General features: G+C 35.5%; 12 protein-coding genes and 2 pseudogenes across 18 annotated transcripts; 10 read left to right on the forward strand and 4 right to left on the reverse strand.

Moving 5' to 3' along the window:
- The first annotated feature begins 2,874 nt into the window (after nt 1-2,874).
- LOC116126727 (uncharacterized protein YNL011C-like) lies at nt 2,875-6,651 on the forward strand. The gene is made up of 9 exons (XM_031412390.1): nt 2,875-3,196; nt 3,275-3,407; nt 3,573-3,669; nt 3,942-3,985; nt 4,430-4,586; nt 4,792-4,863; nt 5,267-5,350; nt 5,673-5,774; nt 6,532-6,651. The coding sequence occupies exons 1-9, from the start codon at nt 2,875-2,877 to the stop codon at nt 6,547-6,549; spliced, it is 1,029 nt and encodes a 342-aa protein (XP_031268250.1). The 3' UTR covers nt 6,550-6,651.
- A 160-nt stretch (nt 6,652-6,811) lies between these two features.
- On the forward strand, nt 6,812-13,050 carry LOC116126733 (uncharacterized protein YNL011C-like). 3 transcript variants are annotated; one of them, XM_031412395.1, is made up of 13 exons: nt 6,812-7,203; nt 7,282-7,414; nt 7,580-7,676; nt 7,949-7,992; nt 8,437-8,593; nt 8,799-8,870; nt 9,274-9,357; nt 9,680-9,781; nt 10,999-11,046; nt 11,313-11,438; nt 12,184-12,597; nt 12,721-12,749; nt 12,820-13,050. In XM_031412395.1, exons 1-11 carry the CDS (start codon nt 6,876-6,878, stop codon nt 12,343-12,345), a joined length of 1,353 nt encoding a protein of 450 aa, XP_031268255.1. In that variant the 5' UTR covers nt 6,812-6,875; the 3' UTR covers nt 12,346-12,597; nt 12,721-12,749; nt 12,820-13,050. The 3 variants fall into 3 exon arrangements, with proteins under 3 accessions (XP_031268255.1, XP_031268256.1, XP_031268258.1); XM_031412396.1 differs by lacking the exon at nt 9,680-9,781; XM_031412398.1 differs by lacking the exons at nt 12,184-12,597; nt 12,721-12,749; nt 12,820-13,050 and having other exon boundaries at nt 10,539-11,046; nt 11,313-11,412.
- Nucleotides 13,051-14,800: 1,750 nt separating this feature from the next.
- On the forward strand, nt 14,801-16,303 carry LOC116126737 (senescence-specific cysteine protease SAG39-like). Its single transcript, XM_031412401.1, has 2 exons — nt 14,801-15,307; nt 15,473-16,303. The coding sequence occupies exons 1-2, from the start codon at nt 14,878-14,880 to the stop codon at nt 16,063-16,065; spliced, it is 1,023 nt and encodes a 340-aa protein (XP_031268261.1). The 5' UTR covers nt 14,801-14,877; the 3' UTR covers nt 16,066-16,303.
- A 10,619-nt stretch (nt 16,304-26,922) lies between these two features.
- LOC116126728 lies at nt 26,923-27,907 on the forward strand (annotated as a pseudogene).
- A 12,974-nt stretch (nt 27,908-40,881) lies between these two features.
- LOC116126752 (senescence-specific cysteine protease SAG39-like) lies at nt 40,882-45,567 on the forward strand. Of its 3 annotated transcripts, none has more exons than XM_031412418.1 (3): nt 40,882-41,216; nt 44,516-44,686; nt 44,769-45,567. In XM_031412418.1, exons 1-3 carry the CDS (start codon nt 40,952-40,954, stop codon nt 45,353-45,355), a joined length of 1,023 nt encoding a protein of 340 aa, XP_031268278.1. In that variant the 5' UTR covers nt 40,882-40,951; the 3' UTR covers nt 45,356-45,567. The 3 variants fall into 3 exon arrangements, with proteins under 3 accessions (XP_031268278.1, XP_031268279.1, XP_031268277.1); XM_031412419.1 differs by having other exon boundaries at nt 40,882-41,187; nt 44,487-44,686; XM_031412417.1 differs by lacking the exon at nt 40,882-41,216 and having other exon boundaries at nt 44,207-44,686.
- Nucleotides 45,568-50,645: 5,078 nt separating this feature from the next.
- Nucleotides 50,646-67,854, forward strand: LOC116126729 (annotated as a pseudogene).
- Nucleotides 67,855-68,893: 1,039 nt separating this feature from the next.
- Nucleotides 68,894-70,525, reverse strand: LOC116126745 (50S ribosomal protein L34, chloroplastic). The gene is made up of 2 exons (XM_031412411.1): nt 70,207-70,525; nt 68,894-69,290 (listed from the first exon to the last, which is right to left on the reverse strand). Exons 1-2 carry the CDS (start codon nt 70,412-70,414, stop codon nt 69,034-69,036), a joined length of 465 nt encoding a protein of 154 aa, XP_031268271.1. The 5' UTR covers nt 70,415-70,525; the 3' UTR covers nt 68,894-69,033.
- A 5,477-nt stretch (nt 70,526-76,002) lies between these two features.
- LOC116126739 (protein trichome birefringence-like 38) lies at nt 76,003-79,045 on the forward strand. Of its 2 annotated transcripts, none has more exons than XM_031412403.1 (5): nt 76,003-76,463; nt 76,582-76,753; nt 77,995-78,170; nt 78,250-78,408; nt 78,507-79,045. In XM_031412403.1, the coding sequence occupies exons 1-5, from the start codon at nt 76,159-76,161 to the stop codon at nt 78,796-78,798; spliced, it is 1,104 nt and encodes a 367-aa protein (XP_031268263.1). In that variant the 5' UTR covers nt 76,003-76,158; the 3' UTR covers nt 78,799-79,045. The 2 variants fall into 2 exon arrangements, with proteins under 2 accessions (XP_031268263.1, XP_031268264.1); XM_031412404.1 differs by having other exon boundaries at nt 76,007-76,463; nt 76,606-76,753.
- Nucleotides 79,046-79,677: 632 nt separating this feature from the next.
- LOC116126743 lies at nt 79,678-82,538 on the reverse strand. 2 transcript variants are annotated; one of them, XM_031412409.1, is made up of 5 exons: nt 82,166-82,538; nt 81,988-82,064; nt 81,070-81,181; nt 80,908-80,958; nt 79,809-79,931 (listed from the first exon to the last, which is right to left on the reverse strand). In XM_031412409.1, the coding sequence occupies exons 1-4, from the start codon at nt 82,441-82,443 to the stop codon at nt 80,952-80,954; spliced, it is 474 nt and encodes a 157-aa protein (XP_031268269.1). In that variant the 5' UTR covers nt 82,444-82,538; the 3' UTR covers nt 79,809-79,931; nt 80,908-80,951. The 2 variants fall into 2 exon arrangements, with proteins under 2 accessions (XP_031268268.1, XP_031268269.1); XM_031412408.1 differs by lacking the exon at nt 80,908-80,958 and having other exon boundaries at nt 79,678-79,931; nt 82,166-82,536.
- A 3,072-nt stretch (nt 82,539-85,610) lies between these two features.
- On the reverse strand, nt 85,611-89,279 carry LOC116126747 (protein CHUP1, chloroplastic-like). The gene is made up of 6 exons (XM_031412413.1): nt 87,947-89,279; nt 87,557-87,688; nt 87,283-87,464; nt 87,083-87,194; nt 85,980-86,114; nt 85,611-85,903 (listed from the first exon to the last, which is right to left on the reverse strand). Exons 1-6 carry the CDS (start codon nt 89,087-89,089, stop codon nt 85,775-85,777), a joined length of 1,833 nt encoding a protein of 610 aa, XP_031268273.1. The 5' UTR covers nt 89,090-89,279; the 3' UTR covers nt 85,611-85,774.
- A 2,498-nt stretch (nt 89,280-91,777) lies between these two features.
- LOC116126730 (protein CHUP1, chloroplastic-like) lies at nt 91,778-96,310 on the reverse strand. Its single transcript, XM_031412393.1, is given in 11 exon segments — nt 91,778-91,852; nt 92,374-92,462; nt 92,852-92,929; nt 92,932-92,962; nt 93,037-93,079; nt 93,081-93,153; nt 93,156-93,168; nt 94,114-94,225; nt 94,314-94,495; nt 94,588-94,719; nt 94,978-96,310. Coding segments are annotated over 11 exon segments (1,971 nt in total). The 5' UTR covers nt 96,121-96,310.
- Nucleotides 96,311-103,747: 7,437 nt separating this feature from the next.
- Nucleotides 103,748-105,677, forward strand: LOC116126757 (phospholipase A1-IIgamma). Its single transcript, XM_031412423.1, has 2 exons — nt 103,748-104,386; nt 104,909-105,677. Exons 1-2 carry the CDS (start codon nt 103,748-103,750, stop codon nt 105,512-105,514), a joined length of 1,245 nt encoding a protein of 414 aa, XP_031268283.1. The 3' UTR covers nt 105,515-105,677.
- Nucleotides 105,678-108,978: 3,301 nt separating this feature from the next.
- Nucleotides 108,979-110,296, forward strand: LOC116126753 (phospholipase A1-II 1-like). The gene is made up of 2 exons (XM_031412420.1): nt 108,979-109,533; nt 109,615-110,296. The coding sequence occupies exons 1-2, from the start codon at nt 108,979-108,981 to the stop codon at nt 110,257-110,259; spliced, it is 1,200 nt and encodes a 399-aa protein (XP_031268280.1). The 3' UTR covers nt 110,260-110,296.
- Nucleotides 110,297-112,129: 1,833 nt separating this feature from the next.
- Nucleotides 112,130-113,872, forward strand: LOC116126746 (phospholipase A1-II 1-like). Its single transcript, XM_031412412.1, has 2 exons — nt 112,130-112,876; nt 112,958-113,872. The coding sequence occupies exons 1-2, from the start codon at nt 112,322-112,324 to the stop codon at nt 113,600-113,602; spliced, it is 1,200 nt and encodes a 399-aa protein (XP_031268272.1). The 5' UTR covers nt 112,130-112,321; the 3' UTR covers nt 113,603-113,872.
- Nucleotides 113,873-135,861: the final 21,989 nt, after the last annotated feature.

Consider the following 135,861-nt stretch of genomic DNA (forward strand, 5'->3'; position numbering starts at 1 on the left):
TAAACAGACCATGCCATTGAAAGCTTATAAACGTACGCATATCTTATAAAACAAAGATGAAGAGAAAGAGGGATGGGGATGAAGACAAGAAAAGAGAGGAGAGGGGGAATGACGAGAAGAAGAAGAGTAAAGGAAGACTATTTCTGTTTAGAATTTTTTTTTTTTTAAAGTATGGACGGTGTCTATTAGAATGGACGCCCATCTAAACGTAATGGATGGCCGTCCATTCTTAATGGCGCCCGTCAAACGTAGGGACGACCACCCAAAATTTATGGACGGCCGTCCCCAAAGAATTTTTTTTTTTCCATATTTGGGTGAAGGACGGGCGTCCGTTTATTTGTGGACGCCCGTCCAAAATTAATGGACGGTCATCCTAATGGATGGACGGCCGCCCTAAGGTTTTACAAATTTTTAATTGTATTTTAATCAGGGACGGCGTCCTTTAAATGGGGACGCCCGTCCCTTTTACATGGACGCCTGTCCATATAATATGGACGGGCGTCCATGTGAGTGAACAATCGTCCAATGGACGGCCGTTACTATAAACAAATTACAAAAAATTGAGACGCTGTTATACGTAGGCCGGTACAAAAATTCAGTGTAACTTTTTTGGTGTCTGTGGTATTGTTATCAAAGTTTTTTACTCGATCATTTTTAGTTTAAGTATAATATTTTTTTTTTTTTGTTTATTTATTAATTAGAATATTGATTTTCTATTTAATTAGTAAAATAAAAAATTTATAATTTAATAGATTAATGATAATAGTGATGGATTGATAATTATAAATAATAAATACAAGGTATTTAATTTTAAATAATTCCATAACATACTCCTAACTTTTTAGGTGGGATAACTATTTTTTTTTTCTTTTTAATATTTAATTTTGGTTAATTAAAAAATAATAAAAAATTTAAAGTTAAATATTTAAGGGTATTTTTCGTTTTTTAGTAAATATTGACAAAAAAACGTATTAATCTAACAAATGTGAGAAAGTGTGGCTTTGTTTGGTTGGATTTTGGGAATACTACTTTTATTATTCCCAAAAAGTTAACAGTAAAACCAAAAAACTCACAATATATTCAACTTTATTCAACATTTTTTAAACCCCCTAAATTTGTTAATTCAATTAAATACCCCTAAATATTTTAATGTTTTTGTTACGGCGACTCCGGCCACCCTCCGGCGGTGTTGGCCGTGTCCTATTTGAGGTAATTGGGGTGTTTTTGTTAACTTTTAATTTTTATTATCAGGGGTGTTTTGTAAAAAATACAAACATAGGGGTATTTTATATTTGTAAATCCTACATCGTAATACCCGCCCAATTCAACTTTTTTTTAACTTTTTTCAAACTTTTCTAAAACACAAAATTGTGAACCAAACGGAGCCTGTTTTTTGAAACTTGAACAGTGGGAAAGTGTCATTTCGCCAAACCTTGGTGGGACAATCCTGTTTCGGCGAACCTTGGGTGGGAAGATGTTGATCCGTCTTATATATATGCCACCACCTTGTGACATGTGTCATAATATATTATCGCTAAATCCTAAAGGCGGGTGGGCCTTTATATATTAACCTCCCTAATTCATAATATTGGGAAATGATTTGAGAGATAATTGAATGCGAAGAAAAATCATCTAGCCCCTTTGTTCTTGCTCGAGTCTCTTTCAATCCATTTTCTTTATATTGTTTACACTTATAGTACAGACATTATTAACAGTGAGAATTCTGTAAGTACTCTAACTCAATCTTTTATTATAAATTATTTTATATAATTACCCTTATAAGTATGCTCTGTTCATCAATAAAATTGATTCTTTTACATAAAAAAATAAGGTTAACAATATTATTATGTATTGTTGTATAAAAATATTATCTAAAAGACTGAAGATGTCTAACATTATAAGTGGATGTGAAAAAGCATGTGAAAATCATGTATGAAGTGGTTACATTTCAAGCGAATAGATGATAAAACTAAGGGTGCTCAAAAGCGTTTAAACAAACCGATTAATCTCTTTCTTGAACCCAATTGGTTTTTTGGTTCAGGAAAATTCTTGAATTGAAACCGAATCGAGTTAGGAGAAAACCAGTTTTTCGATTAACCGAAAAACCAGTTAACCGCTTTGAAAAAACCGGTTAACAGGTTTTGAACCGGTTTTCCCCTTAAATTGGATTAATTTTTTTTTTAATTTTTCCCGAATTAAATTATAAACATCAACAATACATATCCAAATAAAAATTAAACATTCATATATATCCATTAACTACAACAAACAATACATTAAAAATTGATACAAATAAATTTAATTTTTATTTTATTTTAATATATAATATCCATTAAGATTATTTTTTTATTTTAATTTAATTTAATATATATATATTTTAGTAATTTGGTTAGTAAAACCGGTTTCGGTTAATCGGTTTGCATTTTTACCTCAACCAAAAAACGAACCTAAAATCTGGTTTTTTGAATTTTTTGAACCGTAATCGAACCAGTTTTTTGGTTAATTAGTTTTTCAATTCAGTTTTTTTTTTTTTTTGAACACCCCGGATAAAAACTCTCATCAAAACTGGAATACACGTAATGACAATAATAAAGAAAATGACATTCTAACCCTTTTGTTTTTGCTGTATTCTTTAGTCCATTTATTTTATAGTTGTTAACATTTGTGTTGTACAAATATTAGAATTTAAAACAAAACAAGTGGGCTACAATTGAAACAAAAATAAATAAAAACTCTCTAGAATGATTGCCACGAGTGTATAAAAAGGGCCCAAGCTGAGGTGGACACTCCAACCAATAGCCGGAGATTTAAGTTTCAGTAAGTGAAAGCCGAACTAAGAGAAGAAAATAAAGAGCGAGCATCGGATACGCTGTAATGGCGGACAGTTCATTGGGTCCCTCAATTTGTTGCAATACTAGTATAATTACTCCACCACCTCTTCTTCTTCTTCAAAATTTTCAGTTTCATTCTAGAAAATCTCTCTCAATGTCTGCTTTTCATCGCCTTTGCCTCTCGAATTCTAATTCTATTTCTAATTCAAATCCAAACCCTGTCCAACCTTCTCTTCTGGTCTTCTCTGGCGGTACCGCCTTTAACGGCGTCGTAGAAGAGCTTAAGAAGTTTACCACACGTGTTGCTCACGTTCTTCCTGTTTCTGATGACGGTGGAAGCACTGCTGAAATTGTTCGCGTTCTCGGTAAATTAAATATATAAAAGTTAATAAAATTAAAAAAAGTTATTGAATTTAATTATTTCAATGCTGGTCTATTTATAGGTGGTCCGGCTGTCGGAGATATACGGTCGAGGTGTTTGAGGTTGTCGGACGAGAGTAGTTCAGAGGCACTTGCAGTTCGTAGGTTGCTTGGTCATCGTTTGCCACTTGATTCGCAACAAGCCAAATCAGAATGGTAAGCTATTAAACCTTTTTTTATATTTGAGTTATCATATGCTAAAACTATTATAGTTATCTTAGAATGGTGTATTTTTTGCGATATTAATTGCGTAATTCACTTGGTAGGTGGTACTATGAATCATGGGCGTGTTGAGTTTACAATGAATTAAGAATTTGGCAGGTATGATATTGTGGAAGGAGAACATTCCCTATGGAATGGAGTGTCAAGACCTTATAGGGAAACCATTCGAGCTTTTCTTGCTTATTTTCAGAATGAGGTATGTAGGTTTGTAGCTTGATCAGATAGTATAGTAATAGTTATTAGCAAAAAGGCAATCAATTGTGGTAATAATGAAGTGTTACCTTTGTCAATTGTGGCATACGCATGATACTTACACTTTGTAGGGAAGCACATTTTGTTTTTCTTTGAGGAAATTGTTTCTGGAAGTTATTTCGTTTTCTCCTTCATCTCTACACTCATGAATTATTAAATGCTTTATGGAATTTTTGGAGTGCTCAGTTTGATGGTCAATTTATTTTTTTGATACAGATCCTCCGGCGGCCTAGTGAATCATTTTGTTTCAGCAATGGCAGGTAGTTTGTTCTACTGTCTGTCATATCATGGTATTGTTTATGTTTTGTGGTTGTATGGGAGCATGCTTTACTTTTGGAATTCTTGTTGCTCTGTTCTTAAATTTAATGGCGGCTTCCTATCACTCATTCATCGTGGTCACATTAGTATACACATTTTGGGGCATCAAAATTCTTGCCCATAGTGGGTTAGTTGAGGAACGCTAGGGGAATTAGTTATGTGTCAAGAGAAATTGGTAATGGAAGCCATGGATACACTTCTAGATAATGGATCTGGGGACAACTAATGATGTAGATCTAGCATGTCATGTGGGGAGACTCAACAGGGCAAATGTCACTAAAGGATTATACTGATATAAAGTTATCATCACCATTGTTCATTTTACAAAATGATCAGTATATTTTCTGAAATTATCCCGACTTGTCTGACACCTGTCATTTTTGCAGCATTGGAAATTTTTTCTTTGCAGGAGCACGCATATTCTTTCAGTCTTTAGATGCTGCAATATTTTTGTTTTCACGTGTTTCAGATATTCCCTCAGAAAGTCAGGTCCTCCCAGTCATCTCCACCAATGACAGACTCACATTAGGGTGTGAACTCTGGGTATGATTATCAGTTAATGTTTTGACATTTATATTTTGTCTCATGGCTCATACTTACCATCACGTACAGTTCACAAGCATTTTTGATGGTAAATCTACATTTGCAGTTTCTATAGTAAAGATAATTTTAAATGTTAGAATGGGAATTTTTTTATTGTTTTGTTTACTTTTTCTTTTCTAATTTTGTTTGTTCAATTCCCTTTTAGGATGGGACTGTAATAAGGGGCCAGAATGAAATTTCTCACCCAACCAATGGATCCATGGGGCCTGTAAAAAAGGTCTGCGATCATATCATATTGGAAGCTAGATTGCTCATTATTTTTTGCCAAAATTCTTATCCTTGTATTAGTAATAAAGTAAGAACATTTACATATAAAGATAAAGTATAATTTATCCCTGTGATGGTGTTGCGACATTAATGTTGGCTTTCATTATGTTGCATTATATTGGTGGTAATTATGAAGGGAAGAAGAATTCTTGTCAATTTTTGATTTCAGAAACTAGGAATAAAATTAATAAAACCTTCTATTTGGTCTTTTAACTCAATTACAATGAATTGTACTTTAATTTATTTAAAAAATGAGATTTTGGTGTTTTTCTCTTTTCACTGATATCTTTTCCTGGCACAGTGATTGTAAGAGATATTTTTTATTCATTTGGATGCTGATTTCTGATGATTAGGAAAGGTCTGCAGTTCCTGAACTTCCTTCAAGAATAAAGCGGGTGTTCTACATGTCTAGTGAGGGCAGAAATCTGTTACATGAGGTGATTTTTCTTTTGTTTTTCTTGGTTCTCAGATGTAGCACAAGAGACAATAATGTAGTGGCAATTTTTTGTTTTATATTTCTTTGTTATACATTTTTATAATGTTGAATGTACTTGTGGCCTTATTCTCTGTCACTGCTCTGTATATAATGTGAAAACTTTTATTGCGAAAGGAAGGTGAGAAAATGAAAGTTGTTTTGGGCAATGGTTTTGCATTAAGCTCTATATGGTCAATAATTGCTCAAGGATATATATGTTATCCCTCACTTGCATTATCGTGATAGCTGGAACTTATGATAAGTTTAGGGTTCTGACTGATCAGGTCTTCCCTACAGCCAACCCGATTGTCCTGGATCAGTTGAATAGTGTGGACTGTATTGTTTATGCTATGGGATCTCTCTTTACTTCCTTATGCCCATCGTTGGTAAGTTTTCAGCAGTTCATGAATGTTTGCAATTAGGTTTTTGTGATATGGTAACACAATATCTAGTTTTCTTGAGATATTGATGATTCTGTTGACATTTGGTTAATTATTTTATTGTTTCATGCTGTAGTAATGTGTATTGTTGCACGTGGACCTTTGTGCAACTTTGCTTTTGTAGTTAGCTTGAACATAACATTTAAATTGGTGTTTGCCAATCCAATTAATTAGTAATCTTGTTATATTAATTAGTACCTTGTCTCTCTCTTTTTCTTTTTTTGGTCTTGGTAGCAGTAGCCTATCTTAATGGTTTTTCATGTCATTTGGCATCACTTTATTATACATATAATGAGTCCCATGCTTGGCTGAAATCACCACGTGTATTCTTTCTAGGATGTGTATGTATTTACGTTTGTTTGGAAGAATAATTTATCCTGGTGAATATGACTTAAGAGAAATCTGAAATGTTCACGGTACACATCTTTGCAAGGATGTTAATGAATATAATTTTCGTGAGTTTAACTGATAACATGCTGAACCAATCAACTTTGAGAAGTTATGGTTTCCTTGATTTAGAAAGACGAAAGTTAAATCAAACCACATTAGTTTTTGGCAAGCACACATCCAAATATGCAATTGGAATAAGACTTTTGGGGTGATTGCTTTGGATTTCTAATAATTAAAAAAATATAATATGATTTCAATGCACCCTCTCCGCTGGATCACAGTTTTTATTTCTAATGAGAGTTATGATCTTTAGCATGTAGGTGCACGATAAAGTTTGGCTGGACAGCAGAAGGGAGCTATTCTTTAATATCTACATTATAATAGGAACGTAGTGGGCCAGTTTACTGTGCTCTTTACGCCAAGCACTAAAGAGTGGTATTACATTTGTGTTGTACAAATATTAGAATTTAAAACAAAACAAGTGGGCTACAATTAAAACAAAAATAAGTAAAAACTCTCTAGAATGATAGCCACGAGCGTATAAAAAAGGGCCCAAGCTGAGGTGGATACTCCAACCAATAGCCGGAGATTTCGGTTTCAGTAAGTGAAAGCCAAACTAAGAGTAGAAAAGAAAGAGCGAGCATCGGATACGCTGTAATGGCGGACAGTTCATTGGGTCCCTCATTTTGTTGCAATACTAGTATCATTACTCCACCACCTCTTCTTCTTCTTCAAAATTTTCATTTCCATTTTCCTTCTAGAAAATCTCTCTCAATGTCTGCTTTTCATCGCCTTTGCCTCTCTAATTCTATTTCTATTTCTAATTCAAATCCAAACCCTGTCCAACCTTCTCTCCTCGTCTTCTCCGGCGGTACCGCCTTTAACGGCGTCGTAGAAGAGCTTAAGAAGTTTACCACACGTGTTGCTCACGTTCTTCCCGTTTCTGACGACGGTGGAAGCACTGCCGAAATTGTTCGCGTTCTCGGTAAATTAAATATATAAAAGTTAATAAAATTAAAAAAAGTTATTGAATTTAATTATTTCAATGCTGGTCTATTTATAGGTGGTCCGGCTGTCGGAGATATACGGTCGAGGTGTTTGAGGTTGTCGGACGAGAGTAGTTCAGAGGCACTTGCAGTTCGTAGGTTGCTTGGTCATCGTTTGCCACTTGATTCGCAACAAGCCAAATCAGAATGGTAAGCTATTAAACCTTTTTTTATATTTGAGTTATCATATGCTAAAACTATTATAGTTATCTTAGAATGGTGTATTTTTTGCGATATTAATTGCGTAATTCACTTGGTAGGTGGTACTATGAATCATGGGCGTGTTGAGTTTACAATGAATTAAGAATTTGGCAGGTATGATATTGTGGAAGGAGAACATTCCCTATGGAATGGAGTGTCAAGACCTTATAGGGAAACCATTCGAGCTTTTCTTGCTTATTTTCAGAATGAGGTATGTAGGTTTGTAGCTTGATCAGATAGTATAGTAATAGTTATTAGCAAAAAGGCAATCAATTGTGGTAATAATGAAGTGTTATCTTTGTCAATTGTGGCATACGCATGATACTTACACTTTGTAGGGAAGCACATTTTGTTTTTCTTTGAGGAAATTGTTTCTGGAAGTTATTTCGTTTTCTCCTTCATCTCTACACTCATGAATTATTAAATGCTTTATGGAATTTTTGGAGTGCTCAGTTTGATGGTCAACGTATTTTTTTGATACAGATCCTCCGGCGGCCTAGTGAATCATTTTGTTTCAGCAATGGCAGGTAGTTTGTTCTACTGTCTGTCATATCATGGTATTGTTTATGTTTTGTGGTTGTATGGGAGCATGCTTTACTTTTGGAATTCTTGTTGCTCTGTTCTTAAATTTAATGGCGGCTTCCTATCACTCATTCATTGTGGTCACATTAGTATACACATTTTGGGGCATCAAAATTCTTGCCCATAGTGGGTTAGTTGAGGAACGGTGGGGGAATTAGTTATGTGTCAAGAGAAATTGGTAATGGAAGCCATGGATACACTTCTAGATAATGGATCTGGGGACAACTAATGATGTAGATCTAGCATGTCATGTGGGGAGACTCAACAGGGCAAATGTCACTAAAGGATTATACTGATATAAAGTTATCATCACCATTGTTCATTTTACAAAATGATCAGTATATTTTCTGAAATTATCCTGACTTGTCTGACACCTGTCATTTTTGCAGCATTGGAAATTTTTTCTTTGCAGGAGCACGCATATTCTTTCAGTCTTTAGATGCTGCAATATTTTTGTTTTCACGAGTTTCAGATATTCCCTCAGAAAGTCAGGTCCTCCCAGTCATCTCCACCAATGACAGACTCACATTAGGGTGTGAACTCTGGGTATGATTATCAGTTAATATTTTGACATTTATATTTTGTCTCATGGCTCATACTTACCATCACGTACAGTTCACAAGCATTTTTGATGGTAAATCTACATTTGCAGTTTCTATAGTAAAGATAATTTTAAATGTTAGAATGGGAATTTTTTTATTGTTTTGTTTACTTTTTCTTTTCTAATTTTGTTTGTTCAATTCCCTTTTAGGATGGGACTGTAATAAGGGGCCAGAATGAAATTTCTCACCCAACCAATGGATCCATGGGGCCTGTAAAAAAGGTCTGCGATCATATCATATTGGAAGCTAGATTGCTCATTATTTTTTGCCAAAATTCTTATCCTTGTATTAGTAATAAAGTAAGAACATTTACATATAAAGATAAAGTATAATTTATCCCTGTGATGGTGTTGCGACATTAATGTTGGCTTTCATTATGTTGCATTATATTGGTGGTAATTATGAAGGGAAGAAGAATTCTTGTCAATTTTTGATTTCAGAAACTAGGAATAAAATTAATAAAACCTTCTATTTGGTCTTTTAACTCAATTACAATGAATTGTACTTTAATTTATTTAAAAAATGAGATTTTGGTGTTTTTCTCTTTTCACTGATATCTTTTCCTGGCACAGTGATTGTAAGAGATATTTTTTATTCATTTGGATGCTGATTTCTGATGATTAGGAAAGGTCTGCAGTTCCTGAACTTCCTTCAAGAATAAAGCGGGTGTTCTACATGTCTAGTGAGGGCAGAAATCTGTTACATGAGGTGATTTTTCTTTTGTTTTTCTTGGTTCTCAGATGTAGCACAAGAGACAATAATGTAGTGGCAATTTTTTGTTTTATATTTCTTTGTTATACATTTTTATAATGTTGAATGTACTTGTGGCCTTATTCTCTGTCACTGCTCTGTATATAATGTGAAAACTTTTATTGCGAAAGGAAGGTGAGAAAATGAAAGTTGTTTTGGGCAATGGTTTTGCATTAAGCTCTATATGGTCAATAATTGCTCAAGGATATATATGTTATCCCTCACTTGCATTATCGTGATAGCTGGAACTTATGATAAGTTTAGGGTTCTGACTGATCAGGTCTTCCCTACAGCCAACCCGATTGTCCTGGATCAGTTGAATAGTGTGGACTGTATTGTTTATGCTATGGGATCTCTCTTTACTTCCTTATGCCCATCGTTGGTAAGTTTTCAGCAGTTCATGAATGTTTGCAATTAGGTTTTTGTGATATGGTAACACAATATCTAGTTTTCTTGAGATATTGATGATTCTGTTGACATTTGGTTAATTATTTTATTGTTTCATGCTGTAGTAATGTGTATTGTTGCACGTGGACCTTTGTGCAACTTTGCTTTTGTAGTTAGCTTGAACATAACATTTAAATTGGTGTTTGCCAATCCAATTAATTAGTAATCTTGTTATATTAATTAGTACCTTGTCTCTCTCTTTTTCTTTTTTTGGTCTTGGTAGCAGTAGCCTATCTTAATGGTTTTTCATGTCATTTGGCATCACTTTATTATACATATAATGAGTCCCATGCTTGGCTGAAATCACCACGTGTATTCTTTCTAGGATGTGTATGTATTTATGTTTGTTTGGAAGAATAATTTATCCTGGTGAATATGACTTAAGAGAAATCTGAAATGTGCACGGTAAACATCTTTGCAAGGATGTTAATGAATATAATTTTCGTGAGTTTAACTGATAACATGCTGAACCAATCAACTTTGAGAAGTTATGGTTTCCTTGATTTAGAAAGACGAAAGTTAAATCAAACCACATTAGTTTTTGGCAAGCACACATCCCAATATGCAATTGGAATAAGACTTTTGGGGTGATTGCTTTGGATTTCTAATAATTAAAAAAATATAATATGATTTCAATGCACCCTCTCCGCTGGATCACAGTTTTTATTTCTAATGAGAGTTATGATCTTTAGCATGTAGGTGCACGATAAAGTTTGGCTGGACAGCAGAAGGGAGCTATTCTTTAATATCTACATTATAATAGGAACGTAGTGGGCCAGTTTACTGTGCTCTTTACGCCAAGCACTAAAGAGTGCTCTACCTCCATGTTCTCTCCTCTTTCGGTTCTCTTTATTTTCTTTCAATTGCATCTTCTTTCCATCTTATTGCATGAAATTCTGTTTTGCAATTTAGGTGCTCTTGTTCGTCCTATATATTAACTTGACAGACTTTATGGATCTAGGATCTAATAGGATAGTACCTTAAAACCTATAAAATTTCATGACTGGGATTTCATTTGATTCTTTGATCTTTCTTTAGTGCAATTAACTAGATTTTATTTGTTAACAGCATTCAGTTAAAAAATATTATTTTTATTTTTTTCAATTAAAACACGACATGCCTAATTATTTTGCTGTAACACTTCGTTACCAGGTATTACTAGGCATCGGGGAGATAATTTCTTCCAGGTCCTGTCCTAAGGTACTCTTTTATACCCCTGGATATGTTACACCTATGATGCAGTATAAGAAAATATATAGTGTTAAAGAAGTATATAGTTGCTTGCATGCTTCTGACTGAAATCTATTAATTTCTTCCAGACCATGTTAGATATTGGATTTAGGATCTTTTGGTTAGGCTTTCATTTTTGGATACTCCTATTAAAAATCTAGACACTAAACACCTATGTTATGAGTTGTATGCTTTAACATCGCAGTGTTTTGTTGATTGAACCCTTTCTTTATCAGGTACTTCTGTTGAATGGTTCACAAGATCGAGAAACAAGTGGCTTCTCTGCTTCTTGCTTTGTAACTGCCATTACAGATGCTCTAAATCGAACATATGGAGATCCTCATAATTCTCTTAAAAACTCTGTAAGTATAGAGATGCAGCTGCTGTTATAGACAATAATTTGGTTCGTGAATTGGTTTTGATGATACAGGGATTTGGTTGAATCCAAAGATTAGAGGTGAATTTCATGAATTTGGGATTTTAAAACCAAACCTATCTCAGAATTAATACATTTCACATAATTTATCAAAATAGTATATAAAGGTTAATACATGATTATCAATGGGAAAATGCTGGATTTAGGTGTTTAAACAAGATTGTTGGTAGGTAATGAAATGCATAAATATTGATATATAATCCATGTAACCTTATGGTGGTTGAAATGTTGCATTGATTTTTAAGGTTAAAAAACATTCACTGGAGTTGTATTATAGTCATTGTGACTGATTTACATTTGCGCTTCTTGTTACTCCTCTTAAGGCAGTACGGAGTGATCTTTCAACTTTTGGGAACTTAATCGTGTAGGATTTGTAATCTTTATTTCTTTTAAAGATAAACTGAAGACAGCATACTTGTTAGGTGGTTCCTGAGACTCTTCATAAATTAAAAAATTATGATGTTTTCATGAAGGATGCACAGTACAATTTCTGGAAGAAAACGTGAAGTATCATGTGAAAATCAAGGACAAAGTCCCATAGTAAAGTGTTGAGTTATTTGTATGTATTTTATCTTTAGGAATTCATCTTTGAGCCGATTTATCACCTGAATAGAAAGTAAATTATCCTAAACAGAGAACTATGCCTCTTATTGTGTTAGTATTCTGTGCAGCCAAGTCAGTATATCAACACCCTTTTGGTGCCTAAAGATGGCGAGATTCCCTTGGACATTCAAAATTTGGCTTCCCAAGGAATCTTTGATGTGGTATTTATTCTTATTGTAATCATTCTGATTGGCATCCAACACTTAGAATACATTGTTCACTTTGCTTGATTACAACAGTTTTACTTGGATATTAACATGCTTTTGCAGATCGTTGTTGATTCCGTACGCGATCCAAAAGTTGGTGTAATATTTGACCCTAAGTCATTAATACAAGCTATTGCTGACTTGGTAAATAAGTGCATGAATACAAACGCAAGAAGGGCTCAATCAAACTGATGGTGCACTGAAATTCTGGAGGAACCATTATTAATTTTCACATGACCATCAGATTCATCAGTCTGTTGGCTCCATTCCTCCGAGGTACAAATTGTAGCAAATTAATCCTCAGGGGTAATCTTTATCTGTTGTGCTAGTTTATATTATTTGAATGTCTGAAATTTCTTTTCCTAGTGATTAAAATTCAACATTATTCTGTTATCACAGGTGACTTTTCCCACTTTTTCTGTTGTCTGGTAAGTACCTTTAATTTAAGGAGATGTGGAATATTCTTTGCTGAGCACAACTAACATTACAAAAACTCAGATTACTCATCAAAATGCTGGATGTACTGGAGATCTGCAGTGGCTCTCATTTGCTGTGTTAAAACCGTAAGGTATTTTTCGATCACATAGAAAAGATAGCTTTGCTAAATTTGGCATAGATGTCTGAAATTTGGAGACTAAGCCTTTATTGTAATTGTACTTGTGTTTAAAACAGAAAGATAATATGCCAAATGTGGCATGGTTAACTGTATGTATGAGCCTGATTTTTTTTGTAGAAATTTTTCTTTGTTCATTACTTGGAATGTAGATATTGGCGTGTTAGACCAATCCTGGTCGTTCCAATGTTTCCAGAGATAAATGGCCATTCAATTCAAGCTCTTCGGCCATATAACAAGGTGTTTGCTAGTGTATTCTTTAGATATAGAACTGCCTGAAATGAAGCACCGGTGATTTCGAGTTTGGTGATAATGGTCAATGTTATATCAGCTTCACACGTATCTCTGAGGTTGAAGATTAATGAGTTTTCATTTTATTTTTGGTTATTATCCCTTACCTCCTCCGAGGTTTGCGTTTTTCATAGCGACATCCCAGGTTTGCTCTCAACTCCAAAACTAATTAAATAATTTATTTACCCTTAATTCCACTAACATTAAAAAAAAAAAATAAATACAAATTCTTTTTAATTTTTATACAAAAAATACACTGACCCTATATATTTGAGCGGGGTTTTTAAGATATGTATATACTTAGGGAGGTTCAAAGTACTTTTTACTTAAGGAAAATATAGTAAGCTACCTAACCGATTATATTAACAAAAATGGTGAAAAGGGGAGGTTTTGAGAGAAATTTTGAAATCTAAGGGGAGTTAACTATTTTAAAATTGTGAGGTGACACTAGGAAAAACGCAAACCTTAAGAAATGTAAAAGATAATAAGCCTTTTATTCTTCATTTGAAAATATAGGATTCATTTATAAGGACCTATCTAGGTCCTCGACAATAGGGGTTAGCATGGGTAAAGGGTAGGAACCGACCCCATTAGGGTCTGATTTCGGTTTTGAAAAATTGGAACCAGGAATTCCAAAGTCTGGTTTTGGTTCTTGTAGTGTTGGAACTAAGAACCAAAATTGGAACCAAGGTTTGGGTAGGAATCGAGACTGAATTATAATTTTTGTAAACTATTGAGAGTGAGTGTATCTGTAATTTTTTAGGGGTGTATTTTTCAATTTTAAAAAAGTTGGGGTAATTGAAGTCAACCTAGGTACTTGGAACTGGAATCAGAGCCTATGCTTTAGGTTTCGGTTTTGATTCCAAATCTTAGGAACTGACTGATTTCGATTCCTTAAAAAAAATGCAAAGTAACTAGAATCAATCACACCCCTGCTTGACAATATAGCACATATAATTTCAAGTTATTGTTCCAGGTTCCAACTGGTTAAAGTTAAAGATGATAATAAAATCAAACAAAAGACATGCACTAGTTTCGTAAAATCTAGAAATTTGAAGTGGAGTGCAGAGATACTGTTTAAGATAATTTAAGTAAATGCAAAAGAAAAATCATGTCATATGTGACTTCTGATATAATATGATTGAGTTTCAAATCACATCTGCAATTTTGCACCTATCATTGCCTCTAGCTTAACAATAACTCAAGGTAGCAGGGGAATGGCACTTAAAGACAAAAATTAAATCCAAGGCACCAAATAGCCTTCTTAGTTTATGCCTTAATCTTATACGCCCAAATTAGCATTATAACAATTGGTTAAATTAATAGATTCCAAGATTATAGTAAACATTCTTACAAGATTGCAAATGCAAGATACCAATAAGTACCATGACTTCTTTCTCAAATGAAGCAGCGTCCACGGAACTAAACTTTTGTTGTCTTTATCATACATAACTTGCCGGATTCACCAGGCAATCTGGTTCATCACCATGAATTTTACATGTTGATTTGTGGAATCCAATTTCGGAGACATTCTTCAGGAACCCAATTTCATTTATCTATAAATACCTATAATCATCTGAGGACTGAAGTGTGCCTAATCTTACACATTTACAATAATAATCTTGCATATAAAATTTTAGCTAGTAGCTAGAATGGTTTCGGTACTTACTGAGAAGAAACTACTCCTTGCTGTTGTGTTAGTTTTGGGGGTATGGGTCTCCCAATCTTGGTCACGCTCACTACATGAAGCCACCTTGAATGAAAGACATGAAATTTGGATGGCTCAGTATGGGCGTGTATACAAAGACAATGCAGAGAAGGAAATGCGTTTTAAGATATTCCTGGATAATCTGGAATATGTTGAATCTGTAAACAGGGAAGGGCGACCTTACAAGTTAGGCCTCAATGAATTTGCAGACCTTACCAATGAGGAATTTCGGGCCTCTCGCAATGGATACAAAAGAGGCTCTATCTCTTCTGGGACAATTTCATTTAGTTATGAAAATGTGATTGCTGTCCCACCCACCATGGATTGGAGAAAGAAAGGAGCTGTTACACCAGTCAAGGACCAAGGCCAATGTGGTAAAGATTAAAACATAGTTTGATTCCTCGATTCTACTAACTTAATCAGTTTTTTAATTTATATTGTCACATCATTCAGATTTATATTACTACCTCATTATTGACTAATAAACTTGTGGCTACCAATCTCTGACTTAATATTGTGTTATTACATTAAAAACACAGGATGCTGCTGGGCGTTTTCCGCAGTGGCAGCTATGGAAGGAATTAACCAGCTCACAACAGGAAAGTTGATCTCTCTATCAGAGCAAGAATTGGTTGACTGTGACGTAAAAGGTGAGGATGCAGGATGTGAGGGTGGTCTCATGGATGATGCCTTCGAATTCATCATGAAAAACAAAGGTCTCACAACTGAAACTAAGTACCCCTACCAGGGAGTTGATGGAACTTGCAGCAAAAGCAAAGCAGGTTCTCCTGCAGCAAAGATCACTGGTTATGAAGACGTACCTGCCAACAGTGAGGCATCTCTCCTGAAGGCGGTGGCGAAGCAGCCAGTATCTGTTGCGATTGATGCAGGTGGATCAGACTTCCAACTCTACTCAAGTGGGGTCTTCACAGGACAGTGCGGAACTGAACTTGACCATGGTGTTACCGCAGTTGGGTACGGAACAGCTGATGACGGTACCAAATATTGGCTTGTGAAGAATTCATGGGGCACCAGCTGGGGAGAGAATGGATATATAAGGATGAAAAGAGATGTGGATGCTGAGGAAGGTCTATGCGGCATTGCCATGGAAGCATCTTACCCAACTGCTTAGTTGAATAAAAGCATTTGGAGAAATATATATCATCCTTATCCTGGTGTAATCCTTCACCATTATCCATCCTAATTAAATTATGTGTCGTTTGTACTATGTAACGTGTGCTTTCTGTGTTCTTGATTGTGTAAATGCTTGTAATGCAGTCTGTATTGTACATTAAACCCTGAAATCAGTAATTAAACTGCATTGTATTCTCTATATATCTTTCTATTATAAGTCCTTTTTTTCATTGCAAGTATTGTTTTAATTTGAAGTTCAGAATTGCATTCAATAATTAAAATGAGTTTAAAATAAAAAATGGTAATGTCGTTAATAACTTAAAATAAGAGATTACCACATTTTATAGAAAATCTATTAGGACATCACCATTCCAGACTGCCGGCCGCAGTCATATATAATATAATAGATTAGGAATATCTGAAAATTATTAATCCTCCGTTGACTTAGCTCATTTCCACTTTAACTGAAACAAGTTGGAGTTCTTCCAATATCGAAGAAGAACTTCAACTAAAAGTCATCTCCTACGATCACGGTAATGGTTGCAGAAGATAAATCCTTGAAGATTCTGTAAAGAATTATCTGCTCCCTCTTCACTGCAAATTAAATTATACGTCACCATAAGGACGATGGTTGATAGAACAAATATATATATATATATATCCATGTTGTGTGCTTCATTTCTTCATATTTTATCAGTTACCAACAATCATCTTCAACTCGTAAACAATGGTTTTATCATTTCAGAAAACTTTTGTCATTTTCATGCTGAGTACTTTCCTGACTTGGAGTACACGTCAAGTCACATTGCGCTGAAGATTCCATTGCTACGTTACATCAGAAATGGATGGCTGTTGTTTTTTTTTTGGTAATCAGGATGTCCTGACAACTTACAATTTGTGTATTTATGAGGTTAATTTTAGAACATAGTTCCATTGGAATTGGAAAATCAGAAAAATAGTTGAATATTAAGTTATAACAGAAAGAAATTAAGAATGATGTTAAACAGAAAAATTTTGTATAAAACTTTTATATATTAAATAATTTGATACAAAATGAATAAATAATTTAAAATAATGAAAAAAAATCAACTCAATAAATGATGATAAAATATAAATAATTGGATATCTAAGATGATCTTTATTGATTTTTATTTTTATTTTATTTTATTTTATTTTTGCTTTTGAAGTGACAACTCATTGGGTGATTAATTGTGAAGAACATTCAAGCAGAAAGTGTGAGATAATGCAAGAAAATAAAAATGTAAAACGATACATCAATTTGAAACTATAATTATTCTGATGCGTAATACTACTCAGAGAAAAAAAAAAACAATAAACAGGGGCGAAGGGTTGAGAGGGCCTGCCGGGCTGCAGCGTCCAGCCTAGGTAGCCCTCTTGGAAAAAAGAAAAAAAAAAAAAATTTGATTTTTAGATTTAATTTTTTTTAATTATATATATAATTAAATATTAGTTAGTAACTTTTTCATTAATTTCTCTATATTTTAGGGAAAAAAATATGATAATTCGTTCATAATTCATTAATCATGCACAATACAATGTTAATTTTTTTTATTTATATAATTTTTATTCCAACTCTTATACATTTGATTTCTATTCATGTATTTGAATTAGTTTTGAATATATATATCATTTATGGCTAAGTATATAATTCTAATTGTTTTTGTTATGGGCAAAATTACACTGACATCATCACCACTAATCATAATAAACTGTCAGTCCCATCAATCAAAGTTTAGGAAGTGCTAAAAAAAAAATAATCTTAGCTGTCAAAGACCAGATCAACTTAAGAACATTTATATCAATCCTATCGCATTTTAAGATAAGGATTAAAGAGTGGTCTCTATATGTCAAGACAACTTGCAAAAACACTCATTACATTGACCTCAAAATTATAAATGGGCACCTCTCTTCATGAAAAAGGGAGGTTGGATACATGTGAGTTGGGCATACATTTGAGCTTCAACCATTATTTTTTTTCTCTGTAAACAAAGTGTTACTCCATCTTTGTACGCCTTACAGGCTGAAATAAAATGAAGAACAGAGGATTCTTGGAATGTATTCTGCCTTTTTCATTACTGAATATTTCGCGCTATTACAACCCATATAACAAGATGTTAATCAATCTTCTACTAATCACAATTACCAACTAACCTAACCATAGTTATACAGCTGGCATCAACTAATACAAACAATGTAACTAATACAAGACTTAACTGACAATACTACAACCAATACCCCCCCTCAAGTTGGAGGGTGAAAGATGTCTAACACCCCCAACTTGTGAAGAAGATAAGAATGAACTCAACTACTGAGCGCTTTAGTAAAAAATGTCAACAGGCTGTTCTTGAGTAGAAACATGACCTGTAGTGATTAGTCCACTCTTAACACTGTTGTGAACAATATGGTAATCAATATCAATTTTTTTCCTCTCATGGAACATGGGGTTAGAAGCAATATGAAGAGCTGATTTATTGTCACAAAATAAAGTGACTGGAGCCAAATTACAAAAATCAAGTTCAAAGAGAAGTTGCACTATCCAAGTTACTTCACAAACAGTGGATGCCATTGAGTATACTCAGAAGAAGATTTAAACAATGTTGCTTGCCTTTTAGATTTCCAGGATAATAAAGAATTACCAAGCATAACACAATACCCAATGATGGACTTCCTGGTCATAAGACAGGAAACCCAATCAGAATCACTATAGGCCACCAAATTCAAAGAATTCTGAGATGGAAAGTACAAACCAAGACCAGGAGCTTGTTTAAGAATCTTTAGGGGAGTGCATGAATTGGCTAAGCAAATTAACTGAATAGCTAATATCTGGCCTGGTTTGACATAAATATAGAAGCTGGCCCACCAATCTTTGATAAGGATGAGGATCAGGCAATAGAGAATCATTAGTGATGTTAAAGAGCTTGTCATATTGCATGGAAGTGAACTTCACATTCTGATCTAAAGGTACAATAGCAGGCATGGATCTAGACAATCCTAAAGAAGCAATCAACTCAAATGCATACTTCCGTTGATAGAAAGTGATACCTTTGTTTGACTTGGCCACTTCAAGACCTAAGAAGTACCTTAAAGTCTTTAGATCTCTGATCTTAAAATGAGTATGCAGAAGGGATTTTGTAGCAGCAATGAGGGAATGATCATTGCATGTTATGACAATATCATCCACATACACAAGCAAAATAACAATCTTGCATTTGTCCTTCTTAATGAATAAAGAATGACCAGATTGGGATTGAATAAACCCACCAGTAACTAAGGCAGATGTAAGCTTATGATTCCAAGCCCTAGAGGCTTGCTTTAAACCATAAAGTGACTTGTGAAGCCTACAAACCAAATTGTGCTTACGTGGTTGGGTAAAACCTTGTGGCACTATCATATAAATCTCCTCCTGTAAGTTTCCTTGTAAGAAAGCATTATCCACTTCCATTTGAAACAAAGGCCAATTATACATGGGTGCTAAAGCTAGTATTAACCGAACAGTAACCATCTTAACTACTGGAGAAAAAGTCTCATCATAATTTACCCTTGCTTGTTGAGTATATTCCTTAGCCATGAACCTAGCCTTATACCTCTCCAATGTACCATCAGATTATTTCAACTTATACACCCATTTGCATCCTATGGAAGTTTTACTTGGGGGCAAAGGAACTAATGACCAACTGACATTATGCTCTAAAGCTTGAATCTCCTTTTGCATAGCAGCTATCCAATTGGGGTCTTTGGAGGCTTGGGCAAAAGTAGAAGGTTCAGTGAGATTGGAAAATTCTGATAAGTATGCTTGATAATTGGATGGTAAGTGTAAATAAGATAAAGAGGAATGTATAGGATATTGGGTAGTAGCTACTGTGTCAAGTTTAGATAGTATTGGACAAACAAAATCAGTTGTCCAAAGAGGAGGTTTAGACACCCTAGTGAACTTTCTAATTGTAGAGGCTAGATGTGTTTGATTTGTGACAGGAATACCTTGTGTAAAGGTAGGTGGATTTGAATGTGATGAAGTTGGTAAAGAAGCATGACGATAGGTTCAATAACTAGTTCTTGTATCTGAATGGAAGAGACATCTCTAGATAATACAATATGATCTTGAATAGGTAAAGTAGAAGAAGTAGTATCTAAATCTATGAATGAATCTGTTAAAAACAGAGGCTTTGTTGATTTGGACCAAGCAAAGGGAAATTTTTTTCATAAAAAATCAGATCTCGACTAACTTGAATATAATGTGTTTGTAAGTCATACAAGAAATAGCCTTTTTGTGTAAGCCAGTAACCTAGAAAAACACACAGTGTAGACCTTGGAGAAAACTTGTCTTTAGGAGATAAGGTTGTTACAAAAGCCAAGAACCAAACACTTTCAAATTTCCAAGATTAGGTTTCTTATTATAGAACTTTTCATATGGGGATTGTCCATGAAGAACCCTAGGAGGTAATCTATTAATGATATAAATTGCTGTTATAATGCAATATCCCCAAAAATCATGTGGCACATGTGATTGAAATTTCAATGCCCTAGCTACTTCTAAAATATGCTTGTGCTTTCTCTCTACAATACCATTTTGTTGTGGAGAATATGCACAAGTAATTTGATGTTCTATGCCTTTGGCCTGTAGTAGTTCAAAAACAATTTTTATTAAAAAATTCTAACCTATTATCAGTCTTGATGCATTTTGGAGTTTTGGTGAATTGATTTTGGACCATTGATAAAAATTGTTTGAAAATTTGAAAGACATCAGACTTAAATTGCATGAGGAAAACCCAAGTAATCCTAGAGTGATCATCTACTATAGTTAAGAAGTACCTAGCATTCCCATGGGTAGGGATCTTGTATGGACCCCATACATTCATGTGCAACAAGTCAAAAATATTAGTTGTGGTTGATTGGCTTAATGAGAAGGAATTCGGGTCTGCTTTGCAAGTGGACATATAGTGCAATGCGATGTATGTGAAGAAAGTAAATCAAGATGCACTGACTTTAAAACATGATATGGAGTATGCCCTAATCTATGATGCCAAGTTTTTGAATCAACATTCAAAGAAGATAGAGAGGAAGATAAAGAAACACAATCTTTATTATTTTACAAACTAGAAGGGGCATTAGGGATACAACATGATGTTTTAGAAACAATATCATGCGATGACTGTAAATTGATTACATTGTCTTTTATTTTTGAAATTGGTGTAAAATAGTATAACCCTTGCTTATTTTTACCAATCCCCTTCAACTTGCCACTCCAAAGTCCTGAATCAAACAAAAATCAGGATAGAATGCAACTAAACAATTATTTGAAGTGGTTAATTTTGATACTGAAAGCAAACTGTATTTGAAATCTAGTAAATGAAACACATTATCTAAAGAAATCTCTTCATTCAAATTTACATAACTAGTATGATGTATATGGAGTCTAGTACCATTTGGAAGTCCTACTAAAGAATTTTGTGATGTTCCTATGCTAATAGGAGATTCTAAACTTAGATAGTCATAAGTCATATGGTTCGTAGCTCCTGAATCTATGATCCAATCACTTGCAGTGTGACATGAATACAAAGAAACCAAGTTACTTGCAAGGTTAGCCACTGGTGCTGAGACATTTTCCTTTCCAAGTAATTGAAGAATTTGATTATACTGTTCTAGTGTGAGTGCTAGTCCAAGATTAGTTCTAGCTCTTGCACTTGATTAGCCTTAGCTTTAGATCCATTCTTGCCTTTTGTGAATTGAAAATCAGCAAGATAGCCATGAATCTTATAGCAAGTATCCTTCTTGTGACCAGGAAGATGCAATGCTTTTATTCTATATATGGCTTCTTGCCTTTATATTTTGGATTATGATTCCACGATTTTTGATTATTCTGTGAGTAAAGTGCAGTCGATACCTCTGAATTGATATTGATTCCAACAAGCATTTTTTTACTTATATCCTGATGTACAATTGAATAAACCTGTTTTATCGATGGCAGATGTGACATCAATAATATTTGACTACGCACCATCGAGTAAGATTCATTAAGTCCCATTAGAAACTAAAGTAATTTTTGTTGATTCAAATGCTCAAGATAAACCTTTGCTGAAGCATTGTCAGGTGGAGGTAAGCTTACCAAAGCATTTAGCTCATCCTATAATGCCTTTAATTTGTTAAAATAAATGGCCACAGAATTTGTTCCTTTTACCAGATTAACGATTTCTCTATGGATTCCAAAAACCCTTGTACCACTCACCTTATGATACTGCTCTTGAAGGTCTTGCCAGACTTGAGATGCACTCGTAGAATAAACAATTCCATTGAAATTTTCTTTGGATACTGTATTGAGGATCCAAGCCAACACCAGAGAATTACACCTTTCCCATTGTGCATGTAAAGAAGTAGCAAACTCTGATTTTTTACAAGTTCCATCCACAAACCCTAGCTTATTCTTGGCGTGCAAAGACACTATCATAGCTTTGCTCCAAATTCCATAATTTTCAGTCCTAAGAAGTTGTTCTGAGACTAATTGTTAGAGTAGATGCCCTAGAGCCAATCAATTATTGTAGAATTGACTCTACCGTGTCGTGACCCACCAAGGCAAGGCCATGGCCTTCAAACTTGTCAGCTAATCTCAATTTCTTCAAGCTTTGAGTTTCCAATTTCATTCCAATGCTCCAATCTACTCAATTAATGCCTAAAAATTACAAAAATTCTTCAAATCAATAGCTGACCTTCATTTATTTCAACTTAACAAACTACCATCAAACACAAAAACATGAGAAATTAACTAGAAAGCTATAAAAACAAACCTAAAAACCTAAATTTATGCAACTTATCAATGCAACTGAACAATTATTGAAGTGTTAATTTTGATACTAAAGCAAACTGTATTTGAAATCTGGTAAATGAAACACATTATCTAAAGAAATCTCTTCATCAAATTGTACATAACCAGTATGATGTATGATGTGCTAGTACCATTTTGAAGTCCTACTAAGAATTTGTGATGTCCTATGCTATAGGAGATTCTAAACTTAGATAGTCATAATCATATGGTTCGTAGCTCTTGAATCTATGATCCCACTTGCAGTATGACATGAATACAAAGAAACCAAGTTACTTGCAAGGTTAGCCACTGGTGTTGAGACATTTTCCTTTCCAAGTAATTGAAGAGTTTGATTATACGTTCTGTGGTGATATAGTCCAGATTAGTTCCAGCTCTTGCACTTGATTAGCCTTAGCTTTAGATCCATTCTTGCCTTTTGTGAATTGAAAATCAGCAAGATAGCCATGAATCTTATAGCAAGTATCCTCTTGTGACCAGGAAGATGCCAATGCTTTTAAAATGGCTTCTTGCCTTTATATTTTGGATTATGATTCAACGATTTTTGATTATTCTGTGAGTAAAGTGCAGTTGATACCTCTGAATTGATATTGATTCCAACAAGCTTTTTTGACTTTCATCCTGATGTACAATTGAATAACCTGTTTTATCGATGGCAGAGGTGACATCAATAATATTTGACTACGCACCATCGAGTAAGTTCATTAAGCCCCTTAGAAACTAAAGGAATTTTTGTGATTCAAATGCTCAAGTAAACCTTTGCTGAAGCATTGTCGTGGAGGTAAGCTTACCAAAGCCTTTACTCATCCTATAATGCCTTTAATTTGTTAAATAAACCCACAAATTTGTTCCTTTACCAGATTAACGATTTCTCTATGGATTCCAAAAACCTTGTACCATTCACCTTATGATACTGCTCCTGAAGGTCTTGCCAGAGTTGAGATGCATTCGAGATAAAAAATTCCATTGAAATTTCTTTGGATATTGTACTGAAGATCCAAGCCACACCAGAGAATTACACCTTTCCCCTGTTGCATGTAAAGAAGCACCAACTCTGATTTTTTACAAGTTCCATCCACAAACCCTAGCTTTTTTTGTGTGAAAAGACACATCATAGCTCTGCCTCCAAATTCCATAATTTTTAGTCCCAAGAAGTTGTTCTGAGACTAACATCGAACCTGGATATCGATGGATGTAATAAAGTTGTGATTTGAATCTATCGTAGCTACATTCGATTCTCCATTAACACTTGCCATTACTCATTCTGAACTTCAATAAATCTTTATTTCAACGATGGTGTTTCAAGAAACAAATGATTGATTGAATTACTAAATTGAATAAAATTTCAGAAATCTGATTGGGGTAAAATTGGGATCCAAGAATCACTCGGTTCTAGTTTATTAAGGAAACCAGTAATTTCTCCATTAAGGAAGAACTTGGCTAGAAATTCAGAAGACATGAAGTCAGTAAGGAGAAAAGTGAAGACGAGAAAGAGTGGGTTGATTGGGAGGCCAAGAGTTGGCTTCATCATTTTGCTCTGATACCATAAATAAAATGAAGAACAGAGGATTCTTGGAATGTATTCTACTTTTTCATTACTGAATATTCCGCACATTCCAACCCATATAACAAGATGTTAATCGATCTTCTACTAATCACAGTTACCAACTAACCAAACCATAGTTAACAGCGGGCATCACTAATACAAAACTGTAACTAATACAAGACTTAACCAACAATAATATAACCAATACAGACAAATTAGAAAAATAGTCAAGAATAATAAAATAACAGTGATGTAGGATTCGTTTTAAGCATCGAACCACTTTGTCAATCTATATATATGTTTTCTCAAACATATATCACTATGCACCATACTCAACTCTCACAATCTATAATGTGTATTTTTAAGATTCTCTTAGTACTTTGCATGTGCGAGATCGTTGTGTCAAAATCACGTTAATAACTTTCTTATTTCTTGAGGTTTATCTGAAAAACATTTTCTTCTTGATATTTTAATATTTTTTTACCAAAATTTACCAAAGACTAAGAATTTTTTTGGCTACACCCCTGCCAATACACTTTCCAATTTAGTATAAATTATGAAGCATCACGTTGAAGGTAATTTTTGTTACTTACGTGGTCAATCAACTATAAAGCGAAATATTAATTTCTGCATGGCAATTATTTTCTATTATTTCTTGCATTTGTTAATGTTAGCTTCTGAAACTTTTTTTTTATGACCGGGGTGTTTAGACTAGCGTATATGTATCTCAACTAATTTTGAAATTTATAGCTACCAATCGAGTAAGAGCTCTAGTAGCTATTTTTATTACCAATCGAGGAGAGACTTGAACTGAACCTCTTGAGTAATACACCCAATAGTCTTTATCGACACTCGCCATATCCAACATTTAATTATATAATTTAATTTCGTTCGTTTTGAATTTTAAGCTCATCCTAATTTTGGAGGAAAATACATATTTAATGGTCTAATTAAAATTTCTCTATTAAACATGGTATATCCATATAACCTTATACATTCACAATATCTAGAACAAATTGTGTATTTGATGTGCTAAGATTTATAAATTAGTTGTGCATATAGCTAAGGCATTATATCGGAAGCACAAAACAAAAGCCCGTTCGGTTTTGCATAACACATGACATTCACTAGAGTTTGCAATACATATTGTGGGCGTTGATTCACAACTCAAACTACCAACCACACTTTGACAATGTTGCTCCTTTACTGGCATAAATTGAATCCCTTTCCAGGATTTTTTTTTTTTTTTTTTTGACTTATTTTTATGTTTCATGCTTCAGGTCTAGCTGTAGGGACAAATTTTGTATCCCCAATTAATGCATCTCTGGATTTGGCAAATTAATACAAACTAATTGGTCAAGATCTGGTTGTAAGATTTAGTCAAAAATGACCTGATTGTCGCATGATCGGAGATATAGGTGTTATGACTGTTCCAACCATGTTATTTGGTGGTATGGTCGGTGACAATGGTGATGGTTGCTCACAGACAGTGGTGGTTTTGAGTGGATTTTTTTTCAATTGGAGGAGAAAAATAAGAAAGAAAGAAATTGATTTCAATCTAGATACGTGAAAACAAGTCCTACATCTTTCTATTTTTTAAAGAAAAATCTTATTTGAGTTGTATTATTTTTCATATTGGATTAGCCCATTAAGTAACAACGTGTATCTTTTTTTTTTTTTAATCCAATTAAGATAAAGATAGGGATCGGAATAGTATAATAAAAAGTCACTATAGAGCACATGAAAACAGAAGAAAACAACCATCACCAAGTTGACTCCGAGAACAACCATAAGATCTCATGTTGATGACGCATTATACGCGTAAATTCTTCAAAGGGGCGTCGTGTTAATGACAAACTTAGTGTTTTTTGGCAACAACTTGCGGAGACAAAAAGGTACTTGATAATGAAAATATAGAGCCGTTGATGAAATTTTTTGCATTTTCCCTTTTGAAGAATTTACGCGATAATCGCGTCATCAACATGAGATCATTTTATGAGTCTTCTCGGTCAACTTGGGGATTGTTGTGTTTTCTTCTTGTTTTCATGTGCTTCATAAAAGTGAGCTGACTGTAACCCAAAAAAAGCTCGTTTTTTCCTCGTATTCGGAAGCTTGCATCAGCCACAGAAACTCTTACTATTTTCTCAGTTCCAACCACCCAGAAAAAGGTTCAAAGTTTCACACTAGCATTCTTCCAGGGCACTAGACTTTTTCGGGAAAATGCCAGAAATGGGTCCCTTCATAAAATCCACGTCAGATTGAGTGCTATTTAAGGGAACAAGTGTCTTTTCTTCTTCACAGTTTTACAATTCAGCAAATATCACTGTTACATATCCTACACCATCTGTGTATAACCATGGCCTTAACACTAAACACAAAATCATTATTTCCCTGTTAATGGTATTGAGCATTTGGGCATCACTTGCGATGTCCTCGCACGTTGTATGAAGCTTCCATTGCCAGAGACATGAGCAATGGATGGCTCGCATGGCCGCACTTATGAGACCAGGCTGAGAAGGAAAAGCGGTTTAAGATTTTCAACAAAATCTTGAATTCATTGAAAATTCAACAATGCCGGGAATCAGACATACAAGTTAAGCATCAATCAATTTGCAGACTTAACTGATGACGAGTTCCTTGCCTCACGCACGGATACAAGCCAGTTCCCTCACAATCACGAACAGCCACAACATCCTTCGGGTATGAAAACCTTACTGAAGTTCCCACTAGCCTGGACTGGAGAGAAAAGATGCCGTGCTCAGGTGAAAGACCAAGGCAATTGTGGTAAGTGAACACTCGTCTCTATTCTACCTTGTATGCTTTCAATACCCTTATCTTTGGTTTTGCTTACTTTTGATTTTTTTATAGTGTTGCTTGGGCATTTTTCTGCGGTGGCAGCCATGGAAGGCATTACCCAGATCAAAACCGGTAAATTGATCTCACTTTCAGAGCAACAATTACTGGATTGTTCCACAAATGGTAATAACCAAGATGCAATGGTGGAATGATGGAAACGCCTATAATTATATTATAAAATACCAAGGTCTCACCTCCGAAACGAATTACCCGTACCGGCACGGAAGGAACTTGTGAACCCCAACAGTGAACTGCCCTCTGCTCAAATACAGAGTTATGAAAAAGTGCCAAGCAATATGAGGAGGCATTACTACAAGCTGTAGCCAAGCAGCCAGTCTCAGTTGCTATCGATTCTTCCGGTCTTCAGGTATTACAATGGCGGTGTTTTTGGATGGAAATTGTGGAACAACTTAACCATGCTGTTACCATCATTGGATACGGAACAGCGGATGAGGAACCAAATACTGGTTAATCAAGAATTCGTGGGGCCAGACCTGGGGTGAAAATGGTTATATGAGGATTAAGAGAGATGCTGAAGCCGTGGAAGGTCTGTGCGGCTTGCGCTACAAAAGACGCTTCCTATCCAGTTGCATAAGTTTTTAAAAGGGAGGACATCCAAACTTCTTAAGTTCGCCAATAATTTTTATCCTTTAGCGTGTCAAATGTTGATCTTCTGTTTACGGAGACCAACTATTAGCCACTGAGCTGTTTTCATGTTTTATAGTGTTGCATCAATAGTTGGCTGATGCATATTTTTGTATTAATTAATTGTCTTGTTTACAATGGAATATTGAATTCACTGTCTCATCTCTGATATTAAGATTAAACACATTTGCTATCCAAGTTTAAACTTAATAAACCTGCATGCATACGCGCAGGTGCCAGAATCTAAGAGAAATTAAATATATCGTTTGTCTATGGGGGGTGTTGGCGGGCGCTATCGGGCCTGATTGGATGTATTGAAGCGAAGACAAGTCCATTTAGTGGCGGCGACTGGCTCATGTGGGTGGGTGGACTGGGAAGAGTCAGAAAGTAGACGGTGCTTTGTGTGGTGTGTCGTTCACGGACGTGTCCGTGGAGCGGTGGGGTGGGTTGGTCTGGGGGGCGGCGTGTGGGGGTGCGGGCGGGGTGGGGGGGGGGGGGGGAGGACGGGGGGGGGGGGGGGGGGGGGGGGGGGGGGGGGGGGGGGGGGGGGGGGGGGGGGGGGGGGGGGGGCGCGGGCGGGGGGCTATATTGGTTTTGAACCCACTAGCCTGATTGATGTCTCTTTACTTGAGCAGAAAACAGAACCTTTAATCCCGATCCATCATTTGATAGCTCAGAGTTAACAAAAGAGAGACCAGGCATCACATCTGACTAAGAAAACTTCCAATCTCTTTTGCAGCTAATGTATCAGACGTTTCTAGCAGGTAACGTCAATTTGCCTGCCTCCTCACTTTGCACAATTGGGCGGTACCCTCCGCGCTCTCTCTTCGAATTCATACCGCTCCTCAATTCCCCTGTGCTCGCCTATTGACTTAATACACGCTGTACATCCAGCCGCCTTCGACACATCGCCTTGACCTTGCACCGCCCCCGTCCTTCATTATTTCTTAAGTGTGGTACCCATCAATTAATCCCCTCTTTTCGTCCTTCTGCTGCTCTTGTGCTGGGTTCACCCGACTTTTGGTTCCTTATCTGTCGCTGTCGTCCCTGCACCCTCACAGACTGCGTGTGGGGAGAGGACAGGGTCATGGGGTAGCCACGGAGACCGCCAATAGCGGGAGGCCGCCCCGCCCGCCACCGTCTCCCACCGAGCTGAACGAAAAAGCCTAGCAAACACAGAAACACGTGCGAGCCCGGGGGGGGTTTGGGGTGACGAAGAGGCACGCGCTGATCTTGGAAAAGTGGGTAAAATGTGGGGTGGTGCGCGCCGGTGGGTGTAGGGTAGGGGAGGAAACATGTGACGAGAAACACCCAAACTGGGCGAACAAGCGCCTAAGCGCGCGAGGCTGGTCGGCTGATGGGACGAGTTTACATGATACTGGGTGAGAGGTTTTGGGTGAGGATCAGGGAAGAGAATAGTGATGAGTGTGGGTCTCAACGATGTTGGAAGCAGAACGAAATATAATTTGGAAATAAATAGATTTAAAAGTATGGGTGAAAAAAGGTCGAAACCATTTGAGTGGAAAAACCTACCCCGATGTCACCTTCCATTTCGGGCAGCTTCTTGTGGAAAACTTGATTCCAAATAAATGTTTTGGGTTGTCAAACAATTGATAAACTATCGCTATCAAGTGATGGTGTAGATAACAAGAAAAATTAGTCCCAACTTTACCAAAGACACTATTATGGGTTTCTGTGGCGTACTACGGAATTATATATAAAAGCAAAACCAAACCGAAATGATAAATTATTTAGTCTGTTGACACACAATTGCCCGAAATTACACAGAAAGAGACTAACCTGACGTGGACTTGTTTTTCACTTTGATTGCTTTAACGTTCCTAATCATTGTGTATCACATGCCAGTTCTACCGGTGGATTTCTTCGCCAGTCATCTGGTGGGAACATGTGATGCCGTGTGATGAATGAAGAGGTCAAACTCCACTGTGAGGGCATAGTCAGGATTTTTATTTAGTTAAGGTTAAATAGTCTAGGTTGATAAATTTTAAAAAATATATATTGAAATAATACAGTATAAAAAATTTAATCTTAAAAGTTACATATGTCAAATTATTAAATTTATAAATTGTCTCAATGATTTTCATATGTAAAAACGTTACATAAGTGTTTCATTGCAATACCATCAATATTTCTCTCTCATATATATATATGATAATCATTTAACAATTGATCTCCAAAAGAGTAGTTTTTCTTGATTAATCAAACCAAAGAGAAGAGAGTATAAGTGAGAGGGGAAGGATATGAAGAAGAGAGAAAACATGAAAAATAAATATTGGGTATTTTTGAATCTCGAGATCAATAAATATGAAATATCTTAGTTTTAATAAAATACAACTAATTTTAGTGTGGTCAATATAAATTTTAGTGGAGTTAAAATTGTTAATTATTAAAAAATGTATCTCTTTTAATAATTCAGCGGGTATTAGACCCCACGAGTATACTTGGTTACACTCTGTGCTTATGTAATTTTTTGAGCCAGTGTTTTGTTCATCTATGCTTAAGTTTATAATTCATATTGCGTTCCCAGGAAACTCTGTTTGTGCCTAAACAAAAAAAAACCATTTGAACATTTTCCGGTGATTGATTATTTGTTCGCAATTCACCGCTTACAGCTTAAACTAACAAAATTACAAAATTCATATTACATGTGGCTCTATATATTTTTGACACCAAATAAGGAAAAAACGTTATATACAGTAAAACCCTCTATAGATAATGGTAGGATTATTAATTTATATTATGAGGAGATTATACCTTAATAGCGGTGTGGTACAAAAATTTATTTATATTTCTTGTTTTAGTAGTACAGTATTAGATTTCAATTGATGTTTTATACTATCAAATTTCAATTCAGCGCTTTAATTGCCTATTTTTAAACTGATAGAAAATCGTGTCTTGAAACCAGCAAGATAAGTTCCTTGTGTGAATTGTAAATGCAGTTGCTGCATGGTTCAAATTGATGCGAAGCCACGACTATGTGCAATTGTTTTAATCATTGCAATTATGCACAATGATATAAGCCTATATTATGTCAATTGTTTTGAATCATACAAAATTATGCAACAATTGATGTGATGCTACATACTATTGCCATTGTTTTAATCATTACCAAATTCGGATCCCTAATGTCGATGAATTGCAAGTTACAAATGAAGTGGATGAGGAGAATCAAAAGATTCATTGTAGATTTATTGATCAGATTCGACAACTTCATTACACTAATCGAATGGATGTTATGTCTTTCTCAATCATCCAAGATCAACAAGTCATTATGCTTTTAACTAAAAAAGAAATCATTATACATTGACAAGAAATAATGAAATATCCATGGAGATATAGTACGGAAATACAAAAAGTTTTGTGCTAGAAGCTCTAAACATACTTGAGAACTAGAAATATTTGGCTTCAACAAGAAGATGTTCATTCTAGCGAGTAATCTACCCGCACTTTAACGATGTAGTACAACTGTAAGCTAAATCATTATCTCAAACACTTTAGATAAATATTTTATTTATCTTAAACTTTTAATGTAACATAACATTTTTTTTTTTATTTTTTGCAATATACAAATAATTATTACTTGTGGAGGTACTTTTCTTAAGATTGGGAATTAAAAATTATAACTTATTACAATGTAAGTCTATTCTTTTGTTATGGGTAAAATTACACTGACATCAGAACCACCAATCATAATAAACTGTCAGTCCCATCAATCAAAGTTTAGCAAGAGCTAAAAAACAAAATAATCTTAGCTATCAAGACCAGATCGACTTAAGAACATTTATATCAATCCTATCACATTTTAAGATAAGGATTAAAGAGTGGTCTCTATGTGTCAAGACAACTTGCAAAAACACTCATTACATTGACCTCAAAATTATAAATGGGCACCTCTCTTCATGAAAAAGGGAGGTTGGATACATGTGAGCTGGGCATACATTTGAGTTTCAACCATTATTTTTTTCTCTGTAAACAAAGTGTTACTCCATCTTTGTACGCCTTACAGGCTGAAAGAGAATGAAGAACAAATGATTCTTGGAATGTATTCTACCTTTTTCATTACTGAATATTTCGCGCTATTACAACCCATATAACAAGATGTTAATCAATCTTCTACTAATCATAGTTACCAACTAACCTAACCATAGTTATACAGCTGGCATCAACTAATACAAACAATGTAACTAATACAAGACTAATCACAGAAATTGATCAAGCTCCTAATAGCACTAAGCACATAATATAAACTCATCATTAGAAAAATAATTCACTAACAAAAAGTAAAAGATTGATCACAAATCCATAAATAGACTAACCCTAGTCTTAGCCTGAAAAATTAGTTCATAATAAAAGAAACAAGAGTAGAATCCAAGAAATAAATCATATTGAAAAAGTAAAAACAAACTCTTTGATGAATTTTGTTCTTGATTCTCCTTTCTCTTTTGTTACACAATAATCTCACTCCAAGAATAGGTAAAATTTGGCCCCCCTAAGGAGTAATCTTAATCATCCTTAAATACCCAAAAGAGTCCTAAATGAAAAAAGAAAGAAAAACTAATAAAAACCCTAAAAGTGCCCGACACAGCCCAGGTCGTGTCTAAATGTACGTCACAGAACCTAGGCCATGGTGTTTCCTGTCCTCGTTATTTTATCTTCATTCCACCACCATGGCGGTGTGATAATCCGTGGATTATACAGTTTTTATTAGACCTTTTTGTCGGATTTCAGGTACTTTCTAGTGCATTTTGACATGAATTGTTGCTTAATTCTTTACATTTCGTGTTTCAGGTTAAAATGGACATTTTGAGCAAATAAGGACAAAATTGAAAATTTTTGACTCAGACATTAGCGGATCTCAGAAGTTAGGAGAGTTCTAAATCCGGATAAAGCACGATGAGGCTTGTTCCCAAGGGAGAGCATCGAAGATCGAAGAATCAAGCGAAGATGCAAGCAGAATGGCAGTTTTGTAATTTCAGAACCTTTCAAAAAGCTTCACCACGGCGAAGATTTGTACTTCGTCGCGGCGAAGTAGGCCAGTCACGAGCATCTCTGCTTCTCTCTTCGCCGCGAAGATTTCTTCTTCGCCGCAGCGAAGATTTCTTCTTCGCCACGGCGACAGTCATTATTTTCAGTTTTGTTAAACGCACAGTTTTACTTTGTGCGTGTTTTTGCTGGGTAATTTGGGCAAGGTATAAAAAAAACACTTAGCCTTTTTGTCCAGGAGTCTGGGTTTTTAGGTTAAACAGTTTTTACATTTTCTTTGGCTGAGTTTTGGGAATGATTTGGAGTTGTAACAAGGGTGAAGATTCGAATTCTAAACAAGGGATTCATCTTTTTGGGGAGATCTCTTATCTTTTATCTCATTTTCATTATGCTAGACTTTAATATTCTTGTTTTTCGTTTTTATATTGTTAATTTAGCTATGAACTAACCCATTTTGGGTTAGGGTTTTGATTGTAATTTGGATTTTAATGGGTTAAATGTTTGATTGTTTTATTTTCATATGAGTATGCTTTGGTTGTTTGTTTACTCTGAGTGTTAATGCTTTTATATGATGAACATGATGAGATTGAGAAATGAATCATGTTAGGCTTCTTGGGTATTCACCATTATAGTATTGGATGCTAGAGATAGATTCAAGAATTAATGAAATCATTATAGGATTCTTTTGCTTAATGAATTCGGAATTGTTAACTTTCAATTTGTTGAGTGCGGAAAGTTAGCAAGGAAGAGTAGGAAAACATAGCCTGAGAAGGTATGTTTAACACCTTAGTGAGTTCGGTTTACAATCAGTGCATATGAATGTGAATGTAGTGTAATTTTTAGGTTTAACCCATAAAATCCAAACGAAGTCAAAACCCTACCCGTTTTACTTGAATTGATATTCCGTGTTTTTCATCTTGCATTCTTAGTTAAATTTTAGTTTAAAATTTATTGTTCAGTTTAATTAGAATTAGCTCCCATCAACCCAAAGAAGTCGATTGCTTCAACTTTAGAACAATAGAATACTTAGTGCTTAGCTAACAATCCTCGTGGGAACGATATTCTACTCATCATTTTATTACTTGTGCGATTATTATTCTTGCTATATTAATTTGCATGTTGTAGGAAACACACATCACCGTAGTGAACCACCAAGGCAAGGCCATGGCCTTCAAACTTGTCAGCTAATCTCAATTTCTTCAAGCTTTGAGTTCCAATTTCATTCCAATGCTCCAATCTACTCAATTAATGCCTAAAAATTACAAAAATTCTTCAAATCAATAGCTGACCATTCATATTTCAAACTTAACAAAAACTAACATCAAAACACAAAAAACAAATGAGAAATTAACTAGAAAGCTATAAAAACAAACCTAAAAACACTAAATTTATGCAACTTATCAATGCAACTGAACAATTATTTGAAGTGGTTAATTTTGATACTGAAAGCAAACTGTATTTGAAATCTGGTAAATGAAACACATTATCTAAAGAAATCTCTTCATTCAAATTGACATAACCAGTATGATGTATGTGGAGTCTAGTACCATTTGGAAGTCCTACTAAAGAATTTTGTGATGTTCCTATGCTAGTAGGAGATTCTAAACTTAGATAGTCATAAGTCATATGGTTCGTAGCTCTTGAATCTATGATCCAATCACTTGCAGTATGACATGAATACAAAGAAACCAAGTTACTTGCAAGGTTAGCCACTGGTGTTGAGACATTTTCCTTTCCAAGTAATTGAAGAGTTTGATTATACCGTTCTGGTGTGAGTAATAGTCCAAGATTAGTTCCAGCTCTTGCACTTGATTAGCCTTAGCTTTAGATCCATTCTTGCCTTTTGTGAATTGAAAATCAGCAAGATAGCCATGAATCTTATAGCAAGTATCCTTCTTGTGACCAGGAAGATGCCAATGCTTTTGAAAATGGCTTCTTGCCTTTATATTTTGGATTATGATTCCACGATTTTTGATTATTCTGTGAGTAAAGTGCAGTTGATACCTCTGAATTGATATTGATTCCAACAAGCATTTTTTGACTTTCATCCTGATGTACAATTGAATAAGCCTGTTTTATCGATGGCAGAGGTGACATCAATAATATTTGACTACGCACCATCGAGTAAGATTCATTAAGCCCCATTAGAAACTAAAGGAATTTTTGCTGATTCAAATGCTCAAGATAAACCTTTGCTGAAGCATTGTCGGGTGGAGGTAAGCTTACCAAAGCCTTTAGCTCATCCTATAATGCCTTTAATTTGTTAAAATAAACAGCCACAAAATTTGTTCCTTGTACCAGATTAACGATTTCTCTATGGATTCCAAAAACCGTTGTACCATTCACCTTATGATACTGCTCCTGAAGGTCTTGCCAGAGTTGAGATGCATTCGTAGAATAAAAAATTCCATTGAAAATTTCTTTGGATATTGTACTGAAGATCCAAGCCAACACCAGAGAATTACACCTTTCCCCTTGTGCATGTAAAGAAGCACCAAACTCTGATTTTTTACAAGTTCCATCCACAAACCCTAGCTTATTTTTGGTGTGAAAAGACACTATCATAGCTCTGCCCCAAATTCCATAATTTTTAGTCCCAAGAAGTTGTTCTGAGACTAACATCGAACCTGGAGTATCTGATGGATGTATATAAAGTTGTGAATTTGAATCTATCGTAGCTACATTCGATTCTCCATTAACACTTGCCATTACTCATTCTGAACTTCAAATGAAATCTTTATTTCAACGATGGTGTTTCAAGAAACAAATGATTGATTGAATTACTAAGATTGAATAAAATTTCAGAAAATCTGATTGGGGTAAAATTGGGATCCAAGAATCACTCGGTTCTAGTTTATTAAGGAAACCAGTAATTTCTCCATTAAGGAAGAACTTGGCTAGAAATTCAGAAGACGATGAAGTCAGTAAGGAGAAAAGTGAAGACGAGAAAGAGTGGGTTGATTGGGAGGACAAGAGTTGGCTTCATCATTTTGCTCTGATACCATGAAATAAAATGAAGAACAGAGGATTCTTGGAATGTATTCTACTTTTTCATTACTGAATATTCCGCACTATTACAACCCATATAACAAGATGTTAATCGATCTTCTACTAATCACAGTTACCAACTAACCAAACCATAGTTATACAGCGGGCATCAACTAATACAAACGATGTAACTAATACAAGACTTAACCAACAATAATATAACCAATACAGACAAAATTAGAAAAATAGTCAAAGAATAATAAAATAACAGTGGATGTAGGATTCGTTTTAAGCATCCGAACCACTTTGTCAATCTATTATATATGTTTTCTCAAACATATATCACTAGTGCACCATACTCAACTCTCACAATCATATAATGTGTAATTTTTAAGATTCTCTTAGTACTTTGCATGTGCGAGATCGTTGGTGTCAAAATCACGTTAATAACTTTCTTATTTCATTGAGGTTTATCTGAAAAACATTTCTTCTTGATATTTTAATATTTTTTTTTAACCAAAATTTAACCAAAGACTAAGAATATTTTTTGGCTACACCCCTGCCAATAAACTTTCCAATTTAGTATAAAATTATGAAGCATCACGTTGAAGGTAATTTTTGTTACTTACGTGGTCAATCAACTATAAAGCGAAATATTAATTTCTGCATGGCAATTATTTCTTAATTATTTCTTGCATTTGATTAATGTTAGCTTCTGAAACTTTTTTTTTATGACCGGGGTGTTTAGACTAGCGTATATGTATCTCAACTAATTTTTGAAATTTTAGAGCTACCAATCGAGTAAGAGCTCTAGTAGCTATTTTTATTAGCAATCGAGGAGAGACTTGAACTGAAGACCTCTTGAGTAATACACCCAATAGTCTTTATCGAACCACTCGACCATAGTCCAACATTTAATATATATAATTTAATTTCGTTCGTTTTGAATTTTAAGCTCATCCTAAATTTTGGAGGAAAATACATAATTTAAATGGTCTAATTAAAATTTCTCTATTAAACATGGTTATATACATATAACCTTATATCAATTCACAATATCTAGACAAAATTGTGTATTTGATGTGCTAAGATTTATAAATTAGTTGTGCATAGTAGCTTAAGGCATTATATCGGAAGCACAAAACAAAAGCCCGTTCGGTTTTGCATAACACATGACATTCACTTAGAGTTTGCAATACAATATTGTGGATGCGTTGATTCACAACTCAAACTACCAAACCACACTTTGACAATGTTGACTCCTTTACTGGCATAAATTGAATGCCCTTTCCAGGATTTTTTTTTTTNAATTTTGGTCACTATTAAAATTATGAGAATATAATTTAGTCATTATTGTCACAATTTTGACAAAATCAATTTTGTAATCATATATTATATTCTCATCATAAAGCTTATCATTTGATCTTTAAATGTAAATCAATTGTGACAAAATATTACTTATAGTGATAAAAATTGTCTTCTATTGTTACAAATAATTTATTACAATAAACTAGTTTACAATGACAAATTATTATTGTCACAATAAATAATTAGGCTATGATGACCAAACACTCTTTCTTCACCATACACTAAAGAGTACGAGCTTAATGTGACCAATATGATGACCAATATATATTTATAGTGACAAATTATTTTGTTGTGAAAAGCCTAAATTCTTGTAATTTATAAGATCCTCTTAGCACCATACTCAACTCTCACAATCATATCACGTGTAATTTATAAGATCCTCTTAGCACTTTGCATGTGCGAGATCGTTAGTGTCAAAATCACGTTAATAACTTTCTTATTTCATTGAGGTTTATCTGACAAAAATTTCTTCTTGATATTTTAATTTTTTTTTTTAACCAAAGACTAAGAATTTTTTTTGGCTACACCCTGCCAATAAACTTTCCAATTTAGTATAAAATTATGAAGCATCACGTTGAAGGTAATTTTTGTTACTTATGTGGTTAATCAACTATAAAGCGAAATATTAATTTCTGTATGGCAATTATTTCTTAATTTTTTCTTGCATTTGATTAATGTTAGCTTCTAAAACTTTTTTTTTAATGACCGGGGTGTTTTGACTAGCTTATAAGCACCTCAACTAATTTTTTGGGATTTTAGAACTACTAATTGAGTAAGAGCTCCAGTGGCTATTTCTATCAGCAATTGAGGAGAGACTCGAACTGAAGATCTCTTGAGTAATACATCCAAGATTCTTTATCAAACCACTCGACCTTAGTCCAACATTTAATATATATNATGGAGATAAAATTGGGATCCAAGAATCACTCGGTTCTAGTTTATTAAGGAAACCAGTAATTTCTCCATTGAGGAAGAACTTGGGTAGAAATTCAGAAGATGATGAAGTCAATAAGGAGAAAAGTGAAGAGGAGAAAGAGCGGGTTGATTGGGAGGACAAGAGTTGGCTTCATCATTTTGCTCTGATACCATGAAATAAAATGAAGAACAGAGGATTCTTGGAATGTATTCTACCTTTTTCATTACTGAATATTTCGCACTATTACAACCCATATAACAAGATGTTAATCAATCTTCTACTAATCACAGTTACCAACTAACCAAACCATAGTTATACAGCTGGCATCAACTAATACAAACGAGTAACTAATACAAGACTTAACAATAATATAACCAATACAGACAATATCAGAAAAATAGTCAAAGAATAATAAAATAACAGTGGATGCAGGATTCGATTTAAGCATCCGAACTACTTTGTCAATCTATTATTTATGTTTTCTCAAACATATATCACTAGTGCACCATACTCAACTCTCACAATCATATCACGTGTAATTTCTAAGATCCTCTTAGCACTTTACATGTGCGAGATCGTTCGTGTCAAAATCACGTTAATAACTTTCTTATTTCATTGAGGTTTATCTAAAAAAAATTTATTCTTGATATTTTAATATATTTTTTTTAACCAAAATCTAACCAAAGACTAAGAATTTTTTTTGGCTACACCCTTGCCAATAAACTTTCCAATTTAGTATAAAATTATGAAGCATCACATTGAAGGTAATTTTCGTTACTTACGTGGTCAATCAACTATAAAGCGAAATATTAATTTCTGCATGGCAATTATTTCTTAATTTTTTCTTGCATTTGATTAATGTTAGCTTCTGAAACTTTTTTTTATGACCGGGGTGTTTAGACTAGCTTATACGCATCTCAACTAATTTTTGGGGATTTTAGAACTATCAATCGAGTAAGAGCTCTAGTGACTATTTCTATTAGCAATCGAGGAGAGACTCGAACTGAAGACCTCTTGAGTAATACACTCAAGAGTCTTTATCGAACCACTCGACCTTAGTCCAACATTTAATATATATAATTTAATTTCGTTCGTTTTGAATTTTAAGCTCATCCTAAATTTTGGAGGAAAATACATAATTTAAATGGTCTAATTAAAATTTCTCTATTAAACATGGTTAGATACATATAACCTTATATCAATTCACAATATCTAGACAAAATTGTGTATTTGATGTGCTAAGATTTATAAATTAGTTGTGCATAGTAGCATAAGGCATTATATCGGAAGCACAAAACCAAAAACCGTTCGGTTTTGCATAACACATGACATTCACTCAGAGTTTGCAATACAGTATTGTGGATGCGTTGATTCACAACTCAAACATACCAAACCACACTTTGACAATGTTGACTCCTTTACTGGCATAAATTGAATGCCCTTTCCAGGATTTTTATTTTTATTTTTTTGACTTATTTTTATGTTTCATGCTTCAGGTCTAGCTGTAGGGACAAAATTTTGTGTCCCCAATTAATGCATCTCTAGGATTTGGTAAATTAATACAAACTAATTGGTTGGCAAATTAATACAAACTAATTGGTCAGGAACTGGTCATAGATTTAGCCAAAAACAATCCGATTGACGCATGATCGGTCAGATATAATTGGTTGTGCGCCATTCCAATCATGTCAGTCGACGGTGGCGGTCGATGACAATAATGATGGTTGCTCACAGACGGTGGTGGTCTTAAGTGGATTTTTTTTCAGATTGGAAGAAGAGAAAAATAAGAAAGAGAAAGAAAATTGTTTTCAATTAGATAACGTGAAAACAAGTCCCACTCTCTTTTCATTTTTTAACGAAAAATCTTATTTGAGTTGGATTAATTTTCATATTGGATTAGCTCAATAAGTAAACAAACATATATCTTTTTTTTTTTTTTTTTAATTCAATTAGGATAAAGAACAGTGATCCAGAATAATATAACAAACAGGGGCTTTGTTTTTTTCCGAGTTATTTTCATGTTTCATGCTTCAGGTCTAGCTGAAGGGACAATATTTGGCACCCCCAATTAATGCGCCTCTTCGATTTGGCAAATTAATACGAAGTAACTAACCTTAATCTGAAACTGGTTTTTTTCATATGAACATGGAAAAGAGTACGTAGTCCAAACTTGCGGCGTGTTAATGGCAAAACCTAGTGTTTTAATTGGCAATAACTTGCGGAGGACAAAAAGGTTGCTATGAAGCACATGAAAACAAGAAGAAAACAACAACCACCACCAAGTTGACTCCGAGAAGACTCATAAAATGATCTCATGTTGATGACGCAATTATACGCGTAAATTCTTCAAAAGGGAAAATGCAGAAAAATTTCATCAACGACTTCTATATTTTCATTATCAGACCATACTTTAATCATAAAAAGATGCACACTGTAACCCAAAAAAAAGGTCGTTATTTTCCTTGTATGAGGTAGCTTGCATCAACCACAGAAACTCTTACTATATTTCTCAGTTCCAACCACCCAATTAGAAGAAGGTTCAAAGTTTCACACTAGCATTCTTCCAGGGCACTAGACTTTTTCGTGGAAAATGCCAGAAATGGGTCCCTTCATAAAATCCACGTCAGATTGAGGTGCTATTTAAGGGAGCAAGTGTCTTTCTTCTTCACAGCTTACAATTCAGCAAATATCACTGTTACATATCCTACACCATCTGTGTATTAACCATGGCCTTAACACTAAACACAAATATCATTATTTCCTTGTTAATGGTATTGAGCATTTGGGCATCACTTGCGATGTCTCGCACGTTGTATGAAGCTTCCATTGCCGAGAGACATGAGCAATGGATGGCTCGGCATGGCCGCACTTATGAGGACCAGGCTGAGAAGGAAAAGCGGTTTAAGATTTTCAAACAAAATCTTGAATTCATTGAAAAATTCAACAATGCCGGGAATCAGACATACAAGTTAAGCATCAATCAATTTGCAGATTCACAGGCATTTGTGTGGACTGTGCACCAGTATTGTAGCTGCCATAATAAGTTCCAGTGTATGAGGTATTAAACCTGTGATAGCATTGAGCAGCTGAGTGACCAGCTTTATGACAAACTTGACATATTATCTTATTTCTACCAGTATTTCGTCCTCTACCTCTCCCATAACTCTGAAATCCAGTTGGTCTTGTACTATTCAAAGGAACATTAGAATAGTAACTTGATTGACCACCATGCCCTGCTCCATAAGCTTCTGAGATAGGTACAGGATAGTTTTGATAATAGTGTGGATTTCCTAGTGAATTCAGTGAGGGAATGGTATTGGGAAAAGGGTTAGGTGAGGTTTGAATTGCTCCAGTTGGTTGAAGAACATTAGGATTCTTATTCTCTGTATTAAATCCAGAAGGATTGACTGAAGTATTAACTGAAGCTAGATTGGCAGAGCTACTGTATGAATCAACTGAATTGAACTTGTCAAGTCTAATCTCAAACTTTTGTAATAGAAATTACGCCTCCTGCAATGTTACATTATCCACCTTTGATTCAAGCCTAGATGTGAGATTAACTACAACTGCATCATATTCTGGGCCTAAACCATCAAGTACATACTGCAATAATTCTTCATCTGATATAACTAACCCACTGGCAGAGAGGCTTTCTGCAATTTCTTTCATCTTCTTTATGTGTTCTGCAATTCCTATATTATATTTCTGAGTTGTCTGTAAGAGATTCTTTAAATGAAGTGCTCTGGCTTTTGAATCATTAACAAACTCATTTTCTAAGGTATACCATATCTCGGTGGAAAATTTACACTTAGAAACATTTCCAAACATGTTCTCAGGAATGGATGCTAATAACCAACTCACAAGAAATTTGTCTGTACGTTTCCACATGATATAAGCAGGATTAATCTTATCACTAACAGAGTCACTAATATCTTAGGTTCTCCATGACCCTGTTCTAATTCTTTCTCATTTACAGAATCAGACAGTATAAAAGGAGGAGGACAGGGAACTTTACCAAGTAAGTGATGCTCAAGTTCGTGTGAACCAACCGCGAACAAGACCTGTGAACTCCAGAAATGATAATTGTTCCGAGTAAGCTTAGGGTTTATCACTTGTAGATTTGACGCCAGAGTTGAGGTGGTGCGGCTTGAAGATTCCCGCAGCATTTCTTCAATGCTTTTGAGTGACTGTGAAGAGGAACCAGAAACGTTCGCCATTGACGTGAGTCACTTGCTATGATACCAAGTTAGATCAGCAAGGATGAAGCAAGAACTTAGCAAAATCAATCAAGAAACAACGCAAGATTGAATCTGGATTCTGTTTCAAAGAGAAACGAATTCTGTTTTCATTTTTACTTAACTGAATTAGTAAAGTTACAACTGAGCTTTTATACAAACACTTAACACTCTTGAAACGTCATCGTTTCTGATGAGTTTACAACTGTTCTTTTGCAAACGCAACCCTCATGTTTATAAACTTGCACTCTGGTCCTGTTTACTTCTTTAAGCAATACAATCAACACTCTGCCTCAATTCGAGCTAAGTAAATTGGCTGACATTCCCCCTGAAACTAGACCTACTGCGCTTAGAAGAACTAAGCAAATTGGCTGACATAGTTAGATCAGCAAGGATGAAGCAAGAACTTAGCAAAATCAATCAAGAAACAATGCAAGATTGAATATGGATTCTGTTTCAAAGAGAAACGAATTCTGTTTTCCTTTTTACTTAACTGAATTAGTAAACTTACAGCTGAGCTTTTATACAAACACTCACACTCTTGAAACGTCATCGTTTCTGATGAGTTTACAACTATTCTTTTGCAAACACAACCCTCATGTTTATAAACTTGCACTCTGGTCTTGTTTACTTCTTTAAGCAATACAATCAACAGTCTTGAGTGGATTTTTTTTAGATTGGAAGAAGAGAAAAATAAGAAAGAGAAAGAAAATTGTTTTCAATTAGATAACATGGAAACAAGTCCCACCCTCTTTCCATTTTTTAACGAAAAATCTTATTTGAGTTGGATTAATTTTCATATTGGATTAGCCCAATAAGTAAACAAATATATATCTTTTTTTTAATCCAATTAGGATAAAGAATAGCGATGCAGAATAGTATAACAAGCAGGAGCTTTGTTTTTTTGGAGTTATTTTCATGTTTCATGCTGCAGGTCTAGCTGAAGGGACAATACTTGGCACCCCCAATTAATGCCCCTCTTCGATTTGGCAAATTAATACGAACTAACTAACCTTAATCTGAAACTGGTTTTTTTCAGATGAAAATGGAAAAGAGTACGTAGTCCAAACTTGCGGCGTGTTAATGACAAAACTTAGTGTTTTAATTGGCAACAACTTGCGGAGGACAAAAAGGTAGCTATGAAGCACATGAAAACAAGAAGAAAACAACAACAATCACCAAGTTGACTCCGAGAAGACTCATAAAATGATCTCATGTTGATGACGCAATTATACGCGTAAATTCTTCAAAAGGGGGCGTCGTGTTAATGACAAAACTTAGTGTTTTAATTGGCAACAACTTGCGGAGGACAAAAAGGTAGCTTGATAATGAAAATATAGAAGCCGTTGATGAAATTTTTCTGCATTTTCCCTTTTGAAGAATTTACGCGTATAATCGCGTCATCAACATGAGATCATTTTATGAGTCTTCTCGGAGTCAACTTGGGGATTGTTGTGTTTTTCTTCTTGTTTTCATGTGCTTCATAAAAAGATGTAAACTGTAACCCAAAAAAAAGCTCGTTGTTTTCCTCGTATTCGGAAGCTTGCATCAGCCACAGAAACTCTTACTATATTTCTCAGTTCCAACCACCCAAGAAAAAGGTTCAAAGTTTCACACTAGCATTCTTCCAGGGCACTAGACTTTTTCGTGGAAAATGCCAGAAATGGGTCCCTTCATAAAATCCACGTCAGATTGAGGTGCTATTTAAGGGAACAAGTGTCTTTCTTCTTCACAGTTTACAATTCAGCAAATATCACTGTTACATATCCTACACCATCTGTGTATTAACCATGGCCTTAACACTAAACACAAATATCATTATTTCCCTGTTAATGGTATTGAGCATTTGGGCATCACTTGCGATGTCTCGCACGTTGTATGAAGCTTCCATTGCCGAGAGACATGAGCAATGGATGGCTCGGCATGGCCGCACTTATGAGGACCAGGCTGAGAAGGAAAAGCGGTTTAAGATTTTCAAACAAAATCTTGAATTCATTGAAAAATTCAACAATGCCGGGAATCAGACATACAAGTTAAGCATCAATCAATTTGCAGACTTAACTGATGACGAGTTCCTTGCCTCACGCACGGGATACAAGCCAGTTCCCTCACAATCACGAACAGCCACAACATCCTTCGGGTATGAAAACCTTACTGAAGTTCCCACTAGCCTGGACTGGAGAGAAAAAGATGCCGTGACTCAGGTGAAAGACCAAGGCAATTGTGGTAAGTGAACACTCGTCTCTAATTCTACCTGTATGCTTTCAATACCCTTATCTTTGGTTTTGCTTACTTGATTTTTTTATAGGATGTTGCTGGGCATTTTCTGCGGTGGCAGCCATGGAAGGCATTACCCAGATCAAAACCGGTAAATTGATCTCACTTTCAGAGCAACAATTACTGGATTGTTCCACAAATGGTAATAACCAAGGATGCAATGGTGGAATGATGGAAAACGCCTATAATTATATTATAAATAACCAAGGTCTCACCTCCGAAACGAATTACCCGTACCAGGCAACGGAAGGAACTTGTGATACCCAACAGGAAACTGCCCCTGCTGCTCAAATACAGAGTTATGAAAAAGTGCCAAGCAATAATGAGGAGGCATTACTACAAGCTGTAGCCAAGCAGCCAGTCTCAGTTGCTATCGATTCTTCCGGTTTCAGGTATTACAATGGCGGTGTTTTTGATGGAAATTGTGGAACAAACTTAAACCATGCTGTTACCATTATTGGATACGGAACAGCGGATGATGGGACCAAATACTGGTTAATCAAGAATTCGTGGGGCCAGACCTGGGGTGAAAATGGTTATATGAGGATTAAGAGAGATGTTGAAGCCGCGGAAGGTCTGTGCGGCCTTGCAAAAGACGCTTCCTATCCAGTTGCATAAGTTTTTAAAAGGGAGGACATCCAAACTTCTTAAGTTCGCCAATAATTTTTATCCTTTAGCGTGTCAAATGTTGATCTTCTGTTTACGGAGACCAACTATTAGCCACTGAGCTGTTTTCATGTTTTTATAGTGTTGCATCAATATGTTGCTGATGCATATTTTTGTATTAATTAATGTCTTGTTTACAATGGAATATTGAATTCACTGTCTCATCTCTGATATTAAGATTACAACAATTTGCTATCCAAGTTTAAACTTAAATAAACCTGCATGCACACGCGCAGGTGCCAGAATCTAAGAGAAAAATTAAATATATCAGTTTGTCTATATTGTTTTTTGAAGCCCTACTAGCCTGATTGATGTCTCATGTTGAGCAGAAGAAACAAAGCTTTAATCCCGACCTCATTTGATAGGTAAGAAGTTCAACAAAAGATAGACCGGCATGCATTTGAATAAAGAAAATTCAATCTCTTTTGCAGTAATGTATCAGAAGAAACATAAGTCAATTTGCCTCTAATTCACAATGTGGAAAAGCTGAATTATAAGTCAATTGGCATGACTAATTTAACTTTGACAATGTTGACCTCTTCATTATTTCTTAAGTGGCATAATAAATCCACTTTCTATGATGAGTTAACGGGTTTTTCCCACCCAAATAATGGCTTAATGATACTTTTTTATCTACAGACTTTTAAAATACTACTTTACTACCTAAATTTATATTCCAGCGGTGAACAAAAAACAAACTTAGTCTAGATTATTGGGGCTTTTGAAGAGAAGAGGCTAATGAGTCTTTTGGTGGTAGAATGTTAGATTTTGATGGTTGGGATTAATTAGAATTTGACTTAAAAAGGACGGCTGCGCAAACCCTAATCGTTCGATTGTCGGCGATTGACGATATTGACATGAGTATGGTTTGAGAGGTTTTGGTGAGTGGTGATCAGAGAAGAAAATAGTAGTAGTGAGAGGTCGCAACAATATTAGAATCAGAAACAAAATATAAATTTGGATAGTAAAATAGTATTTTAAAAGTATATGGGTGAAAAAAAAGTCATTAACCATTATTTGAGTGGAAAAAAGTCTTTACTCTTCTATGATTCATCCTTTTCCATTTTCGGGCAGCTTCTTGTTGGAAAAAATCTTGTATTCCAAATAAATGTTTTGGGTTTGTCAAACAATTGATTTAAACTATCTTCTATTTCAAGTTAGATTGTGTAGATGAACATAGAAAAATTAAGTCCCAACTTTCCCCAAAGACTTACTGTTATTGGGTTTCTTTGGCGTAACTTACGGAATATAATATAAAAAGCAAAACAAACTCGAAATGATAAATTATTTACTTGCATGTTGATCACGACAATTATGCCCGCAAATTACACAAAAAGAGACAATAACCTTGACTTTGACTTTGTTTTTCATCTTTTGATTTGCTTTAACTTATCCAATCAATGTGTATTCACACTTTGCCAGTTCTACTCGGTGGATTTCTTGCTCTCAGTCATTCCTTGCTGGTGGATTAACTCACTGTGATGCTGAGATTGATAGAGGTTCCAAACTTCCACTGTGAGGGCATAGTCAGGATTTTTAATTAGTTGGGTTAAAAGTCTAAGTTGATAAATTAAAAAAATATATATATATTGAAATAATAAGTATAAAAAAATTTAATCTTAAAAATTAATTTTAAAAGTTACATATATCAAATTATTAAATTTATAATTATCTTCAATGATTTTTCATATTGTAAAAACGTTGCATAATTGTTTCATTGATAATGCCATCAAATATTTCTCTCTCAATATATATATATAATAAGACAATCATTTAACAATTGATCTCCAAAAAAGTAGTTTTTCTTGATTAATCAAACCAAAAGAAGAAGAGAGTATAAGTGAAGAGGGGAAGGATATAAAGAAGAGAGAAAACGTGAAAAAAAAAATATGGGTATTTTTTAATCTCGAGATTAATAAAATATAGAAATATCTTAGTTGAGTTAATAAAATACAAGTAATTTTAGTGTAGTCAATATAAATTTTAGTGGAGTTAAAATTGTTAATTATTATAAAAAATGTATCTCTTTTTAATAATTTCAGCGGGGTATTAGACCCCACTGAGTATACTTTGGTTACACCTCTGTGCTTATGTAATTTTTAGAGCCAAGTGTTTTGTTCATCTTAATGCTTAAGTTTATAATTCATATTGCGTTCCCAGGAAACTCTGTTTGTGCCTAAACCAAAACCATTTGAACATTTTCCGGTGAGTTGATTTATTTGTTCGCAATTCACCGCTTACATGTATTAAACTAACAAAATTACAAAATTCAATATTTACATGTGGCTTTATTATGTTGTTGACACCAAATAAGAAAAAAGCTGTATATATCCAATAAAACCTCTCTATAGTTATAATGGTGGGATTAATTAATTTTATTACTATGAGGATATTATAACTTAATAGAGGTGTGGTAACAAAAATTTATTTATAATTCATGTTTTAGTAGTACAGTATTAGGATTTCAATTGATGTTTTAATACTATTAAAATTTCAATTCAGCGCTTTAATTGCCTACTTTTAAAACTGATAGAAAATCGTGTCTTGAAACCAACAAAGATAAGTGTCATTGATGGAATTGTAAATACAGTTGCTGCATGGTCAAATTGATGTGAAGCCATATATTATTGTCAATTGTTTTTATCATTACAAAATTATGCAACAAATTGATGTGAAGCTACATACTATTGCCAATTGTTTTAATCATTACCAAATTAGGATCCCTAATGTCGATGAATTGCAAGTTACAAATGAAGTGGATGAGGAGAATCAAAGATTCATTGTAGAATTTAGTGATCAGATTCGACAACTTCATTACACTAATCGAATGGATGTTAATGTCTTTCTCAATCATCCAAATGAGCAATAAGTCATGTATGTTTTAACTAAAAAAGAAATCATTACTACAATTAGACAAGAAGATAAATGAAATAATCATGAGGATGATAGTACGGAAATACAAAAAGTTTTATGCTAAGAAGCTCTAAACATACTTGAGAAACTAGAAATATTTGGCTTCAACAAGAAAATGTTCATGCTAGCGAGTAATCTATCCGCAAGTTAAAAGGTGTAGTAACAACTCTAAAGCATAAATCATTATCTCAAATAACTTTAGATAAATATTTTATTTTATCTTAAACTTTTAATGTAACATAACATTTTTTTTTTTTTTTTTGCAATATACAGATAATTATTACTATGTAGAGGTAACTTTTCTTAAGACGGGAATTAAAAAAATTATAACTTATTACAATGTAGAGTTTATTCTTATTTATAACTATCCCAAATTGGGAATTGAATTTTTTATGACTATGTAGAGTTTATTCCTATATAGAGTATTACTATAGAGAAGTTTTACTGTATACATATTCTATTGCTACAAAAGATACTATGAATTTGTTATAGGATTATTATAAAATAATCAAAAGTAAATTTATCAAGAAGCTTCATTATTTCTAGAGCAAAATGTAGTATTACAAGGCAACAAAAGATCTTTTTGTAGTACAAACTGGAAGCATTAATCATTATTCTCAAAATAACTGTTTGTTTTAATATTTCATATCTTATTCCCAATCCTATTCTCAAAATAACTACTTATTTCATTATTCTCAAAATACTATTATATTTTTCCAATAATATTTTAAATCCTTTAAGTTTATTAATTTAACTAAACACCTTGAGAAAAAGTTTAAATATTAACAAAAACACCCCCACCCACCCACATTTGTCAAATTTCGGCCACAACCGTCGAAAGGTGATCGGAATCTGGTATAATGGCATACTACCGACTGGATCTGGCCGGTAGTGTGCTGATCTATCACTTTCCGGCTAGATCTATGGCCAAATCTTTGGTCGTAGCTAGTCGTCAACGACGGCGTTGACCATTAATGATGGCCATATCTTTGGCCATCGCAGATGCTAGATTTGGTCGTCGACAGCCAGAAATGGCCGTAGATCTGGCCAGATCCATGGCGGATCTGGCCAGAAAAGGCCATATCGACACACGAACGGCCAGATCCGGTCAATCGTGCACCGTAACGCCAGATTCTGGCGATGGTAGCCAGAATCTGGCAATTGTGGGTGGGGGTGTTTTTGTCATTTTATAAAAATTTTACATATTGGGGTGTTTCATAGATTAGCAACCTAGAGGGGTGTTTTTGTTAATTTTTAAATCTTATCTCATTATTCTCACCCAACTATAAAAATATCAAAAATCCTATCCAAAATACTAAAACAAACGGACCCATAGTTATTCTCTTCTCTAAAGCCTTCATCTTCAACAAAGGTATGTAGTACTTTTGTGAATTGTGATTCTTCAAGAGACTTTTTTCCAAATGGGAAACGCAGTGAAATTTCTTCAACCACTTCTATATTCTCAATTTTCTAATTAAAAGGCAATAGATTAGTCATATACAAGACACACGCTGTAATGTTGCTTGGCAGCCGCCCTCCACCACCATTAATAAAAGAACACTTGTTATATTACTCAGAAGCAACAAAACGAACAAAAGATTGCTAAGTTTCACAGGATAAAATATACATATGAATGCCTACTTTTTGTTGCATTTCGTGACACATGCCAAGAAAATAAGTTCCTCCTCCAAAATATACGTGCTATTTAAGAAAGAACAAGTTATAATTAGGATATCTGAATCAGTTTGCATACAAACCCAATAGATCAAATAAGTAAAAAATGTGGTATGTGACCACTTTATAGGACTTAAACACAAGACCTTTAGATTATCCACCTAGATGACTAAAGTTTTTTCATCCAACCATAAGACTAGTGGTTAGAAAATGAGTGTCTTTGTTTTTCACAACTTATCCATTCACCAAAAACCACTGTTACATAACTACAAATTAACTATGGCTTCTACAATCAACAAAAATATCTTTATTCCCTTGTTAATGGTATTGGGCACTTGGGCATCACATGCAACATCCAGCACGTTTAATGAAGTTTCCATTGCAAAAAGACACGGGCAATGGATGGCTCAGCATGACCGCATAAGGACCAGAAAGAGAAGAAAATGCGGTTTAAGATTTTCAAGCAAAATCTTGAATTCATTGAAAACTTCAACAATGCAGGCAATCGGACTTACAACTTAAGCATCCATCAGTTTGCAGACTTGACTCATGAAGAGTTCCTAGCGTAGCACACCGGATATAAGCCAGTACTTATACAAGTACATCCATCCAACTCAACATCCTCTGACGCGGTTCTGATGAACGTCCATTTAGCATGGACTGGAGAGAGCTAGGCGCTGTCACTCCGGTTAAAGGCCAAGGCAGATGCGGTAAGTGAACTTGTACCAATATAATTTGACTTGATCTTGTTGAATTTTAATGCAAATATGCAACAAAACCCCAGCAGCAAAACAATGGAAGAACAGCAACAAAACAGTAGAAGAACAGCAGTAAAACAGCTGCGAGAACAGCAGGAAAAACAGCAGCGAGACAACAGCAAAACAGTAACGATACAGCAGTGAAACAGCAGCAAAACTGCAACGATATAGCAGTGTCAAGGCGTGCAAAAGCACTGTCCTTAAGATCAGAATTCCGCCTCTACTGGAAGAATCTTTGTGGTGCAAAAAGGATCAATAGCAAACTAACCCTAGGATACAATGATGAACTTCTAGTTAAAGTGCACTGTTTAACAGAAGCTTAGTACAGTATGTGGCAACGTAGAAGTGGTGAAGGAAAGCTGATAGAATAAAGATGCAGAATCAAAAGTGGATTCTATTGAGTGAAAAGATTGTAAATCAAAAAAGAATAAACACCCCTTTATATACTTCAAAATCCATTCATAACAACCCAACTTTCAATTCTGTAACAACCCTTATAATTGCCACCATTAAAGGTGGAACAAATGGGCCGGGTTAGCGGGTCAACCCAAACCCGGCCCGCAATGAAGAGGGTTGAACCCAGACCGCCAATAAGGAGGGCCGAGTTGAACCCAACCCGGCAGCAATCCGAGGGCGGGCCGGGTCTCAAAATGGCAACCCGCCGACCCGTGGGTTGCTGTTTTGTCCTTTCTAAAGAAAGGACTGCCAACCTGCTGGGTTGACCGCGGGTTGGCTGTTGTCAACCCGGCGGGTTGGCTGTTACACACCAACGGCCAACCCGCCAGGCTGACCCACGGGTTGGCCCCAAAAAAATAGAAAATTTTATTTGTTTTTTCAAATTACCCATTCACCCTTGAAATATAGCCGTTGGAGGGATCTTTTTCGTCATTTTCTTTTTCCATTTTTTTCTATAAATTGGCCCTAAACTCTCACATTTTTCTCACAACTCAAATTCTCTCATTCTCTCATATTCTCTAATCTCTAATCTCTCAATTATTCATTTATTCTCTTAATCTCTTTGTTATCAATTTGCTCGTATTTTAATTTTTTTATTAGTTTTTGCAATTTTTAATTCATATTTCCAATTTTCCAAATTCCAATTCTCTTTCTTTAATTTTTATTTCTTCTACATCAATTTTTTTTTCAACTACAATGGATAGATATTTCTCTCCCATCAATTACAATGATGAAGAAAACTACTATCCTAGTCCTAGTCCTGCTGATTTTACTAACATAAATGCAGGAGGAGATTCAAATAGTCCCGCTTTCCCATTCTTAGAATCCGATACACCTCAAAATATGCCCCCGATTCCAATAGCTCCTGGTGGTTCTAAAAGTCGTCCTCGTCCAACTTCATCTCAAGCTGAGGCTTCATCAACTACCGTTGAAACCGAAGACAGACACACATCAGACGTTTGGGCGCATTTCGACAATATTTATAAAGCTGATTCAGGTAATGGTATTAGTACTTTAAAAAAGCATGCTAATAAACATATTAATCAACATGGAAATAGAGAAAGCAATCAGACTCAAATAACTAATATGGGTACTACTTGGCATTATAATTCTGATGTATATAGGAAACAGTTAGCTTTATATATTACTGCAACTGATCAACCTATTAATATGGCAGAAGATAAATATTTTGAAAGATTTGTTCAAAATTCATTTTTTCCAAGATTTAAAAGTTATTCTAAAACTGCAATTAGAAATGATTTAATAAAATTGTTTAGAAAAATGAAATTAGAATTAAAAAATAAAATACATAGTTGTCATGTTAGTGTGGCTCCAACTGCTGATATTTGGAGTGGTAGAGCTAAACAAGATTATATTTGTGTGACTAGTCATTATTTTGATAATGAATTTAAATTAAATAAATCTTTATTAGGATTTAGATTAATGGATGTAGATCATAGTGGTCAACAAATTTATAATAAAATTGTTGAAGTTTTAGAAGATTATGATGTTCTTGATAAAGTGATAAGTATAACTTTAGATAATGCAAGTGCTAATACTACAGCTATAGATTTTTTTTAAAGTAATTATTGTTTGTATAACAGTTTGAAGTTTTTTCACCAACGTTGTGCATGTCACATTATTAATTTAATTGTGAAAAGTGGTATGAAAACAATTAAAGAAAATATTGATAGAATTAGGGCTTCTTTAGCTTGGATTACTAGTAGTAATAAAAGAAATGTTGAATTTCAAGACGCTTGTATAAAATCAAATATGTCTCCTAAAACTTTTGCATTAGACATGTCTGTTAGATGGAATAATACTTATTTAATGCTTGATTCATGTTTATCTTATGCTAATATAATTAGTTATTTTGTAGCAAATAATAGAGGTCCTCATTATTTGGTAGAAAATGATTGGCAAATAGCTAAAGTATTTCATTCTTTTCTTAAATTTTTTTACCAATCCACTTTACAACTTTCTGGTGTGTATTATCCTACTAGTCCATTGGTAATACATACAATTATAAAAATTTCCGAGTTATTTATAAAAAACAAAGACAATGTAATTTTAAATGCACCAATAAAGGCAATGAAATTTTTTTTTTTAAAATATTGGGAACCCATTCCTTTTCTTTATTGTTTAGGTGCTATATTTGATCCTAGAATTAAATTAGCACGTTTAGAAAATGGTTTTGACAATTTAAGTGAAAATTTACAAACCGAATCATATGTCAATCAAATAGGAGAGGTAAAAAATAGTCTTTTCGAAGTATATTTCCAATATGAAAACAGGTATGGGAACCCGCAGTCGCAAAGAGGCGAAATATCCAGAGAAGCTATAGCAGAAGAAACAAATGAAGACTTATTCTCTTGGAATGCACTGAATAGGCCGAAGAGGACCCGAGTCCGAAGCACAGCCTCCTCTTCAGAAGCACCACCACCAACAACAACAACAACTAATATGCTGTCCTCCATGGAGTCGCAGAGTAATGAACTTCAACAATATTTGGCAACCCCCGAAATGTTTTCAACAGGTCACTTTGATCTCTTAGAGTATTGGAGAGCCAGAAAATGTATTTTTCCGGTATTATCAAGACTTGCCTTGGATGTTTTCGCTGTTCCTGTCTCAACCGTCTCATCCGAACAAACATTTAGTGCAAGTGGAAGGATTTTAAATGAAAGGAGGACTAAACTTGCTCCAAAAATGATTGAAGTCCTCACATGTCTTCGAGATTGGGAACGATCGCGCCATCAAGATCAATACGAGGTTATCGACAATACTTTAGTAGAATCATTTCAATTTTGTAATATAGATGATACATATGAGGGAGGTCCTAGTGAACCACCCCCAAATTAGTTGTTTTGTAAAATGTAATTTGTAAATTAATTGTCAATTATTGCACTCTTTTTTCTTTACCAAGTTTTTCTCCCATTGGGTTTTTCTTGGTGAGGTTTTTAACGAGGCAATAATTGTTGTAATTTCTTATTTTATTTTTTGATAAATGAATAAGTCTAATTTTTCTTATATTACAATTTTATTGTATTAAAATTTAATTAATATTTGAAATGTAAACCAAAAAAAATTAATTTAATTGAATTATTGATATTTGAAAAGTTAACTAAAAACAATTACATTTATAATTGTTAATTGTTAACTATTAAATTGAAAAGTTAAATAAATAAAACAAAAAAAAAATAGGGCTAACCCCCCCTGGCCCGCCACCTAACCCAGTGGGTTAGGGTTGGTGGGCTAGCCATTTTCTCCGAAATGGCGGGCCTAACCCAGCATGTCTTGGTTGGCGGGCGGGTTAGGACCGACCGGCCAAATTGTGTAACCCACTGCGGGTCAGGCTGGGTGGGTTACTTTTCCACCTCTAGCCACCATTACACTGCAAATTAATATAAGAAACTGTCATGCTTCGAATTGTAGTAACCGAAGCAATTTGCTTTCAAATAAATCAAAAAACTGCAATTACTTTTAATTGCATAACAGTCCAAACAATTGGTATTTTGAAATACCAATAACGGCTCAGCTTTTATAACAATCCCCCACATATTTCAAAATAACCAATCACCACTGATTATAGAATTTAATGTTTATGAGTTGGTGTCTTTTGGACTATGAACCAATCATTGGGTAACTAAACATGAGTTACAGAAATGGTGAAATTAAGTTTCTATGAACCAAAAATATATTTATGTAATTTAGAGGATTAGTTCCTCACTCTAAATTCTCTACATTGTATACTGTTCTGCGATTTGTCACTTTATGGCCCCATGCTAGCCTGGATTTCATGAGTACTCTAGAGATGCCTGCCTAAGCTCTCATAGGAATCGACCCAATTCCACACTCACATAGGTGAAACTCCATAAGGTGTGAATTGCAATTTTTCACACTACTATTTATGTTGGCTATGGATTTCATTAAGATTAATTTTACTCAACCTTATTCACTGCAATCAGTATTATCTCGCCATAGGGAGGACTCTTTATAAATAAAGTTTGATAATACTTATCAAGACAACAAGTGACTTGTTATTACCCTTATGAACCTACTTCATGGGATCTCCAATCACATAGGTAGGGTTATCATCACTCTTCCCTTATGCTTTAGGCATAAGTCCCATCCCCCTTGACGTGTATTCCACTAACCTCCTACTTAGTGGTTTAGTTACAGGATCGGCCAAATTTAACTCCGACTTCACAAAGTCTAGGCTCACTACCCCAGATTTTAGCAGTTGCTTTATAATGGTATGTCTTATCCAGATATGTCTGCTTTTCCCATTATAAATTTTGCTCTTTGCTCTCGCTATTGCAGCCTGACAATCACAATGGATTTATACTGAAACAGGAGGGTTAGTTTCAATGGGAAGATCTGCTAAGAGATTCCTTATCCACTCAGCCTTGAAACATGCCTTTTCTAAGGCGATAAGCTCAGACTCCATGGTAGACCAAGCTATGCAAGTTTGTTTGGAAGACTTCCATGACACAATAGTTCCACCAAGTGTAAAGATATAACCACTTGTGGATTTTATTTCATCTGAATCTGATATCCAATTGGCATCTGAATATCCTTCAAATACAGGTGGTATACTTCCAAACGTTAGCCCATAATCAATGGTGCCCTTCAAATAACTAGCAACTCTGTCTAATGATATCCAATGACTCTTATCAGGATTATGAGTATGCCTACTCAATCTAGTGACATCATAAGCAATATCAGGCCTCGTACTATTCATTAAGTACATAAGGTTACCAATGATTTGGGCATATCTATTTTGACTCACACTATGTTGTGTATTTTTCTTAAGTTGTGTATTTTCATCATAAGGAGTTGAGATGGGTTTACTGTCTAAATACCCAAATTTTCTTAAGAAATTTTCAACATAGTGTTGTTGCGATAACTTAAGACCATCATTTATCTTAATGATTTTAATCTTGAGAATAACATTTGCCTCTCCCGTATCCTTCATATCAAAATTTGAGGCAAGAAACACTTTAGTCTTAATTATCACATCCTTATTAGCACTAAATATTAACATGTCATCAACATAGAGACATATTATCACATAAGTGTTGTCTTCAAATGATTTAGAATATACACATTTATGTGAACCATTAATTGTATAACATTTGAGACTAACACTTGGTCAAACTTCTCATGCCATTGTTTTGGTGCCTGTTTAAATCCATAAAAAGATTTTACCAGTTTGCACACTTTATGTTCATTACTTGGGATAACACAACCCTCTGGTTGTTTCATATAATTTTCTTCATCCAGGTCTCCATTAAGAAAAGTTGTATTTACATCTATTTGATGTATATGTAATTTGTAAATTGCAGCTAAAGCAATTAGCACTCTAATTGATGTTATTCTTGTCACAAGAGCATAAGTATCAAAATAATCTATATCTTTCTTTTGTGTATAACCTTTGACAACCAATCTTGCCTTGTATTTATCAATTGATCCATCAATCTTTAATTTCTTTTTAAATATCCATTTGCACACTATTGGTTTAGTTCCTGGAGGCAAATTAACTACTTCCCATGTATGATTACTCATAATGGACTCAATTTCATTATTTATTGCCTCTTTCCAAAGGTATCCATCACGAGAAGTCATTGCTTCTTCATAAGTCTAAGGATCATTCTCTGTAAGACACCAAAACTTTTGGCTTTTCTTACGCTCTTACTTCTTCTTATTTCTAACTTTGAACTTTCAGAAGAATTCTGAAGAGTTTCATTTTGAGGTAAAGCCTTTTCACAATTGATTTTCTTAGGAAAAACATTCTCAAAGAACTCTACGTTTTTAGATCCAATCATTGTGTTTACATCATACAAACCAACCTCTTGCTTTATTACCATGAATCTATAAGTAGCACTTGGGTCCTAACCTTTTCCTTTTAGGTTCAGGAATTAGGACTTTAGCAAAACACCCCCACACTTTAAAATATTTTAGGTTAGGTACATGACCTTTCCAGAGTTCATATGGTGTTTTGCCTGTTTTCTTAAAAGGAATTTTTTTTTGTATGTAACAAGCTGAAAGCATTGCTTCCCCCCACAAATTAAAAGGTGCTCCAGAACTAATCAACATAGCATTCACCATTTCTTTTAAAGTTCTGTTTTTCCTCTCAGCAACTCCATTAGATTGTAGGGAATAAGGAGGTGTAGTCTCATATATAATATCATGATCTCTACAAAAGGAATCTAAGTCATTTGACTCATATTAACCTCTTCTATCTGTTCTTAACTTTTTAGTTTTCTTATTGAGTTGATTTTCAACTTCATGTTTATAAGTTAAGAACATTTTAATTGTTTCATCTTTACTTCCCAATAAGTATACTCTAATATATCTAGAGTAATCATCAATAAAAATTATATAAAACTTTTTTCCTCCTCTGGACATGGTTTGTTTCAAATCTCCAAGATCACTGTGAATTAAACCGAAAAGCTCATTTTCCGGTTCTAGAACTGGTTTACAAGTCTTTTTAATGGATTTAGATTCCACACACATATCACATTTATCAATATTTGAAATATTGACATTTGATAATAAACCAAGTTCTTTCATCTTTTTTAGATAACCATAATTCACATGACCTAATCTACCATGCCATAAATCTATTGAATCAATAACATTAGCAAAAGAAGATGCATTTTCATTCGTAATAATATTAAGTACATTGAGTTTAAATAACTTTCCAGAACAATACCCGCTCCCAATAAAAGCCTCATTTTTTGACATTATAATTTTGTCACCCTCAAAGGAGACTTTCACTCCAGTCTTTCCTAATACATAAATAGATACAAGATTATATCGAATGTTTAGAACATGTAAAACATTACTCAGTGAGAGGGTTTTCCGTGAAGTAAGTTTGAGAAGAATTTTCCCCTTTCCCAGAACAGGAGTAGAGCGGGAATCACCAAGGTAAACACATTCTTCTCTATCCCTCAATGGTATGTATTCATAGAAAGAATTTATATCTCCACAAATATGGCCTTAGAATCAATTATCCATTCTTTTTTTTCCAGCAACCATGTTCACTTGTGAGACAACCACAACAGCAACAACATCATCTCCTTCAGCCAGATTGGCTTTAGGAGGATTTTTGTTTTCTCCAGTTTTCCTGTATCTGCATTGGCTAGCAAAAAGTTTATTTTTTCTCACACATAAAACAGTGTCCTTTCTTTTTGAAAGTGTTGGGGTTCTTGTTGTTAAACAATTTTTTGTTACTGTTCTTAAAACTATACGGTTTCTTGTTCTTAGGTTGAGGAGCCACTTGGTTTTCAACAACATTAGCCTTGGATGTCAATTCCTTGGCATTCTCGGCTTTATCTCTAAGCTTATTCGTCTCCTCAACCCTAATATGTACTATCACATCTTCTAAGTTCATTTGCTGCTGCTTATGTTTCATACTATTCTCATAATCTCTCCATGAATCTGGAAGTTTTTCAATTAAACAACCATCCACAAAAGTTTCAGGAAGAATTATTTCTTCATTTTTCAAGTCATTTATAAGCAAATGATAGTCATGGACTTGCATGGATACCTCTTTTTCTTCTACCATTTTAAAATCTAGGAGGTTTCCTATGGCATATTTTTGTGATCCAGCATCCTCAACAACATATTTCTTTTTCAGGATTGTCCATATCTCATGTGCAGTTTGATAGGACCACCTGCAAATCAGTTCAACACACAGCCAAAAACAAGAACAAACGATGGACAAACTATTATGTATAATCTTTAATATGTATATTAATTAGGCAATATGTAATTGACAATTGGAAGAAAAATGAAATAAGAACAATAACTTGATAATCCTAGCATTTTGAGGAGCCAATGACCTCTATTGTTTACTCTAAAAAATATGCTTAACCTTTGCTGCTAAATCTCAATGTTATATATATACCAAGTTTTCCCATAACTACCCCTCACTCAAACAATTCTCACACCCACGTCACATCTGTAGACACATGGACCCTACCCCTTAACAACCATCCTCAATGCATATTACGTCCCTTAAGTGTGTACACCTTATGCACAACAGGCCTATCAATGCCCCTCCCTTAGAGATTCACCTTGTCCTCAAGGTGAAAGTGAGGAAACTGTGCGTGTATCACCTCATATGGCTCCTAAGTGGCTTCAAACTCAGGTAAATCTTTCCATTGGATGAGGACCTCCCTGGAACCATCCAGGAGAGTACGCATAGACAAGACGGCAGCAGGTTGGACCATCTATTCTAGATCTTCAGAAAGGAATTCTGGTAGGGGTTGGACTAGAATAGATTGATGCAAACTCTGCTTGAGCTAAGAAATATGGAAAACTTGATGAATTCGTGCTGTGGGAGGCAAAGCAAGTTTGTAAGCCACTTCCCCAACTCATTCCAAAACAGCGTAAGGCCCATAGAAGCGGGGGCTGAGCTTTTCGTTCAACTTTCGGGCAAGAGTTTTGAACCTAAATGGTTGTAGCTTCAAAAATACAGAGTCTCCAGGCTAGAAACAATCATCTCTCCTATGTAGGTCTGCATTTTTCTTCATATGACCTTGAGCAATGGCCAAGTTAGCTTTAAGCTCCTTTAACATGGCATTCCGCTCAGCCATCTGTATACTTACATCTTCCACGGCTGAGGGGCAATTTGCAAATTTCAAGAGTATGGGAGGATATCTCCCATAAAAAGCCTTAAAATGGGTCATCCTGGTGGAGCCGTGGTAAGTGGTGTTGTACCAAAATTCGCCTATGTAAGACACAATGGCCACTGTTGTGGTTGAGAGCTACAGAAGCATCAGAGATAAGCCTCGAGGCATCTATTGACCACCTCGGTCTGACCATCGGTTTGCGGGTGGTATGCCGAGCTAAATTTCAGGATGGTTCCAGCAACCTTGAATAATTCCTACCAAAATTGGCTCATGAAAACCTTATCTCTGTCCGAAACAATGGAGTTCCAAAAACCATGGAGCTTGACCACTTCTTTAATAAATATGGTAGTCACATCCTCTGCATTGTAGGGGTGACCGAGATTGAAGAAGTGACTATATTTGGTGAGCCGGTCAACCACCACTAATATGGTATCCACCCCTTTGGAACGCGGTAATCCCCCAATAAAGTCCATAGAAATATCCTCAAAAACCTGACTTGGAATGTGTAAGGGCTGTATGATGACTGCTTGTTAAGTTGACAAATGGTACAAGCCTTGATATATTTTTGGACATCCCTCCAAATGCCTTCCCAATAGACCACAGTGGACACTATCTTGTATGTTCTAAAGAAGCCGGAGTGACCCCCACTAGGACTGTGGTGGAACTCCTCCAATAACCTTGAAATAAACTTGGATCCCTTAGGAATGACCAACCTGTTTTTATAAAGTAGGCAGCCCTTGTGGAGTTGGTAGTTGGGTCGACTGGATGAATCAAGGAGGAGGTCTTGTATGATCACCTGCAATTTAGGATCTGTTTGTGCCTCTGAAGCTAGGTCTTCATACTCAGAGAACTGAACCAGAAACAAAGTCGTCAACTCAGCCCCTTCCTCCCTTCGTGAAAGAGCATCTGCCACTCGATTTGAAGCCCCCAGATAATAATGAATCTCAAAATTGAAGCCCATGAGTTTGGAGATCCATTTGTGTTGTTAAGGGGTTTTGGCTCTCTGATCCATTAAGAATTGGAGGATGCGCTGGTCTGACTTTATTATAAACTTCCTGCTGAGCAAATAATGACTCCACTTTTTAATTGCGAAGATGATGGCCATTAATTCTCGCTCGTAAACTGATTTGAGCTTGGCATGGGCGAGAAAGCCTTGCTAATAAAAGCTATTGGGCGAGATTGTTGCACCAAAACAGCCCCAAGTTCTCTACCTGATGCATCTGCCTGAATCTCAAACGAAAGTGAAAAATTTGGGATAGCCAATATAGGGACAATAGTCATTGCCTCTTTAAGCCTATCAAACGCATTTTGGGCTGCCTCATCCCAAGTGAAGGAGCCATTTTTAAGTAATTGAGTTAAGGGTTGTGCAATGGTACCATAACCCTTCACAAACCTCATATAATAACCTGTCAATCCCAAAAATCCTCTTAAACTCTTAACATTTAGCGGACGTGGCCAAGAAACCATGGCCTCAACTTTCTTCTGATCTGCCTCCACTCCCTTTTCTGATATCAAGTGGCCTAAATACTCCAATTCATATTGGCCGAAAGAATATTTCTTCTTGTTAATAATTAACTCATTTTCCTGCAAAATCTGGAAAGTCTGACGTAAATGCTATAGGTGAGTGGCGATGTTTGGGCTATAGATAAGGATATCGTAAAAAAAAAAAACCAGGATAAATTTGCGTAGGGCAGGTCTAAAGATTGAGTTCATTAAGGTTTGGAAGGTTGAGGGGGCATTGGTGAGGCCGAAAGGCATAACGAGGAACTCGTAATGTCCCTCATGAATTCAAAAGGTTGTCTTAGGCACATCTACTTCTAGTACCCTGATTTGGTAGTATCCTAATTTTAAATCCAACTTAGTGAATATTGTAGCCCCAGGCAATTCATCAAGCAACTCCTTAATTATCGGGATTAGGAATTTGTCAGGTATTGTGAGGTTTTTTAATGCCTTGTAGTCCACACAAAAGCGCCAACTCCCATCTTTTTTCTTAACTAACAGGACAGGGCTTGCATAAGGGCTAGTGCTAGGCTGAATAATTCAAACAGTTAACATCTCCCTAACCAGTTTTTTGATTTCGTTTTTTTGGAAGTACAGGTACTTGTATGGCCTAGCATTAAGGGGTTTGGATCCTGGCTAAAGTTCTATGGCATGGTCGTGGGTTCTATGGGGTGGGAGTTTGGTGATTTGATCAAACAGATGGTTGTAATTTTCTATCACCCTTGATACTGGAGGATCTATTTCTTCTTGCACTGGTTCTTCTTTCAGTCCTATAGCCTCAAACTTGACTACATAGTCAGTCCTTGTAGACTGCAAGGATCGGACCATTGCCTTCAATGAAACCTCAGTCTTCACCAGCGAGTGGTCTCCTTGCAACATTACTCTTTTTCCCTCCTAGTCAAATTCCATGGTTAGCCTCTTCCAGTTGGAACTCACATCTCCCAAAGTGCTCAACCACGTAATCCCTAACACTACATTTACCCCACCTAACTCAAAAGGAAAAAATTCCTATTGGATCTCAAGTCCTTGGAGTTTCAATCGAACTACTCTACAGATTCCCTCCCCCTGAATGGTACACTTGTTTCCCACCATTACTCCAAAAGATCTCCCCTTATCCACCTTCAATCCTAACTTCTACACAAGCTCATGAGAAATGAAATTGTGGGACGCCCCACTGTCAACCAACATAACCGCGTTCTCAACTCCAATTTGGCCCTCCAATTTCAGAGTTTTATTAGAAGAAAGACTCACTGTCATCCATGAGTAGAAACACTTGAAATGACCTGTGATTGGGACCGAACTTTTCATCGCAGCGGTAGCACAACCCACGTTCACACTGGTATTGGATTTCCACTTCAGAGAGTCGTCTGAAATTGTCTCTCCTGTTATTGGATCTTGTTGTCTCAGTCGATCGCTTTTTACGGTCGAAGCTCTTGCTTGGAGTCGATGAAATGAAGCTTGGATCTAGAGGCTTTGAATTGTTATTCCACCAATTTGAACGTGGCAGATCCGGGTTTGGGTTGACCCGAGTGTAAAACTCTATCCTTCCCATTTGGTTTTCGTTAATTTTGGGCCTATTTCTCTCCATAACCCAATTCCTCTTTGGAACAACTTCTTTCTACTATCGTACTCGTAAAATATATTAATAAAAAGACAAGTATATTTATCAAATTGGTTGGGCCCAAAAATTTTCTTTACTTAATAAATACATTCTTTACATAGTACAGCATCATTTGTACAAAAAGACTCTAAAAAATAGTGGACAGTGCAGCCAAGTCTCCCTGCTTGCCGACGTCCATCCGACCACGTCCTCACCTATGACCTGTAAAACATAGAAAACAACGGGGTGAGCACAAAGATGCTCAGTAAGTAAATCTTCTACTTTATAATCCCTGTGCATTACTCGTCAATTCTTTTCGTACTCTTGTCACTTTCTCTAATTCAATCTCTCTTGTTCTTTCTCTACTTCTAGTTCTCACTATTCTTTTCTTTCGTTCTATTCTCATCACCCATGGAGAATATCATAACCATGCATGGATGAGACACTAAAGCATAACAATGCAGTTTCTTTCTTTTCTTTTTTTTCTAATCTTCTCTTATTTTTATTCTTTTTCTTTCTTTTCTTTTTTTTCTAATCTTCTCTTATTTTTATTCTTATTCTTTCTTATTCTTCCTTATTCTTTGCCGATCGGTCTTGGTCGATGCATGGATTCGGAACCCTTGACCATGTGAGTGTACTCTCTCTCGTGTATAGCTCTCATCCGCATGTATTCTCATGGCTATACAAATTCTTTTTCTCATTCTCATTCCGCTCTCTCATGGCGGAGACCGCTCTCTCACGGTGGTTTACATGCGGGAAATTTCTACACTCATGGGCTCCCCATCGCACAACCTATTCTCTTTTCTCTTCTGTAGCACTTATTATTCATTTTATTCTCTAGTGCTACTTCTTTCTTTCTCTTTATTCTAAGAGAATTAATTCTTTTCTTTATCTCTCTATTCTTAGAGTGTTTCTTTCTCATTTCTCATATTTCTTTCTTATGTGATCACTCAATTAAACATATGCATATGGATGGCTCATGCCTAGACTCTTTCTTATATGCATTCATGAAATGAAAATATGCTATGTTGCATAAAGTAAGGTTCTCTACTTCTACTCATGCTTCTTTTAGGCACTTCATCAAACAATATGTGTGCATACATAAACCCTACTCTCACTATAGTTCTACTTCTTTCTTAACCATCCAAAATTAGAGTTCAACCCCTTCACATTATCACACATTCTGCAAAGAAAACACACTTCAAATATTCCTCTCAAATTCTTCTAATTCTATCCATACTTCTACCATAATTTATCAACACATTCCACCCTTCTCATGGTGGAAATTTCTCCATAAATCAACATTAAACTCATTCATAAAATCACCAACTCATTTCAAACATAAAAATACAAGCATTACTCATTTATAAAGCTCTACACATCATTCAATCATGCAAATCACAACTTAGGTGGATTTACTTACCTTAGGCTCAAGTAGAATCCACTTAAGCTCTCTACTTTTGATTGCTTGATACTTTCTCTTAAACCTTAAACACAAACTCAATAAGGATCCTATTCTTTCACCAATAAAATTCACATCTAGAGTAAGGATTCTCACCTTTAAGTGCTTAGGATCAACTTGTATCAATTTCTAGTCAAAAGCTCTTCAAAGATCCTTGGAAAATTGAATGAAAGTTTGAGAGAATTGAAGAATTAAAGAGGCGGTGGAGAAGAATGAATGAAAGGGTTTCTAAAGCTAAACCCTTAATATCTCATATTTTCTCCACTCTTTCCCAATATACCCTACTCCTTCTTTGAAATTCCACCTATGCCCTTTAATTCTTTGCAAAAACATCCCCATTCAAACTATTCTCCATGCAATTTCCTTGCATTTCACTCCCCACTTTTCTTGCTAATTAGGGATAGAATGGTCATTGAGTCCCAAAAGGAAGAATTATCTAAAAACTCAAGGAAAATTTCAGCCGAGTCTTTGCCGCGGCGAAGCTATTTCTTCGCCCCGACGAAAACTCACAACAGCTACACGGGGGTTGTAGCACTTCATCACAGCGGCGAAGCTTATTCTTCGCCCCGACGAAGACTGTAACATCAAGATTTTGCCAAGTCTTACAAATTTTCAGGGCAACCACTTAACCAACCTATATACCCTTTCAACCAAGGGCCAACCAAACAATATTAACAACATACAGACTCAAATGAGGATAAATCAATAAACATTCAAGCCATTCATCAAATCTTAACTACGTACCTCAAGTGGGGCGTTACACTCTCTTCCACCCGATGGGCTTGGTCCATTAGCCCAAATAAAGTTTTGGGTTGGCTCAACCTTAATTCTGCCTTGATGTCCTCCTTCAACCCATTTCCGAAAATTCCCTTCAGCAGCTTTGCACCCAGCTCCTTCAATGGCGCAGCATGAGCTTCAAATTGTTCTCTATATTCAGTGACTGTTCCTTCTTGTCTCAAAGACACCAAAGCTTCATACGCAGATCCCTTAAATGATAGGCGAAATCGATCGATCAGAGCTGCCTTGAATGCTTACCATGACCGAAATGGAGCTCTAAGTTCAACCCATTGATACCAACTCAGAGCTCGACCTTCCATGCAAACAGTTGCCACTTCTACCATCTCTGTTTCTTCATAATGGTTAATGGCGAAGTATCGATCCGCTCTAAAGGACCACCCAAATGCATCATCACCATTAAAGATTGGCAACTCAAGCTTACGTTTCTTCTTTTCCTCTTTCCCAACTTCACCACTGATCTCACGTTCTTGCCCCTTGTCATCATCGGAATTCTGATTCTCAACGGATGATGATGACTTCTCTTTCTCTCGGTATCTTCTTTCATCTCTTTCTTCCCTCATTCGCATTAACTCACGCATCTCCGTTAGATACTCCTTAACGCTACCCATATCAGTTTTCAACGTACTCATGTCGTTCTTCATAGTCTTCATTTCCTTCTCCACATTATCCATTCTATTCTCCATCTTAGATTTTACCATTCCCCAACCTCACTCTAATACCAATTTGATAGGACCACCTGCAAATCAATTCAACACACAGCCAAAAACAAGAACAAACGATGGACAAACTATTCTGTATAATCTTCAATCTGTATATTAATCAGGCAATATGTAATTGACAATTAGAAGAAAAATGAAATAAGAACAGTAGCCGAATAATCCTAGCATTTCGAGGAGCCAGGGACCTTCATTATTTACTCTAAAAAATATGCTTAACTTTTGCTACTAAATCTCAACAATATATATACACTAAGTTTTCCCGTAACTACCCCTCACTCACACATTTCTCACTCCCACAATATTCACACCCACATCACACCTGCAGACACGTGGACCCTACCCTTTAACAACCATCCTCAATGCCTATTACGTCCCTTAAGTGTGTACACCTTATGCACAGCAGGCCTATCACAGTCTTATAAGCGCAATAAACATCATAAAGCTCATTTGATAATATATTGAGAGTAGTATGGCGACATACTTTATTTCCTTTCTTCCATGTATCAAGTTTTTTGTCAAAATTGTCCACTCCAGGTTTTGGTTCTTTTATTGAGAGATATTCTGCAAAACCGCCACCTCTTGAAATGAACTTCAGCAAAAGGCTCAATTTTGGAGATGTCAGGAAGTGATTTGGCAGTGAGAATTGCAGCGTCCATCTCAGAAATTCTGATCTTAAGATTGTTGAATTTTAATACAAATAAGCAGTAAAACAGTGGAAGAACAGCAACAAAACAGCAGTAAAACAGCAGGAAAAACAACAGCGAGAACACCAGGAAAAATAGCAGCGAGACAGCAGTAAAACAGTAACGATACAGCAGTGAAACATCAATGAACACAGCAGCGAAACAGCAGCAAAACTGCAACGATACAGCAACGTCAAGGCGTGCAAAAGTACTGTCTTTAAAATCAGAATTCCGCCCCTACTGGAAGAATCTTCGTGGTGCAAAAAGGCTCAACAGTGGACTGACCTCCAGGATATAATGACGAACTTCTAGTTAAAGTGCACTATTTAACAGAAGCTTAGAACAATATGTGACAATGTAGAAGTGGTGAAGGAAAGAAGCAAAAGTAGATTCTATTGAGTGGAAAGATTGTACATCAAAGAAGAATAAACACCCCTTTACTTGACAATCCATTCATAACTGCCCTACTTTTAACTCTGTAACAGCCCTTATAATTGCCACCATTACACTCCAAATTAATATAAGAAACTGCCATGTTTTGAATTGCAGTAACCAAGCAATTTGCTTTCAAATAAAACAAAAACTGCAGTTACTTTTAATTGCATAACAGTCTAAACAATTGGTATTTTGAAATACCAATAACGGCTCAGCTTTTATAACAGATTTTGCTTACTTGATTTCTTGACAGGATCTTGCTGGGCATTTTCTGCAGTGGCAGCCATGGTAGGTGTTATCCAGATCAAAACCGGTAAACTGATCTCACTCTCATAGCGACAATTAGTGGACTGTTCCAAAAATGGTAACTGCGGATGCAATGGTGGTTAAATGAAGAACGCCTTTGAATATATTATGAACAACCAAGGTCTCACCACCGAGTCCAATTACAAATACAAGGGGTCAGGCGAAACTTGTGACAAAGAGAAGGAACATGAGCAAGCAGCAAAAATCGGATATTATGAAACTGTACCAACTAAAGATGAATTGGCATTAAGAAAAGCTGTAATCAGTCAACCAGTTTCAGTTTCTATGGATAGTAGCGCAAATACCTTCAAGTTTTACAAAAGCGGTATTTTTTATGGAGATTGTGGGACAGAATTAAACCATGCTGATGCGGACCAGATACTGGATAATTAAGAATTCATGGGGCGAGAATTGGGGAGAGAATGGTTATATGAGGATTAAGAGAGATGTTGATGCAGCCGAAGGTCTGCGTGGCCTTGCAATTTACGCCACATATCCTGTTGCATAACTTCACCAATAATTCCTAAATTTTAGCGCAACAATTTTTTTTTTTTTTTTTTTTTTCTTTTCTGAATAAGGCAGGATCGTCTATTGAATCATTGACGACCAGTCTTCAGCATAAGACACGCACCAATATATATGAACAAGAATTCTAATAGCCTTTCTGTGTATAGTTTATTCCATAGTTCAATGCAACAACAACAACACATAATTTTATGTATTCTTGAAACAATTACGATAGCAAAAACTAAATACATGGGCAGTGGTAGCTACAATTTGAATTGTAAAGCTGAGAAGACGAAATAATTTGCCAAACGATGGTATAATGAGATTAAATGGCTTTTCCAGTTGCATCAATAAGACAGAAACAGCATATAAAATCTCATTCAAATAGACATCAAACTTAAGGGAAACCTTTTAGACCAAATACATGCGTCCAACTAGTTCTAGGTGTCATAAGTACCTTCCAAATCACATACATGAATAACAACAAACACTACCAGGTCTGGAATAATCCATGTGAGAATGATGTGTAGTACATGGTTTCCACAAGCATTGAACATGCCATATTATTGTCAAATTTAAGATCAATACTTAATAACCAAATATAAAACAAGAGATTAGCAGCTGTCTGCACATAAGGTTAACAGATATAAGCTGATTTACATAGAGATTTTTAAGTTAGAAGAAAACCAGCTACTTTCTCAACTTGGTCTAGTGAAAGTTTCCAACCAGTGGAGATTGGAGTCAATATCAGATAAAGAACAATGCCCTACAGAAAAATTGAACGGAATGCATCCAAACAACTTCTAGTTAGTTGTGCACCAGTCATCATCATATATTCAATTCACCTATTGTAGGTGAACACCAAGGGGGAATACAAAATTTCGTCAGGCTTATTTCCTACTGGTTGGCCAGGATATTGGTAGAGGTACCGCCCTTTCTAAACATGTATTTGATGTTCTTCCATTTATAACAAGAAGTTTGTGTGGATTTCCAGATAGCAACTGCTCATAATAAATACATACAGTACAGATGTAAGGAGATGATAAAAACAAATTGAAATTCAATTAACCAAAAATTGCTCGAATGAAACAAAGAAGCATCTGAAAAGGTCAGATTAATCATTCAGTGAACAACATTGAATATTACAAATAACCTATTGGAAATGAGTAAGAAAGAGCACTTATGGACGCTTCCCGCTATTGTGGTTGGACTTTGGGCAAAGTACCCACCGTCCCTTGGCTCGTCGACGCTTCAACAATGCTCTTCCGCTAGTGGTTCTCATTCTTCTGCGGAAGCCATGAGTCCGAGCCAGGGATTTCCGAGACCTATTCCTCTTAGTTTGACAAAGCGCAGCCTTCCCAGCCCTCACCACTAGGCCATGGCCTTTCTCCTTTCTTACTGTGATGTTAGATTTGAAATCTACCCCCAAAGATAAACCTGTAATCAATCTATACAGTTAATAGGAAGCTCCCCAGCTCAAATAGATTGCTTTTCATGTCAAAATTTCTTTCAGATTCAAACATAGCAAATAATCTACAGCAAGGGCAAATGACCATAAGTCAGTGCAGTACCAACTCAGTTGAAAGATTTCAATCTAGACATGACACCTGTTTGAACAACAAGAAGCTTCAACTCTACCAAAAGTTATATATATTTCAGCTGAAATTCAGAGTTGCATTTACCAAAGAAACAAAAGTTCCGGAGTTCCTTTGCCATGGAAACAGAAAATGAACTAAAACATGAAAACCTCAAGGGCTTATGCAAAATTTCAAATTTTAACTTTTTTTCAATCTTCTAATTGCGTAGAACAAGGCAATCCAAAATCCATATACGATGGACTAAATCAATGTCAGTGTGTTACAAGTACAACACTAACAAGCTTTGCATCCATCCCTAACAATATAGCACAGCTTGATTAAGCTTTTGGGGATACTCTAGTTCTGGAATCAAAATGTGCCTTAAAACCTTTGTTCAGAAAAAAAGTGAAAATAAAAAATAATAATAATAATAATAATATATTTTTATAAGCTAATAAACCCGCTTTTAAACCATTTATTTTCTATTTCTAATTTTTGCTCCATTTTGGCCAGAGCATCTAAATCACAGTTAAAGTTGCATTTTGAACCTTCTCTTTCTAGTCTTAAAATCGAAAATTACATAAATTCTACCTTCCTAAAACACTAATCAATAATTACCCGTAGAAAAATTTCAAAGATGAAACCCAAAATTAAGCAAAAATAACAACTAAACAGTAAACACATAGCACTCGATGGACCCAAGAACCAAGGAAACATTAAAACCCCAAAATTGATATACAACTGAACAATTAACTAAATTTAAGGAATTTGGGTACCTGAAAATGCAGAAGGAAAAGAGAGAGAAGAAGAAGAGAGAAAAGAGGAGTGAAGAAGGGCAGAGCGAGAAGTGGGGTTAGTGGTAGCCACATTAACAGAGACAGAGCTCCTTCTGGTGAGTAGAGTGAGAGAAGCAGAAGGACTTCGCGAGGTTTTGGTTGTAAGCCACGGCGGTGGTAGTGATGATATGGTTGATACTGAAGCCATTATTTACCCAATCAGTCTCTGTTTTGGTGGTTTGCTTAGTTTTGTTATCCTCAACGAAACAAAGCTAAGGCAGTTGCCTTTATCATCGAAGACATTCAGTCCCTCTGTACAATAAATAATAAGATAAATGGATTTAAAATAAATGACAACCAAAGATTAAATTGTTTTATGGTTATTATTTTTAATTACTCAATATTCCCCTCTACCTAATGTAACCTTGTGAAATAGAAATACTGTATATAATAAATTCATAATGGTCTATTATTTTGGGTGTATTTTCTATGCCTATTTATAAGATTTATATTTTTTGTTCTTCATGTATCTCTAAAATTTCAATGTAAAATCATTATATTAATGCTTACTTTATAAAATAAAGAAAATTGTTCTCTGTGAAATCGGATCCAACCCATTAGAAAATGAGGTCTGCAGACAAAAATCATGAAGTTCTAGCCCATCTTATATTTTGGATCAAGCCCTGCCCAGTTTTCAAGGAATACCCTGTATCGGATGGCTGAAGTTCATTGCGCAATTATTCACGGTCCTGGCTGTTTAAGATAAGGCCCATTTTCTTGCTCCAGAAACCTCAAATCTTATTGAAATAACGGCAAGAATTAAGAGTGTCGTTATGAAATAAATATATAAAAGATAGGTAATATTATACTTATAACCCAATCTCACAAAATTTTTCTTATAATTTGTAATGTGGAATTTCACAATTAGTCAGTTTACAAATAAGTCCTGTTTGCTCAATTGCAAACTACCACGTCGGGATTGTGAGAGAAAAAATTGTTAGACTGGGTTATGAATCAATCTTTATTGATAAAAGAAAGTTTGTTAATTACAATTTTAAGTAAACAGTGGGGTCAATGACATTAGTTTAAGATATAATGTGTTGACATGTAAATATGGAATCAGAATATGTGACACTATTCTCATTCCTATTATATTTTAAATATTATTCTCTTTCCTTTATTGCATGTAATGTTTTTTTATCATTACATAGCTATCACACTTTTATATAAATAGACTGTGTATTCACATACAATTCACAATAACTCAATACAATTAAATTGAATTTCTCTTAGATATCTTCGGGTATAATCCAACCCTTTTAGTTATTTCTCTTGTTCTCTTAAAGATATCTCTCGAACATACTTTTGACTTTTTTCAACTGTCTCTCTTACTCTCTTACTTATGACATGATATCAGAACTCTTATCACAATTCTGACATAATAGAGTTTGTCTCAACTCAAGCATGCAAATTATAATATCCTTTGGTTCTTTTCATACATGGATATAATTTCTTTGTCAATAAACTAACAAATGTTAGAATATTATTGTAAGTTTCGTAGAGAATCAAACAACAATTGATGCATTTTTTACTGTTTATTAACTATACTGACAAGGGATTTGATAGAGACTCATTGCTTATCACCATTACCTAACTAATTCTACGCCTACGCCAGCTTCCTCACAAACAAAAATAATAAATAAATAAATAAATAAAGATTTATCTACCAACAAGTTTCATGCAATCAACATTTTGTTGTGGCCGCCACCACAAACCTTTAACTAAATCATATATCTTGTTTGCTTCATCAACATGCAATGCACTTGGGGCCAGCTCTTCCACGTACACACTAAAACCAGCTGATTAAGACCTCAATCTTTCCAACTCAATTAAGTTTCTAGTACTGGAGGATTCAATGACGAATACTCGAGTTTATGTATACTTGAAGGAACATATGATGCTTTCACTTAAGAAAATATTGAGTTTGGTTTTCAAATAAAGTATAGATCTCGTAATATGAAGAAATCAAAACCATAACCACAAAATAGTCACAAACACACTAAGAATAATACTCTACTCATAATATTTCTTATTAACTTTCTCTCACAAACGTGATATGTCACTCGTAATTGGTCAACTCACATGGGTCTCACTGTTAACAATGGATCCCGCCTGACCAAACTATTGTAAATGTCACGTCGGTTTGTGAAGAGTGTTAGTGAGACGTGTTTGTTAAGTTATATTTATTTTAAAACTAAAGAGGTAGTGTATTCAATTGAAAAGGGAAAGCTGTTCTCCCATTAGAAAAATGGAGGTTAACAGATAAGGGATTATGATTTGTATGGAGGCATGCATGTATTTTTTTGTCAACTCCTACTAATTTTATATCAAGCATATGTAAGCTGCCGTTTTCTGCATTGTCTTTATCCTTGAGTTGAAAGTTGAAGTCACGTAAATGATAATAATGCCGTTTTGGTGAAGAAGTTGATATAATTAATGGATTCATGGGCGAAACTGGAAAAAGGGATGTGTAATGTCTTCCTTATGAAAAAAGCAACTCATTGGTCCCAAATATTGCAGTGGACCTCCACCATTTTGCGCTCAGCCCAACTGTAGCCCACCACAAACCTCTACCTTCCATGCTTTGACAGTTTTGACTCCACTTTCCACCCACCTTGCATAATTTTTCATTTTTTGTGCATTCCAACGACAATATTTTGTTCATAAATTTGAGAACCATCTTTTTTTTTTTTTTATTTGGAATGGGATGTCTAGATAGCTCTTCAAAACCCTAAAACTATTAGTCAGATAAAAACTCATGTGACCACTTCTATTAGAAATTATGAAAACTTGAACTCAGAAGATCATATTAAATCATTTTCTTGTTTTTTTACTATCAACGGAACTCAAACTTACGAGACGGATTCTCATTTACTCTCTTATCATATTTTTATACTTTGTTTCAGGTAATGATGTCACATTGACAAAATTCTCTTTGAAATTTGACCTTGAGCTTAAGGCATATCTTTTATTTGGTTATTGTCTTAATCTGTAAAGCAGTCCCGTTAAGTCTTCTAGCTTTTGGATGATAAATAAGGTAATTATACTAAAGTGTGTTCCGGAATCAGCACAATTATCACAAAAAGCAGCAGTACGGGTCCATAAAACTAACTGTTCAACCCAATTGGACGGATTTAGCACTTATTATTTGTTAATGTTTCATTAATAAAAGTAATAAAGAGAGATCGAGGCATTGCCTTTCAAAGTTTCAACACTGAAAGTTATGGATTCATCCAATTGGTGTACCCTTTTTAGTTTATAGCCTATGGCATCTTAGATTATTAACTATTAATCAATTATCAAAGCAGCCATTTTTGAATGGAAATGGAATATATATCTTGAAATGTCTTTATATAAGTATACACAGGACCACCACAGCCATAGATTAGTTAACATCACACAACAATAATGGCATTAAATTACAATCGGTGAGCTGTTTTGCAGTACAGGATTGAAGCAACACTCAGACACTAAAGAATACAGTATCAATATTTCATTCATTTTGTTTCATCTCCCATATAGAAAAACTCTCAAGGGAGGAACCCCACCTTGCCCTTCGCAATGAAAATTTGTAAGCTTCCAGGCGTTTTCGACCCACCAGCTAATTAAAGTGCTTCCACTTTCTTGTTTTAGAGATAATAATACTCCATCTGTGTGGATGGAGTTAGCACTACAATATTGAATATCCTTTTCAAAAACAAGGGCCTTCGCCTTCGTCATCTTTAAAACAAAAATATTTGTTTAAATGATAAGATAAATTAGATAATAAAGGGTGTAGAAGTCTTCTGATTATATTTTATTCAATAATTAAGGGCCGCCATTTTTGTAAAAATTGGAAGCCAAGCAAATATTATCTGTTTAAAATGATGGATGATGAAGATTCTTTTCGTTAGGTCATGCCATCATTGCAATCTTTTTTTTTTTTTTTTTTTTTTTAATGACTGAGAGCGTTCGAACTAACTTACAATACTTCAATTAATCATTAAAAACCTTAAAACTATCGACTGAGTAAGAGTTTTAATAGTTACCTCTATTAACAGTTAAAGAGAGATTCAAATTCAGAACCTTTAGAGTAATATAACCAAGACTCCTTATCAAATCACTCGACCATCCAAAAATAGTTATCGATAACAATCTTAAGCAAACCGAATCAACGTGTGCAAACAAAACAAATGGAGAAAACTTTAATAATAATTAAGGGTTGATATAAGAATAAGAATCTAACTTTTGAGGAAAGAAAGGAACTGATCTCCACTAATGAGAGATTAGACAATAACCCAAAAACAAGATAAACACAACACCAATCAAGAAAATGTGTGATCTTAATCTTTAATCATGTTAAACTAAAAAAGGATTTTGGCAAAGGTAGCTGACTTAGTGGACCTCAATAGACTGTTCACCAACCTCACTTTTGGAGCCAATCGAAGGTGGGTCTCACACTTTACAAAACGGGTCCATCTACCCGGAATGAACCATTTGATATTGTCGTTAGTTCCCGGTGCCTAAACCTGAACCACCAAAGTCGTGGACCTGCTCTTGGTGGCACAGACTGTCGGCTATCTTGGAATGGCATTACTGACTCGGTTATACTAAGATTAATTAATAGAATGAAAATGATATCCAAATTCCTGATTAATATCAACTTTGTCCTTCATTTATTATTATTATTATTTTTTTAATGATACACAGTATCCATACTAATTTACATGTATTTCAATTAATCTTTCAGGATCTTAGAACTATCGATTAAGTAATAACTTCAATTGTTACATCTATTAACATTTGTAAGGACTTGAACTCAAAAAACCCTATTAGATAATTTTCTGGCTCTTTTACCATTAAAGAGACTGCACTTGGAAAACTATGTTGATCCTCCGTTACTTTTTTAATATCAAACAACTCGGTGGTGGTTTTTGTCTTTCATTTATTTTGTCATACACCTTGTGATTACCTTAGGTTTTGGACAATGATTATGAATTTACACTTGGTTAATTGTCAATTATCAATATCCCCTTCTGATGTGTATGCTGTATTGTGCCACTTGACTTACGCTATAATTGCCTTTCTGTTAGTATCTTTTGCTATAAATTTTGGAACTTAATTCCAAAACATTGGCGTTTTCACATGTCAATTCAATATTAATGTTTAAGCATATTTGAATACGTTGTCATAATCTAAATTTATACATTTGTATAAAACCTAACAAGCTAAATATTTACATGTCCATTTTTAGTATAGTTTTTTTTTTTATATAATTGGATGTTCGAACCAGTTTATATACACCTCAATGAATCTCCTGAAATCTTGAAACTATTGATCGAATAAAAACTTTAATGATCATCCTTAAAATACATTTAAGAATCTTAATCGTACCGTTTTGTCATAAGGATGGTTCTTTTGTACTACAGCTGTTGGATAGTTCTTTCGTAGTACAGCTGTTCAGTCGTCTTGTTGGTTTTTATATAGCTGAATTTATAATAGTTTTATAAAACAAACACATGGTTTATGCATGCGCAATATAATTCATAGTACATGATTGAAATGTCCCGTGACAAGCATACTGCATACCTGTACAATGTACAAAGGAACTTTACAAAGAATCCTATTTCATACAAACATTTTAATTTTTTCAACAAAACATAAACTTAGAATTTCAACCCCCAGAAAAAACACCTTACACAAGAAAGAAGAAAGAAGAAATCCAATAATGCATCCAATATTTCACGACTCATGTCAGAAAATAAAAAATCAGTGTCCTCTATCTTTCTCACTCCATGTGAACCCACCAAAACCTTTCTCTCTCCTCTCTCCTCTCTCTCTCTCACTTTTTTCAGTATATAAGCTCAATTCAGATCTCTCTCAACTAGTTTTTTTGCGGACCCAGAATCCATTATGGGGTTAGGGTGCAGGTGCGGGTGCCAGGTTTTTTTGTCTTTGTTCTTGTGTGTATTCCTGTTCTTGCAACAAGCCAATGCACAACAACACTATTACAATATAACCCGTGTATTGAAAGGAAGAAAACAAGTGAGTGGTTGCAATTTGTTTCAAGGCAAATGGGTGCCTGATGCTTCATATCCTTTATATGAATCCTCAGGTTGTCCCTTCATTGATGCTGAGTTTGACTGCATAAAGTATGGAAGACCTGATAAGCAGTTCCTCAAGTACTCCTGGCATCCTGACTCTTGTGTCCTACCAAGGTAAATTATCACGAAACCATAAAAAAGGACTCCCTTTTATGTATCTTGCTATAGTGAAAAAAAAAACAAAAAAGTGATTTTTATATTTTTTGGTTTGGTTTGGTTTGAGTTGGTAAAGGTTTGATGGAGGGGATTTTCTGAGGAGATGGAGAGGGAAGAAGATAATGTTTGTGGGTGACTCACTGAGTTTGAACATGTGGGAATCATTGGCTTGTATGGTTCACGCGTCGGTGCCGAATGCCAAGACAACTTTTGTGAGGAAGGACTCACTGTCAACTGTGTCTTTTGAGGTCAGTTTTAATTTTGGTTTTACCCTTTTTTTTTTCTCAAATGAAACTTATCAACAAAACTCAATCTTTCTCTGTTTTTCATTTTTTTTTTTTTTTTTTTAATTTCTTCATTCTCCTTCCCCAAAGAAGGATTACCATTTCCAAATTCCAATCCAATCTTCTTCCTGCTTACCTTTTACTTTTTTTAATCCCCTTTCTTATTTTTAACATTTCTGTTGGATAGATTTGTTGTTTCTTATGGATAGGAGTCAGTTATTTAGTATAACATAATCTTCAGCTAATTTGGTATAGGATGAAGACGAGAGAAGCTACATAATAGACCCATCACCCATATATAATTAATTTCTTCGATAGTTACATATAAGTGTGCAGTCTTCCTGATGTTTTCGGATAGGCAAGAACAATAGAATAGTGAATGAAAGCAGTAAAAAGTGGCGTCAAAATAATTAAATTATAGTGATTCTTTGTTTGCCTTACTTTTTTCTGTATATTAATCTTTATTCCTACTTGAGAAAAGGTAAGAGAATGAATAGAGAACCAAAACCATGGAAGAATCCAAGATAGGACCAGTATGTAATAGCTATTGAAAAGTCTCACATGGGTTGTGGGTCAGTTTTGCTCTACCATAATTATTTCTGTATATATTTGTGTATAATTTTTTCTTCTTCCCTAAATACATGCATACTTGCTAAGCTATGAGCCTACTGTTTTTTTTCTTTTGGCAATGATAAAAGAAACCATCCAAAGACTGCTGTTTTCTTTCAGTCCAAACTCCAAAGTCCAAACCCCATCTCTTTTTATTTTTTATATTAAGTGGTTTGTCTTTCTATATAATTCCTTTTGACTTGGCTGAAGAATTTGGGGATAGAAGAATTGCATGAATTGCATAGATCTTAAGCAACACACACACCAATTCACAGCTGTAAGCCAACCCGTATTTGTTTAGCCGTCTCTATTCAATTATTTATGTATAAATTAATCGTACAACTGCCGGCTGCCTTTCGTTAGATTAAGGTCTCCTTCTCTTTATTTGACATCTCATTAATGCATTTAAAATATTTAGTTGAAAACTCCTTTCAAATAAATCATTGTTATTCATTGAGTCAGCCTATGGCAGCGCCCTTTGTTGTCTTGAATTTACGCCTCCTCAATTATTAACTCTTTAATGCAATTAAGTTATTTTGATTTAATATATTTATAATCAATTACACATTATTATTATTATTATTGTTAATGTGCAGGATTATGGGGTAACTCTGCTTCTGTATAGAACGCCATATCTAGTGGATATAATTAGGCGAAAAGTAGGACGAGTACTGACGCTAAACTCAATCCAAGCTGGAAATGCCTGGAAAGACATGGACATGCTCATCTTCAACTCATGGCATTGGTGGACTCACACCGGAAGTTCTCAGGCGTAAGCTCGCTTTTCTATTTTTCCAAAATCATAAATTTTAACGAGCAAAAGTTAACTAAGTTTTTGTAATGGTGTGCAGATGGGATTATATTCAAGATGGGCAGGCATTGTATAGCAATATGGACCGCCTTGAAGCATTTAGCAAAGGGTTGAGTACTTGGGCTAGATGGGTTGATCTCAATGTTAATCCTGCTAAAACCAAAGTTTTCTTCCAGGGCATTTCTCCAACTCATTATATGTAAGTGGAAAAGTACCTCTAACTGTTACAATATTTGATTTTTTGGTTTGTGAAAGTATCTACTAAGGTTTCATTCATATTGTGTTTAATTTAACCAGGGGGAAGGATTGGCATTCAACGAAAAAGAACTGCTTGGGAGAATTAGATCCACTCTCAGGATCTACATATCCGGCAGGGGCACCTCCAGCTGCGGCTGTAGTGAACAAAGTATTAAGCACAATGAAGAAGCCTGTTTATTTGCTTGATATAACCACACTCTCGCAATTGAGAAAAGATGCTCATCCTTCAAGCTACAGTGGTGACCATTCCGGTACGGACTGCAGCCACTGGTGCCTTCCAGGACTGCCTGATACTTGGAACCAGCTCTTGTATGCAGCTCTTGTCATGTGATTCTGAAGGGTCAATACGCTACACAACAACAGTTTCTGTTTTTAGTTTTTTTTTTCTATACAAATTGTTTATAAATTATATTTATGGAGGTGAAGAAATTTCTCAGAACAATAAGGAGGCAAAAAATCAATTTTAAAGTGATTGATTTTTTAGACCAAAATAATTGCTTTCGGATTGTAGGAAGGTGTAATTGACAGATGGTTGATGGCTATCAAAGGGAAGTGTGAATTCCGTATTGTAAACTTTACATTTGTCCAATATAGATTTACTTAATTGTCTGTGTTTTCATTTAACTTGATGGTTGATTCTATGAACAGTTCTGAAAAGTATAGTCACACAAATTCAAAATATTTTATTTAAAACAAGTATAAAAATATAAAAATATAACCTCAAGGGAGGTTTGTTTTCTTTCTTGGGTTCAAACCTTTGAATTACATACTACAATAACATTATGACTTACTTATCTTTTTAAGTTTGTAAGGTGTTTAATAAACTTTAAAGATTAATTGAGACGGATGCAAGTTGACCCGATACTCCGGTTACCAGAAAATATAAAAAACAAAGTGTCAAAAGTTTCCACGGGCCATTAAAAGCAATTCTTGTTTCAAGAAATTACAAGAGGTAGGTGTGGTGACTGGTGAAGGTTCTAACGCTGCCACGATCGACGATCCTTATGTATCAATCCATATTTTAAATGTTAAATTCAACACAAATGAGAAACCCTCATATCTCACAGAATCTGGGTAACAGTAAAAGTACTATTGGGCATTTGAAGAGTTAGTCCGTGAACACAAACAAATTATTGTTGGAATGGAAGAGTTAGTCCGTGAAGTTATGGGGCCAAGAGCCAACTCAATGGTTACTTTTCCAACTTGAAAATGACACAGAAAAGTCGAGAATTCCATCTACTAAACAAAATAACAAAATCCCATTTTGCATTTTACAGTGGATGATAAGTGATAACCACAGCAAGCTTAAACAAGAGATCAGAGTTGACAAAATTCTAGTATCCCACATATACTGCAGCATTCACTATGTAACAGTCATCATTTTTGTCTCCCATTTCTTCTACGTACACACCACTCGAGCATATTAATCCTCCATCAACAACTTCAACGTTCAATATTTTCCCACTGCAAGTATTAAAGTACATTTAAAAGTTAGCAAGGATTGAAGGAATCTCAAAGATTCTTAGTTTAAGTTGTAATCAAACCACAAATTGTGCAGAGTAATACCAAGAAGAAACTCGAAATAAACAATACTGAGTTTTATTTATTATATAATCATGCAGAAACAATGATGAAAGATTTCTACAGTTTGTGAACAATATGCACAGGTATGGATCACAAAGTTGCGTGTTTTACCCAGAAATAAAAGCTCCAGTTTTGGGTAAGTGCTTTAAATTTAATTTTGTTTACGACCTTCAACAAGTGATTATTCATAGCTTGCGAAGACAGCGCTGCAGCATAGTTAAGTCCACATAATAGAATCCCTGAGGGATATAGTCAAAGAGAAAATAAACAAAAAAGATTTTTTTTTTTTTTTTTGTTAGTGTAAGCCACGAGATGCCCCCACACCCGAAGGTATGGGACTAATCCCCGTTCCAGGGTTCGTGGGATGCCCCTGGTCACAAGTTGCTTCTAGTGAGTTTAAAGTCTGCCCAACAGGGTGTCCATTTACCATCTGGACCACACCCTCGTGGTTTTAAAAAGAAAAAAAAAAAAAAAATTCTTATGACTTCATTCCCACAACTTCCCATACCTAATGGCCAGGTTCTCTAAACACATCCTTCGTGAAGAGTGGTGTTTGTTAGACAAGAACCTGCTGCTGTATAAAGGCAACCAATCAATAGGAGTAGTTCGAAACTGAGCAAGGGTTTTACCGACGGTACAGGTTTTCAATGAAGAAGAGTTGCACATCTTAATTACAAAGTTTACCAGCTGTGCTCTTCATGTTGACAGACAATGTCACAATTATTAGATTTAGTGTAAACTTTTTGGATATCAATAACTTTCAATGCTACTTACGCAATGCATAATTTACTCAGTACATATCAGCGCACTGAAACTACCTAAAATAATTTACATAACTTGGAACTGCAATACCTACCATCAATCTCACCACGTTACATATGATTTTTACTCTCTTTTGGTTCAAGCACTGACAATGCAAAAAATTAACCCAAGTTTCAGTTATCTATCTAACACATAGCACCCAAGAAACAAGAAGTGAATATTGATGCTTCCAACTTTGACAAATATAAAAACTCACTAAGGAAAGACTGATTTGACCCTCTCGATATCCAACGACTGCTGGAGAGAATGAGGGACTCCTAGCTTGATCAGTAGTTTCATTTGTTCAAATGTGACACCAGGTATTGACCCTGCAACCAAATCAGCTTATCATAGCTAACAATAAATGTATACTAAAACACCACTACTGTGATACTAGAAACTAAATTCTGAAATATGATAATGCCAAAATAGGCAAAACTATTAGAAAGAATAACATTCAGCCAATAAAAGATATTTGTTATATGAATAGCTGAGGTAATAAAGTGTATCAACTAAATTTATAAATTTATTAATTCTTTGTTTGCTAGAGTTATTAAAATCATCAGTTTGGTACCACAAACGTAACACTTTTATTCCACTTAGTTGCTTACTTTTTGAACCTAAAAGGCTAAAACCTCATACACAAGTGATCTATATTGGAGTAATTAAGATGCATAGCTATCACACCCAAACACTGTTGTCATGAATAAATTTGGTGTAGAATGTGTACAGGAATTTGTTCTCACTTTTGGAAACAAAAATGCTTGATCTTGAGTTTACCAAAATACCAGACTTTTGTTCTTTGGAAACCATTCTTAGCCAAGGCTTTCAGAACACAATTTCCCAAAACTTAAAACAACAATCTAATGTTACTAATCATTCCCTTCCGTCAAATTTGACAAACCTAGAAAATCAAACGAAAACAAAACATAATTCAGAAGAGAACATTCCTCTTTCACCAATCCAAATAACAATTTCAAGTAAAGCATAAAATATCACATTCTTCCAATCTAATACCGCATACATAATACACAATAAAAATCCAATCTTTACTAGTCTGAACCTAAAACCATTAAACTTGAACACGGAACATGAAGAGAGATCCAAAATTGACAGAAACCCAACAAAGATATACCTCTCCTAAATGCAGGAATTGAATTGGACGAGATAGCATCCCTGCAAGCCCTCATAGCTGCAGCCGTAACATCTTGCCTATTGGGTAAAATTATACATTTATCAAAATCTCATCTCTCTATAATTCAACAAGCAATACAGAATCTACAACAATAATACGAGTTTATGTTTATACATACCCATGTTGATCGTAGCCAACACCCATCTCTACAAATAAGAGTTTCAAGGAAGGGATTGTGCTGCCACTTTGCTCGGCTGCCATGGTTGAAGTAGTAGTGGTGGTGGCTTTAACTGGGTGATAAAATCTATGGTGTGGAAGAGATGATCGGTTTATGAGAGAAACATCAATTCTGTTCGATGAATATTGAGAGCGGATATTAATAGGCCTTGGGCGATTGAGAGAGCCAAACCCAGTTGAAGAAAGAGATGGCAAATTTAGATCCAAGCAGCGATTCATTTCATGCGCTCAGACAATAGTACAACATGACACTAGCCTCAACTCAGTTGAGTTTTTGAGTCCAACTCAATACCAGTCGTTTTTTTTTTTTTTTAAAAAAAAAAATTTCATTTTAATCTATCTTTAATTATAAGTAGAAAAGAAATCGCTAATAAAATTTATAAAACTAGAAATAAAAGATTTTATGATGATTTTTAAAGAAGGTTTTAAAAGAATTTTCAAATTTTTCCACTATTTTTCAAGAAGACCCAAGCCCAAGCTGTTTTGGCAAAAGTATAAAAATCTCCTACAAGCTACAATGCAAACTTTTTACGTAAATTTATAATATAAAATTTAGAATTAGAGTAATTCAAAATATCATTTATTAATTTTAAATTTTAAAATCATGAATTAGAATATTTATTTTTAAATTTAATTTATCAATGAGTTTAAATGGACAAAAAAGTTGATGGTATCCATACATTGAAAAATAATAACTTCTATTACAAACTTGAATAAAAAAATTTGTGTTAAAAAAACTTGATTCGAAAAACTAATGTATCTAAATTAATTTTTATTGTCTATTGCAAAGCTTTAAAATTTAGCAGTCATGAGATAGTTTTATAATTATAGTAAATGTAAATATGAATTTAAAAAGTTCGAGGTGCGTTTGTTTTATTATTTCCAATCTTATCAAAATACATGTTTGTTTAATTATTGAAAAATACTATTCTTTTTTTCAATTACTTTTAGACTTCTTAAGTTTATTAATTTAATTAAACACCCCTAAAAAAGAGTTTAAAAATTAACAGAAACACCCCCACTCACCCATAGTTGCTAGATTCCGACAACCACCATCGACGATTGTCGAAATCTATACAACAGCATAGAAACGATCGAAATTGGCAGGTAATTCACCGATCTGGTTTTTTTCGGTCAGATCCACAGTGGATCTGACCGAAAAATGCTAGATCTGGCCCCATCGTTGACCGACAATGACGGCCATATCTTTGGCCATCGCTGACAGCCAAATCTGGCCTTTTGCAGCCGTCGACAGCTAGATATGGACCACAGATCTGGCCGGAACAGGCCATATCGACGCACGACTGGCCAGATCCGATCAGTCTGCGTTGTAATGCCATTTTCCGACAAGATTCCGGCGGTGATGGCCGAAATCTGGCATTGTGGATGGGTGGGGGTGTTTTTGTCATTTTACAAAATTTTTATATATTGGGGTGTTTAGTTAAATTAGCAAACCTATGAGGTTTTTTTGTTAAATTTTAAATTTTACCTCGTAATACTCATCATATTCAACTACCCAATATTATTCCCAAAATCATATCCAAATTAACAAAACAAACACAACCTTGGCTTCCCTGTCATGGCACAAACTATAGTCATCTTGATTTGACTAAACATTACATAGCTTTAGTTCAAATATTTCTGCTACTAGGTGATCTCCATCTTGATTTATTGCCTCTCTCTCTCTCTCTCTCTCTCTTCTTTTCTAGATTAAAATTTTCTGCAACTAGCAAATCTCGTTGAGTGATGAGTTTTTTAACCCGGAAACCTCTCATTATATCAATATCTTTTCTTCATTCTTTAACTCATAGGAAATAGTTTTGAATTGAGATATTAGCCTATTGAATTTATTTAAATAATCATGGAGACTCGTACCTTCATCCATATTTAAAGAATACAGATCCATCTTTAAATATAATCGATTAGCCAACGATTTCAACACATAAATGTCCTCCAATTTTTCTCACAAATCTTTTGGTGTAGATGCTATACTTTATCTCTAAAGCTAGGACCAATCTGATTGTATTGATAATTCTCATTTGAAGGCTTTATTGTACTTAAAGGTCTTGTATCATATTTTGCCATCACATAAAATTAATTTTACCCTTAAATAAAGGAGCCTCGAAATTAGACATACCTTCATAAATTTGAGATGCCTAACAATCGCTGATTAATCTTAAATGTAGCCTCCTCTCTATCTTGCTTCTTTCAGATTACGAACCTTAGACTCTAATACCACTTGTTGGGAAAAAAGATTCTCACAACCAAACGCAAAGTTAAAGCAAACAATTAAAAATAAAAGAAATCAAATGTAAGAATTTGAAAGTGGTTTGACCAATCAATTTAGCCTACATATATTATCCATCGAAATAGTCCACTAAACAAAAACTTACTGTTGTGTAATTTTTAGAAAAGAAAAATTACAAACTCGTTACGTTATCTTAAAAGTCTAATTATACAGTAAATAATAGCCAACAACAACTATTCTTTTAATGTTTTTTTCTTTATCTTTTTGAGATATTTTAGAAGTCTGAACTGTTAGTAGGAAAGTCCCTTGCAACTCTTATTCCCAAGCGAAGGCACTATCCCAACAGTAACTAATGAGATGCAGAAGCATTTGAAAAAGAGCATTAATTGCAAAAATTGAAAAAGTTGGGTCCAGTTCGTCAGGAATATCGGATTTAAGACCCCAGTCCCCAGCATCAGTCATCAAACCAATCGGCTATGTTTTTGTGTTGAACCTTCAGCATTTGATTCTAGAAAAGCTAATTCCAGACATACAACATTTCAATTCAGGCGAGTCACAAATATATATTGGTCTCATAAAACATCTAAAATCATCAGGTTCGATTAATCATCTATTATGTAATTGCCACATGAATTTCATCGTTTTCTGTTAGTGAGGAATATTGGCCTTGGAACTTCGAATCGTCCAGCTGGTGACATTCAATGCCAATTGCCGAAGCTGAACAAATACCATCAGAACTGATAGGCAAAGCAAGTAACATAATGTAGAAAGAAGGATTTTATAGAGTAAGTTTAATCTAAAATAATGGACTGTTTTTAAGTTAGAGGATTGCAGAAAATGTAGCGGCACCACATCCTATTTACTGGTTTACTTTATATTTTAAAACAGCTTCTTGTGTTAGAAGGTGCGAAATTTTGTTAAATACTGCGAGACAAGCATCAGAAGTAAAAAATAAATTGTTGATATAGGATCATTTAATCTTACTTTAATAATTAAATGATAAATCCATCTTAATGCAAGGTGGGATCTTGCAATCGTAGCGGCACCACATCCTATTTACTGGTTTATATTTTAAAACAGCTTCTTGTGTTAGAAGGTGCGAAATTTTGTTAAATACTGCGAGACAAGCATCAGAAGTAAAAAATAAATTGTTGATATAGGATCATTTAATCTTACTTTAATAATTAAATGATAAATCCATCTTAATGCAAGGTGGGATCTTGCAATCGTATTCACAGACACAGTGTTCTATCTTTACAACAGAAAAACTGGTGGCATTTCTGAAGCTAAGTTTGCTACAGATTAGCAAGTTGTAGACCTGCATACAAATTTCTGGTGAGGTTGGTTTTGGCATTGAACGTGGCATGATCTGGCTTTATCTCTCAGCTCTTGGAATGCCCTCATTGTTTCCACATCAAATCCTCCAGCAAACTGTCAAAAATAATAATGTATTAGTATCATCTCCTCATCAGTAAATACTGAAATTAGTGCGACTTTGATTTGGTACCTGATGTACACGGAAAGCAAATCTAACACCTTGCACAATTAGTTCCTCTTCTTCGGGGCTACCACCAACCATTTCAAGCTCAGCGGAAACTCTCTTCATATACTTCATAGCTAATTTAACAGATGCCAGTTTAATCTGCAATTATGCACACCATTGTTGCACAATTATGAGCCAAAGATAATAATAGAGGTAACAACATCATGCTCCAAAAACATGAAGAAAACTGTAAGAAGATTTTGATCTATTATTTTAAAATACAGATATAAATATCATAGCATAGACCCAGATTGACAAATATGTCAATTACAACTATCTGGAAACAGAATAATATTGTTCTAATATTCAGCTAAATATAAGTCGGGTTCAAACGAGAAATATAAATATATCTATAATTTTGGTGATGGGATTATATAATAAATTATACACACACGAATTGGATCATTATTTCTCTAAAGTTTCTTCCTTTCTCTATGCAATTTTTAAAAGAATCAACAAGGTCTTAGATCTTTCCTGTCCTTCTTAAGCAAAAAATGGATATAAAAACATGGATGAATTTCGAAGAAAGAGAATCTGACATAAATAATCTTAAAGTGAAGAGAAGGAGACAAGCAAATAAATTTAGAAATCTGGGTATTCACATGTGCGCATGCAGGCGTGGGCAGAGAAAATGAGGCATAATTTAACCTTTCCTTTGTCATCTTGCAACCGCTACTACTTACTATCCCTCTTACTATAATAATAATACAAAGAAGACAATGTCAAAACAATTTTCTCTTGTACCTCTCCCAAGATTTGTAAACTCTGATTACCTTAAAAAAGCACCTAAATGATAACTTTCTACTATATCTTATTTATTTTTTATTTTTTAATAATTAGAGGTGTCCGGACAAGCTTATACGTATCTCAATTAATCTTTCACAGTCCTATCGAGCAACTTGGTCACCCAGAGATAGTTTTTGTACTATATCTTAGCTTGAGTAGAAATGACTAATGAGTGAACCAATTATCACCCATTTGGTGCCGTCCCATAACGAAATTTTATTATTCTACAGGTTAATTGTAAGCTAAGCATCATTAAATTGAATTAGTTAGTAGTTATTTACCTGGCTTACAATTCCAGTTTCCAGCATCCAGTCCATGGGAATTTGAAAACCTTTGTATCTCTTAGCGGCGGATTCTCTCATTCGTGAGAGATTGTAAACACCATGCTCTAACCTGTTGCAGAAAAAATTAGCAACTAATGTTTGATTAAATGAAATAAAATTGATTAAAAGAAAAGAGGGAAAAAAAAAAAAAACCATACTTTTCAAGCAGAGCCTGCATTTTCTTGAGGGCAGGACCGCATGGCTGGCGGGCATCATCACGAAACGAAGAAGCCTCAGACTCGAGCTTCTTGAGATCACAATATCCAAATGCAGCCTCCCGCAATGCATCCGCCTTCTGCTCCGGCCACTCGAAGTGCTTAAGCACAGCTCTTTCATCCACCTACAAATTCATCAAACTCAACATTCAATATCAGAATCCCATGATCTATAACAACTAAATTCAAAATCCTGAAACGAAGTTACAAAATGTACCAAGTAAGAAAGCTCGTCGTCCAGCCATTTGACAAATGGAACAACATCCTCAATATCTGTAAATGCAGCATTTTCTACTTCTCTGATCAGAAACCTGATGAAATCTCTCTGTGTCTCTACATCTGTTTTTATCTGCAATTTAAAAGTAAATAAATTGTTAAAATTGCCATAAAAGTCCATCAAAATTTAAATTACACTTTTATCTAAATTATTTAGTTTCACCACCGACTTGGAATCTAAACACTGTCTTTATCTTAACAAGAAGACAATAAAATTCAAAAATTTGAGTGTAGGGGACCAGTAAAGCCTCTGAAGACCTGTCACTTGTCACAACAGTGGCAAAACCGGTCAAAAATTAAACCAAAAAACCAAACTGGAAACCAGGCTTACCGCGAGTAAATGCGCCGACCGGTTCTCAATCTCGCCTATCATGTCACGCGCATTTGCCGAAGCCGGTAATGCTTCCGCCACACTGGCCCCGGAATCCCGCCGCGAATCTCTCCGCATTAACGAATGGTAAAACTCTACCACCTCAGGAATCCTCCTCACCTTCGCTGAACCCACTCTTAGTCCCTTCGGCGGCGGCGGAGGCGGCGGAGGTGCCGACTTTGATAGGGGAGGAAGTGGTTTAGGAAGAGGTGGCGGCGGTGGCGGGGGCGGAATCTGTTTTTCCGATGTAAGTTTATTATGAGATGAAACTGAGGCAGCTGAAGATGGTTTTGGCGGTGGATTTGGAACACGAGGAACACGGGATCTGATACTGGAATGAGTCGACTCGAACGAGTAAGCCAGTTCTTCGGAGTTACACCGCGAGTGAGAATATGTAGGTTTCTCGCTTTCTGAGTCTTCTCGTTTGGAGTCTTGCCTTTCAAGCTTATGATTATTAGTATCAGAACTTGAACAAACAGAACTTTCTGCACATTTAACTCCTTTTTTCAAATTCTTGATGAGGTTTGACTTCACTGTGATTTCCATAAGTCCCTGAAACCTCTGAGAAGAAGAAAGCTCGTCACTTTCTATTGATGATGACTCTGTTTTGCTATGATCCGACACCGCTTTCTTCAGCTCTTCAATTTCTTCTTCCATTTCTTTTATTTTCCTTTCACTTTCTCTCTTACTCTCCTCGAGCATTTCTTTTAGTCTTTCATTTTCCGATTGCAAAGACTCGATCATTTTCAAAGAGCGTTCAAGCTCAGCGTTTTTAGAAGAGATCTCGTTTTCAAGAACTGGAACAATGGCTACCGTTTCTTTTAGCAGCTTCTGACCAAGAAGTTCAGTCTTTAAGAGTGATTCTCTCTCTCGGAGCTCTTCGACGAGGCGGAGCAGCTCGGTGACGTCAGGTGGGCGAGGCTGGACTTGTGCGGAGGAGCGAGGGAAGTATACGCCGAATGAGCGTGAAAAGGCTGGCTTTTGAGAAGAGCCCTTGGCTGAGCTAGGCGAAGGTGAAGGTGGCTTCAGTGGCGGAGGTTCTTGTTTTGGGTTTGCAGGTGACTTCTGCAAACCCATTGCCATTCTCACCTTACCAGCCACCATTGAAAAGGTTAGTTTAGTTGAGTGCAGTTACAGTCCTATTGTTTAGAACAAAGATACCAGTACCACTGTCTGAATGTCTAGAAAGACAGAGTGGCCTGAAAATTGGACTTTGTTCGTAAAGATTAAGAGAGAGAAGGTTACGAGGGAACTCACTCTAAACTAAAGAGGTGACACACTTTTCGAGGAACGGTCTTCTTCTCTCGGATCCAGTTTGAATTAAATCTTTTTAAAAATAATTTCCTTCTCGACTCGAGTAGATAAAGCTTTAAACTCGCTCGCTCAAACTCCAGCCGGACCATGAAACGGGTATGCTTTTAACTTTTTTTTTTTTCCACTTAAAACTTTAATTTATTTAATCTGCATCCACGGTAACTAAGGAAACCATATGGAATCGAAATATTGAGTTAACGAACTTTTTCCCATCAGAATAATAGTTTAATTATACTTTTTCACCCATAAATTTTTAAAATATCACTTTATTATCTAAATGAGAGTTAACTCATTTTAGATTGTTACGGTTTTTAAAAAGAGAAGATAGATGAGTCTTTTGGTAATATAAGATTAGATTTTGATGATTGAGATTGATCAAAATTTGATTTAGGAGAGATGACTATACAAATCCTAATCGCTCTATTGTTGATGATTGATAGGATCAAAGGGAGTAGGGTTTGAGATTTTTGTGAGTGATGATCAAGAAATAAAAGGTTGTGGTGTGGGTCACAATAATGTTAAAATAAAAAACGAAATATAAATTTAGATAGTAAAGTGATATTTTAAAAATTGTGAGTGAAAAATATTATTTAGGTGGGAAAAAGTTGTTTACTCTCAAAATATTTAATCTATGTATAATTAAATTCATTATATCTATAAGATTTAAAAACACATTATAATTTTTAAATAAAAAGTTCTTATAGAAAATCAAAATTTAAATCTATGACAATAGTAATTTTATTACTGGATAAGGTTCATTAATACATAACTAATAACATTTATATCTTCAAATACTTTGAATAAAAGGTTTTTGAGTGAATATGTCTATCATAGTAACTCTTAGATTAAATTAAATTTTAATGATACAAAAATTGTTAAAATAAATAAAAAGAAAGTAGTTATTCCAACATAATAAATATTTAACTTCCGAATCCAAAAAACCTAACGCGACCCAGCAGGTCACAACCATTTCGTGAGTGAGGCGTGGGCTTTGTAGGCGCGTGGGATTTAAGTGCCGATCTCTGGTTTTGGGCGTCTCGTGAATAGAATTTGAGAATGCAAAACCAAACGGTGCAAATTTGAGGAACCAGGACTGTCTCTCCAACGGTCAGCTTAGTTAAAATATTCAGTTCGTTCATAATTATCGCCAATTTCCCACGATATTTACAAGTCCTGATGTTATCTCGTTTATTTACCAAGAAAAAAAAAAAAAAAAAGTCAGAGCAACGTTGAAGGGTTCTGACCAATGAGCTTAATTAAATAATAATAACTGCTTATACGGGAATTGTCAGCATATGCACTCACAAAAGACACTACACGGCAATACAAAATACAAATTTTGAACTCTCTCTGGGTCCCTGCATATTATTACTTAAAAATTTTATTATTAATAGGAATAATTATTAAAATTTTTATTCGATAGATAATTTTAGAATTTCGAAGGATTAATTAAAATACACGTAAATTAACTCGAATATCTGGATCATTAAAAAAAATATATAATTTGTGATTCAATTTATTTTCTTTATACAAAGATGAGAAATATATATCTTTTGTTTCATATCAAAAAAAATTTATACTTTTGTAATTTAAGGTAAAAACCCTAATAATGCTCATAAGTTGTAACAATATTTGATCAACATTTAGAAGTTTATATAGATGGTGGCGAATTTTAAGCTCCTGTGAACGACTTTCAGGTGGGGTGGTTGCATAAACTTGTCCTTGGGTAATCAGTAGGTTATTGGCATATGCATTGGAGTTACATGGTTGATACGTCACTTTCAGTACTGTAAATTGCTTAAGAATTAAGACAGATTACAGACACCATTTCTAGTCTTTGAGAGAACTTTTTTTTTGCAATTTGTTTGTTTGTTTGTTTGTTTTTGGTTTCATATCCTTTCATTGCCAGGAGATCTGTTGATTAAAGATGGCAATGAAAAGGGCTTAGAAATGAGTGCATGTGAGCTGTTATAGAGTTTTCCATGATATTGAAGTTAGATTAGATGTCATTCAATTAATTTATCTAACTCCCNAGCTTTATAATTATAGTAAATGTAAATATGAATTAAAAAAGTTTGGCTTCCCTGGCATAGCTCAAACTATAGTCATCTTGATTTGACTAAACATTACAGAGCTTTAGTTCAAATATTTCTGCTACTAGGTGATCTCCATCTTGATTTATCGCCTCTCTCTCTCTCTCTCTCTCTCTCTCTCTTCTTTTCTAGATTAAAATTTTCTGCAACTAGCAAATCTCGTTGAGTGATGAGTTCTTTTAATCCCGGAAACCTCTCATTATATAATATCTTTTCTTCATTCTTTTAACCCATAAGAAATAGTTAAAGAATTGAGATACCTATTAAATTTATTTAAATCATCATGAAGATTTGTACTTTTATTCATATTTAGAAAATATAGATCCATTTTCAAACATAGTCGATTAATCAACCATTTCAACACATAAATGTCCTCCAATTTTTCTTACAAATTCTTTGGTGTAGACTCAATCAGCATGCCATACTTTAACTCTGAAACAGTTTGGCCAATCAATTTAGCCTACATACATTATCCATTGAAATAATCTATTAAACAAAAACTTACAATTATGCAAATTTTAGAGAAGAAAAATTACAAACCCCTTATACTATCCCAAAAGTCCAATTACGCAGTAAATAATAGCCCACTATAACTACTCTTTTAAAGTTTTTCCTTCATCTTTTTGAGATATTTTAAAAGTCTTAAACTGTTAGTAGGAAAGTCCCCTTGCAACTCTCATTCCCAAGCAAACGCACTATCTCAACAGTAACTAATGGGATGCAGGAGCATTTGAAAAAGAGCATTAATTGCAAAAATTGAAAAGTTGGGTTCAGTTCGTCAGGAATATCGGATTTAAGACCCCAGTCCCCAGCATCAGTCATCAAACCAATCGGCTATGTTTTGTGTTGAACCTTCAGCATTTGAATCTAGAAAAGCTAATTCCAGCAACAACATTTCAATTCAGGCGAGTCACAAATATATATTGGTCTCATAAAACATCTAAAATCATCAGGTTCGATTAATCATTATTATGTAATTGCCACATGAATTTCATCGTTTTCTGTAGTGAGGAAATTGGCCTTGAACTTCGAATCGTCCAGCTGGTGACATTCAATGCCAATTGCCGAAGCTGAACAAATACCATCAGAACTGATAGGAAAGCAAGTAACATAAGTAGAAAGAAGGATTTTATAGAGTAAGTTAATCTAAAATAATGGACTGTTTTTAAGTTAGAGGATTGCAGAAAATGTTGCGGCACCACATCCTATTTACTGGTTTATATTTTGAAACAGCTTCTTGTGTTAGAAGGTGCGATATTTTGTTAAATACGACAGGCATCAGAAGTAAAAAATAATTTGATATAGGATCATTTAATCTTACTTTAATACTAAATGATAAATCCATCTTAATGCAAGGTGGGATTTGCAATCGTATCACAGACACAGTGTTCTATCTTTACAACAGAAAAACTGGTGGCATTTTGAAGCTAAGTTTGCTACAGATTAGCAAGTTGTAGACCTGCATACAATTTCTGGTGAGGTTGGTTTTGGCATTGAACGTGGCATGATCTGGCTTTATCTCTCAGCTCTTGGAATGCCTCATTGTTTCCACATCAAATCCTCCAGCAAACTGTCAAAATAATAATGTATTAGTATCATCTCCTCATCAGTAAATACTGAAATAGTGCGACTTTGATTTGGTACCTGATGTACACGGAAAGCAAAACTAACACCTTGCACAATTAGTCTCTTCTTCGGGGCTACACACAACCATTTCAAGCTCAGCGGAAACTCTCTTCATATACTTCATAGCTAATTTACAGATGCCAGTTTAATCTGCAATTATGCACACCATTGTTGCACAATTATGAGCCAAAGATAATAATAGAGGTAAACAACATCATGCTCCAAAACATGAAGAAAACTGTAAGAAGATTTTGATCTATTATTTTAAAATACAGATATAAATCTTAGCATAAACCCAGATTGACAAATATGTCAATACAACTATCTGAACAGGATAATATTATTCTAATATTCAACTAAATATAAGTGGGTTCAAACGAGAAATATAAATATATCTATAATTTTGGTGATGGGATTATAAAATAAATTTATAACACACGAATTGGATCATTATTTTCTTAAAGTTTCTTCCTTTCTCTATGCAATTTTTAAAGAGAATCAACAAGGTCTTAGATCTTTCCTGTCCTTTTAAGCAAAAAATGGATATAAAAACATGGATGAATTTCGAAGAAAGAGAATCTGACAAATAATCTTAAAGTGAAAAAGAGGAGACAAGCAAATAAATTTAGAATCTGGGTATTCACATGTGCGCATGCAGGCTGGGCAGAGAAAATGAGGCATAATTTAACCTCCTTGTCATCTTGCAACCGACTACTACTACTATCCCTCTTACCATAATAATAATACAAAGAGACAATGTCAAAACAATTTTCTCTGTACCTCTCACAAGATTTGTAAACCAGATTACCTTGAAAAAACACCTAAATGATAACTTTGTATTTATCTTATTTACTTTTTATTTTTTAATGATTGGAGATGTCCGGACAAACTTATATAACTAATCTTTCAAAGTCTAATCGAAGCAACTTGGTCACCAGAGGATAGATTTGTTACTATATCTTAGCTTGAGTAGAAATGACTAATGAGTGACCCAATTATCACCCATTTGGTGCCGTCCCATAACGAAATTTTATTATTCTACAGGTTAATTGTAAGCTAAGCATCATTAAATTGAATTAGTTAGTAGTTATTTACCTGGCTTACAATTCCAGTTTCCAGCATCCAGTCCATGGGAATTTGAAAACCTTTGTATCTCTTAGCGGCGGATTCTCTCATTCGTGAGAGATTGTAAACACCATGCTCTAACCTGTTGCAGAAAAAATTAGCAACTAATGTTTGATTAAATGAAATAAAATTGATTAAAAGAAAAGAGGGAAAAAAAAAAAAAACCATACTTTTCAAGCAGAGCCTGCATTTTCTTGAGGGCAGGACCGCATGGCTGGCGGGCATCATCACGAAACGAAGAAGCCTCAGACTCGAGCTTCTTGAGATCACAATATCCAAATGCAGCCTCCCGCAATGCATCCGCCTTCTGCTCCGGCCACTCGAAGTGCTTAAGCACAGCTCTTTCATCCACCTACAAATTCATCAAACTCAACATTCAATATCAGAATCCCATGATCTATAACAACTAAATTCAAAATCCTGAAACGAAGTTACAAAATGTACCAAGTAAGAAAGCTCGTCGTCCAGCCATTTGACAAATGGAACAACATCCTCAATATCTGTAAATGCAGCATTTTCTACTTCTCTGATCAGAAACCTGATGAAATCTCTCTGTGTCTCTACATCTGTTTTTATCTGCAATTTAAAAGTAAATAAATTGTTAAAATTGCCATAAAAGTCCATCAAAATTTAAATTACACTTTTATCTAAATTATTTAGTTTCACCACCGACTTGGAATCTAAACACTGTCTTTATCTTAACAAGAAGACAATAAAATTCAAAAATTTGAGTGTAGGGGACCAGTAAAGCCTCTGAAGACCTGTCACTTGTCACAACAGTGGCAAAACCGGTCAAAAATTAAACCAAAAAACCAAACTGGAAACCAGGCTTACCGCGAGTAAATGCGCCGACCGGTTCTCAATCTCGCCTATCATGTCACGCGCATTTGCCGAAGCCGGTAATGCTTCCGCCACACTGGCCCCGGAATCCCGCCGCGAATCTCTCCGCATTAACGAATGGTAAAACTCTACCACCTCAGGAATCCTCCTCACCTTCGCTGAACCCACTCTTAGTCCCTTCGGCGGCGGCGGAGGCGGCGGAGGTGCCGACTTTGATAGGGGAGGAAGTGGTTTAGGAAGAGGTGGCGGCGGTGGCGGGGGCGGAATCTGTTTTTCCGATGTAAGTTTATTATGAGATGAAACTGAGGCAGCTGAAGATGGTTTTGGCGGTGGATTTGGAACACGAGGAACACGGGATCTGATACTGGAATGAGTCGACTCGAACGAGTAAGCCAGTTCTTCGGAGTTACACCGCGAGTGAGAATATGTAGGTTTCTCGCTTTCTGAGTCTTCTCGTTTGGAGTCTTGCCTTTCAAGCTTATGATTATTAGTATCAGAACTTGAACAAACAGAACTTTCTGCACATTTAACTCCTTTTTTCAAATTCTTGATGAGGTTTGACTTCACTGTGATTTCCATAAGTCCCTGAAACCTCTGAGAAGAAGAAAGCTCGTCACTTTCTATTGATGATGACTCTGTTTTGCTATGATCCGACACCGCTTTCTTCAGCTCTTCAATTTCTTCTTCCATTTCTTTTATTTTCCTTTCACTTTCTCTCTTACTCTCCTCGAGCATTTCTTTTAGTCTTTCATTTTCCGATTGCAAAGACTCGATCATTTTCAAAGAGCGTTCAAGCTCAGCGTTTTTAGAAGAGATCTCGTTTTCAAGAACTGGAACAATGGCTACCGTTTCTTTTAGCAGCTTCTGACCAAGAAGTTCAGTCTTTAAGAGTGATTCTCTCTCTCGGAGCTCTTCGACGAGGCGGAGCAGCTCGGTGACGTCAGGTGGGCGAGGCTGGACTTGTGCGGAGGAGCGAGGGAAGTATACGCCGAATGAGCGTGAAAAGGCTGGCTTTTGAGAAGAGCCCTTGGCTGAGCTAGGCGAAGGTGAAGGTGGCTTCAGTGGCGGAGGTTCTTGTTTTGGGTTTGCAGGTGACTTCTGCAAACCCATTGCCATTCTCACCTTACCAGCCACCATTGAAAAGGTTAGTTTAGTTGAGTGCAGTTACAGTCCTATTGTTTAGAACAAAGATACCAGTACCACTGTCTGAATGTCTAGAAAGACAGAGTGGCCTGAAAATTGGACTTTGTTCGTAAAGATTAAGAGAGAGAAGGTTACGAGGGAACTCACTCTAAACTAAAGAGGTGACACACTTTTCGAGGAACGGTCTTCTTCTCTCGGATCCAGTTTGAATTAAATCTTTTTAAAAATAATTTCCTTCTCGACTCGAGTAGATAAAGCTTTAAACTCGCTCGCTCAAACTCCAGCCGGACCATGAAACGGGTATGCTTTTAACTTTTTTTTTTTTCCACTTAAAACTTTAATTTATTTAATCTGCATCCACGGTAACTAAGGAAACCATATGGAATCGAAATATTGAGTTAACGAACTTTTTCCCATCAGAATAATAGTTTAATTATACTTTTTCACCCATAAATTTTTAAAATATCACTTTATTATCTAAATGAGAGTTAACTCATTTTAGATTGTTACGGTTTTTAAAAAGAGAAGATAGATGAGTCTTTTGGTAATATAAGATTAGATTTTGATGATTGAGATTGATCAAAATTTGATTTAGGAGAGATGACTATACAAATCCTAATCGCTCTATTGTTGATGATTGATAGGATCAAAGGGAGTAGGGTTTGAGATTTTTGTGAGTGATGATCAAGAAATAAAAGGTTGTGGTGTGGGTCACAATAATGTTAAAATAAAAAACGAAATATAAATTTAGATAGTAAAGTGATATTTTAAAAATTGTGAGTGAAAAATATTATTTAGGTGGGAAAAAGTTGTTTACTCTCAAAATATTTAATCTATGTATAATTAAATTCATTATATCTATAAGATTTAAAAACACATTATAATTTTTAAATAAAAAGTTCTTATAGAAAATCAAAATTTAAATCTATGACAATAGTAATTTTATTACTGGATAAGGTTCATTAACACATAACTAATAACATTTATATCTTCAAATACTTTGAATAAAAGGTTTTTGAGTGAATATGTCTATCATAGTAACTCTTAGATTAAATTAAATTTTAATGATACAAAAATTGTTAAAATAAATAAAAAGAAAGTGGTTATCCCAACATAATAAATATTTAACTTCCGAATCCAAAAAACCTAACCCGACCCAGCAGGCCACAACCATTTCGTGAGTGAGAAGTGGGCTTTGTGGGCGCGTGGGCTTTAAGTGCCGATCTCTGGTTTTGGGCGTCTCGTGAATAGAATTTGAGAATGCAATCAATCCATAACCAAACGGTGCAAATTTGAGGAACCAGGACTGTCTCTCCAACGGTCAGCTTAATTAAAATATTCAGTTCGTTCATAATTATCGCCAATTTCCCACGATATTTACAGGTCCTAATTATCTCGTTTACTTACCAAAAAAAAAAAAAAAAAAAGCCAGAGCAACGTTGAAGGGTTCTGACCAATGAGCTCAATTAAATAATAATAATAACTGCTTATACGGGAATTCTCAGCATATGTACTCACAAAAGACACACTACAAGCCGACTTGGCGCGGCTCATGTATGGCTAGTTAACGGCTTACTTTGTCTAGAATCAAGCCGACTCGGCTTAATTTGTAAGAGAGCACGAGTATAGTTCGAGTCTGCTTCGGCTTGGTTCGTCAAGCTCGTGAGCAGAGTCATGCTCGAATTATTAGAGGTGTTTTAGGGGTTTTATTAAGTATAGGGGACTAAACTAAAATTTTTAAAACAAAAAGTTTGTAAAAATGACAAAGAACACTTCGATGTTAAAATCCCTAAAAACGCGACTAAAATCCTTTCTCCTAAAATCAAACCAAATCAAACAATTTTAGGCAAGTTGTCAATGTTAGATTTGGTGGAGAGTGTAGGAAAACAAGCAGAAAGAATGAAAGAAAGAAAAAGAAAATAGGAAAAAAGGAGAAAGAAGGAAAGAAAGAGAAAATAGGAGAAACATGTGTCATTAGAGAGAGAGAAAAGAAGAGAAAGCAAAGAGTAATAAGTAAAAAAAGAGGAGAGAAAGAGAATAACTTCACAGTTGGTAGAGACCGGAGAGAGTAAGGGAAACATGGAGAAAGAAAGAAAGAAAGAAAGGGCAAAAAAAAGAAAAAAAAAAAAAATGAGAGAGAGAAACGTGAGCCATTGGAGTCTGGAGAGAGAGAGAGAGAGAGAGAGAGAGAAGAGAAAGGAAATCAATAATAAATTGGAGGGAAAAGTGAATAATAAATGAGAGAGAGAGAAAATCTACACCGAATTGAAAAAAAAAATTGTATGCTTTTTACTGGCTCGCGAGCCGGCTCTAACTCGGCTCATTAAGCTGGCTCGTGAACCTGGTTCGAAATCCTTTTTTTCTCTTTACGAGTTGAGTCAAGAAATTGAGTAATGCTACAGTTACCGATTGGTGTGTACCGATTTTGTGCACCAAATGACGTGGCACAATCCTGACCGTTTATTTATTATCAGTTAATATTAATCAACGATCAGGATTTTGCCACGTCATTCGGTGTACAAAATCGGTACACACCAATCGGTAAGTCTATCATTTTCCCACGAAATTAGAGGATTGACTCGACTCAGACTCTGCTCAAATTCTTCTTTCTTTTCACGAGCCGAGCTTGTTAAGCCAAAAACTCAACTCGGCTCAGCTCGTTAACAGTCCTAACTGCATAGCTCGATAAGGATTATTGAGTTATTACTCAAAAGTTTTGATTTCGAGTCTGTCCTTTGTTGTTAATAGAAATAGTCACTAAATTTTATAGTTTTAAGGTTTAGAGAGATTAATTAAAATACGTGTAAGTTAACTTGAGTACTTGGATCATTAAAAAAAATACAATTTGTAATTCAATTTCTTTTCTTTATACAAAGATGAAAAATATATATCTTTTGTTTCATATCAAAAAAAAAAAAAAATTATATTTTTGTAATTTAAGGTAAAAACCCTAATAATGTTCATAAGTTGTAACAATATTTGATCAACATTTAGAAGTTTATATAGATGGTGGCCAAGTTTAAGCTCCTGTGAACGACTTTTAGGTGGGGTGGTTGCATAAACTTGTCCTTGGGTAATCAGTAGGTGATTGGCATATGCATTGGAGTTATATGGTCGATACATCACTTTCAGTACTGTAAATTGCTTAAGAATTAAGACAGATTACAGACACCATTTCTAGTCTTTGAGAGAACTTTTTTTTTGCAATTTGTTTGTTTGTTTGTTTGTTTTTGGTTTCATATCCTTTCATTGCCAGGAGATCTGTTGATTAAAGATGGCAATGAAAAGGGCTTAGAAATGAGTGCATGTGAGCTGTTATAGAGTTTTCCATGATATTGAAGTTAGATTAGATGTCATTCAATTAATTTATCTAACTCCCCCTAGCTCCTTTAAACCAGCGCTGGAGTACTCTTGTTTAACAGTTTTTGCAGTTTCATACTAATTATTACTAAGCTGTTTATTTATTGATTCTAAATTAAGCTCCTGCTTCTTCATTCGATCAATGCAAATGGTTGATTAATTGTACAATAACAGCACACATAGGAAGCCAGGTGGGTTTATCAGTTAGAATAAATGTCGCTACGTACGCCAGCACAAATGCGGCAATTCCCACAGGAATTTATATATTTTGTGACCACAATTACAGCTCTTTAAGACAGAAGTTCAGCTCCAGCATGTGTGATGTACTACTAACCTTATTACCCAAGCAAGAGACGTAAAAGGAAAGGAGAGGAATAAATGCTAAGAGCGGTGTCTAGGAAATCATGAAAGGAATGTAACGAAGAATTGGAAATGAATGAATTAATGAAGGTGGTCCTTGAGCTCCAATTAATTTAATCTCTCAGATCATCCAATAAGTGTTCTCGTGCAGGAGCCGGTTCGTAAGCAAAGGCCAACGAAGCATAAGTTGATGTCCATACACAATCATGTGCATGATTATATTAGGGTTTGGGTTTTTTTCCATATTGGTTGAAGATGCCATTTAAAATGTAAATGTTTTCATTTTCTTTTTCACTGAATAAAAAAAAAAACCACGATGGAAATAGCTAAATTTTCTTCTATGATGACTGTATATAAGGTTGTTTCAAATTTTGAAAACCTCACTGTTCTGCATCTGGTTGAATAGAGTTACATAGTAGGACCCTTCTGGGCTGAAACTTACAATCATGGAGTTCAAAATTTCCCATTATGACCACATTTTATGCTGAAGATTAGAACAGTGATGCAGTTGCGTACCTGAATAATAGCTATCCGGAGTCTGGACAGTGCAAAAAAAGGTAATGTCGAAACTAGCAAGTTTACCTGGATATTGATTCAGGACATATATCAGCATTGGAAAGGACATGCAATCTAAAGTCTAAACTGAGCTAATTAAATACCATTTACGAGATGTTGGCTATGGCTTGGTGAAAGGCATTGCAACTTCAGTAACTTTCTCGAGAGATAGACTCTTATTAATTACAGAGAAGTCAGAAGTGAATGAATCTTTTTAGGATTTATTAGGCTTTAGCATTATCGGCTTAGCCCTTAACCCAAAGTCCAGCTTCTTCCCTCATTTACGTGAACAACATCCAACTTCCAAGATGACTCTTACGTAAATGGTGGTGGCCAAACCTACAATTACAAGCTGGACGCATGGACCACGACCACGTAATTGGCTTGAAGTTTGAACCTACTCTTTGGACTATATTTTTTTATTTATTATAAATTTACTAATCTTTTTGGCATTTATCGAGGAAATTAAATATATTAGCACTATTTGTTCGATTCTTTTGCATGATTTTTGCTGAGTTTATAATATACAAAGTTAAGATTTCGAGAGTGCTTGATTTTCACTTTTCAGCAAAAGACATAACACATAATTTTATAAGAAAAGTGAAGTGATTTTTATAATGGGTAGGTTAATTTAATGAATACATAATTACCGTAATTTTTCAATATTGGGAAACAAGTACATAATTGATGTTTTGACCTAAAATGGTGTAGTCTGGGAGACAGGGACCATTGCTAATTAATTAATTTGCTGGCATACAACACAAATGATAATGAGTTTGGTGGCTTTACATTTTTTATTTTTTTTAAAATCATTATTGCAGTGTTTGGGTTAATTTTTACGTATCTCAACTAATCTTCTGGAGCTCTAGAACTATTGACGGGATAAGAACTCCAGTGACTACTCTTATTAGTGTTTGTAAGGACTCAAACTCAAGAGCTCATGAAACTTTCTTTTACTCTTCTACCATCAGATCACTCAATGATTTTTTTTACATGACTTTTGCTCATCAAGTATCTAATTCGGTTTTTTAATTTAATTTTAACAAGGGGACTATTACGGCATGATTGGGAAACCCTTTTGAGCCAGTGCTACAATATTTAGCTTTCAAGAGATGATAATTATTAAAAAAAAAAAAAAAAAAAAGAGTTATTAGAGTTTCTCTTATGGTCAAACAACATACCACTTATTAATTAACGAATAAATCTTGTGATATTCACTATTAAAAGTAAAACGTTTGGAGGTTGGTATATATTGTACTATAATTAAGTTAACCTGCTCTAGCATGTTTTTTTCCTTCTTTAATCTGAAAGAGGAAGAAATTATTTTTTTTATAGAATCAAGTAGTATATTATAAAACTTGTGCGCACGTCATGTGTGGGAGATAGAGAATTAAATTGAGTGGGCAGTTGGGAGCTGTAGCAAGTATAACAACAGTTATGGGGCCGTGACTAATTCCAATTGTTCCCGTGAACTTTTTGCTTGGACCAACCAGAGGGTGGTCACTGTCCACTGCGCTGGTCCGTCAACATGTTGTGAGCTTGTAAGGCTTGGAATTAACAGAGAGTCAGAGACAATCATGTTTGTTTTATTAAAGAATCAATGGCCATATCAGATGAAACTATTTTATTTAAGTAAACATGCTTTGCTTGTTGACAGCAGGAAACCTTTGTCTGGATTTGAGAGGGAAGTCAAGTGGATCGATTCAAGGGCCCATAGTCGCTTTCTGAGTTTCGTCTCAAAAGGTTTTGGGATTCTGGAAAATGATGGACGATTCATTTGTCCCTCTGTGCAATGCATTACAAAGGTCAATTTTTTTTTTTGTTGGGGTGTTTTTTTGGGCCATAATGAAAGCGTAGGACAGAATATTTTTGTTGGGCAAATGCAGGCTGTAGGCCCAATTCGTGTAAACAATAAGATAATTGGAACGTCTTTTTCACTCGGTTTTTCATTTCACGCTACTGTATGTGTGGTACACACTATTTGACAAACATCATAAAGTGAATTTGCAAAATAATGAAATTGAAGCTAAGAAAATTTTGATAATTGATTATAAGCGCATCAGAACTTTTCTAAGCTGAGAAAGAAAGCACAAGAATATCCTTGAATGCAAGATTGTAACAGACAACTTTAAGAAACTGACAATGAAAGCCTCAGCAAAGTATCTAATTTCGTCACAAATACTTGCCTTCTTCAACTTGAGAGCATCTTGTTCATACTTCCGCAGATATATTGTCGTTGGACAACTTCAAAGTAAAGATTACTCTATTTTTAGGTGTTTGTGATCACAGAAGAAAACTTGTAGGCAATGTTTGTTTGTTGAGGTGACAGAAGACACATCAATATTAGAGTAAAATTGCAGTAAATACTGCATGCTTTTGTTTCAAAATTTTCAGAACTAATGTATCCCGATGTATTTTTTTTTATTTTTTATTTTTATTATGAATAATAAAGTTACCATGGAAGGCCTTTAAAGAAAAGTATATATATGAGGATAGAAGTTGTTGGGTAACCAGATTATCAGTTTAATTGTTCCTCTTATCTCCATGCATGACGAAAAAGAAATTAAACAAAGCATTCCATCAAAGGAACTGAGCCTACTGCTCCCTATTTTTAGCTACTGATAATAATAAAGAAAAAAGGAATGAAACTAAAGGTTGCCATACATGCTTGTGCTGACCTTCTTCATATGTTTTACCGTTAATCTTTTTTTTTTTTTTTTCAGTTATGCTGAGGAATTAGAATGAGTCGTATAAGATTTGACAAGTCAGAATGGAAAGAGATATATTGTTGTCCATATTGACAAGCAATATTGATCATTAATTTATAGAATACAATAAATTCCAGGTGTTATGACTGGCCAATCAAGAATAATACTAAAAAATGGAACCAAAATATACATCAATGAATTGTTTGATATAATAGAATTTCAAACTTCAACTGGTGCTGTCTTTGGTTATTAGAACAAACTAGGTGAATTTTACTTATTTATTTATCTATTTCTTCTGAAACTACAAAAATGACTGGGTAATAGTCAATACTCCTTAAAACAAATTCCCGAAGTGATGTATGAGTATGACCAATCCCTAGTAGAATATATGAATTAAACAACACAGATATCAATACGTGAGAGAGTTTCGAAAGTGCTCTGGTTGTCAGCTTGTAAGCATTATTTAAGTGCCCTCTAGATGCTTCAGAAATAATTAAACTTTGTTTTTAATATACTGAATTTTTATTATATTTCATATATATAATTTAAAGGAAGAAAGTAGTTTCAAGGCCTCAATAGATATCCAATATCTAATTTTCTATGTATTTGCAACAATATATTATTTCTCAAACATAGATATGGAAAAACAATTCCTCAGAAGGTGGTTTGGTAAGAAGAAGAAAATGGAAACGGTGGATAGCATGGCGAAAAAATGGAGGCACCTAAGTGGCCAAAATAAGTGGGAGGGCTTGTTGGATCCTCTAAACATTGATCTTCGGAGGTATATAATTCACTATGGCGAAATGGCACAATCTACATATGACACATTCAATACAGAGAAGGCCTCTAAATTTGCTGGAGATAGTCTGTATGCAAAGAAAAATTTCTTCTCCAAGGTGGGATTAGAGAAGGGCAATCCTTACAAGTACAACGTCACCAAATTCTTGTATGCAACATCTCAGATCCAAGTTCCCGATGCATTTATCATAAAGCCGTTATCAAGGGAAGCTTGGAGCAAGGAATCAAATTGGATGGGGTACGTTGCGGTGGCTACCGACGAAGGGAGGGCAGTGCTAGGGAGGAGGGATATTGTGATTGCTTGGAGAGGAACAATACGAACCTTGGAGTGGGTTAATGATTTTGAATTTAATTTAGTCTCTGCAGATAAAATTTTAGGTAATGATGATAACGATACCAAGGTGCATCAAGGTTGGTACTCTATCTACACCTCTGATGATCCACGTTTACCCTTCAGCAAGAGCAGTGCCAGAGACCAAGTAAGTTTCGGTGCATATATATCAGTAATCTAAAATGTGAGAAAGATCAATAACATTTGAGTAATTAAGTCATTAAAAACAAAGTCACCATTTATTTATGTTAAAGAAAATTAAGCTCATATAAGTAAGCTTTTCAGTTTACTTGATCATCAAATCTATAGGTAGAGCAAATAGTTATCTTTATATAGACTCAACAATAATTAGAAGTAAATTATACTGTAAGCCGATTTCATGATTAATACTTTGTTCTAAACTGAAGTTCTAACTTTTGCTTTATCAAGAGGCAATTAATAAGGAAGCTTTTTGATTTACCTTTTTGTGTTAAACTCCCATGCTCGGTGGTCAATCAAATGGTTACTCCTAAACTGATAAAATTGGACTAATCTACGGTAAAGACTTAAAAAAATTACAGTCATCAGTCGCATACACATTTTTGCTAATATAAAAGAGGAATTTTTAGACGTCTATCTCTATGGGAATTCTATAAAATTGCTCTCATCCATTTTGTTTATCTTATTTTAGGTACTTCATGAAGTTTGCAGACTGGTGGAGCAGTTCAAGAATGAGGAAATTAGCATAACCATAACTGGCCACAGCTTAGGTGCAGCATTAGCCACACTGAACGCAGTTGACATAGTTGCCAATGGGTTTAACAGGCCTAAAGGCCAGTCAAATAAACCATGTCTTGTCACAGCCATTGTATTTGCTAGTCCTCGCGTTGGTGACTCAAGATTCAAGAAGGTGTTTTCTGGGTATCAAGATCTTCGAGCTTTACGTGTTAGTAATAATTTAGATGTAGTTCCTAAATATCCACTTATAGGCTACGCTGATGTGGGAGAAGAGTTGGCAATTGATACTACAAGATCAAAGTACTTAAAGAGTCCTGGAAATTTGTCAAGTTGGCATAATTTGGAGGGTTATCTGCACGGAGTGGCAGGAATGCAAGGGAGTAAAGGGGGGTTTAAGTTGGAGGTCAATCGTGATATTGCACTCGTTAACAAATCAATCGATAGCTTAAAAGATGAATATCTTGTACCAAGTTCATGGAGGATTCAAAAGAATAAGGGCATGGTTCAACAATCAGATGGCTCTTGGAAGTTGATGGATCATGAGGATGATGAAGACTGAAGACATAAACACTTATTAAATCTGGTTTTCTTCATCAACTAATTAATTAGATGTTTGGGAAAAAAAACTGGTTGATAAATTAACACTGGCCGTAGTAGTCAACCCGTTTGAAGTGTGATAAGATTTTTTTTTCTTTGCAGTTCATGTATTATTGCGCTTGGATAAGGACAATTTCTCATCTGTTCTGATCTATATATATAAGAACAATATCTTTTCATGGTTTGAGTTATCTTAAAAAGGTCTCAACAAGTATGCTATTTAACAATTTTATTTTCTGGAATATAGAACAGCTTCTTCAAAAATTAGCTTGCAAGTAAAGGGATAGTGAAAGAAACGTCAAAGATCAACTAATCTGTAAAGGCTTTTCACACTTATATTATCGTATATATGTTGATTATTTTATGATCAGTAAGGTATAAATATTACTTCACAAAAGAGTTTAGCACTTCTATATGTGTATGCATAGTGGCTCTCCATCATATTATATAAAGGCTTGACATTACAATCCACCTAAATGATTAGTCAATTTAATATTGTAAATGAATAGAAATACATACAAATTGATGTATAATAATAAGATTTGATGAGTGAAAACTAAAAATAATTAAACAAAAAATAAAATAGATAATTGCAAAGTTAATAAAAAACTAGTGTTACACTAATGTAATATTGTTATTAAATTTACATGTCTAACTTTGTTTATTCTAAAAATATTTATATGCTATATAATCAGAGAAACACAGCAATTACACATATAACGTGGTTTAATTCCTAAAGTTTAATAAAATATTCTTTGTAGATGGTAAAATCTATGGTTGATTCAGAAATGACATATCTTGTGAGAAGTGAGACTAACAATCAGAAAGATCAACACAAAAAGAGAGAACGAATGTAAAGGCTTGGCGGACAATCGGTGTAGTGTTTGCTGTAGTAAAGTGGTCAGAGCACAACTTCACAGAGGCTAATGGTGGTAAAGTTAGTCGAAACTAAGCTTTACAGCTGAAGAGGTCGTAGTTATTGGGAGCAAAAACTTTGAGAGCAAAAGCTTTAGGCTATTTTTAAATGAATAATGAGAGTAATGAGCCAAGGATGCTAGAGTCCTAGTGAAACTCTCAATTCTACTTGATATGAGAGTTCGAATTAGGAAGGAACTATTATTCATGTAAGATTTTAGATCTTGAATGAAATAAGAAGGTGATATGATTCTAATTCCTATTTTGGGACAAATGTAGGCAAATGGACTAGAGTCCAATTTAGCTTACTCTTGTAGAAAATCCCACCTCATGGGGCAGTCCAAGGCACAAGTTGGCCCAGTTTGTAGGGTGACCCTGATCGTAAAGAGGCTAAATTCGTAAAGTAGCCTAGCTCATGAAGAGGACTGACTAGTGGGTGGTCCAGTTCATAGAATGGGTCGGCCCATAGAATGAACTTTTTTACAAAGTGGGTCATCCTATATGGTAGTCAATCCACAAGATTGATTTAACCTTAGCCTCAATTGGAATTGGGCAAAGACACTGTATAATATTTAATATGTATTTTGTTATTGGGTTGATAAGGTCCAATACCAGTTTGACCCATACATTCTTAAACTAATGAGCAATTTTCCAATGTTACTTTTGCATTGGAATGAGGCCTTAATAAAATAAATAATTCGGAGGCCTGATATCTAATGTGAAACAAATATATGTATGGTATATCTGGATTGTCCATATTAAATTTGTGTCACTACCAAGTCAGATAATTACCCAACAACATATATAGGATTGAGGCCATACAATATTTAACCAAATTAAATAGTTAAAAAATAAAAATAAAATTACACACTAAGGCAGCAAAGCCATCGTTGAAAGACTGTGAATGCTCTCTTTCTATTATGAAAACGAATAGTTGAGCCTACTATTCACAGTGAACTAGATTCATGTTCAACTGTTTGAAGTGTATCGAAGGATTGGCCATATTAAATGTGTTGCAACCAAATAAGATAACCCAACAACGGAAGGTTGAGAGCATACTATATTAACCAATTAAAAACTTAAAAAAGACACATAATGCCAATTACCAAAGCATCTTTGACAGTCCGTGATTGGTTGCTGTAAGTATACTAGATAATGAAAAATTGGAAAGCCTACATCTAATGTAAGCTAAATTCATGTGCAATTATCTGTGCTGTATTGCAGCTTTGCCCGTATATTTTTTTATGCCACAACCAAATTAATAAGATATAACCAATACCATAGATTTGAAGGCTATAAATACCTGACCATCGTCAATAATCTGACTGCTGTACAGTATAAATACATATAACTATTTAGATAAGTAGAGCATCTATGATTCACGTTGCGAGTACTCGCAAAGTGGGGTTGGCAAGAAGTGAAGAAAGACAAAATTAAAAAGAATTGGCGAAGACGGCAGACAAGTTATGTACACGTATGTGTATAATTTCTATATGTAATAATTGCTTATTTGGCATATAATGCAAAGTGGGGTTCGGAAAAACCAAGTTAAAATTAAAAGAAGAAACCGTGAAGACATAATATACAGTTGTCAGAAAGAAGTTCACTATAACGACCGAGCTCATCGCTTGACGAGGTGCATTACGCCCAAAAATCAAAAGAGTGACATATTTTTAGGTTATTTGAACATTGTTTTTGACAGATTAAATCAAGAAATTAAGATCCTCATTACAGAGAGGTAACAAGAGCTGCATGGATAGTTTGAACTTATAAGCCAGAGAGGTCATTTTTATATATGGTTATAAACCTGAACCTTTTTGAACTTTCATAATGAAACATTCACAAATAAAGAAAATACATTATCCTTGGCAATCTGATGATAAACAAAATGACGATAAAGATGAAGAATTAATGACTATGGGGACCCCAATTATTTTATTCTCATGAATATTCCCTCTTGTTGTAACTTAGCGGGTATTAAATATCTCTTTCTTTCACGTTTCACACATTCTTAATATTACAATAACAGAAGAAGCCATCAACATTAATTATTTTCGGTTTACATCACAGTAGCCCTTAGTCCTTTCAGGCCGACGGCCAGCTAATAGTGGAGAATTTCCGCAAACCTTATCCTCAGTCCTTAAGAGTGCCAACCTGTTACGCAAGTATATATTAAAAGAGGATTTGTAAACAATGAAAACATTGAGGGTTTAAAAAAGACAAAATTTTATTATAAAATATACGCACGTATTTTATTTATAACTAAAAAAGAAATACATCTTTTGGTATATTAATAAAAGCTGCATGTGTAACAGATTGAAGAGCACAAATACTCCAAACAATGGGAAAGGAAAACAACAGAAGTCATTAAGGATGGCACAAGGTTCATGTGACATTTGTTTGGATGGCACTTGGGCGAGTGAAGGGACGAGAAATCAATCTATAAATAGTATGCAGTATTAGTCTATCCTCACAACACATAGTTGGGAAAGGAAAGTAAAAATAGAAGTGATGGGTAGTATAGCTGATAATTGGAAAGAGCTAAGCGGCTCAAACAACTGGAAAGGTCTATTAGAGCCTCTCAATGTTAATCTCCGCCGTTATGTAATTCACTATGGTGAAAGGGTTGAAGCTATTTATGACTCATTCAATTGCGAGACAAATTCTAAAGCGTACGGGTTTCCCCGTTTCCCCCCGGAAAAACTCTTCTCTGCGGTTGACCTACAAGATGGTAATCCATACAAGTATACTGTGACCAACTATTTCTATGCATATTCAGAGGTTGACATCGACAATGTAGCTGTTGCTCACCAATCAGCGTGGATTGGTTATGTGGCAGTCGTCACAGATGAAGGAAAAGATGTGTTAGGAAGAAGAGACATTTTGGTTAGCTGGAGAGGAACGAAAGGTGAAGTGGAGTGGATCAAAGATTTTCAATTTGATCTCGTCTCAGCTTCAGATATATTTACTGGGAACAACAATGCTCTGGTTCACGATGGATTTCACTCCATCTATACAAAATCAAAATCTGACTCCACATACAATAAGTCTAGTGCAAGAGAACAGGTATCTTTCTATCCAGTTGACATATTTATCTTTTATCAAGCGAAAAGTTAATGTATATTTTTGTTATTGTTATCTATTCAGGTTCTGAAAGAGGTGAAGGCCCTGGTGGACAAATACAAAGACGAAGAGATTAGTATAACTGTAACAGGCCACAGTTTGGGCGCAGCTCTTGCAACATTGAATGCGGCTGACATAGTGGCCAGTGAAAGTAATAAGCCTACAGGGTCACACACCGCATGCACGGTGACAGCCTTTGTGTTTGGGAGCCCTCATGTTGGAGACGATGGCTTCAAGACTGCATTCGATGCGCTTAGCAATCTTCATCTCTTACGAATTAGAAACGCGAAAGATATTGTTCCTTGTCTTCCACCTTTTGCCTTAGGTGATACATCCCACAACTACGTTGATGTGGGAGAAGAGTTAAAAATCGACACTACCAAATCACCATACGAGAAGACCGATATTACCGACCTTTTAACCCTATTGAGTGTTTGGCATAATTTGGAGAATTACCTCCATGGAGTTGCGGGGACGCAAGGAAGTGGGGAGTTTAAGTTGGTAGTTGATCGTGATTATAAACTGGTGAACAAAGGGTTAGATATTTTAAAGACCGAATACCATATTCCAGCCAATTGGTGGACTGGTGTGAAGAACAAGTGCATGGTTCAGCTGGATAACGGCTTCTGGAAGCCGCAGGAATATGTCCCAGATCCTCCTAGTACCTAATCATCCTAGGGTCTCTGTAATGGAAATAAGTTCCTCTGCTTATTAAGAGGGCGTTTTGCGTGGGATTTTCTTGCTGGTTAGATCGTTATGTTTCACTGCTGTGTTTGTGATTTGCTTAATTGTGACTGTTCCATTGGTGCAATCTCTGCTTCTAATCTATGGGTTATTTGCTCCTGTTGGCATTATCCATTGTGGTTTTTTTTTTTTTTTTTTTAAATGCTATGTTGTATTCCATTATTAATAAAAATTCTAGAGATAAATAATCCACTGTGGTTAATTAATTAGCCTTATAATTATATGTATTCCCATCATGCTTTCGAATTAATTCTGGTGTAGTTTCATGAGTACATGACTGGCCTGATAATGTGCAAGTATTTTAAAAATAAATTGTGTTATGAATCCTGATATTTATTTTAAAAAATATTCATTATAAGTGATAGGATCAATACTGTTAAAGAATCTTAATTTAGTTCAAATCAAAGTCCTTCATTTTCTAAACCTTGGAACATTTGATTGTTTGAAATGAATCGAAGGATTGGCCATATTAAATGTGTTGCAACCAAATAAGATAACCCAACAACGTAAGGTTGAGAGCATACTATATTAACCAATTAAAATATAGTTAAAAACTTAAAAAAGACACATAATGCCAATTACCAAAGCATCTTTGACAGTCCGTGATTGGTTGCTGTACGTATACTAGATAATGAAAAATTGGGAAGCCTACATCTAATGTAAGCTAAATTCATGTGCAATTATCTGTACTGTATTGCAGCTTTGCCCGTATATTTTTTTGTGCCACAACCAAATTAATAAGATATAACCAATACCATATATTTGAAGGCTATAAATACCTGACCATCGTCAATAATCTGACTGCTATACAGTATAAATACTTATAACTATTTAGATAAGTAGAGCATCTATGATTCACGTTGCGAGTACTCGCAAAGTGGGGTTGGCAAGAAGTGAAGAAAGACAAAATTAAAAAGAATTGGCGAAGACGGCAGACAAGTTATGTACACGTATGTGTATATTTTCTATATGTAATAATAGCTTATTTGGCATATAATGCAAAGTGGGGTTCGGAAAAACCAAGTTAAAATTAAAAGAAGAAACCGTGAAGACATAATATACAGTTGTCAGAAAGAAGTTCACTATAACGACCGAGCTCATCGCTTGACGAGGTGCATTACGCCCAAAAATCAAAAGAGTGACATATTTTTAGGTTATTTGAACATTGTTTTTGACAGATTAAATCAAGAAATTAAGATCCTCATTACAGAGAGGTAACAAGAGCTTCATGGATAGTTTGAACTTATAAGCCAGAGAGGTCATTTTTATATATGGTTATAAACCTGAACCTTTTTGAACTTTCATAATGAAACATTCACAAATAAAGAAAATACATTATCCTTGGCAATCTGATGATAAACAAAATGACGATAAAGATGAAGAATTAATGACTATGGGGACCCCAATTATTTTATTCTCATGAATATTCCCTCTTGTTGTAACTTAGCGGGTATTAAATATCTCTTTCTTTCACGTTTCACACATTCTTAATATTACAATAACAGAAGAAGCCATCAACATTAATTATTTTCGGTTTACATCACAGTAGCCCTTAGTCCTTTCAGGCCGACGGCCAGCTAATAGTGGAGAATTTCCGCAAACCTTATCCTCAGTCCTTAAGAGTGCCAACCTGTTACGCAAGTATATATTAAAAGAGGATTTGTAAACAATGAAAACATTGAGGGTTTAAAAAAGACAAAATTTTATTATAAAATATACGCACGTATTTTATTTATAACTAAAAAAGAAATACATCTTTTGGTATATTAATAAAAGCTGCATGTGTAACAGATTGAAGAGCACAAATACTCCAAACAATGGGAAAGGAAAACAACAGAAGTCATTAAGGATGGCACAAGGTTCATGTGACATTTGTTTGGATGGCACTTGGGCGTGTGAAGGGACGAGAAATCAATCTATAAATAGCATGCAGTATTAGTCTATCCTCACAACACATAGTTGGGAAAGGAAAGAAAAAATAGAAGTGATGGGTAGTATAGCTGATAATTGGAAAGAGCTAAGCGGCTCAAACAACTGGAAGGGTCTATTAGAGCCTCTCAATGTTAATCTCCGCCGTTATGTAATTCACTATGGTGAAAGGGTTGAAGCTATTTATGACTCATTCAATAGCGAGACAAATTCTAGAGCGTACGGGTTTCCCCGTTTCCCCCCGGAAAAACTCTTCTCTGAGGTTGACCTACAAGATGGTAATCCATACAAGTATACTGTGACCAACTATTTCTATGCATATTCAGAGGTTGACATCGACAATGTAGCTGTTGCTCACCAATCAGCGTGGATTGGTTATGTGGCTGTGGTCACAGATGAAGGAAAAGATGTGTTAGGAAGGAGAGACATTTTGGTTAGCTGGAGAGGAACGAAAGGTGAAGTGGAGTGGATCAAAGATTTTCAATTTGATCTGGTCTCAGCTTCAGATATATTTACTGGGAACAACAATGCTCTGGTTCACGATGGATTTCACTCCATCTATACAAAATCAAAATCTGACTCCACATACAATAAGTCTAGTGCAAGAGAACAGGTATCTTTCTATCCAGTTGACATATATATCTTTTATCAAGCGAAAAGTTAATGTATATTTTTGTTATTGTTATCTATTCAGGTTCTGAAAGAAGTGAAGGCCCTGGTGGACAAATACAACGACGAAGAGATTAGTATAACTGTAACAGGCCACAGTTTGGGCGCAGCTCTTGCAACATTGAATGCGGCTGACATAGTGGCCAGTGAAAGTAATAAGCCTACAGGGTCACACACCGCATGCACGGTGACAGCCTTTGTGTTTGGGAGCCCTCATGTTGGAGACGATGGCTTCAAGACTGCATTCGATGCGCTTAGCAATCTTCATCTCTTACGAATTAGAAACGCGAAAGATATTGTTCCTTGTCTTCCACCCTTTGCCTTAGGTGATACATCCCACAACTACGTTGATGTGGGAGAAGAGTTAAAAATCGACACTACCAAATCACCATACGAGAAGACCGATATTACCGACCTTTTAACCCTATTGAGTGTTTGGCATAATTTGGAGAATTACCTCCATGGAGTTGCGGGGACACAAGGAAGTGGGGAGTTTAAGTTGGTAGTTGATCGTGATTATAACCTGGTGAACAAAGGGTTAGATATTTTAAAGACCGAATACCATATTCCAGCCAATTGGTGGACTGGTGTGAAGAACAAGTGCATGGTTCAGCTGGATAACGGCTTCTGGAAGCCGCAGGAATATGTCCCAGATCCTCCTAGTACCTAATCATCCTAGGGTCTCTGTAATGGAAATAAGTTCCTCTGCTTATTATAATTAAGAGGGCGTTGGGCTTGGGATTTTCTTGCTGGTTAGATCGTTATGTTTCACTGCTGTGTTTGTTATTTGCTTAATTGTGACTGTTCCATTGGTGGAATCTCTGCTTCTAATCTATGGGTTATTTGCTCCTGTTGGCATTATCCATTGTGGTTTTTTTTTTTTTTTTTTTAAATGCTATGTTGTATTCCATTATTAATAAAAATTCTAGAGATAAATAATCCACTGTGGTTAATTAATTAGCCTTATAATTATATGTATTCCCATCATGCTTTCGAATTAATTCTGGTGTAGTTTCATGAGTACATGACTGGCCTGATAATGTGCAAGTATTTTAAAAATAAATTGTGTTATGAATCCTGATATTTATTTTAAAAAATATTCATTATAAGTGATAGGATCAATACTGTTAAAGAATCTTAATTTAGTTCAAATCAAAGTCCTTCATTTTCTAAACCTTGGAACATTCGTTGGAGGATTGACAATTTTTTTTTTTTTTTTTTTTTGGTAAACCTGGTCATTGCATTAAAGAAAGAATAAAGAATTACAGCCTAGAAAGGGCGCACCCCTTTAGACACGCAATCTTGGACATTCCCAAGTGACATGGCTAAGCAAAGGCTAAGAGGAGCCAAAAGAAACTTAAAGTCAAAACAGCCAAAATTTGGCCAACTTTGGCAGTAGATTTGGCAATTTCAAGTCAGACCCATGATTGATTTGGCTAGAAAATGACAGATCCGCACACAATCGGTCAGATCTAATTGGTTATGCATCATTACGGCGCCGACAACTGATGGTGGCAGCGATGATGGTAATGATGATAACTGCTGGCGGGTAACAGTGGCTTGGGTGGGTGGGGGTGTTTTTGTTAATTATAAAACTTTTATCAAAAAAAGTAATTGTTAATGTTTTGAATTTAATAGAATATGGTTGAATTTTAAAGAGAATTTTGAATATTAAAATAAATATGTATTTTACTAGGATTGAATAGGATAAAATAATGGAAAATTAATGAATCAAACTGAGGGATAAAGATTACATAACCTACTAATTACATAAAAAGGAGCCCGCAAAAGCCGAACAAAAATCAAGGCTCTAGCTTCTTGGCCCACCAAAAAGCTAACAAAAAAATCTATACATAGCAAGCCTATACCAACACCAACTAGACTATTAGAGCCCATGGTGCGCCGTGCCAGCCCATGACACAACATAAAAAAGACATTACATGACAAAGTATGGTACGACACATAGCTCACGATTATGTGGGTCGTGCTATGGGCTTAAAAAAGGTATGTGGGCCGACACGACACAAAAGAAAAAAAAATAGCCTTTAAAAATTTCATAAGAAAATGTTAGAACTTTATTACTTCAAATGTATTCAAATTATGAAGTTAAATGTGGAAACACAACAAATGAAGATGTATAATAATTCATAATCTTAATTTCTAAGTTTCTATTTGTAATTTATAATTATAACTTATAAGTAATAAAAAGTGTTAAAATTCAATTAATATAACATATAAAATATTTTTATAATAATTATTAATAATAAATCAAAATTACCATAATTTATAAACATTAAAATTAAATATTTTTACAAAGCACGCGGGTCAGCCCACAGCATGGCCCATGGCATGGCATGATATATAGCAAGTCGTGTCGTGGGCCTTCAAATTTGGTGGGCCGACACAGCACGATAAGGCATGTAGTTTTATGAGCCTTGGTATGACACAACTCACGGCACGACGAGCCTTGATTTTTTAGGCACGACGAGCCTTGATTTTTTAGGCACAACAAGGCTCACCGCCAGCTCTAGCACCAACCAATAACTATCAGCACAAATTTACGGCCAAAAAGAGGCAAAAGTTTTTATATCAATCAGTGTTGTGTCTTCTAGAACCGAATGATAAGAATTGAGAGAATTTGCGATAAACTTTAAAATTTTCAAAAATTAATTTAAAGAGTATATTTACATAATAGAATAAATGGTTTGAATTTGAATATCATAATAGATAGATGGTGTAGTTTGGAGATGGGAACACACGGGAGTGGCGACTTTTAGGTGGAAGACTGGTAGCTGATTGCGCTTGTGCCACTAATTTGTGGTGTGTGATGGTGAAGAAGAAGGCAATAGGTCAACAAGACAATGGATTGGTCTTTCGCTTGTTAATTGTTGACAGTATATCTAAAGAGTAGGGACTTCTTGCTATTAGGTGTCGCTCTAATTCTTGGATTTGTCTGTTAGTCCACCTTAGTCACGGTCCAGTTGCATATGTGCATATCTGTATTGTATTTTAGTGTACATGAATTCATATTGCACTAGATTGTGTTATACTTATTATTATGTTATATACTTGCTATTGTGTGTGATTTTTCCACCAAGCTCGGGCTACCGCGAGGATGTAGCTTGACCTAGGATCAGTCCGACTCCACCGGTTGTCCGACCTAGCATAAGCTCGTTGACATATAGCTTGACCCAGCACAACAGCAATTTCTGCGCAATCACAGCACCCAATCGCGAAAATATCAGAATTGCAGTTCAGATCAATTGTAATCCTTTTATTTTCGCTCTTTCCTTTATACAAACCTTGTATATAAACCCCCTCAAATGATGGAAAAGGGGGTACAAAATTTTCAAAGAATTCTTATTGTAAGCTCTCACAGCAAATACAAAAAGCAGTGGACGTAGGCTTAAGAGTTTACCTTGCCGAACCACTTTAAAAATCCTCATTGCCATTTACTTTATTGCATTCAATACTTGTCAATCGCTGATTATCCGTAATCATGCGCACATCCATTCCAATCCCGCCAAGGTTAATCAGAATTTTCTGGTTGGTGCAGATTTCTGTATCAACATTTTGATACTAGAAGGAGGGCTCGGCTTTACCTGGGCTAAGCGTGTCGGTACACACCAAACCTCCCAAGCCCCTTGTCTAGGGGGTTTGTGTTGATGTCAAACTCCCACATCAGCTAGGAGATGAGGACCTTGGTCGCTTATATAGCACAAGGACACCCTTACCACCCAAAGGCGCCTTTTCAGGACAAAACTATGCGGGCATACCAGTAGTCCAACCTGTGGCCCAAAGTAAACAATACCTTTGGGAACCCACCTACCGTGTGACTGGAGACAACATAACAATAGTTGGCCTTAGAAGGAGGGCTCCGCCAACATCTCAGCAATTCTTATGAACAGTTGCAACAACCTTACCAATCCAAGCCCACAATGGTGCACACTAGATCAAAGACCACCACCAAAAACCTTGAGAATGTGGAGACCATCCACTAGGAAGTACAACAGGACGTCGCTGGACATTGACCACCTGTGCCACCAACTCAGCATGTCCCGAATAACTAGGGTGCAGGGACGTCAAATCCCAAAAAAGCTAGCTAGTGGAGATGATCAAAACGATGGTTGCACAGGTAGTGCAACAAAAGATGGTTGAGTTGAGGAATCAGTAACCAACTGCCTAGAATCTCAACCAGTCGTGCTTCACCAGTGCCACCCTAACAGGTATGAATTCTGCAGGTGGCTAGTTCAGTTCATCGGTGCCAAGAGGCGGCCAACACCCTCGACATCGTAAACTGCACTCCACTTACGAGCATGAGTTCGGTGGGCAAACTAACCCCCCGAGGCAGCTAGGGAAGCCACCATTGGAGGAAAGTAACCATTGGAGGAAAGTAAAGGCAACAGTCATCCCCGAGATGCTTGGCGATATCCCCAATGTCAGCGTGCCGATATTAACCCATGCCCAAGACAAGATTGATCCCCGCTAGCTCGTGAGAAGAGCTATATGCGCCAATTTGGCAATGACCGACATTCTGGTTATAATCGATGTTGCGAGCAACGAACCGACGAGCATGATAACACCTATCAACATAGCCATCATGACTCAACTTTATGCATCAATGCACATAATAGAGGGGCTTCATAGGCAACAGACTTGCGAACTCATTTGCTCGAAGTGAGGCTAAAAAGAGCCAACCAGGGCAACCACAATGAAGACTTAGATTGCATGCAGAGAATGCTTGACAATCTGAAAGCCTACCAAAATGGCATAGCAGAGGAAATAGTAAGTTTCCCCTTTACATAGGAAGTTCACAAGGCTTCGCTTCCACAAGGATTTAGGGCGATAGAGAGTAAGTTTGACACGAGATAGGACCCTAGAGACCACCTTGATAATTTCAATGACTTGATGGAGTTGCACAAGGTCTTTGCCTTGGTGAAGTGTAGGTGCTTCGCAGTCACATTAGTCGGGGATACCAAGAGGTGGTATAAGAGGCTCAAGGCGAACTCCATCAACTTCTAGCAACAATTCTCCTCGCTGTACTTACAACAATTTCAAGCAAGTAGACAGTTCGCAATGCCACTTAACTACTTGAGCAACATTTGTCAGGAGAGAGACAAAACACTAACCTCATACTTAACGAGATTCTAGAACGAGTAGGCAAAGGTTATAGATGCATCCGAGGAGTCCATCCAAACTTTGCTGATTGCAGGAATCAGGCTGAACATGGAGCTATGGAAAGAGCTCCAAAGTGAAGATCATGTAAGCCTGACCAAGTTTTACCAAATGGCTGTGAAACACTAGTAGGTAGAAAGCTTACTGGCAGTATTGGCCAGAAGTTCTGCACCAGGGGTCCCGAACAAGCAACAAGATTGCCCATTGGATAAGAGCGAGGGCCAAGACTACAATGATAGGGACCACAAAAGGTTCCAAAAAAGACAAAGAACAAATAACCGTAGAGACAGGCAGTCATTCCTGCGGTATGTAGAATACACCCCCTCACTTAAGACATCGCCCACATCTATGAAGTCTCTCATGAGGCGAAGATACTGCCTGCTCCAAAAAGAATGAGGGGGGCTTCGGGCAGAAGAGATCGAGAAAAGTATTGCAGATACCACTGGGATGTCATGCACAACACAAACGAGTGTTGGGCTTTGAAGGATGCCATCAAAGACCTGATAAGAAGAGGCCACCTAAAGGAATTCGTTAAGATGACACCAGCTCGCAAAAATCCTGGCGAGCAAAATAACCAGATCCAGCGCTAGGACGAAAACCAAGCCCAGAACTAGGTCCAACAAGCCTCGTCAAACGCCAACAACGAAGTCTGGGTAAGCATGATCTACAGGGGGCCCAACATAGTTGGGAGCTCAAGGCTGCTCGCGAGCAATATGCCTGAGAGGCAAGGATGGACTCGGTCCCGCAGATAATGAGTTGCGAACAGAAGCTGCCTAAGAAGCCTAGACAAAAGAGCGAGGTAGTAGGTTTACAATCAAGGAATGCGAAGAATCCCCTTGCCACAATCATGATACAATCATAATCGTGGCCAGAATCGGTAATGCTTTGTAATAGCCACTACTACTCAAAAGATTACAATGAAATACATATAAAATAACATAAAGAAATTGGGCCCAAGTTTTTCTTTTATTAAACATATGTACATACTTTTTACAACATAAACATTTTACACAAAATGTATAAGGTATACAAAAGGTCATCAAAAACATCAGGGACAGTGTAGCCACTCCTCCTCGCACGCCGACATCCATCCGACAGTGTCCTCACCTAGGTCCTGCAAAACATGGGAAAACAACGGGGTGAGCACTAAAATAATGCTCAGTAAGTAAATCCTCTACTCATACTAGCCCCGTAACTCTCTTTCTCTAATTCTTTCCTTACAACTCCCCGTTCAATAACTCTTTGGGTACGTCTTTCTTTTCCTCTTTCTCTTTCTCTTAGAAACTCTTTTCTCATAACTCTTTCATAAATCACGACCCCATCTCACCGGGGGCACGGCCGGGACTCACTCCCACTCTACGTGATCTCTACTCACTCTAGCCGATCGGACTCGGTTATGCATGGATTCGGAACCCTTGGCCATGTGAGTATATATTCTCTCTCTCTCGGGTACTCGGGTATAGCCCTCATCCGCATGCACTCTCACGGACTACACCACTTCTCTAGCTGATACTCATGCCGCTCTCTCAATGCGGCGTACATGCGGGAATACTCTACCCATTACTCACGGGTTCCCCATCGCACAACCTACTCTATTCTCTTTCTCTTAAGAGAGTAGCATATACTCATATTCTATACTATATCTCAAGCTATATCTTACTGCTTAAGTGCATAAACAAAGGTGTAGAGCTAGCTCATGCTCCCTAATGCACTAATGAAATGCCAACTACAAGATTTCCTCAAAACCGTCATTCTGCACAAGTCACACTAAAACGGCCATAACTTATGCTATACACCTCGGATTACTACGGTTCTGGTCTCGTTTCAAAGCTTAGAAACAGGGCTACAACTTCTCTGTTTTGGTCTCAGCCCAGTTCGAACCGTAAGATACTCAAAAATTACTCAGAAAGTTACGGCAGTGACAGGGCAGATTTCACTTAGGCATTTCCTCAAACATCTCATGTGCATATAAACACCCTACGAAAATTACTACTAAACTTCATTTTTCTAGCCATCTAAATTGGGGAAAAACTCCCTCAATTACTCATAATCCCTGTCAAGAAAAGCACTCCCAAAAAGGATTACACAACATCTCTCAAACTTCATCTCAAACTCCATTCTCAATACACATATCAACAACACTTCTCATATTTAATCAATCCCAACTACTAAGACTAAGCACACATCTCATCTCAATTTTCAGTAGGTATACCATGTACATACATAATTAAAATAAGTCTCTACTCAAAGCTTAGTCATAACTCAACTTGGTTGGATTTACTTACCTTGTGCAAAGATGGCTTCCTTAGCACTTTTCCTTCCCTTTGTTGGCTTGTCTCTTCTCTACAACTCAAAACAACCACAAGGACAGCAACAACACAATAAGACCTCCCTATAAATACAAGAAAACTCACATCTAAAGCATGAATTCTTACCTTAGGATGCCTTAGATGAGATCTCTACTCAAAACCCCTCTTAAATCCCTTAGAACTCTTGGAGAATTGGGTGGAGAAATTGAGAGAATATGGGCAATGGAAGAGGCGGTGGAATGAAGATGAATAAGGGCTTTCTCTACACTTTACTCTTTTTAGTTCATATTAAAAGCTTCATTTCCCATTTTGCCCTTGCCCTTTCTTGGAAATTCCATCTATATCCTTTGATTCTTTACAAACACACCCCCACCAAAACACAATCTCTACTAAATTTCCTTTCATTTTACTCCCCACTTTTCCTACTAATTAGGGGTAGAATGGTCATTGTGTCCCAAAGGAAGAATTCTCTAGAAAACTCAAGAATCTTTATTTTAGGCTCTTCGCCGCGGCGAAGCATTTTTCATCGCCTCGGCGAAATAGGGCAGAACCTACCCGTAATGCCACTTCTCCTCCTCGCCGCGGCGAAGTTTCTTCTTCGCCCCGGCGAAGTTTGAATATCCAACTTCACCAAAACTCAACCCATTCCAAGGCAACAATTCAACCAACTCAACATATAAACTCAATTTAAGTTAAAACAATAAACTTTTAACTAATACAACAAATCTTAAACACGTACCTCAAGTGGGATATTACATGCTTGAGTACAGAGGGTAATGGTTGATAATGGGAGTGTAGCAAACATCATTTTCTTGAGAGTTTTCTAGGGAATGGGGTTCACAAAGAGAGACCTAAGGGCATGCCCTTCGCCATTCTATAGATTTACCGGGGATAACCTGTTAGAATATGTGCTCTAGAACCAATCAATTATTGTAAAATTGACTTTGTAATAAATGTTTATTTATTAATAAAAGGCATATTCTTCTATATCGTGTATGTAATGATATATGTCCTTAGGATGGTAGAACTGTGAGAGGGTATCAAGTGTTTCAAATCTTGATAGTGAGAACCCTATGATCACATATGATGGCCATTCTAGAAATGTCCGTAGCCCCAGTATTATTCTGACCAAAGACACAGATAATACAATAAAGCTATCATAGTGTTGAATGACCCTGTCGAAAGGCAGTGACTAATCTCACTTGTCAAGGTTGTTTGCCAATAACATGGTGCAGCACATGGGTGCTTGCTAGAGGCCAGTTCACTGGACAGACCCATCAGAGGATTCCATATGGATGGTAACCCCAGTATCTATGGAATAAAGCCTCTAACGGATGGTGGTGTATGTGATCCTTAGACTTGAGATCATCGGAGCGCCTTGTGCACCAATTGGTATAGTTTGACACTAGCCTAATGTAGTTCTATTCAGAGCTATCAATACGGTAGTGATTGACTACATTGAGAAGTGTATCGAGACTATGGTGGATCAACAAAGGATTTGTCACTCCTGGGTACGGGAGAAGTTATCTTATTGGGTAATTCAGTAAATGATAATGACACTAAATCTGTGGCCACAGTGGGATTGAGTTGATGCTCAATCCAATTTAATATTTTTGTCATTGGTCTAGTAACTGAATACAAACATGTCGAGGATATATGAGGTTGACACTATTTTTGTACCTCAATCTCGATAAGATAACAGTTGATGAAAGTATTTGATTGCACGGTAACCATACTGTTGACAGGCTGCGATTTCGCTGAATCCGAATCTATCAGGTGGCCATGATGCCTTGCTAGGGGCCAATCTTGGTCTGTGTGTAGTGAGACGATTAATTGGTGTTAATTGCGATACTATACACTGCCGATATGATAAGGAGCCTGCGGGTCACACACTTAGAAGATAATTTAAGAATCAATTTGTGAGAAGGGTATTGTCGTCTTTTAGGATGAAAGGGTATTTTGGTAATTTCACAGTGTAATTAAATTTGCTAAGGTTGTTGCCTGTATTTAATTTTAATATTAAAATTAAATTAGTGAGATTATATTTAAATATATCTCTGTATATATTTAAATGAATTATTATTATTAATTAAATATTAATATATTATTAAATATTAATTGATTTTAATTATAATAATAATTAATTAATTAAAATACCATAAAGGGTTTGTTCGGTTGCATGGATAAACTAGGGTTGGAGCCCATGGCTATTTCTAAGTGGAATAAGGTTTTAATTGTTGCACTATATAAGTGCAACTTAAAATTAAAACAAAAAGAGAATTATTTATTCAATTAAAACTCTAGCCACCCTATCTCTCTCTCTCTCTCAAGAAGAAAACTTTTCTTGTTCTTCTTTCTTGATTCTTGAAGCCCTTGATTGGTCTAGCAAAATAATCAAGGGTTCTACGGATTATCTTCGTGTGGATTCCGTGAGTGCGATCCTACTTTGGATCTATTGGCGAAAAATCACGTGAACAGTAGATGGTGAACAGTAACCATGAACAGTGTCAATGAACACTTGCCTGTGAACAGTTGCTCGTGAACAGTGTTGATGAACAGTATTCAGTGAACAGTGATATGAACAGTATTCATGAGCATAATCAGAGATATTTGGAGGAGCCTCCAAACGTACGTAAGTATTCTAATCTTTGAATGGATTTACTTTATACAAATTTTTTGTTTATAAACATGTAAACGGTATAATCTATACTCAGATCTAGGCAAAGAAAGGTAATTGATTTACCAATTGAATTTTTGTTTTCCGCTGTGTATGGTAGATCAATTACTAGCAATGGTGTCAGAGCCTCGGGTATTAGATTATATTGTTTAATTGATGTTTGATAACATGTATATTTGTTTGATAACATGTTATTGCATGATTTGAAGTGCTTTTTTTTTAATCTAGAAAAATTTTGTATGTTGAATGTCTTAATTAATCAATTGATTAAATAATGTGTTGATTGAATGTGTATTGGTTGGTTGGTGTCCTGGTTGAATGTTTAAGGATTCGATTTGATTTGGATTTGTGTCATTATGTGAAAAATTGCAAAAAACGTTACTGTGTCTGATTCATTGTTTTGTGACGTTAGCTGCGATGAAATAACACTTCGTTGCGGCGAAATAAACCTTCGCCACGGCGAAATTTTGGAAAAGTAGATCTAGCTGCGGTGAAATAAAACTTCGCAGTGACATAAAACTCTTCGGAACGATTTGTGTTTTCAGGAAGTTCACAGTCGCTGTGGCAAAATAAAACTTCGCCGTAGTGACCATGTGTGCAAGAACTTCGCCGAGGCGAAGAATTTCTTCATCGCGACAAGAAACCTACTGTTCAGTTTTTGCTTTCCGTTTTTCGTACAGGGGCTAAATTACAATTTTTTAAACCCTTAAAATCAATATTCATTCTGCACGTTTAAGGTGATAACTTGATAATTCAACCCACCCAATTCAAAAATTGATTGTTTTTGAATGCATGCAATGTTCTTATTTGATAATTGCATGGTGCCCGGTACATGAGCCTTAGACCTATTTTTTATTGGGTTTGTTTGTAATTTTTATATACAAATAGGACCTGCGTGTCGTTCCTCTCTCTCTTAAATCTCCATGTATTTCTTCTCCTCATCTCACTCCCCTCGTATGTAACGCGAGATTTCTATTTTATTAATGTAAATTAAAATATGTTTTTTTTTAATTATAAAATTATTTGTAATGATCGTGAAGAAGAAACGAAAGAGCTATGAAGAGGAATAACTTGAAGATCCAAGATTTATTTTTAAACCCTAGGTTGACCCACCGATTGCTCTAGGCTCGAGGAAATCGGTTTTAGTGGGCTAGCTCGAGGAAATCGGTTTTAGTGGGCTATGTACTAACACGTTTAATTTTTTTGTTTAGAATGCATGCTAAGGTTGAATGTTCAATAACATGCCAAACAATGTCATTCTAACAAAGATAATAATCTGGTGAGACATTAAATAAAAATCCTCAAATAAGATATATTAAGTCACATATGCCTTCTATCACCATGGCTTTAATCAAACCACTATTCGTTGGAACCTTGTTCGCCACAGCGAAGGGTAGACTTCTACCAGTCGGAGGTTAAAATTCATTGGAGTTTTCCTTAATGATGATGGGTCGACTTAAATTGATAGTTTTGCTTGTTCGCCACAGCGAAGGTTGATAAACACGTCATAGGCATAGTAGAGAAATACACATGTTGAGTGTACGTGGCAACATGTAGTGTCCACTCTACTGATACTGGGAATCACACTTGAGGACGATGGCTAGGCCGTTGGATTATGTGATTGGCTTGTTGGCTTACTTTACATTTGAGGTTGGTAATGGGTGCTATCAACTGGTGTGGATTAAGTTTGTTGGCCTACCTAATCAACCCATTTTGGCTTGTTTGCCACAACGAAGGTTTGAAATGGGCCAAATGGGATCTCAGTGTACTAGAAAAGCCAACCGGCTTTCCCGAGTTAATAGTGAGGGCTATTGGCTTGAGGAAAATAATGGGAATGTTTTTTAATAAAAGACCATGTTAAGAAATAATAAACATTATATTGACTTTACTTTTCTGAATGGTAGATTCACTTAAAAATGAGCATTAGGAACCTGCGACCGATAATCGAGAAAGAAAACAGGTTGGATGGATCCAATTTCTCGGACTAGTATCATAATCTTTGGATTACACTCAAGTTCGAAAAGAATTGTATATCCTTGATAAGTCATACATGGCTAAGCCTGATCCTGATGCCACTCAGGAAGTAAAGGATACTTATCAAAAGTTCCTTCATGATGCTGATGGCGTTCAATGCTTGATGTTAGCATCGATGACACCAGTACTGCAAAAGCAACATGAGAATATGGACACTGCTGCCTTTATTCTACACCTCAAGGAGCTTTACGAAGGGAATGCTCGACATGAGAGGTACAAGGTGTCAAAAGCACTGTTTGGAAGTCGCTTGACCGAGGGAGCCCAAGTTGGCCCTCATGTGCTCAAAATGATCGAGCACATAGAGAGGCTTGAGACTTTGGGGTTTGAGTTGGATGCAGAATTACAAGTGGATTTAATTCTGCAATCCTTGCCTGACTCTTATGCAATGTTTATAATGAACTTCAATATGAACGATATGGTGAAAACTTTATCGGAGCTTTTGAACATGCTAAGGACTGCAGAGCAAGACTTGAAGAGTCCAAGCCTATTTTACTGGTAGCTGCCAGTAAAGGAAATGGTAAGGGCAAGGGAAAGGCCAAGGCCAATCTCAGTCCCAAGCCCAAGCCTAAAGGACAAGATGCTCTCAAGCCTGTGGGTGGCGTTGGGAAAGGTGGGACGGTAGTCTACTTCTATTGTGGCAAGCTAATAATCCTATATTTTATAGTGATTTTGTATTGAATTTCAATAGGATATAGGATACTTCTCATATAGTTTGGGCCATAATTTCTACATAACTCTATTAATTTTACTTTGCAAGCCTAAACGATGATTTTGAGCATAAATGATGGTGTTGAGCATAAATTACATAACTTGACATTTTCAACTCGGAATGACCTGAATTTAGAAGCTATGAAAATCTAAGAAGCAGAGCTACAACTTTCATGTTTGGGTTTATTCCTTATTCTGACTGAAAGATGGTGAAAACTTGGCTTGAAGTTGTGAACAACTCGTTGCGAATTGAAGAAAAACGTCTTTGAACATGCATCAGTAGTTTTACCATAACGTGAGCTGTAGACCTTATATTGGGACAATTCTAAACTATTAGAAAGATAAGACATAGATCTACAACTTTTGTGTTTTGGTCGTGATCCAGTTCAGCTAAGAAAATGGTTAAAAAGTGAGCCAAACGTTACATTAGTGCATGAAAGACAAGTAGATTTGTTATCATGTATTTTTAATTTAAGTGTGGCTTTTTACCATAATACCCTCACGAATTTAATACCGAAAAGAGAGTTCCTTAGCAATAGGAGAGGAGGCTGGGGTTTTGAAGGAAAAGACATCAAAGAGGAGGAGGAGATCAAAGGAAAGAGGCTAGCACATTCATTCGGGAAAAGTTGGCGCGATACTTTTCTAGAGATCAATTCTTCAAGATTTCAGTTTTTGTTTTCTCTTACTCTATTTTTATGCATCAGTTTGGAATTGTTATGATGATGAGTTCAAAACTGATGTTGATTGTTATCACTTTGATTATGGAGTAGATTGTTATTGTTAAGGGGTCAAATTTACCAAAACCAGTTGCTTTGATTTTCAATTTATTTAAGCATTTAGGAATTTATTGTTCTGCAAGAATCTGTGTGATTTTCTTAATGCTTTGGATATGAGTTTCTTTATTATTATGGCTCTTATTGAATGATGAACTAGGCGGTAAAGTTGATTAGAAATCTTTTGATTAGGGTTTCATTGTGTTCAACTGTATTTTGATGTGATGATAAACCGGGTGGTGAACACTTTAGGTCATTAAAATAGCATAGATCATAGATTGAGTGGATACTCGGGAGAGTTTATGAGGTTTATCTGGCCAATTAGGTTTTAAGCGGGAGCAAAAACTAACCGTTAAGAATTTCACAATGTGTTAAATTGAGGGATTTAGCCATCTTTAGATCATAAATTTTTGAATTTGATTTTTATAGCATGTCTGTCAACATTGGCTTAGGCAGAATCGAAACCTTAACATTTTTATCATATAGTGATATTTGTCTTTGCTCTTTAGTTGTTTTAATTTCTAGCAATTCTGTTTTTATTTTAAATTCACATTATCAATTTCATTATCCAAATAACAATTAAGATTAGTCAATTTATTTGTTTGTTTAGCATTTAGTCTCGTGGGATTCGACACTTTTTTTTCATCACTTTATTACTTGTCGATTAGTGGCACTTGCTGCGGACGAAACAGTCACAACACAACCTAGCCACTGGAGGAAGCATTGCAAGGCTTCCTCGCAAACAAGAAGAAGTCAGATGCTTCGACTTCAGGTATTTTATGATTGAGATTAACTTCTCTCCTTCAACATCTTGGGTCATTGACACAAGATGTGGTACTCACATTTGTACTGATGTGCAGGGACTAAGGCCGAGTAGATTGCTCGCTAAAGGAGAAGTAGACCTACGAGTTGGAAATGGAGCACATGTGGTTGCATTAGCTGTAGGGACTTATTATTGTCTTTGCCTTGGGCTTATGTTTAGAACTCAAAAACTGTTATTTTGTACCTGCAATTTCTAAAAACATATTTCAGTATCTGTTGGATAATATAGGATATCGTTTTGAGATTCTAATGGATTATTGTCCTTTAGTTTGATGGTATTCTACTTGGAATTGCAAGGTTATAAACGGATTTATGTTCTTGATTTGAACAATAATGATTTTCAACGTGAAACTAAGAAAGCTAAACATAGCGAACAAAACCAACATACCTTGGCATTGTAGATTGGTCATGTAATCAGACCCGCATTGCAAACTTTAAAGGGATGAAGTTTTGAACCCTTTTGACTTCCAGTCATTGAGGTATGCAGGTCATGCCTTAGGCAAGATGACCCAATCACCTTCACAGGACAAAGTGAAAGGGCTACTGAACTGTTAGGCATCATCCTAGTGTGTATGTGGTCTACTAACAGTTAAAACTAGAGATAGATACTCCTACTTCATCACATTTACTGATGATTTCAGTAGATATGGTTCTGTCTACCTCATGAGACATAAATCTGAAGTCTTTGATAAGTTCAAAGAATTAGGAATGAAGTACAAAATATTTTGGGCAAGTATTAAGACTCTTTGGTCAGATAAAGAGGTGAATACTTGAGCTTAGGGTTTTCTGAATAGCTGAAGGAATGTGGGATAATATCACAACTCATCCCTCCGTATACACTCCAACACAATGGAGTGTCTGGAATGAGGAATAGAACCTTACTTGATATGGTTAGGTCCATGATGGTTAGTGATTTACTTGCATCATTCTGGGGTTAGCCCTAGAGACTGCAACTCAACATTTGAACCATGTGCGTCAAAGTCTGAGACAAGACTCCATTTGAACTATAGAATAGTGAAAGCCCAATTTGTCTTATCTAAGGATTTGGGGTTGCGAAGCTTATGTCGAGAAATTGACTTCGAACAAACTGGGCCCAAAATCTTACAAATGTATATTTGTGGGGTATCCTAAGGACCAAAGATACTATTTCTACCATCCAGAAGAGCGCAAAATTTTTGTCGCTCGTATTGTGTCTTCTTAGAAAAGAATTTTTCTTAAGAAGTACTAGTGAGAGAAAACTAGAAATCAATGAAATTCTAGAACCACAAGGTACATTAGATGCAAGGGGAAAGATGTGCCACAGGAAGTGGTCGAACATCGTGAGGAGGTGTCACTCCACATATGTGGATCAAAGTGAACCACCTCAAGTAGCACAGGAGCTACATAGGTCTGGGAGAGTATGCCATGAGCCAGAAGATATGGTTTCTCGTGACTCAACATGGTGACATACTAGTATACCAAGCGATGAACCCAGAACCTACGAAGACGCTATATCGGACCATATTCCGTTAAATGGCCAAGCCATGAAATCTGACATGAACTCCATGTACCAGAACCAAGTATGGTCTCTGGTGGAACTACCTGAAGGGATAAAACCCATAGGTGCAAATGGGTCTTCAAGAACAAAAGACTGACATGGATGACAAGGTGCACACTATAAGGCATGACGGTTGCCAAAGGTTTTAAACAAATTCATGGTATTGATTATAAAGAAACCTTTTCACCGGTTGCCATGATTAAACCATCCGGATTAGCTTGCGATTGCGCATATCATGATTATGAGATTGGCAAATGGATATCAAAACGGCTTTCCTAAACGGAAACCTTGAAGATGATGTGGATATTATTGGAGTAGGTGCCCTGAGGCAATCATATTGTGGAATTGACTCTTTGTAACAATGTTCAAATCAATAAAATGCATTTATTCTATACGCGTAAATCATTATTATTGCAATATGTATTGATATATGTCCTTAGAATGGTAGAACCGTGACGAGGGTATCAAGTGTTTCAAATCTTGTAGTGAGAACCATATGAGCACAGATGGTGTCATTCTAGAAACGTTCGTAGCCAGTATATTCTGAAGTAAGGGCACAGATAACGGTAAGGCTATCATAGTATTGAACGACCCTGTGAAAAGCAGTGAGATCTCACTTGTCAAGGTTGTTTGGTGACAACCTGGGTGCAACACATGGGTGCTTGCTGTCGGCAGATACATCGCAGCAAGTTCACTAGACGACCCACCAAGGGATTCCATATGGATGATAACCCAGTGTCTATGGAACATACTCTAACGAATGGTGGTGCATGTGATCCTTAGACTTGAGATCACCAGAGGCCTTATGCACTGATTGGTGCAGTTTGACATAGCCTAACACAGTTTTTTTAGAGCTGTCAATACGTTGGTGATTGGCTGCATCGAGAAGTGTATCAAGACTATGGTGGATAGACAGGGATCTCACTCCCGGGTACGGGAGAAAGTTATTCATGGCACAACTCAGTATATGACAATGATACTAAAACTGTGGCCACAGTAGGATTGAGTTGTTGCTCTATCCAGATTATATACAGGTCATTGGTCCAGAAATTGAATACATAATATCGAGAGTAACCGAATGTGAAACTATTTTATGCCTTGTCTCGTCAAGATAACGTATGATGAAAAGTCGAATTGTACGGTAACCATATCATTGACAGGTAGCTACTTTGCTGAATCTGAATCTATCGGGTGGCCATGATGCCTTGTTAGGGGCCAACTGTTCTGTATATTAGTGAGTGATTAATGGTGTTAATCGCGATACTATACACTGCCGGTATGATGAGGAGCCTATGGGTCACACCCATAGAAGATAATTTAAGATCCAAGAAGAAAAGACAAGGAAGGGAGTTTTCGTCTTTTTAAGGCAAAAGTGTATTTTGGTAATTTCCAGTGCAATTAAATTTACTGACGTCTTGCCTTTATTAATTTATTAGAAAAATTAAATAAGTGAAATTACGTTTAAATATGTGTTCGCATATATTTAATTAAATCATCATTATAGGTAAATGTTAATATATATAGATTAAATATATATTAATTGAGTTTAATTGAGATAATGATGAAATAAATAAAATATCTAATTTGGGAGTGTTTTGTAACATTTGTTGTTTGGGTTGGAGCCCAAGGCTATTCCATATGGGAATAGGGCATTAAAGTTTTGCTATAAAGAAAATGATTATTTGTAAAAGTGTAGAGATTTGATTAGTTCATTTTCTTTGAAAAAGAACAAACACAGCAGCCCCTTAGACACTCTCCCACGGCAGTTCATTTTGCCTAAAAATCAATTTCATTAATTTTTCTTCTTCTTAATCTTAAAGCCAAAGAGGATCTAGCAAATCCCTCTTTGGTTCTTTGTGACTGTCTTCGTGTGGACTTCATAAGTTCGATCCTACGCTTGGGTTGGTAGCAAATACATACAAAGACTATTTTGGAGGAGCGTCCAAACGTGTGTATGTTTTTCTATACTCTTGATTAATTTTTCTACAGATTTCTATTATGATATAAATTGTAAAATTATACCCTTGATCTTGGCTCGTGTATGTATTTTATTTTTCTTTGTTTTCGCTGCGTATATGGGACCGTTTACCAACAAATATGACACAGCCCGATGGTTTCGTTCTTAATGGGCAAGCTGAGAAGGTATGCAAGTTGCAGAGATCCATTTATGGACTCAAGCAAGCTTCAAGGAGCTGGAACATTCGTTTTGATGAAGCCGTAAAAGAATTCGGTTTTACCAAAAATAGAGATGAGCCTTGTGTTTACAAGAAAGTGAGTGGAAGCGCAGTGGCATTCCTAATGTTGTATGTTGATGACATACTTCTGATCGAGAATGATATACCGAACTTGCAGTCAGTAAAGACTTGGTTATCCAAGTGCTTCTCCATGAAAGACTTAGGAGAAACAGCCTACATCCTCAGAATAAAGATCTACGGAGATAGATCACGTAGGTTGCTTGGCCTAAGTCAGAGTACATACATTGACAAGGCACTGAAGAGATTTAGTATTGAAGAATCCAAGAAGGAATTTCTTTTGATGTCACATGGTGTCTATCTCTTTAAGGATATTTGTCCTAAAACATACCATAAGAGAGATAGAATGAAGAGGATCCCATATGCGTCAGCAATTGGATCCATCATGTATGCCATGTTATGTACTCGGATTGATGTCTCATGTGCGTTAAGTACTTGTAGTAGATATCAATCGGATCCAGGTGAGCATCACTGGATAGTTGTCAAGAACATCCTTAAGTACCTGAAGAGGACTAAGGACATGTTCTTGGTTTATAGAGGGGAAGATGAGCTCACTGTAAGAGGATATAGTGATGCTAGTTTCCAAATGGATAAAGATGATTATTGATCGCAATCAGGGTTTGTATTTTGTCTTTATTGGGGTGCAATGAGCTGGAAAAGCTCCAAGCAAAGCACTGTAACAAACTTTACAATGGAGGTTGAGTATATTGCATTATTTGATACGGCCAAGGAGGCAGTCTAGATTAAGAAGTTCGTCACCGAACTTGGTGTGGTTTCCATGATTGTTAATCTGATAGATGTCTATTGTGACAACAATAGAGCAATTGCTCAAGCAAAGGAACCATGGTCTTACCAGAAGTCCAAACACATACTCAGACGTTTTCATCTCATCAGAGAAATGGTTGAGAGAAAAGATGTACAGATCAGTAAAGTGCATACTGATGACAATCTCCCCGATCCACTGACGAAGCCTCTGCCGCAGTAGAAGCATGAAAAACACTTAAGGTCATTCAGTATTAAATACATGAATGATTGGCTATAGTGTAAATGGGAGATTGTTAGAGTAGGTGCCCTAGAGCCAATCAATTATTATAAAATTGACTCTGTAATAAATGTTTATTTATCAATAAAAGGCATATTCTTCTATATTATGTATGTAATGATATATGTCCTTAGGATGGTAGAACCATGATGAAGGTATCAAGTGTTTCAAATCTTGATAGTGAGAACCCTATGATCACATATGGTGGCCATTCTAGAAACGTCCATAGCCCCAGTATTATTCTAACCAAGGACACAGATAATACGGTAAGGCTATCATACTATTGAACGACCCTGTCAAAAGGCAGTGACTGATCTCACTTGTCAAGGTTGTTTGCCGATAACCTAGTGCAATGCATGGGTGCTTGCTAGAGGCAAGTTCACTGGACAGACCCATAAGAGGATTCCATATGGATGGTAACCCCAGTGTCTATGGAATAAATCCTCTAACGGATGGTGGTGCATGTGATCCTTAGACTTGAGATCACCAGAGCGCCTTGTGCACCAATTGGTGTAGTTTGACACTAGCCCAACGTAGTTCTATTCAGAGTTATCAATACGGTAGTGATTGGCTACATTGAGAAGTGTATCGAGACTATGGTGGATCGACAAAGGATTCATCACTCCTGGGTACGGGAGAAGTTATCTCACTGGGTAATTCAATAAATAGCAATGACAGTAAATCTATGGCTACAGTGAGATTTAGTTGATGCTCAATCCAATTTAATATTCCTGTCATTGGTCTAGTAACTGAATACAAACATGTCGAGGATATATGAGGTTGGCACTATTTCTGTACCTCAGTCTCGATGAGATAACAGTTGATAAAAGGATTTGATTGCACGGTAACCATACCGTTGACAGGCTGCGGTTTCGCTGAATCCGAATCATCGGGTGGCCATGATGCCTTGCTAGGGGCCAATCTTGGTCTGTGTGTAGTGAGACGATTAATTGATGTTAATCGCGATACTACACACTACCGATATGATAAGGAGCCTACGGGTCACACACTTTGAAGATAATTTAAGAATCAATTTGTGAGAAGGGTATTTTCATCTTTTAGGATGAAAGGGTATTTTGGTAATTTCACATAGGGGTGGGATAATCCGGTTAACCGAACCAGACTAGGAAAACCGAAAACTGAACTGGTTATTAGGTTTAGAGAAAATGCAAACCGAAAACCAGACCGGTTTCGGTTATAAACCGGTTGTAAACCGAACCGAATATTTTCAAACCGGTTTTCAAATTAACCCCTAAAATTCTTCAATTTTTCATTTAAGTCCCTAAATTCAAATATTTATTATTTTATATATAATTTCATGCTATTTTTCTCTTTTATTTTGGTATTAATTTTGTATTCTTTGTATGAAAAATACATTAAATTACTTATTTGCAGATACTGAAGGCAGGATATGAAATAAAAACATAAAGAATTCAATTACACATCACTCAATAGTCAATACTCATTAATAAACTCAAATACATAACATAAATTTAATTTGGCAATGTTAAACTAAACATAACATAAAATTACAAATTATGTTATGTTTAGTTTAACAAACCATGCCGCATTTTTAAGTTGCTCCAATGTGAATTCACAGAATACAGGCAAGCAGTCAGCCTCACTCTTCTCATCATTTTCTGCAGCAGCAAGACATTATTACAATTAACAACCATCAAACCCATATTTCTTGGAGAAGACAATAACCGATGCCAGAAATTACTTTTACCCACCAACAGCAGGAGCTTCAAGAACTGATGCTTTGAATTGTGAGTTCCAGCAACACACTGTGAGTTTAGAACACTGAACCCCCATCTCAATATCACAAATCAAAGCATAAAATGATAAAAACCTTTTCAATGATTTGCCCCTCTAAACAACACCAACATCAATTGCACACCCAGTTCATTCATCCAAAGTAATATAATTTGCTGGCAGAATGAGCAGCTGCAGCCAAATTGAAATCTCATTAGTACTGATAAGAATCCACAGTCATCCACTAAATTTCCTCCACCATAGAACATTGGATCAAAGATAGACATCTTGCTGAGTTAAAAACACAATCAAAATAATCTAATTAATTTCTAGCGCAAATTTGAATAAGATTAAGCTCAATAGCTAGCAAGTCTTATTGAATTGCTAATTATCAAATAAAATAGCTTTTCAAGAAACATAAAAAATAAAGCAAAAATTAACATTTTGAGTAAATTTTTCCAGAAATGGGTTGTTCATCTTCTGCAATGAAGTACTAACTAAATCAGAACTTTACTTACGTAATCTTTAATGCATATATAAAAAACTCAACCACTTTGCTTTAATTAAACCAAAATTAGTTAATAAAACAAAGCACAAGCAATAAAACCTACTTGAAAAGTGCAGCTCCTTTTAGAGTCAAACCCAGTCTTGAGTGACGTTGAAAACATAATTAAATCACATCCCAGATAGCAAAATAAAAAACCCACTTCGCTTTCAATGCCACACCTTTTTAGTCTCCAACCCACTACACAAACAAACTAAAAGATAAAAAGGAAACACAGGTGGAAGACCTCTGGATGAATTCAAGACTTACAAGATCCACATTGAGATTGTAATAACAATGTAATGACTTCTTTCTACTAGTATACTTTATAACATAGACAATGAAAACATTCATAATTAACATATGAAAATAGTTGGGCCAAAATTTTTCTTTACTTATAAAATATAATTCTTTACATATACTAAAACAACAAGTACAAAAACTTAGTAACGGTGGACAATAATGTCAATTCTCTCCGCTTGACGACTCCCTTTTGATCTCTGCTCACCTATTTCCTGCAAAAACATGAAAAAACAACGGGGTGAGCATAAAAATGCTCAGTAAGTAAATCCCTTAACTCTTCTCCTTCTTTGGTTCTTTCCTTACTTAATTCTCTTCTCCTTTCTTTCTATTCTTTTCATTCTTTTTATTCTTTCTAACCATGATGAAATTCATGGTAATATGCATTAATGAAATGCATATGCAATAATGCATAAAAATGCATTTTCTTTCTTCTTTCTATTTCTATTTCTATTTCTATTTCTTTTTCTTTTTCTTTTTCTATTTTCTTTTCCTTTCTTTTCTTTCTATTCTTTTCTTTCTTTCTTGTCTTGCTTGCCCAAGCTTCTCTTTTCCTTCTTGTTTTTCTTTTCTTTTCTTTTCTTTGCTTGTTCAAGCCTTCCCATTCTTTCTTATTCTTATTCTTTCTTTTCTCATTCTTTCTTTTCTTATTCTTTGCCGATCAGTCTCGGTTGATGCATGGATTTGGAACCTTGGCTGTGTGAGTGAGTATAGTTCTCATATACATGCACTCTTGCGGACCGTAAAAAAATCTTTCTTCTTAGGCCACTCAATTAAGGTGGCGTGCATGTAGGAAATTCTTCTTGGTACAACTCTCATTCACATACACTCTTATGGGTCGTACAATTCTTCTTCTTCTTATGCCACTCAATTAAGGTGGCGTGTATGTGGGAATTTCTTCTTAACACTCACGGTTCCCCATCACACCAACCTATTCTTTTCTCTTCTTTACCACTTTTTTCTTTCTTTAATTCTTATTCTTTCTTTCTCTTTACTCTTAA

Source organism: Pistacia vera, unplaced genomic scaffold (assembly GCF_008641045.1).
Source record: "Pistacia vera cultivar Batoury unplaced genomic scaffold, PisVer_v2 Contig183, whole genome shotgun sequence".
In the NCBI taxonomy this organism is placed as follows: domain Eukaryota; kingdom Viridiplantae; phylum Streptophyta; class Magnoliopsida; order Sapindales; family Anacardiaceae; genus Pistacia; species Pistacia vera.

Excerpts from the sequence above, each read along its gene's own strand:
- LOC116126745 (XM_031412411.1), bottom strand. The coding sequence starts at position 70,414 with ATGGCTTCAGTATCAACCATATCATCACTACCACCGCCGTGGCTTACA. Across the intron at positions 69,291-70,206 it reads TTTTCCTTCTGCATTTTCAG|GTTTATCTTTGGGGGTAGAT; the intron begins GTACCCAAATTC and ends GATTGATTACAG.
- LOC116126752 (XM_031412418.1), top strand. The coding sequence starts at position 40,952 with ATGGCCTTAACACTAAACACAAATATCATTATTTCCTTGTTAATGGTA. Across the intron at positions 41,217-44,515 it reads AAGCATCAATCAATTTGCAG|ACTTAACTGATGACGAGTTC; the intron begins ATTCACAGGCAT and ends ATCAATTTGCAG. Across the intron at positions 44,687-44,768 it reads GAAAGACCAAGGCAATTGTG|GATGTTGCTGGGCATTTTCT; the intron begins GTAAGTGAACAC and ends ATTTTTTTATAG.
- LOC116126743 (XM_031412408.1), bottom strand. The coding sequence starts at position 82,443 with ATGAATCGCTGCTTGGATCTAAATTTGCCATCTCTTTCTTCAACTGGG. Across the intron at positions 82,065-82,165 it reads GTTGGCTACGATCAACATGG|GCAAGATGTTACGGCTGCAG; the intron begins GTATGTATAAAC and ends TTTACCCAATAG. Across the intron at positions 81,182-81,987 it reads AATTCCTGCATTTAGGAGAG|GGTCAATACCTGGTGTCACA; the intron begins GTATATCTTTGT and ends ATTTGGTTGCAG.
- LOC116126746 (XM_031412412.1), top strand. The coding sequence starts at position 112,322 with ATGGGTAGTATAGCTGATAATTGGAAAGAGCTAAGCGGCTCAAACAAC. Across the intron at positions 112,877-112,957 it reads AGTCTAGTGCAAGAGAACAG|GTTCTGAAAGAAGTGAAGGC; the intron begins GTATCTTTCTAT and ends TTATCTATTCAG.
- LOC116126727 (XM_031412390.1), top strand. The coding sequence starts at position 2,875 with ATGGCGGACAGTTCATTGGGTCCCTCAATTTGTTGCAATACTAGTATA. Across the intron at positions 3,408-3,572 it reads CAACAAGCCAAATCAGAATG|GTATGATATTGTGGAAGGAG; the intron begins GTAAGCTATTAA and ends AGAATTTGGCAG. Across the intron at positions 5,351-5,672 it reads GCAGAAATCTGTTACATGAG|GTCTTCCCTACAGCCAACCC; the intron begins GTGATTTTTCTT and ends CTGACTGATCAG.
- LOC116126753 (XM_031412420.1), top strand. The coding sequence starts at position 108,979 with ATGGGTAGTATAGCTGATAATTGGAAAGAGCTAAGCGGCTCAAACAAC. Across the intron at positions 109,534-109,614 it reads AGTCTAGTGCAAGAGAACAG|GTTCTGAAAGAGGTGAAGGC; the intron begins GTATCTTTCTAT and ends TTATCTATTCAG.
- LOC116126757 (XM_031412423.1), top strand. The coding sequence starts at position 103,748 with ATGGAAAAACAATTCCTCAGAAGGTGGTTTGGTAAGAAGAAGAAAATG. Across the intron at positions 104,387-104,908 it reads AGAGCAGTGCCAGAGACCAA|GTACTTCATGAAGTTTGCAG; the intron begins GTAAGTTTCGGT and ends ATCTTATTTTAG.
- LOC116126739 (XM_031412403.1), top strand. The coding sequence starts at position 76,159 with ATGGGGTTAGGGTGCAGGTGCGGGTGCCAGGTTTTTTTGTCTTTGTTC. Across the intron at positions 76,464-76,581 it reads GACTCTTGTGTCCTACCAAG|GTTTGATGGAGGGGATTTTC; the intron begins GTAAATTATCAC and ends GAGTTGGTAAAG. Across the intron at positions 78,409-78,506 it reads ATTTCTCCAACTCATTATAT|GGGGAAGGATTGGCATTCAA; the intron begins GTAAGTGGAAAA and ends TAATTTAACCAG.
- LOC116126747 (XM_031412413.1), bottom strand. The coding sequence starts at position 89,089 with ATGGTGGCTGGTAAGGTGAGAATGGCAATGGGTTTGCAGAAGTCACCT. Across the intron at positions 87,195-87,282 it reads ATGCAGGCTCTGCTTGAAAA|GTTAGAGCATGGTGTTTACA; the intron begins GTATGGTTTTTT and ends TTTCTGCAACAG. Across the intron at positions 86,115-87,082 it reads AAACTGGAATTGTAAGCCAG|ATTAAACTGGCATCTGTTAA; the intron begins GTAAATAACTAC and ends GCATAATTGCAG.
- LOC116126737 (XM_031412401.1), top strand. The coding sequence starts at position 14,878 with ATGGTTTCGGTACTTACTGAGAAGAAACTACTCCTTGCTGTTGTGTTA. Across the intron at positions 15,308-15,472 it reads CAAGGACCAAGGCCAATGTG|GATGCTGCTGGGCGTTTTCC; the intron begins GTAAAGATTAAA and ends TTAAAAACACAG.
- LOC116126733 (XM_031412395.1), top strand. The coding sequence starts at position 6,876 with ATGGCGGACAGTTCATTGGGTCCCTCATTTTGTTGCAATACTAGTATC. Across the intron at positions 7,204-7,281 it reads CGAAATTGTTCGCGTTCTCG|GTGGTCCGGCTGTCGGAGAT; the intron begins GTAAATTAAATA and ends GTCTATTTATAG. Across the intron at positions 9,782-10,998 it reads CTTCCTTATGCCCATCGTTG|GTATTACTAGGCATCGGGGA; the intron begins GTAAGTTTTCAG and ends CTTCGTTACCAG.